This window comes from Nuphar pumila, chromosome 5 (assembly GCF_984573655.1).
Source record: "Nuphar pumila chromosome 5, dmNupPumi1.hap1.1, whole genome shotgun sequence".
In the NCBI taxonomy this organism is placed as follows: domain Eukaryota; kingdom Viridiplantae; phylum Streptophyta; class Magnoliopsida; order Nymphaeales; family Nymphaeaceae; genus Nuphar; species Nuphar pumila.
The window spans coordinates 131,749,100-131,882,556 of NC_143253.1; the positions used below are offsets into that span (position 1 = coordinate 131,749,100).

The 133,457-nt window shown below is 39.1% G+C and overlaps 7 protein-coding genes across 7 annotated transcripts; 3 read left to right on the forward strand and 4 right to left on the reverse strand.

Annotated features, from left to right (window-relative positions):
- Nucleotides 1–37,760: 37,760 nt before the first annotated feature.
- Nucleotides 37,761–39,196, reverse strand: LOC149838768 (putative UDP-glucosyl transferase 73B6). The gene is made up of 2 exons (XM_090008313.1): nucleotides 39,075–39,196; nucleotides 37,761–39,018 (listed from the first exon to the last, which is right to left on the reverse strand). The coding sequence occupies exons 1-2, from the start codon at nucleotides 39,185–39,187 to the stop codon at nucleotides 37,761–37,763; spliced, it is 1,371 nt and encodes a 456-aa protein (XP_089864439.1). The 5' UTR covers nucleotides 39,188–39,196.
- Nucleotides 39,197–59,873: 20,677 nt separating this feature from the next.
- Nucleotides 59,874–61,430, reverse strand: LOC149838769 (scopoletin glucosyltransferase-like). The gene has a single exon (XM_090008314.1). It carries the CDS (start codon nucleotides 61,428–61,430, stop codon nucleotides 59,874–59,876), a length of 1,557 nt encoding a protein of 518 aa, XP_089864440.1.
- Nucleotides 61,431–81,658: 20,228 nt separating this feature from the next.
- On the reverse strand, nucleotides 81,659–91,643 carry LOC149838770 (uncharacterized). Its single transcript, XM_090007787.1, has 2 exons — nucleotides 90,435–91,643; nucleotides 81,659–81,990 (listed from the first exon to the last, which is right to left on the reverse strand). Exon 1 carries the CDS (start codon nucleotides 91,500–91,502, stop codon nucleotides 90,465–90,467), a length of 1,038 nt encoding a protein of 345 aa, XP_089863913.1. The 5' UTR covers nucleotides 91,503–91,643; the 3' UTR covers nucleotides 81,659–81,990; nucleotides 90,435–90,464.
- Nucleotides 91,644–106,016: 14,373 nt separating this feature from the next.
- Nucleotides 106,017–106,970, forward strand: LOC149838771 (uncharacterized). The gene has a single exon (XM_090008315.1). It carries the CDS (start codon nucleotides 106,017–106,019, stop codon nucleotides 106,968–106,970), a length of 954 nt encoding a protein of 317 aa, XP_089864441.1.
- Nucleotides 106,971–109,560: 2,590 nt separating this feature from the next.
- On the forward strand, nucleotides 109,561–110,523 carry LOC149838772 (uncharacterized). The gene has a single exon (XM_090008316.1). The coding sequence runs from the start codon at nucleotides 109,561–109,563 to the stop codon at nucleotides 110,521–110,523; it is 963 nt and encodes a 320-aa protein (XP_089864442.1).
- Nucleotides 110,524–112,176: 1,653 nt separating this feature from the next.
- LOC149838773 (uncharacterized) lies at nucleotides 112,177–116,223 on the reverse strand. Its single transcript, XM_090007788.1, has 6 exons — nucleotides 116,094–116,223; nucleotides 113,724–114,869; nucleotides 113,466–113,542; nucleotides 113,237–113,378; nucleotides 113,041–113,122; nucleotides 112,177–112,501 (listed from the first exon to the last, which is right to left on the reverse strand). Exons 2-5 carry the CDS (start codon nucleotides 114,864–114,866, stop codon nucleotides 113,093–113,095), a joined length of 1,392 nt encoding a protein of 463 aa, XP_089863914.1. The 5' UTR covers nucleotides 114,867–114,869; nucleotides 116,094–116,223; the 3' UTR covers nucleotides 112,177–112,501; nucleotides 113,041–113,092.
- A 7,930-nt stretch (nucleotides 116,224–124,153) lies between these two features.
- On the forward strand, nucleotides 124,154–130,045 carry LOC149838774 (uncharacterized). The gene is made up of 5 exons (XM_090006801.1): nucleotides 124,154–124,340; nucleotides 124,762–124,846; nucleotides 125,959–126,072; nucleotides 129,478–129,579; nucleotides 129,769–130,045. The coding sequence occupies exons 1-5, from the start codon at nucleotides 124,228–124,230 to the stop codon at nucleotides 129,823–129,825; spliced, it is 471 nt and encodes a 156-aa protein (XP_089862927.1). The 5' UTR covers nucleotides 124,154–124,227; the 3' UTR covers nucleotides 129,826–130,045.
- Nucleotides 130,046–133,457: the final 3,412 nt, after the last annotated feature.

The following is a 133,457-nucleotide window of genomic DNA, read 5'->3' on the forward strand; positions in this document are numbered from 1 at the left end:
TCAGACTCAGTGTTTAACTGAGACACAATGTCTTGTTTTCAAAAGCTTCATGAAACGAGATTAGAACCAAGAAATACTGCATATCATCCAGTTGATCTGCAATCATTTAGACAACCTGTCCAATCAACATATGAGTAAGCAGATAGATTTTGATTTTAAAATGTTTAGATTTCAAACCCATAATGAAGCATTCCTTTTAAATACCAGAGCATACATTCCATTGTTGTCCAATGAGTCTTGGTGAGATCCAGCATAAACTGACAAACTCGATTTACAAGAAATGCAATGTCAAATCTAGTCATAGTGACATATTGGAGAACTCTCACAATGCTTCTATATAAAATAGGATCTTTGAACTTTGGACCAAAAAGAGTTGAAAGAGCTGGACTCAATGCCATAGGCATGGACACAAGTTTGGCTCCTTGAAGAGACTATTTTTAACAATTCAAAAATATTTTTTTTCTAAGACAAGATCATGTTGAACTTATTTCAATAAACTTCTATGTCAAGGAGGTAATGTAGTGGTTCCAAATCTTTCAAAGCAATTTTGTTGACAAGTTTTAAAATCAAATCTTCAACAAATTTGTTTTATTTCTCAATAATTATGATATCATCCACATAGATTAAAATATACACAATAAAATTTTTGTCCTTGAATATAAATAGAGATGTATGTCTTTTCTCCAGAGAAACTGAATTGCTAGAGATAAGAATTCAAGCAAAAAACATCAAGCTCTGAAAGCATGTTTCAACCCATAAAGATACCTTAAGTTTCTACACATAATTTGAAAGATTCGGATTTTGAAATCTTGGAGGTTGCTCCATATAAACCTCTTTGTCTTAATACCCACTCAAAAATGCATTCTTAACATTCAATTGTTTTATATTCCAATACAAAACTAGCCTAATAGTTGTAAGCTTGACTACAAGGCCGAAGGTTTCAAAATTGAGTGAAGGTTGTTTCTCTAACCCATGTCGAAAGTCAACATGTAGTTTCCTCCATTCGCAAAAACATTGTGTGTAGGTTCAACATCCCCAAGAACATTACAACCCACTTCAAGAACCCAAAAGTGGATAAGACTTAAAAAAGTTAAGAATAAGCCAACATTTCTTTGCTTCCTATTAACCCCAAGGTAATGGCCACGCAAAAGCAACTAATAAAACCATTATCAAGATCATAAAGAGAACTATTATTAGGGGTTGTGATTAGCATAAAAATTGCATGATGTGCTATGGGCTTATAGGACAACCATGTCATGAAGGTTCTAAAAAAACAAAAAAAGAGAGCAAAAATATTTGATAATATAGGATTAATCCAATCACCATAGAGTAGCAACTTTTCCACAAAAGGCATAAGTTCTATTGCAGCTTTGGAAGACTTGGCACACACCCTGAATTCATATTGATCTTCCCCCTTTGAAAAAAAATCAATGCATACAATGTTAGTGTCAGGACGACAAATCGAGTTTGGCATCTACATCTTTCGAGAGCCAGACTCCAAACATGTTTTCTCTCCTTTTGGGTCATGGACGACAAATGAAAATTTCCATCCCAATTGATATCCCCTCCTTTCAAGGTCATGGACAACAAACAAAGTTTGTCATCCCATCATGATTTTCCCATTTTTTTGGTTATGAGTGGCAAATAAAGTTTGTCGTCTAACCATGATTTTCCCCCTCTCAAGACATGGACAATAGACGTGGTTTTCTGTCCCAACTGAATTTCTACTTTTGGTATATGGATGACAAAAGCAGATTGCCATCCCAATGAATTTTTCCCATATTGGGGACATGGATGACAAACTGTCTTTTTCATCCCTCCATGACTCCTCCTTTTTAGGGTTCTGGATGACAAACATTGTTTGTCATTCGCCTTATTTTACCTCTTCTGTGGGTGTCATCCGACAGCTCATACAACGGACGGTGATAAAAGGGGCGAGGTAAAGCAGGAAGAGAATGATTACTTTTCTTATTAATCTTATTGTCTCACACTTCAATTGTATTTTATATAGGTTACAAGATACATCTTATGTACAGTTACACGAAAAAGAAAATCATTATTATTATCGGTAGATAATGAATAACACAATCTGTTAACCACTACCACGTATGTAGGTAGATGGTTATCAAATGACATGTGATAATGTTGAGAATTCACGATAACTCATTATCAAGTCATTTAGAATACCTAACGGATTGCGATAACTCCTTGTCGAGAATAACTAATACGCCCCCTAAAGTTGGAGCATGTGGATCGAGCATGCCCAACTTGGACTTCAAAAGAGATAATTGTGCACAGCCTAAAGATTTGGTGAAAATGCTGGTGCACTATGAGTGGGTAGGAACAAACTGAGTGTTGATTAGCCCACTTTGAATTTTCTCCCGAATAAGGTAAGAATCAACTTTGATGTGTTTGGTGCGTTCATGGTAAACAGGGTTACAAGCAATATGCAGAACAACTTGATTGTCACAAAATAGAGTCATGGGTTGAGGGTGAGAAATCCCAAAGTCGGTCAATAAAGATTTGAACCAAATAAGCTCACAAGTGGCTAATGTCGTGGAACGATACTAGGCCTCTACAGAGGAGCAAGATACAGTGGACTGTTTCTTAGATTTTTAGCAAATCAGACTCGGGTTGAGCAATTATGCAATATCCAGCCTGCGAGTGATAGGGCAAGAAGCCCAATCAGAATATGAATAGTCGAGAACACTTAACTGACTAGATGTATTCATTAAAATCCTTTGGCCTGAAGTGCCTTTAAGATAGCGCAAGATGCAGAGAGCTGCGTCCATGTGAGGAGTGTGTGGTTGGTTTGAGAATTGACTTAAAAGGTGAAAAACATATGAGATGTCGGAGCGCGTGATGGTGAGGTAAATTAATTGACCAATTAACCGCCAGAAAAGGCTCAGATCTTCCAAAAGGGAACCATCTGTAGTATTGAACTTATAGTGTTGCTTCATTGGAAAGGAACATGGCTTCGAACCTAGATATCCCATGTCTTCCAAGATATCTAATATGTACTTGCATTGAGAAAGAAAACTTCCTTGTTTGGAGCGAGCCATTTCAATGCCCAGAAAGTATTTAAGAACACCGATGAAAATTATATTTGAAGGCACAGATCTGATCAAGATTATCACCTCTTATGATGATGTCATCTACGTACACCAAGATGAACAAAAAAATAAGCAGTCCCGGTCGTACAGAATAAAGAGTAGTTAACCTTGGATTGAACGAAACCAAATTCCTTTAAATAAGAGGAAAGATTTGTAAACCAATTCTGCGAGTATTGTTTACGATCGTAAATGGACTTATGTAGACAACAAACTAGATGCACCCCATGATGAGAGAATCCAGGAAGAAGCTACATGTACACCTCCTCATCGAAATCACCATAAAGAAATGTGTTGTTGACATCAATTTGAAAAAGTTGCCGACGACGAATAGAAGCAATGACAGAAAGGCAGTGAACAATGACTATCTTGGCAACTAGAGTAAATGTCTGATTGTAATCGAGACCTTCGATTTGAGTGTATCCTTTCACTACAAGAAAAATGTTAATTAGCGACGGAAATTTGCGACGGATTTTTTCTGTCGCGAATTAGCGACGGATTAGCTAGAGAAAACTTTCTTCATGAATCCGTCGCTAAGTAGCGACGGATTAGCGATGAAAGTTTTCTCTAGCTAATCTGTCGCTAATTAGCGATGGATTAACGACAATAATTGTTTCGTCGCTAATTCTCAATACAAGAAAAACATTTTAGCGAGGGATTTAGCGAGGGAATTTTTCTGTCGCTAATTAGCGACAGATTAGCGATGGAAAAATTCCCTCGCTAATTTTCTATTTAAATCGAGCGCGAAATTTTCCCTCTCTCCCCATTCAAAATTTAAATCGATCGCACTCTATTTAAACTGACTTCTTCGGAGGACGGTGACGTCGAAGAGCGCGTTGGAGAGTGGAGGACGGCGATGCCGGAGGACGGTCGGCGCCGGTTCACGGAGGACGACGACGCCGGTTCACGGAGGACGGTAACGCTGGTTCACAGAGGATGACAGCGACGCCGGTTCACGGAAGATGACAGTGTCGGTTCATGGAGGACGACGACGCCGGAGAGCACCGGTTCACGGAGGACGACGACGCCGGAGGACGGTCGACGATCACTGGAGGACGTCGGCGCCAGTTCACGGAGGACGACGACGCCGGTTCACAGAGGACGACGACGCTGGTTTACGGAAGATGATGGTGACGCTAGTTCACGGAAGATGACGGCGCCGGTTCATGGAGGACGGCGCTAGAGAGCATCGGTTCACAGAGGACGGTTCACGGAGGACGACGACGCCGATTCATGGAAGACGACGATGTCGATTCACGGAGGACGGCGATGCCGGAGAGCATCGGTTCATGGAGGATGATACAAGTCCGGCGATGAGGCAAAACGATCATTCTGTGCAATGCCTGTCGGGTGCGGTATAAGTCCGGCTTATTGCTGCCGGAATACCGCCCAATAGGGATCATTTTTTTTATTTTTTTTAAAATTTAGCGATGGATTAGCGACTGATAATGTTCGTCACTAATCCGTCGCAAATTAGCGACGAAATTAACGATAGATAAGTTTTTCCGCTAATTAGTGAGCAAAAATTCGTGATGGCTTCTATACATCGCTAATCCGTCGCTAAACAATTTAGCGACGACTTAGCGACGGATTAACGATGGATATAAGCCGTCGCTAATCCACAATTTTCTTGTAGTGTTTAGCAACCAAGCAGGCTTTATAGCGTTCAATAGAACCATCAGACCAAAATTTGACTTTATAGACCCAATTGCAATCGATAAGATGTTTACCTTCAGGTAATGTCGTTATCATCCAAGTGTGGTTTGCCTCAAGTGCTCGGATTTCAGCAGCACCAATGCTGGTATTTCATAGCTTGAGAAAAAGTCTTTGGCTCAAAAGCTTGAGTGATGGCTGGTTGCACTTTTGGAAGTGATATTTTTAAAAATTATTTTTCAATGAAATACATGGGAAAATCGTCAACCAAAGATATAAAAACCGACTTTCCACCGAAGTGGCGAGTACGGGTCGAATCCACAGGGAACGGGATATTTCTGAATTAATTCCAAAATAAAACTTTATTAATAAAAACAAAGTTTACAACTATGTCAATGTTTACAAGTTACATTAAATAACATTCTAAACTAGGAAAATAAAATAAAATCGGAGGCTAAGTCTTCTGCAGGTCTCCAGGGGCATTTCTGTCTTTTCACATCAAGTGCAGTTGCACATTATAATTGAATTACACCTGTGAACCTGTTCTAACTCAACAACCTACACAAGAAGAACACAAAATCAGTAATTAAATCAAGAATTAATCTAAATTACATCTACAACTAATTCTATACTATTTCTAAATTAAACTACAGTTAATTTAAATATCTAAAACTAAAATTATACTAACTAAGTAAACTAATTAAACTAAATAACTCTAATTACTCTAAATACTGTTAATATACTAACTACACTGCTAGAAAACAGTAAAACTACACGAAATCAGACAAATAGTTAAAAGATTGTTTTGTCCCTAAAGAAGGCAAAAATGGATTCTGACAGCTTTTTGCAAAATGACTGTTTGAGGGGTCAAAAGAAATCCAAAATTAGTCAAATCATTTCTATTCTGTAAAAGACAAATCCAAGAAGCTGACACATTTTACAGAAGTGAAAAATACGTTCTGGATCTCCAGAACGAAGCATTTCAAAATCAGGATAATTTGGGAAATCGCTGGACCCGAAATTTCAAAATCAGAAAAAGCTGTTTTCATAATACGCTTAAAAACCAGACCAAATCAACTCGGATCGAGCTGAAATTTGGTCTGCAGACAGTTAACACACCAATATAAAGAATAGAAAAATAATTTTCAGGAAACTCTTGAAAAATCTACATGAAATAACTAGTGCACGATCAGGTAAAAATTAGGGTTTTGGTTCAGTGCACTATTCATCCCTTTGAATCCATAATTGACATTAAAACCTTAAAAGACATGGAAAAACAGTCTGAAATAAACCTATGCTGATGCTAAACTATAACAAAGACAATAATTAAGCTAATTACAATAAAAACTAAGAAATTACACAAACCACTACTATTAAGTCTAATCTACACTACTTGTTAAATCTAAGTTAACATAAACTAACTAACTCACTAATTCTAAGTATACACTATCTAACTGCATTACACATCTAGATAAATTAAGTATACTCTAACTAATGTAATTAACTAATGAACTATTTAGTCTAGTGTTAATTCTAATCTACTAAAAACACATACGATCTAATGTTAAGCTAACTAGGGTTAGATAACTACCTAAAATTAACTATGGTTAGTACTAATTAGGGTTAATAACTAATTAAAGTTAACTAAATCTAAGGTTAATTAACTATAGAGGGTTAGTATAACTAGGACTATGGTACGGTTAGGATAACTATGGGTTGGTTAATGAGGGTCGGTTAGATTAATTACCTAACTATGACTAGGGTCGGTTAGGGTAACTAACTAGGGTTGGGTAAGGGTTAACTAGGGGTAAACAATTAATTATGGTTAGATACCTAAAGTTAGTCTAACTAGGGTTAGGTTTAACTAATTAGGGTTAGTAGGGTTTAACTAAGGGTCGATTGGGTTAATTAACTAACTATGGTTAGTTAGGGTGGTGGTTATGGATATGGAATTGAAATGGGTCCACGTCACCATAATTGGGTTAGATACTATACTAATAACTAACTAGAGTTAGAATTAACTACTTAAGATAGGGTCGACTAGGGTTTGACTAAAGTTCAAATGCCTACTAGGTTTGACTACTAACTTAGGTTAGCTAAGGGCGGTTAGGCACTAACTAGAGTTATCTATAGGTCGGATGGGCTAAGGTGGTTAAGGGGTCGGTTAAGACTAACTAGGGGTTTGACTAAGGTAGGGCCGACTAGGGTTAAATAAGTTAACTAAATACCTAGGGTTAATCTAACTAACGAGGGTTAGTTGACTAAGGGTAGGCTAACTAATTTTGGTCTCCTATGGGTTGACAAAGGTCGGTTAGGGTTAGGTAGGGTTAACTAAGGTCAAATGAGGTTAACTAGGGTTTGGATAAGATAAGGTAGTTAAGGGGTAGGTTTGGGGTAAGTGACTAGGGTTACTAGGGGCGACTAGGGTTTACTAAGGGTTGATTAGGGTTAGTATACCTACCTACGGTTAGTACTCACTCAACTAGAGTTAGGAGTCTAACTATGGTTAATAGGTGGCGGTTTAGGATAGAGAACTTGAATACACGCCAACCTAGAATAGAATAATTACATTACTAACTCATTATCATTTCCTAAAACATTAGTATAAGTCTAAATTAACTCCTATATTCACTATACACTAAAATTAGCACCTACCTAAATAAATATACACGGTTTTCACAAACCTAATTTAATTCAATAAACACTACCCTAATTAGCATACACGAATTTCTAAAATCTATACTATTACTAACTTACTAAATTAATTAACATTAATCCTATGCTACGTTAAACTAGGAAAGAATAAATAGGGCTAATAAAATAGAAATCCACGAATTTGGTATGAATCCTCTCCTCTCCTTATTGCTTTAATTGCAATTATGGAAATCTTTCAATTTCAAAAACCGTCCAGCCCTTTTGAAATCCGTTTTTCCTTGGTTCACTCAAACATTAATTCCCTTTTTGAAAACCTTTCCAAAATCACATTCCACGATTTTGACTGGTCTTAAAAGAAGAGATAGCATTTAATTTTTTTGTCAAAATCGTGTAAACCATTTTGGAAACTCTTTTTAAAATCCAAGCATTAAATACTCTTTTTGAAAATCCTTCCCAAAGCATCCCACACGATTTTTGGGGTTGGCTTTAAATAAAAATCTTTAATATGGCATTACTTACCCCAAAGCTCGTGTAAATGCTTTTGGAAGAACCTTTGGAATTCCAAAGGGTTTCCAAAAATCGTGTAATCCTCTTTAAAAGGCCCTTTGGAATTCCAAAGGGTTGCCAAAAATCGTGTAATCCTCTTTAAAAGGCCCTTTGGAATTCCAAAGGGTTGCCTCATTGGAACAATAAATCATTTATAACTGGGCTAGGGAATAGAGATTTCCTTAAATGCAATTCACGATTTTAGAGGGATTGGTCTTCTACCAAAAACGGATTCCCAACTATAAATACTCAAATGCCCTTCTAGCTAACATCTCACATTAAATAAATACCTAAATTATTTTAACATAAGTCTAACTAAACTAACATATAAACAACTAACTCAAGGACAAGAAGGAAAAATGAATTATGGATATCTATCGCATTAAACACTACACTCACAATTAAATTACTAAAGTAAGGCTAAATCAACTAAACGAAAATTACAAGTTATATCTATTCTCAAGAACCTACATCTAGAAATCATATCAAACAAATCTAAAATTAACTTAACCAATGACTACCTATAGCAAATTGAAACGAAAATGAATTGAACAAAACTTAGGTGGAATCTACTCCAACATAACAACTAAAACACATAAAACCAAAAATTCTATTCACGATTGAAAATTATACTACAATGTTACACATTAAAACTAGAATTGAAAATGATAAAGCACAAGAAATAATCTGACTACCATAGCATACATTTAACCAATAACACATAAAACGAATAAACATGAATCTATTATGAACGACTACTAAAGCTAAAACAGAAAACTATAACAAAACTAAAATTGAAATACCGACTTTTAAACATCTAATTATCTACGAGACTGATCTAGATATGAACTTGATTGAACTAATACAGCAACCAAAAGAATCACAGAATTACTTAACAACTGGCTGGACGCTCTACCTAAAACCAAAAAAAAAACACAACACTCGATATTTAGTTTGATCAAAATCTAAAAACGTTAAACAACAAAAGACATATACACAGCTCCTAAAGTGCTAAACTAATTCAAAACAAGATAAAGGGAACTGGGATATACTAGAAAACATAGGCATACAGAAATATATTTTGATTACATGCACACACCCAAAACATGCCTAAAAACTCCCAACGTTGGATTGAAAAACATATAAGTAAATGACTCAAACACCTAAACATCCTACGTGCTGGCTTTTGCACGAACAAAAGCTATACTAAGGCTGACAAAAATACAGAAAAACACCCACATATTACACACGCACATGATAGGTTTTAACTAGAAGCAATGGGTGAGAAGACCTACCTTTTGGCCGATCCGAAGAATGGGGGGATGAAGAAGAGCGGACTTTGCTTGGCTTCGCACCGTTCGGGACCTCGTTGATGTTGGAAATACGTCATGGTACCATGTTCTACAGCTGCAACACGTTGGAAATCCACCGAAGATGAAGTGTGAACCGATTCTCGATCGGGGGGCGTAGAAGACCGGATGGAGGTAGAGCCGGCCCTTCTCGTTGGAGTGTTTCGCACTTCCACCCGAGAAAAGTGTTTCCCACCTCTGCTGCACCTGCAAAATACAGCAACAAAGTGATTAGCCAACAATGGAGATTAAAGAGCTGAGAAGGTTTGAAAGGGAGACAAGATAGAAGGCTTGGATTTCAAGCTTTTCTTCATGTCTTCAATGGAGATGGAAGGAGGTGGAAGATGAGAAGGGGGCTGGAGCTAGAATCGTGCCCCTAGGGCACGAAAACCAAGGCAAAGACAGGGCTGGAATGGGCGCCCCCCTCCTTTTAGGCGATTTGGCTTCTTTTGGCTCTTTTACAAAAACAGGTTAAAATAAAAATATTTACTGGGTGCCTCTTTCTGCAGGGGGTTTTTAGAAAATGTTTTTACAAAACTTAAGTGGGCTGGAGTTGGGTTAAATCCATGTAATTTGGTCCAGATCCAAAGTCCAAATGGGCTTCTGGATCCAAATCTCTCAAATTGGATATAATATTTGACCCGTTACACTGTAAATGTCATAATTCCTTCAAATTAACTCTGATTTTGATGAAATTCGAACCAAGGCTCCCTAACATCATTATGCACCTAAGTGTATGCTTTAAACCTATAGATGATGCATTTATGCAGTGAAAACATGTTAAGAAAACGTGATATTTATGCATCATCAATGGCGGCTAAGAAGGTTCGATGAGAAGAAAAAAAAATGCTAATATTCAAGATAATGGTAGAGATGATGATGAGAATTCAGAGCCACATCACATGAATCATCTGATTGGAGTACGAGGGTTGAAGAGTAAGACTTGAAATCCTTGAGGTAAGAAGGTGGTTGGCGAGGACGATCAGATCGATGAAGGAGAGGCATGTCGAGGGTGTTGTGGGTGTCGAGCGGAATGAGTGGCTCATGTGAAACAAAGGGCAATGTGGGAGCAATTGGGAGGGTGGACAAAGGCTATACGTCGTGAGGTTGTGGATATGATTCATGGGGTTCAAAAATGGGTATGGGGATGGCATTATTGGCATCTAGAGTAGGGGGCATCTTAATCTTGAAAAGAAAAAATATTTTCATAAAATTTAACATCTCTACTGACAAAAATCTTTTGAGATTCAAGATTATAAATTAACTTTATAACCAACATAACCATTTGGATATCCTACAAAGATGCATTGTTTGGCAACTTAACCATATGGATATCTTTGTTGTATACTGTTGGGACGACAATCCACTTTGTCGTCCATCTCTGAGACGATAATAACTCTTTGTTGTTCATCCTCTGGATGGCCAAAGTGCTTTATGCTGTTTGTATGCACTGACATTTGTCATGCTTATCCTTGTTCTCAATTCCAAAAATGGTTTGACCTTATTCATCGAAACCCAAATGATCTCAATAACCCAATTATTTTTCAAACTGGTCTGACCTCGTTCAGCAAGATCTAAACAGTTTCAGCAACCTAGACATTTTCAAAACTGGTCTGATCTCGTTCAATGAGACCCAAATGGTCTCAACAACCCAATTGTTTTTAAAACTGGCCCGATATCGTTTAGCGAGACTCAAACAGTCTCGGTAACCTAGCCATTTCTAAAATTAGTTTGACCTTGTTCGGTGAGACCCAAATAATCTTGACAACCTAATTATTTTTAAAGTTGGCTCAACCTTGTTTGGCAAGACCAAAACGGTCTTGGCAACCCAGATACTATTTTCAAAACCGGCCCGACCTCGTTTGGCAAGGCCCAAACGGTCTCGACAACCTAGCTACTATTTTCAAAATCGGCTCGACCTCATTCAGAGAGACCCAAAAGGTTTTGGCAACCCAATTTTCATTTTCAAAACTGGCTCGACCTCGTTCGGTAAGACCCAAACAGTATCAACAACTCAGTTATTTATAAAACTGGTTTGACCTTGACAACTCAATTACTTTTACATCGGCTCGACGTTATCAAACCCTATTCAATTTTTTGGTCAGATTCGATTAATGACAAATAAAGGCATACGTAGACACCCAATTTGTTCATGACGAACAAATGCTAACATCTTGTGAACAAGTTTTCAAGTGAAGATCTAAAAAGGCCAAATAAAAATATTCTACTGTATTTTGATGTTTTGTATTTGGTAGTCTCTTAGTCATAAATCCCGGATTTGTTACTATGTATTGACAAATGCAGTAGATTTTGACGGAATGTTATCATTCGAACTAAGCTGACAGGCATTATATCTTGCAGAATAGCTTGATACACAAGAAGAGCATTTCCCTGATGGACCATCCACCTGTGATCAGCCAGGACGTTCAGCCTCCTGGCACACAAATATGTTAATGATCTTATGTTCATCGTGCATAACTAGCAGTATGAGTAGTATAGTCATCAATATCGGTATCAATAGGTTCCTGGTAAAGCAACTTTTAAGGAGAACTAAAGTTTAACAGATTTTGTTTGGGGGAAATATAGGAAAAATCATGGTAATGAACAGTGCTTTGGTTTTTCAATAATAAAAAATGAAGCATGAAAAAAACTTGTGTAGACTAAGACTCAAAGTTATTTTTATTTATTATGGAATGTGTGTGTGCGTGCATGTGTGCACGCATCTGTGTGTATAAAAGATTTGTTCAAGAAACTTGATGAAATGCAGGTTCTTGGATCTGCATTTTTAGCAGTGATGGCTGCTGGGCCTGCCATGATGGAACAGATAACGCATCTTACTGCATTCCGCGGATTTGCTGGGACATCCATTCTCATACTTGTTGGGTGTGCAACAGATACAGCTAGGAAAGATCAAGATGAAATAATTTCACAGAAATACAAGAACATTGAGTTTATGATATCAACATGCCTATGAAGTCCCCACATCTATATTGCTGCTTGTGCCCCCAGATTGAAATGGCTATGCAGGCAAGAGGCCATCTGTTGCTGTTTATAATTCAATATCAGGAAACAGATGGATGTACAGTTAAGTGGACCATGTTAACACCAATTATCAATTCATTTATTTAGCTATTCTTTGTACCTTAATCACAAACTTGACCTCAACGAATTACCAGCCTTTACTGGAGCAATTGGTTCAACCGTAAATGTCAAAATTAAATAACATAAATGTGGAAGTTTATTATTAGAACTCCGTACTAAATCATGTTATTGGTGGTTCAGGCAAAGGCCCAATTTGCTAGTGGCCATAAGCAAGGAAATGGCCCAGGACATAGAATGAGCACTATGTGACTTCCAAGCTATGCCACATGGTTACAGCTATGGATGTGGGGTATGTTAGAAAAGTTTTAAAATATAAAATCTTAGTGATTTTGTTTTCTACCAAAAGTGCCTCGAAAAAGTTTAGTCTCGTATCTAAGAGAGAAAAGTTTTTCAAGAGGTTTAAATAGAGAGTTTGTTATATATTCTTTACTTTGATAAGCCTTGTCTTTAGGTGGTTTGCGGACGTTGCTGCACGATGGACACATTGTTCGTGCTTGAGGCGCAATGTGGTGTTTTGATGGCGCACTTTGCAACGGTGCGAGGTACATATGAGGCATAAATGTCCGTTTTGACTTTTCAGTTTTGAAATATCTAGTCGTTTGAAAGGTTTTAATAGCATTTATATTGAGTTTATGGCGCTTTGTGGCTGTTAGATGGTTTTGAAGGCCTTTAATTGACAGTCAAAGGTGGGTGACCGTTCAATGACCTTTTCATCATATTTTCAAACCGTCAGGATTATGGTCTTTAATCTCATTTATCTCAAAACATTTTGGCCTAGCTCGTCTATAAATCTTTTTTTTTTCATCTTTTGGATTATCATAATTTCCGACTCTCCAGTTTTCTCCTTTCTTTCTTCCTGGTTTGGCTTGTAGAGTACATGTGTGGGAGAGGTCATCTGTTCTTGCGAAGCATTGACTCTCTTGAGGTTTAAGCCTAGTTGTATCCTGAAAACTCAGTCGTAACAAAACCTTTTTTTGCATCTTTAAAATTCTCAGAGTAGGGCGATTGAAGTTCTAAAGATAGCGATCTTAAGAACGTGCCTCTAGGCTTGAGATCTATTTTCTGAAATCCTTTTTATCACACGGTTAGATTAACAATCCATGGCTTATTTTATGAAGTTTCCAATATTAATTAGTATATCACACCATATTCTGAAAATGGAGAATTCTTGTCCCACTTCTCACTAGCTTGAATTACCAGATTGGTCCTTTCCTAATATATTAGTGTTTATGCCTAAATTGGGAACGTCTAAATGACATGTTTTAAATTTGAAAAAATACTGGCTACCCACATAGGTTGCAAACCTTTTAGTTCAAACTCATAAGGTGAGGTGTTGACCGAACTTGACCTCATGGATGTGTTTAGCATGATTAAAATAGCAAGAATCGACTCTTTATTGTAATTTTTGGACATAAAAATACAAACTTTTGAGGGCTGAAAATTCAGTAGATCGTGTTGTTGAATTTTCATCCTTCAGAAAATCCTGCATATATGTTTAGAAGATATGATTTAAGAGCTGGTTTCTATTAAATCATACATTTTAATCACATTTGGAGGGTCAGATGTGCAAAAACCAATAAAACAGTGTTTTCACTTGTAGGTTCCAAACTTACAAGTGGCTAATATTTTCTCATGTAGAGCCTATGAGTCGAACTAATTGAATCGAAAGTTCTCTTCTCACTGGACACCAAATGGGGTTGTTAACTCCCATCCGAGGAAGCCACTTTCCCTTGAAAGGGATGCCCAAGACGGAAAATGCTTCCCCGTGGGAGAATGTGTGACCCCATTTTGATATAAGAAATACCTGTTTGCATTTATTATTTGGGCCTGACCATATATATATATATTTCCCATGAAGATGTTTGCTTCGCCCTAGTCAGAAAGAAGAGGCTCTCTTTCCTATGAAAGAGATGAACTTGAATGACCTTTGACTGGTTTGCACGACTCGTTTACCCGACCTAGTTAAACTTTAAAAAAAGCTTGGCACATCACTAGTAAATGAACTAATATGGACCTGTTTGGGAGCCGACATGACGAGAGTGGAGAAGAAAACTGGGAGATGAGACTGGAGCAGTCATTTATATCTTTAGAAAGATATAATTAAAAATAACCATGTCCCCCCCCCCCCTTGTCCACTTGCTAAAACCAATCTTTTTTTTCATAAGGCAAGCTGGGTTTAGGCAGACCCTACCAAATTCTTATTTATGTGAATAAATCAAGATACAAAGTCTTCTATACCATCTCAGGATGTTAAAACGAATCTTATCATTCAAATAAGGTTTCCAAACGCGTGGTGGTATTAATTAAGACAAAGTGTGCACGCTATCAAAGGAGCGTATTGACAGTGTCAAACAGCCATTTGTCCACAATCATGAGTTCTGTGGGATGAAGCCATGTACGGTAGAGTGACCCTTAAACACCTGTCTTCATGCAATGATCATGTTTATAGACCCCATCTATTTTTTCTTTGGTCAGCCAATACACAACATAGAGAGAGGTCATGGATGCAGTGTTGTGAAAAGGGTCGAGGCTTCACCAAAATCTGAGGTTAAGGTATAAAGCGTAAGCGTCAAAGTTTTTTTTTTAATTTAAAAAAATTATAAAAAATATTTAAAATTATAAATAAAAAAAATTTTATTAAGGAAGCAACAACCAACAAAAAATAAAAAATCTCAAATAAATACTAAAAAAACATGAGATTAACATTAATGCATGCAACAACTTGATTTATGTAAGTATCTAAAAAATAAAACATGATCATTCATTAAATAAAAAATTAACATTAACAACAAAATGCATATTAGTATTAACAATATCATGTCATAATTAGAAAATGTATTTTAGCATTAACAACCAAATATTAATATATATATATATATAGGGTTGTGATTGCATGACTTGATTTTGCCACTAAAAGGGTTTAACGTCACATTCTAGAAGAAATTATTGCTCCTACGAAATTGAATACATTAAACAAGTTGACATGGTGATATTAATTTTTTGTGAAACGAAGCAACTAATCTCAATGATTTCATTAACGTGGTTGTTTTGAGTGTCTATTAGACTGCAAATTGGTGAACCTGCTACTAAGGGTGTCAATGGATTGGGTATGACCCGATCCTAATACATATTGGATCTTATAGGGCTACGGTTTGGTTGCAAAGAAGGAATTCTGATTAATTATTCAGGTTGGACCCATGAGGTCCGATTATTATATGGGTTGGGTATGGTTTATAAAATTTTATACTAAAACCAGGTTTGACCGGAGAGTTTCGGTTAAGATTCTCAAATTTTCAATGTAAAATAATTAAAAATATTATTTTGTCAGGTATGAACTGGGTCTAGTTTATGTAATTTTTATCGGATCTGGGTATAGTTTTTCTTATAAAGATCTAGTTAAACTCAAATCTTGATCTGATACCTACATTACTTAGTCGGATTCAGGTTTGGACCCACTCATTTTAACATAGGTCCAACTGATGAGTTGTGGAACTTGATTCAGAGTTTTTGCCCTTGCAATAAGAGGGTCTGGGGGCTCCCCCGACACGGGTCTAGAAGTTTTTGCCCAAATAAAATTTTTTTGGGGGCTTATGTTTGAGACCCAGTGTCTTATGGATAAGACCCGATTTGTTTAGGTTTAGGGTTGTCACCCTTCCCTAGTATAAATTCTTTCTTTTTTTTCTCTCTTGTATCTGTCGAGAAAGAGCAATAATATTTTTCTCTCTAGGCGACCGTGCTTTTTTACTTTCTCTCAAATTTGAGGGGAGGTTTTTTCACATAAATCAGTGTGTTCTTGTTGTATTTTCTTTCCTTAGGTTGTTTTTTGCTCGCGATTTTCATAACACCAATCCATTGACACCTCTACCTGGTACACTACAACAAAGCAGTAGATTAGCGACGACCACATTCCGTCGCTAATCCGTCGCTAACATGGTTAGCGACGGATTAGCGACAACGAGGCGACAATATGCTTACGTCGCGAATATTTCGACGCTAACTGGCGACGGAATTATTTCGTCGCCAGGTCCGTCTCTAATTGCGACGGAATAACGAGCGCTATATTTCGTCACCAATCCGTCGGTACTAAACGACGATCACGGCTTGGCGACGGATTTACTTCCGCCGCTATGCCGTCGCTAGATTAATATGAATAGCGACGGATGGTTCCGTCGCTAATCCGTCGCAAACACAAAAAAAAATTTAAAAAAAAATTATTTGAAAATTAATTACCGAGAACTATACAATTTCTATTTCTTGTACAATTTATATTTCCTGTAAATAAAAAACAAACCACACAAAAAAATTCATATAACAAGAATCTACAACAATTAATCGTTCCACCTTAAAATTAAGAAGTTTAATTATTTACAATTCAACAATTACAATTAGGAAAAATAAAAAAAATAGAACTTCTTCAACACAGTCCTCTAATCATCGCCAAGATTTTGTGCGTCTTCTTGTTCATTGTCTTTATCTGTCCCTTCAGCTCCACTACCCTAATTATCGCTAGCAGCCTACACAAGAAAAGAACAGTCAGTATTGATAAACAAAATATAATGAAATAAATTACACACTATATGTGATTCTATCATGTGCTCATGTGTGATCTAAGGCAATAAAAAAACTCTATATGTGATTCTATCATGCTCATATGTGTGCTAAGGCAGTCAAAAAATTGAATATGTGATTATAGCATGTTCATATGTGTTCTAAGGCATCTAAAAAAACTGTATATGTGATTCTACCATGCTCAGTTGTGCTTTAAGGCAGGCAAAAAACTATATATGTGATTCGATCATGCTCGTATGTGTGCTAAGGCAGTAAAAAAATTGAATATGTGAATATAGCATGCTCATATGTGCTCTAAGGCAGGCAAAGCCAAAAATTTTATATGTGATTCTATCATAAATGATATATAACATGTTCATATGTGTTCTAAGGCAGTAAAAAAACTCTATATGTTATTATAGCATGCTCATATGTGTTCTTAGGCAGTCAAAAAACTGAATATGTGATTATAGCATGCTCATATGTGTTCTAATGCAGTCAAAAAAACTTTATATGTGATTCTATCATGCTCATATGTGCTCTAAGGCAGACAAAAAGTTTTATATATATATATATATATATATATATATATATATATATATATATATATATATATATATATATATATATGATTCTATCATGCTCATATGTGTGCTAAGGCAGTCAAAAAATTGAATATGTGATTATAGCATGTTCATATGTGTTCTAAGGCATCTAAAAAAACTCTATATGTGATTCTACCATGCTCAGATGTGCTTTAAGGCAGGCAAAAAACTATATATGTGATTCGATCATGCTCGTATGTGTGCTAAGGCAGTCAAAAAATTGAATATGTGAATATAGCATGCTCATATGTGCTCTAAGGCAGGCAAAGCAACTTTATATGTGATTATACCTGAGAGGGACCTGGAATCGAAGATCCCCTATCCTGAACAGCGGCCTTGATCTCATTTCGGAGAAAGGGGGCGACGGTGTATTGAAAGTAGTTATTCAGTGATTTATTAATGATCTGGCGTACATCATCACCGGAAAGAATAGTCGGCTGCTTGGAGCTTATGTCGGCGCAAGAAGTCGGTGAGCCGTAACTGGAAGAACTACTAACTGGTGAAGTGTTCATATTACTCCCAAACCCGAACACGCGACCTTTTTTGGGTTCACCTGCTGCAGTCACCCATGCTGTAGGATCAAATGATGGATGCTGAGTAGCGTCATCGCCATATCGCTCTACCATCTGTTGCTCATATGCCTCCTACAAAATAATGTTGAAAGTATTCATTAATAATTAATGATAACATTATGATAACTTGCATATATATTGCAATGATTATTAATAGAATTAATACATACCGTTGTCGTTCTCGCCTTCTCTGATACGAAGATTCTCGTGGTCTTCCGTTTATGTGTTTCTACAAACACATCCTTATATGGTACACTGCCTCATTTTTCTGCTTCCTGCGAAGTTAAATGACAAAAGATTTAGTACACAAGTTTGCAACAATACTTATAAAATTAATATTATATATTGATGAGTTACCATTTTCTTTAGGTGGCTCCCAAATGTCTTAGATCCACCTGTGTGTAGATGGGCTTCGGGCATCTTCGATCGATTTTGTGCAGCCTTCGCAGAGCGATTTCTAAATGCATCTCCCGCCCACTTATCGCACATTTCATCCCAGTAATATCTCCTGATAGTAATAGGACCATGACCCTTCCACAGTAATGGATCATCTACTACGCCAGATGCTTTTTTTGCTGCAGTCTTCATAGTGTACAGCATGTCTGCAAATCGATTGGCAGCCACCTTCTGGCACACCTTCCTTGCATCATTTTCTTCCACCGTAGTTGCGAAGCGATTCGAAGCCTACAAATATTTTCAGAAAGTTAGTAGACATTGCTTAAATAAATTAAATATGAAACACATTAACTATGAGGAACAACTGTATACCATGAATGAGGACCACAATCTATCTAACACCTCCTTTGGGTACTCTTTCCATTAAGCAACTGGTCCTGGTAGATGTTGAAGAAGTGAATTCCTAATCTCCCGTACTACTTCTTGTGGCTCAAACCTCGTGCTGCACATGAATTGTTACACAGTAAATATCAATATAAAATATTTAAAAGATATACAATAATTGAAAACAAAATACTTACGGTCGATTATCGATATACACTATTCGAATGAGTCTTCTTGTGCCAGCCTGAGAAGACCCTGTTTCCTGTGTTGGCTGTTGACTTGTGTGATCAACTGGTGTAGGTGGGTCGTGTACAGGCGCAACATCATCTGTAAAAAAATACATTAGCAATTCTCAGAATGTGCATTTGAACTAATCAAGCATCTAATTAGTTATATGATATACCTATCACAGGAGCCCGTGAAGATGAAGGCTGAGCCTGGCTACTACTGGATGAGCGACTACTATAACCTCCACGAACCATATTCTAACAAATAACATATGTCATACAATACATTCAAATAATTCACATCAAGTATTACAATGCATTCAAGTCATTCACATCAAGCATTGCAATGCATTCAAATAATTCAAATCATTCACATCAAGTATTGCACTAATTCAAATCATTCGTTAATTGCATAAATTATAATACATTCAGATAATTGAAATCATTCACATCAAGTATTACAATGCATTCGAATCATTTGTATCAAGTATTACAATACATTCAAATAAAATTTTTAATCATTCACACCAAGTATTGCAATACAACTCACATCAAGTATTGCAATGCATTTAAATAGAGGTTTGTAGTATAAGATTTTGCTCACTAGCTTGAGAATTCTTCCTCGTCACTAGTTTAACTTTCTTCTTCTTCTTCTTCTTCTTCTTCTTCTTCTTCTTCTTCTTCTTCATTGTTTGCCCATCCACTTGGTACATCATTTGGATCACATTCCTCTATGAATGTTTCATCGGCCAATGGAGATATGACATGCATATCATGCGCAACATCGTGACCATAAGCGAAGTCATAGACATCATCTGATTGATAGTAATCACTGTCTTCAGCTAACTCATCTTCCTGTAACTGATCATACTCGGGGTATAGTTTGGATTTCACCTTGCAAACTGCCCACCATTCATTTCTATCTGACTTTTTTATACTCGGATATGAAGTATAATAAACTTGTTGAGCTTGCGAGGCTAATATGAATGGTTCATATGTTCCAAACCTGAATTTATGATTCACCTCCACAATGCCTGAAGCTTTGTCGAGTCTTGTTGCAGTTGGATCAAACCAATGACACTTGAATATCGTAACCCTGTTATTCATGCCTAAGTAAGTCAACTCCATTATTTCCTCTATAACACCGTAGTAATCATGTTCATTTTCACCGTAGCTGCTACCCTTGACACACACGCCACTATTTATCGTTGATTTGTTTATACCGTAGTCTTTTGTATGGAATCGATAACCATTTACGATATACCCGTTGTAGCATTGCACAACTTTGGTCGGACCATTTTCTAAATCACATATTCCTTGATCTTTAACATCACCATTGCGAACCTACGCACAAACATAAACAATGATTGTGATCACGATCAATTAAGTAACTTAGTGTTGTTTATAAGTACAAAATTTATGTTAGCTTCTTTACCAACTGTTTCAACCACTCCACAAACTTAGTTTCACGTTCTTTTTGTACTTCTGCATCAGTGAGATGTGAAACTTCATTTTGCAACTCCAGATCAAATCGTCTGCAAACCACAAATACTTATATTACCGAGCCATGTATCCACATATAGAACATAAAAAGATTTATAATTGAGTTGCATATACATATACTTACTCGATGTATGGGTCGATCGCTGAGCAATTAAAAAGAATATAGATGTGTGCTGCATCTTGCTCTCGATCTGTCAATAGCCTTGATCGGCAACTACCAAATGCATGCCCAAGTGGTTGAAATATCGACAGCTTGTCAGCTACAGTTACTTGTTCTCCATCATCGTTACGGGGCGGGCATGTGTAACGTGTTGGAATATGTCGTATCAATAGGGTCGGCCAATACGGTAGTTCCCAAAAAATAGATTTTTTCGTCCAATTGTGATCCTTCCCAAATCCACGGAAGGGTGTAGGACTGCGGGCATCTGTTAATACATCTGAAAAGTATCGCAATCTTCTTAGGATCTCTATGTCAGACAATCTTGAGGATGGACCTTCCGTTTCAGTTGTGCCTGCTTTAAATGCATTCTTTTTACATCGGAACAGATGATCGCTGGGTAGAAATCGACGATGGCAATCAAACCAGCAAGGCTTCCTTCCATGCCTCAATCTAAAAGCTTTGGAATGCTCCATGCAGTACGGACAAGCCAACCTCCCATGTGTGCTCAAACCAGATAACATACCATATGCAGGGAAGTCACTGATTGTCCATAGAACAGCGGCCTTCATGTTGAAATTTTGTTTTTTGTGGGCATCATACGTGGTAACACCGTCATCCCACAGTACTTTTAATTCATCAATCAATGGCCTTAGATATACATCAAGATTTTGGCCAGGTGAGGTCGGACCAGGGATCAACAGAGACAAGAAAAGATTTGGACGTTTCATACACAAGCTTGGTGGAAGGTTGTATGGAGTTACAAATACTGGCCAGCATGAGTATGGAGTTGATCTACCCCCAAATGGATTAAATCCATCTGTACATAGACCGAGTCTAACATTTCGCACTTCCATTGCGAAGTTCTGATGAGTACGATCAAAGTGCTTCCAAGCTTCAGCGTCAACAGGATGCGTGATCTTGTTTTCATCGTGTCGAACTTTATTTGCATGCCATCTCATGTGTTTAGCTGTCCTTGAAGACATATACAATCGCTGCAATCTAGGAGTGATAGGAAAGTAGCGGAGCGACTTGTATGAAACTTCCTTTGATCTCGTGCTACCATTGCCTCTTGTCTTTGGCTTGAACCGAGGATGCCCACATGACGGGCATGATATGTCGTTTTCCTACTCCTTGAAATACAACATGTAGTGATTTGGACAAGCATCAATCTTTTTGTAACCCATACCTAGAGCGTTGACCATAACTTTCGCACGATAGAAATTTTGTGGCAATTTCTCATCTTTAGGCAACATACTCTTCACAATCATGCACAAACGGTCAAAACATGATTGACTCAAATTATACTCAGACTTCAAATTCATTAGTTGAAGAACTGCAGACAAGATAGTGTGACTCTCACAACCGTTCCAAAGTGGCTCATCAGCATCTCTAAGTAAATCATAAAATCTACTAGCTGCATCGTTTGGTGATTCTTCATCTACGGCAGTTCTTACATCACTAGAACTCATAGCAGAACCCAGTTCTGTTCCTGCAGCATCAAATATCAAATTCGTATATGGATTATCGTGCACCACATTCACCCGTGCATCAAAATCGTTTCTAAATTCTTCTCCATGAAACGTCCAGTTCTGATAATCACTCACAAAACCCTTCCTGTATAGGTGATGTCTAACGCCATGAGGTTCTACAAATCGATTATTCTTACAAATCTTGCAGGGACACCTAATCCGACCTGTGGGATCTACCGTACTGACACTTGCCGTTGCAAATTCAATAAAACTATCGACACCATCCATATATTCATGCGATAACTCATTGTCCACTATCCTACGGTACATTCATTCACGGTTTGCAGTCATTCTGTCGTATGATGTTACGAATAGTATCCTAACCAGTTAAAAGAGAACCATCAGAATGCTATGATGAAAAAAATATCAAATTTATCATGCAATATATGATGTCATACAATCACAAGAATTATGATGCATGCATTGATAACTTAATATTTTCATGTGCAAACTATTCATGACACGATACATTCATTTCAAGCATGCTTTCAGTATACAATTTCACATGGAAGACATAATCAAATTGAAAGTAACTACATGTAAGCATGGATACAATCACATCAAACATTGCAATACATCGAAATAATTCATATCAAACAAATGTCAAACATGTACCTGCAGCAAACACACTTCAATATCCCACTAACTACTACCATGCATAGCATGGACTCCGTACTCAAAAAATAAGAACACTTTCATATTCATACATTAAAATCATGCTCAGCATGATCTCCGAACTCCAACAAAGCAGTTCTAGATATCAACAACTGAGTGTGTGAACAATAAAGTGTTACATTCAATAAATTAAATAACATGTGATGCGCTTGCATCACTTACTCACCACGGGTATTTACCCGATTTGCATTGTTTTTGTCACTTTCTTACCACGGGTGGTGGGGCACAAGCGAGTTCCGTTGAGAAATCTGCAAAAAACACTGTGTTAAAATGAATATTGAAGCTAATTAGGGAAACACAAACACTTATGCAATGCAAAAAACAACTAAACTGTTGATGATATATCTAATGATGAAATGCGATGAAATAAAGTGAAAAAGAAGCATTGAACATCATGGAAAAAATGAATTAAGAAGAAGCAATTCACATATGGAGGGATTGTGATTTCTACCCTGACATAGCAATTGATACCTTATTGCATAGGATTGGTTAATTACATAAATAAACCCAAATATGATCTGATCCAAACCCACAATCAATTATATCTCAGTTCGATATTGATGGCTTTACTAAAACCATGATTATTCTATTTGTCATTTGCCTAAACATAGATAAATACTAGGATTAAAAGATTCTTTATAAACTAGTAATTCTAAAAAATATTCACAAAATATTCACAAAATAATCAAACAAATGTTTTGTTTTTCTAATCTAGTTTACGCATGCAACAAGAGTTTCTAAACTTGCTATTATTTTTGAAAAATAAAACTCATGCAATTCGTAGCAAAATGGCACTCCAGGGGGTAATAGGCAAATCAGAGACCCTTCTGCAATTTCTAGAAAGCAAAAAATGATTCTATGAAATAAATATCAAAATACAAGTTAGGAACTCTGTTTATACAATTTTTTAAGTTAATTAAAAAAGACTTAACCACCTTTTTTTGAAATTTCAGAAAGGTGCATAACCTGTAGGTCTCTGACAGAAAATAACAAGAATTAAGGGGACATGCTGGTATTAACAATAACTCAACCCTTCTCCCACAAACCCTAAACCCTCTTCCCTACTGCCCCTCTCTTTCCTCCTGTCAATCGCCCCACTCCGACGATCGATCTACACTGTCGGTGATCTGGCCTATGATCCTGCTATGGGGATGTTGTTCACCTGTGTTGCTTAAGGAGGACGATGGTGCCCTCTTTCTGGGTGTCCACTTTTTTTATTCAAATAGAGTCAATATGGATTGTTTAGGGGGCTCGATTCTGGTAGTACCGGGGACTGTACACACCCTCGACTCATCGACAGTCACAATGCATCTGCTGACAGTCTCTCCTCTCTCTTTTCTCTTTTGGGTTTATGGGGTTTTACTAGGTGGTTTTGGATTTTTGGTAAAGTCACAATCAAGGGGTTTGACCGCCTTTGACCGGTCGGAGGCGGCGATGGCTTGACGCCGGTCCCTCCACCTTTGATTATCCTATCTCTGATAACCCCTTTGAGACAATAGATTTGCTGCACCAAAAAACTGGTGATTTTTGCATAAATTTCACTCAAAATTCAAAGACATAAATATGAAAAAAAGAGTATATGCATAAATTTCATTTGAAACCTACATCAACCAAACCCCGAATTTCTCCCAATTTTCGTAATCATATGAACTTCAAAAATAATGACCTGGAGGCTGCAGATGAGGAATCAGAGGAAGAAGAAGAAGAAGAAGAAGAAGAAGATGCAAGTGATTACCTGCGCGTCGCCGGGCGGTGGCGGGAGGCTACCGGGGAGCGGCAGCTGGACAGCGGTGGACGGCTGGCGAGCGGCGGCTGGCGAGCGGTGGACGGGGAGCGGTGGCTGGCGAGCGGCGGCGGCCGGGCGGTGGCGAGAGCCGACGGGCGGCGGGAGGGAGAGGGCGGCGGGCGGGAGCAAGACAGCGAAACAGGAAAAAGAGAAAGAGGGATGGCATTAGGGATTTACGCGACATTTAGCGACGGAAAAATTCCGTCGCTAAGCCGTCGTAAATCAAAATACCAAAATACCAAAAAAGCGACGGAATATATTCTGTCGCTACGCCGTCGCTAATTAGCGACGGATTAGCGACGACAGAGTTCCCTCTCTAAATCCATCGCTAAAATGGTGTTCTTGTAATAAAAATTAGCGACAAAAAATTGCAGTCGCTAATCCGTCGCTAAGTAGCGACAGATTAGCGATAAAAGTTGTTTCCTCACTAATCTGTCGCGAATTAGCGACAGATTCTATCTCTAGCTAATCTGTCGCTAATTAGCGACGGAAAAAATCCGTCGCAAATTTCCTTCGCTAATTAACAATTTTCTTGTAGTGGTACTACCTATGCATTTATCATGCCCTTTTTTTATATTTACACAGAGAAACCATTCATAGGATTAGAGACCTAGCTGTGTTGGCTTTGTCGAACGTACTTACGCTCAACGGGCTTGAACAGGGTAGTAAATGTCCTTTTTTTACTAGCAGCTTAGTTAAAACTGCATAAAAAAACTTAATTTTTGGTCAAATAAGGGCTTTGACCCTCATTTAACTAAAAAATTTAAGGCATGTATGCCTCCGCTTGAGGTGCGTCTCGCCTCGAGGCGTCGCTTCAAAGCGTATGAGGTGCATGCCTCAGGGGTTGTTGCGCTTTGTATATGCGCCTCAAGGCGTAACACCATAACAAAGCAGTGGATTAGCGACGACCACATTCCGTCGTTAATCCCTTGCTAACAGGCTTAGCAACGGATTAGCGACGATGAGGCGACGGTATGCTTACGTTGCAAATTTTTCGACGCTAACTGGCGACGGAATAAATTCGTCGCTAGGTCTGTCGCTAATTGCGACAGAATAACGAGCGATGTATTCTGTCACCAATCTGCCAGTACTAAACGGCGACATCCGTCGCTAAGCCATCGCTAGATTTATATGCATAGCGACGGATGTTTTTGTCGCTAATCTGTCGCAAACACGAAAAAAAATAAAAAAATTTATTTGAAAATTAAATACCGAGAACGGTACAATTTATATTTCCTGTACAATTTATATTTTCTGTAAATAAAAAACAAACTACACTAAAAAAATCCATATAAAAGAAATCTACAATAATTAATTGTTCCACCTTAAAATTAACAAGTCTAATTATTTACAATTCAACAATTACAATTAGGAAACAAAAAAAAATAGAACTTCTTCAACACAGTTCTCTAATCATCGCCAAGATTTTGTGCGTCTTCTTGTTCATTGCCTTTATCTGTCCCTTCAGCTCCGCTACGTTGATTATTGCTAGCAGCTTACAAAAGAAAAGAACAGTCAGTATTGATAAACAAAATATAATGAAATAAATTACACACTATATGTGATTCTATCATGTGCTCATATGTGTTCTAAGGCAATAAAAAAACTTTATATGTGATTCTATCATGCTCATATGTGCTCTAAGGCAGGCAAAAAACTTTATATGTGATTATAGCATACTCATATGTGCTCTAAGACAGTCAAAAAACTCTATATGTGATTCTATCATGCTCATATGTGCTCTAAGGCAGGTAAAAAGTTATATATGTGATTCTATCATGAATTATATGTGTTTTAAGGCATTAAAAATTTTTTATATGCGATTATATCATGCTCAGATGAGTTCTAAGGCAGCTAGAAAAACTCTATATGTGATTCTATCATGCTCAGATGTACTTTAAGGCAGGCAAAAAACTATATATGTGATTCGATCATGCTCGTGAGCTAAGGCAGTCAAAAAAATGAATATGTGATTATAGCATGCTCATATGTGTTCTAAGGCAGACAAAAAAACTGTATATGGGATTCTATCATGCTCATATGTGCTCTAAGGCAGGCAAAGCAAAAAACTTTATATGTGATTCTATCATGAATGATATATGTTCTAAGGCAGTAAAAAAACTTTATATGTGATTTTGGCATGCTCATATGTGTTTTAAGGTAGTCAAAAAACTGAATATGTGATTATAACATGCTCATATGGGTTCTCAGGCAGTCAAAAAAATGAATATGTGATTATAGCATGCTCATATGTGTTCTAAAGCAGTCAAAAAAACTTTATATGTGATTCTATCATGCTCATATGTGCTCTAAGGCAAGCAAAAAACTTTATATGTGATTATAGCATGCACATATGTGCTCTAAGGCAGGCAAAAAACTCTATATGTGATTCTATCATGCTCATATGTGCTCTAAGGCAGGCAAAAAGTTATATATGTGATTCGATTATGCTCATATATACTCTAAGGCACACAAAAAACTGAATATGTGATTATACCTGAGAGGGACCTGCAATCGAAGATCCTCTGTTCAGCACAAGATTGTTGATCTCATCTCAAAGAAAGGGGGTGACAGTGTCATGGAAGTAGTCATTCATTGTGTCCTTAATGATCTGGCGTACATCATCACCAGAAAGAATAGGCTGCTGCTTGGAGCTTATGTCGGTGAAAGAAGTCTCTGAGCCGTAACTGGAAGAAGCAATAACTGGTGAAGTGTTCAGATTACTCCCAAACCCGAACACGCGACCTTTTTTGGGTTCACCTGCTGCAGTCACCCATGTTGCAGGATCAAATGATGGATGCTGAGTAGCGTCATCGCCATATCGCTCTATCATCTGTTGCTCATATGCCTCCTACAAAATAATGTTTAAAGTATGCATTAATAATTAATGATAACATTATGATAACTTGCATATTGCAATGATTATTAATAGAATAAATACATATCGTTGTCGTTCTCGCCTTCTCTGATATAAAGACTTTCATGGTCTTTCGTTTATGTGTTTCAATAAACACATCCTTATATGGTACAATGCCTCCTTTTTCTGCTTCCTGCAAAGTAAAAGGACAGAAGATTTAGTTCACAAGTTTGCAACAATACTTATAAAAATAATATTATATATTGATGGGTTACTATTTTCTTCAGGTGGCTCCCAAATGTCTTAGATCCACCTGTGTGTAGATGGGCTTTGGGCATTTTCGCTCGATTTTATGTAGCCTTCGCAGAGCGATTTCGAAATGCATCTCCCGCCCACTTATCGCACATTTTATCCCAATAATCTCTCTTGATAGTAATAGGGCCATTGTCCTTCCACTGTAGTGGATCATCTATTACGCCAGATGTTTTTTTTGCTGTAGTCTTCATATTGTGCAGCATGTCTACAAATCGATTGGCAATCACCTTCTGTCACTCCTTCCTTGCATCATTTTCTTCCACCGTAGTTGCGAAACGATTCGAAGCCTACAAATATTTTCAGAAAGTTAGTAGACATGACTTAAAAAAATTAAATATTAAACACATTAACTATGAGGAACAACTGTATACCATGAATGAGGACCACAATCTGTCTAACACCTCCTTTGGGTACTCTTTCCATTAAGCAACCGGTCCTGGTAGATGTTGAAGAAGCGAATTCCTAATCTCTCATACTACTTCTTGTTGCTTAAACCTCGTGCTGCACATGAATTGGTACACAGTAAATATTAATATAAAATATTTATAAGATTTGAAATAATTGAAAACGAAATACTTACTGTCGATTATCGATATACACTGTTCGAATGAGTCTTCTTGTGCCAGACTGAGAAGGCCTTGCTTCCTGTGTTGGATCCTGACTTGTGTGATCAACTGGTGTAGGTGGGTCGTGTACAGGCGAAACATCATCTGTAAAAAATTACGTTAGAAATTCTCAGAATGCGCATTTGAACTAATCAAGCATCCAATTAGTTAAATGATATACCTATCACAGGAGCCCGTGAAGATGAAGGCTGGGCCTGACTACTACTGGATGAACGACCACTGTAACCTACATGAACAATATTCTAACAAATAACATATGCCATACAATACATTCAAATAATTCGCATCAAGTATGGACAAAGAGAGAGATGAGAGACATAGAGAGAGACAAACGAGAGAGAGTACCTGTCGGCAAGAGATGAGAGAGAGTGAGTGATGGCAACAAAATCTATAAGACACGGAACATGAAAGCTAAATGACACAAGTGTACGTAAATAACATATATGCCCTAAAATAACGATGCCTAATTAGACAAATGTATACTAATTATACCCAGAACTAGAGATTAATACCGAAGTCAATAAAGCCCACCTGTCCTAAATCAGTAAATGTAAACAGTTTATGCTAAAACATGCAAGCAATACCTAAATTAAACTATGTAAGAATGTGACAAAGTGGGTATGTTGGCCCTATTACCGAACTCTAGTGGATTATGATATCATTAAAGAAACGATCCTATTGTGAAGACCGTACACTAAATGACCTTGTTCCCAAACAATGAATACTCACAAACGCACACTTAACAAACTACCATCCCAACAAGAAGCACTATCAATCACAAATTAACTATACGTGGGAGTTTTGGAAACAAATTAATTAAGCATATAATCGAGCACAAAATTTTATCCCTGAATGCATGCAACATATATGAATATGAATCTGCAAACACACGACAAAATTCATACCAACAAGACAAGTTTTAGTTCATTGAGTCATTTCATCAAACACGTGGTGTGTGCCTCGAAACAAAATTTTGGCATGAATTTTCTTGCAATTCTCAACACGATAAATCGTGAAAACAACAAGATATATCATATAAAACAAATACTGAACAATTAACATGCAGTTTTTTTATTTAATCCATCAATAATGAAATAAACAATCATAAGCATATCAGTCCCATATGAATAAGAAATATCAAACGTATATAAGACTCCTACAACAGGGTCTTATGAACTGAAACCCCACACACATTGTATCAAAGAGGATTCTGTCAGAAACACCACATTCACGCATTAAGCATGATTCAGTAAAGATTTCTAAGCAACGATATTTCAGTTTTAACCAACAAAATATGACATTTAATTTCAACTGTTAACATTCGAAGATCTCAAACAGATTCTCATTCCCACAGCACACGCACAAGCCTCCTTGTGGAGGCAATCTCCGCTCGTCTTCTCGTGCAACAACGCTCTCCACGGCTACTACTCATGAGGCTGAAAAAATCAGTCGGAGGAACAGTAGGGGGTCGACCCCCCTGCCGGAACAACAGTTTTAAAATTTACCTGGTGGTGGCGGCGGAAGGCTGACGGGGATCGGCAGCCGGCGACAGTGGACGGTGGGGGCCGGAGAGAGGTCGACGGATAGGGCGGCGGGAGGGAGAGGGCGGCGGGCGAGAGCGGGAGCAGCGAAAGAAGAAAAGAAAAAGAGGGCTGAGATTAGGGGTTATGCGACATTTAGCGACGGCTTAGCGACAGATTAATTCCGTTGCTAAGCCACCGTAAATCAAAACACAAACATGGCGACGGAATATATTCTGTAGCTAAATCGCGACAAAATATTACCTTGCAAAATCTGTCGCTAATTAGTGACGAATTTTGCGAGGGGATATATTTCGTTGCTATTTTCGTAAATTTCATTTATTATAGCGACGGATGTGTTTCTCTCGTTAATCCGTCGCTAACTAGTGACAGAATAATTTTGTCGCTAATAACCTATTTTCTTGTAGTGTAAAGCTCCTCGCCTTGAGGCGAGGCATACTTTTTGCTCCTTAAGGCGCATTTTTTAATAACACTCGCCACATGTTATCATCTTTCCATTCATGGCACAAACCCATTCTGCTACTTGACCACAAAAATAATATAAAGAATACTGATATAGAGAAGTTAGAGCTTACCATTGACTCTGACACATGGGTGATCTATGTACTTGATTTTAAATTTTCACGATATATATGTGACCTATATACTTGATTTTATAGATATCAACTCTTGAAGTGTTCCACTATGATACATGGATAGGTTTTTATATGGTTTAAAAAATTAATGGTCCAAAATCTTTAAATATCATTTTTTATAAAAAAAACACATGATTCAAGCATGGATTCTTCATAAATCAATCATGCTCAATATATTTATGGAGTCAAAACTGTGAAAAAGACATTGAAAGGATAGAAAAACCCATTTGTCACTTATCAATTTTGCACCTACCCATTAATTTATATATGCAAATGTCAGCGCACATTTAAGAACCTCATTGATGATCAGTAATTAAAAGTTGTTTGCATGTGCATCAATCTCAAGAGGTTCGCTAGTGTAAAAGATAAAAATATCTTTAAAAAATTAAGTATTTATGAATTTAAACATGAAGCAAATTTTTTAAATTATCAGACATTTTAAAAACATATATTTTTTCATACAATATGATCATTTTCTGTTGAATATAACCAACAATCTACTATGAACAATGACTGTAACTGCAATTTTCTTCACGGACAGTCAGATTTTTCTACACACAATGAATTTTATGGTACCCTAAGGGGGTTGTCGTAGTGGTGTGGGACCTAAGGCTAAATGTCACTCCCTTATCAAAACAGGCCTCGGGTTCAGGATTCTTAGGTATGGCAGGTTGAGTCAGCACGACCAGGTCTTAGAGTGTGGACGTGGTTTATTTGGGTGAAAAAAAAGAAAACTGTGTTGGACAATTAACTCTCAATCGATCCGTGATTCAGTCAATAAAGTTAAATGTCAGGTCAGGTCAGGTCATTTTTGGGAACCAATCAAGCTTCACTTTTGGGAAATGTGAAAGTGGGCGGTTGTGGGGGGAGGGTGGTGTATGTTCTCCCTCGATGATTAACTGAATCTCACGTATGTGTTCCGGGGTCTAAATGAGCACCACATATACAAGCACATGGGGCTCGTATTCCCGTGTATGTTGACATCACTTAGCATTGGAGTCTGGTGTGGTTGCAAAGACTTAAGTACCCTTTCTTTCTATTCACCTCATAAACGAAGGTTTGAGAAAATGATAAAAATGCCCTTTATTCAAAAAAGAAAAAACAAACGGTTCAAAAAAAGGACAAACATGTCCTCCATCCAGAAAATCGAGGATGATGTTGACTCTTCAAAGTCTACACAGCGAAACGAACCTTAATCGTTTCGCCGATGGTGATTCGACGATCCGATGGTGAGCCGACGATCCGATGGTCATCCGGCGAAACGAACCCGAGCCATCAAAAATGTTTGTTTGAACTTTTCATCGTCATCTTCTTCTTTTTCCTTCTTCGTAAAACACTGTAAAACTCTCTCTATCTCTCTAGAGAAGAAATCAAGGGAGGCAAAGAGTTCCCCCTGGAGAAGGTCATGAACATCAACCCTCTCACTCTCTCTCCCTTCTCTTTCTACTTTTGTGCACATCCAGCAGACGATCCTACATTGCTCTATCAAACACCGACTGACCTGCACACTAACTGTAGCATCGTTCAACTTGTTGAGTTGTGAAGCCTGATTTATAGTTTTTGCCCTTACAGGAGGGGGTTTGAGGGCTCCTCCCAGCGTGGGTAGCATCATTCGACTTGATGAGTTGTGGAGCCTGATTTAGAGTTTTTGCCCTTACAAGAGGCGGGTCTAGGGGCTCCCCTTGGCACGGGTCCCGCTGCGCAGTCAGCGAGCGGGGGTTAGGGGGGCGCCCCTGGCGGGGGGCTAGGGGGGCAGTGCCTCCGGGACCAAATTTTTTTTGGGCTTTGTATAATTTTTTTATTTTCTTTCCCTCTTTTAACTATCGAAAAAGAGCAATAAAGCGTTTTGTTTAATTGTGGGGCTCATGTTTCCTTCGGTTGTTTCTTGCCCGATGTTTTCGTAACACCCCTTCCCATGATTTTTTCTATTTTTCTTTTTCTGTTTCTTTCCCACGATTTTTTCAATGACTCCCCTACAATAATTTTTAGTGTTGTCGAATTTCCAACGAGCCCCACAGCGATTTATAGTGGTGTTCGGTCTTTCAACAGCGATTTGTAGTATTGTCGGGCCTTCCTACAACGATTTGTAGTATTTTCGGGTCTCCAACGACCCCAACAACGATTTATAGTATTATCCAGCCTTCCAACAACGATTTGTATTATTGTTGGGCCTTCCTACAACGATTTGTAGTATTTTCGGGTCTCCAACAAGCCCTAGAGTAATTTATAGTGTTATCTGGTCTTCTAACAGCGATTTGTAATGTCTTCCGCAAATCACTATAGTGATTTATAGTGTTTTTGGGTCTCCATCGAGCTCCACAATGATTTATAGTGTTGTTGGATCTCACTATAGCAATTTGTAGTGTCTTTCACAAATCACTATAGCAATTTGTAGTGTTTTTCAGTAAGCGAATCGCTACCCGAATTAGGATCAAATTATCAGGGTCATATCTCCCTAACCGGAAGTCATATTCCAAATTCGTAAAAAGTGGTGTCTTCGATATTGAGTCTAGTTTATTCCTGTAAATTTTCAGCGATTTCTATGGTAATTTCATTCTCCATTTTAACTAAAAACCAGATCCCTATTATTCTGTGTTGTGCAACCCAAAAACACTACAAGTCACTATAGTGATTTGCGAAAGACACTATAAATCGTTGTTAGAAGATCGAATAACACCATAAATCGCTATGGGGCTTGTTGGAGACCCGAAAACACTACAAATCGTTGTAGGAAGGCCCGTCAATACTACAAATTGTTGTTGAAAGACCGGATAACACTATAAATCATTGTTGGGTTCGTTGGAGACCCAAAAACACTATAAATCGTTGTAAGAAGGCCCGACAATACTACAAATTGTTGTTGAAAGACCGGATAACACTATAAATCGCTATGGGGCTTGTTGAAGACCCGAAAACACTACAAATAATTATAGAAAGGCCCGACAATACTACAAATCGTTGTTGGAAGGCCATATAACACTATAAATCGTTGTGGGGCTCGTTGGAGACCCGAAAGCACTACAAATTGTTGTAGGAAGGCCCGACAATTCTATAAATCGTTGTTGAAAGACCGAACAACATTATAAATCATTATGGGGCTCGTTGGAGACCCGACAACACTAACAATCGTTGTAGAGGAGTCATTAAAAAATTGTGGGAAAGAAACAGAAAAAGAAAAATAGAAAAATCGTGGGAAGGGGTGTTACGAAAACCTCGAGCAAGAAACAACTGAAGGAAACATGAGCCCCACGATTAAACAAAACGCTTTATTGCTCTTTTTCGATAGTTAAAAGAGGGAAAGAAAACAAAAAAATTATACAAGGCCCCAAAAAAATTTGGTCTGGGGGGCGTTGCCCCCTCTAGACCCACGCCCACTGACCGTGATGTGGGACTCGCACCGGGGGGAGCCCCCGGACCCCCCTCCTAAGGGCAAAAACTCTAAATCAGGCTTCACAACTCTTCCAGTTGAATTATGCTACCCACGCTGGGAGGAGCCCCCAGACCCCTCTCTTGTAAGGGCAAAAACTATGAATCAGGCTTCATAACTCATCAAGTTAAACGATGCTACCCACGCTGGGAGGAGCCCCCAAACCCCCCTTCTGTAAGGGCAAAAACTCTGAATCAGGCTCCACAACTCATCAAGTTGAATGATGTTATCCGTGCTGGGAGAAGCCCTCAAACCCTCCTCCTGTAATAGCAAAAACTCTGAATCAAGCTCCACAACTCATCAAGTTGAATGATGCTACCCACGCTGGGAGGAGCCCTCAGACCCCTCTTCTGTAAGGGTAAAAACTCTGAATCAGGCTCCACAACTCTTCAAGTTGAATGATGCTACCCACGTTGGGAAGAGCCCCCAAACCCTCCTTCTGTAAGGGTAAAAACTCTGAATCAGGCTCCACAACAGTCAATGTGAAGGTCAGTCGGTGCTTGATGGAGCAATGTAGGAGCTTCTGCTGGATGTGCACAGAAGCAGAAAAAGAAGGGAGAGAGAGTGTGAGAGGGTTGATGTTCATGGCCTCCTCCATGAGAGATTTCTTTCTCGGATAATCCTGCAGTGCAGAGACTGAGTCTTAAATAATCATCTTCGGGGCACTTAAGTCTTTACAACCACTCCTTTTCTAGAATCGTTATTTTTTTTGGCACCAATGGAGGAGAGGGTACTTAAGTCTTTGCAATTGCATCAAACTCCAGCGCTAATTAATGCTGACAAACATGGAGATACGAGACGTACATGCTTAAATACGTGGTGCTTTTTGGGACCCCCGAGCATGAGATGCCCTGTTCGGGAAGTAACATATAACCTGCTTCGGGTTGGGGAGGGTGGTGTATGTTCTCCCCCGATGATTCACTGAATCCCACGTCTGTGTTCGGGGTTCTGAATGAGCACCACGTATGCTAGCACATGGGGCTCGTATTCTCATGTACGCTAATTAATGATGACAAACATGGGGATACGAGACGTACATGCTTAAATATGTGGTGCTTTTTGGGACCCCCGAGCATGAGATGCCCTGTTCGGGGGGTAACATATAACCAGTTTCTGGTTGTGGGGATTGAATGCAATAATCAATATGACATTTAATTGCCATGTGTACATATATAGTTGGGTGATCAGGGTACCCAATTCCACCTCTTTTTTGCGCTGTGGCATATCACCTAATTCCACCTCTTCTTTTAATTGGATTCACGGAAGCTGGGGACAATCCCCAAAGTTAAATTACAAAAGGAAAAACTACATAATGTCCATAGAGGGATCCGACCTTCCTTCTTTTCATTTATCTGTTATTCCATCATAATCTTTTTTCTCACAAATTATTGCATATATGGATATCTTGATTCAGCGTTCGGCATCCTTAGTATCTGGTTTTGTTTCCAACAAAAATTTTCATGAGTTTAATGCCATGGATTCTTGTCTTTTATGGGGAAGAAGCCTCACAAGTTAAACGGTGAATGGTGAGTAGTAATGTTGTCACAATCGGTTTTTGAATTGAATTAATTGTGAAAATAAAACCCAAATCAGTCTGAATTGACTCGAATCAAATCAAATCAAATCGTTTTCAATCAGCCCATTGAAAAAGTCTTAAAAAGAATAAATAATAAAAAAAATATCAAAATGTTATATATGTGAGCCGATGCATACCTGATTCAGTTGAATCTGCCAACTTTATAAGGGGTCTGAATCATGCCTTACATCGAATCGAATGAGGGTTGATTCAATTTGAATCGATTGACTTCTATTTTATTAACATTGGTGGCAGAGGGACTTGTGAATGTCACCAAGTTGACAGGATGTCACAAGTTCTACTTTTTTTGCCTGATAAGATGGAGCTGGGGTTGAACCCCTTCCATTATTGAAAACAATGTGCAAATTAAAGCCATTAAAATTACAAATTAAATCACTTCACTTTTGATGGCATTGGTAGACAGGAGATTTAGAAGAAGAAATTAGGAAAAGAATAGAGAATTGCCTTTTTTTGCCCTGATAAGAGGGAGCTGGGGGTAGGTCCCCCTTCCATTTATTAAAAACTATGTACAAAAGCGATTAAATACCCCACTCACTACGTTTATCACCACAAGAAAATTGATACCCATCCAAGAGAGTAGTATTCGAGCTTGCTACCTCCTCCTCTACGGAAGAGTAATGGTGTCAACGGGTCAGGTTTGGTTCCAACCCAGGAGGAACCAGACTAGGACCTGATTTTCGGGACTGGTATCTGGTCCAGACCCAGGTCTAATCGAGTTCACTATCAGAAAAACCATACCCGCACCCGATAAGAACTACATGAACCAGACCCGATAAAACCATAACTTTTTATCATTTTTACATTGAAAAAATCTGGGTCTTAATCAAAATTCTGGTCGGGTATAAAATTTCACAAACTCCTACGAAATTTCACAAATTCTGGGTCCATGTATTAATCGGACCTTTGGGTCCGAACCTGGGTCTTCTTATTTATCACCATACCTGGACCCTATAGAAACCCTTACGGAAGAGGAGCGTTTTACCCATAAAGGTAAGACTTTTTTTTTTCATTTTTTTAGTTAATAAAAAAAAAAATATATATATATATATATATATATATATATATATATATATATATATATATATATATATATATATATATATATATATATATATGTGAAAGGCAGATGACTTAGAGTGAGTTAAGCTTAAATCGGCTAATTGAGCTTGACAGAGCTCAAATGCCTATGAAGCTCAGCTCGTAATGTGCATAAAGATTGAGCCCTTGATCAAACTCGGCACCTTTATTTTCTCCAACAAGTTTAAGGAGAGCTTAAATGGGCCAAACTTGAACCAGCTCGGCTCTTGTGTAGCATTTTTTTATGGGCAAGCTGGGGTTAGGCAGACCCCTACCTGTTCATTGGGTTTTGAACCTGCAACTTTCCAAAACAAGGTGACGTGCACTCGCTGCTCATCAACAAGGTTTCTTGTTAAAAAATGACAATATTATACCGTAGCTAGCTTAGGGATGCAAATGGTTCGGGTTTCAGATTACAAAATACATTAAGGAGCCATATGGGATCAGATCCAAAACAGCCAAAATTTGCAAAACTCCCATGCATCCTGAATCAAACCATTTTGCAACCCTAAGCTAGCTCACGTTTGAAATACATGATATAGGTGACAACATCCCTCTTGTGTATCTCGGAGCGATGCATCGTGAAACAGATCGTTCCATATCCAGTGTGAGCATTAGAACATTGAGAAAGATGCAACTCCGGTGTACCAGAATATCATGCGCACATGCATGATCTCGATCCAAAGCTAATTATGGGGCTACCTTCGTCTGATGTCTATATTTTACATGGTCTATCCAAGTATATAAAGCTAGCGGAAAGACATCCCTTGCTCGAGTTTTTGGATGCCAAACATCTTGAGGTAATTAAGTCGGAAACCATCTCTTATTGCAAGTCGTATTTCTCTATTATTCTTAACACAGTTGTGTATTTTTAGGTTAAGATGTCTACTTTGTTGGTACATCCATGGTTACATTGACAGAAGCAGTCAACGGGTTCGCCTGAAAGTTGCAAAGATGGTCAACCAGAGCGCCCAGGTTGGTGTAAGATGACCCAGCCTCCCCAATAGCCCTCCTTGCAATGCTGCTGATCTGGGCTGCCCTCGCTCGTGCCCGCCGCCCCTCGTCACCGGCCATGAGCTCCAGCACCCTCGCATGTACCAACTCGCATCCCATCACCACCTTAAGATGCCGCTCTGCAGGTGGCAGGATGCGGATCCCGGCACCCAGATCCTCCACCACCATCTTCTCATTCATGTGCTGTTCAGCCATCATGGCCCAGGCCAACATGGGCACCCCAGCCGCGAGGCTCTCCAAGACAGAGTTCCAGCCACAGTGGGTCAAGAACCCCCCTACCGCCTGGTGGGCTAGTAGCAGCAGCTGGGGGGCCCACTGCCTCAGCACCAGCCCCCTCCCAGCCACACGTTCCTCGAACCCATCCGGGGCCTTCCACGTGCTGGACCTCACCACAAGCACAAAGGCCAACCCGCTGGACTCCAGCCCGAACGCGATCTCCGTCATCTGCCCGTCTGTCACACATGCCTGAGTCCCGAAGGACACGTAGACCACTGACCCTGGCTGGCCCGCATGTGCATCCAGAAAACCGGTGCATCTATTCCACACGTGCGAGTCTGCAGGTCCTCTCCCCTCCTGCACCTCATTGCACAGGGCCATGGGGCCCGCGCACCACACGTGCTTGTAATAGTGGCTTTGCAGGTGCGAGACGTACAGCGGCTCGAGCTCGACGAAGGTGTTGAGTATGGTGCCGTGGCTCCTGAGCTCGGCTTCTCTCAATTTCGCGAACAACGAGATATTCTGTTTGTCCTCTTCCAGAAGCATCAGGAGCCACGAGATTTCGGATCTCGTGAGTAGGACCCTCTCAGGCAACCCGGGAACCTGGAAGGGTTCCGAGTCGGAGGCGACGTTCCGGTCTGGACGGTGCAACTCGACAGAATTGCTCAGGGAAATGGCATAGGCGCTCATCCCGTGAAAAACCAACCTGGGGATGTTGAATTTGGATCCGGAATCCAGGGTCCACGGGAAGAAGAAGTCCGAGATGATGCAGAGGGGAGGGGCCTCTCTCGAGTTGACCATCCTCTCAAGGGATCTCTCAAAAGGTTCTTGGAGTCTGTTGGTGGCGAGTAGGAAGGGGACGAAGAGGTTATGGAGGGGAGCTGGTCCGTGTTCTCGCAGGATGGTGGTAGCTCTTTTGATGCCGGGAAGTCAAGGATCTCGAGCTGAACGTTTGGTGTTTGGGAAAGCGTTTGGAGAATGGGTTTGGAGTTGGAAGGGGTAGTGAAGATGGTGATCTTGACCCCTCGGCGTGATAGCATCTTGGCCAGGTCCAGCAAAGGGAGAGTGTGGCCTTGTGCCATCCACGGAAAGATGATAATGTGTGGCATTGCCATGACTCTCTCTCTCTCTCTCTCTCTCTCTCTCTCTCTCTCTCTCTCTCTCTCTCTCTCGTTCAGGGGATGGAAGAAGGAGGTGGGTCTGAATATAAAAAGAGAGGGTGGTGTATGTTCCACCCGATGATTCACTGAATCCCACGTCTGTGTTCGGGGCTTTGAATGAGCACCACGTATATAAGCACATGGGGCTCGTATTCCCGTGTATGTTGACATAACTTTGCATCGGACTCTGGTGTTGTTGCAAAGACTTAAGTACCCTTTTTTGTTATTCTTCTCATAAAGTGATGGTTTGAAAAAATGACAAAAATACCCTTCATTCAAAAAAGAAAAAACAAACGGTTCAAAAAAAGGACAAACATGTCCTCCATCCAGAAAGTCGAGGGTGATGTTGACTCTTCAAAGTCTTCTTCTTCTTTCTCCGTTCAAAAAAAGGACAAACATGTCCTCCATCCAGAAAGTCGAGGATGATGTTGACTCTTCAAAGTCTTCTTCTTCTTTCTCCGTTCAAAAAAAGGACAAACATGTCCTCCATCCAGAAAGTCGAGGATGATGTTGACTCTTCAAAGTCTTCTTCTTCTTTCTCCGTAAAACACTATAAAACCATCTCTCTCTCTCTAGAGAAGAAATCAAGGGAGGCAAAGAGTTCTCCCTGGAGAAGGTCATGAACATCAACCTTCTCACTCTCTCTCCCTTCTCTCTCTACTTCTGTGCACATCCAATAGACGATCATACATTGCTCCATCAAACACCGACTGACCTGCACATTGACTGTAGCATCGTTCAACTTGAAGAAATGTGGGGTCTGATTCAGAGTTTTTGCCCTTACAGGAAAAGGGCTTGGGGGCTCAACCCAGCGTGGGTAGCATCGTTCAACTTGATTCGTTGTGGAGCCTGATTTAGAGTTTTTACCCTTACAGGAAGGGGGTCCAGGGGCTCCCCCCCTGCGCGGATCCCGGGCTTTTCTACAGCGATTTGTAGTATTTTCAGGTCTCCAACGAGCCCCACAACGATTTATAGTGTTATCCGAATTTTCAACAGCGATTTGTAGTGTCTTCCGCAAATCACTATAGTGATTTAAAGTGTTTTTGGATCTCTCTATAGCGATTTGTAGTGTCTTCCGCAAATCGCTATAGCGATTTATAGTATTTTTGAATCTCACTATAGCAATTTATAGTGTCTTTCGCAAATCGCTATAGCGATTTATAGTGTTTTTGAATCTCACTATAGTGATTTGTAGTGTCTTCCGCAAATTGCCATAGCGATTTATAGTGTTATTCAGTAAGCAAATCGCTGTAAATCGCTTCTCGAATTAGGACCAACTTGTCATGGTCATATCTCTCGAACCGGAGGTCATATTCCAAATCCGTAAAAAATGGTGTCTTTGTTATTGAGTTTAGTTTATTCTTGTAAATTTTAAGCAATTTCTATTGTAATTTTATTCTCCATTTTAACTAAAAAACAGACCCTTATTATTTTGTGTTATTTCAGTTGCACAACACCATTCTCGCTTGACATCCACATCTTGATTATGGCATGCTCCCTGTTGGATTTTTCATTAATTTCTTCCAACCTTGCTTGGAACAAACATATGTCATTCTCACCATGACACCCTGTGCATTTTTTGACCACGACACCCGGGACCCGTGCCGAAGGGGAGCCCCCGGACCCCCCTCTTGTAACGGCAAAAACTCTAAATCAGGCTCCACAACGAATCAAGTTGAACGATGCTATCCACGTTGGGAGGAGCCCCCAAACCCTTCTCCTGTAAGGGCAAAAACTCGGAATCAGGCTCCACAACGAATCAAGTTGAACGATGTTATCCACGTTGGGAGGAGCCCCCAAACCCTCCTTCTATAAGGGTAAAAACTCTGAATCAGACTCCACAATTCATCAAGTTGAATGATGCTACCCACGCTGAGAGGAGCCCTCAGACCCCCCTTCTGTAAGGGTAAAAACTCTGAATCAGACTCCACAACTCTTCAAGTTGAATGATGCTACCCACGCTGGGAGGAGCCCTCACACCCCCCTTTTCTGTAAGGGTAAAAACTTTGAATCAGACTCCACAACTCTTCAAGTTGAATGATGCTACTCACGTTGGGAGGAGCCCCCAGACCCCTCTCATGTAAGGGTAAAAACTCTGAATCAGGATATACAACTCATTTAGTTGAATGATGCTACCCACGCTGAGATGAGCCCACAAACCCTTCTCCTGTAAGGGTAAAAACTCTGAATCAGGCTCCACAACAGTCAATGTGCAGGTCAGTCGGTGCTTGATGGAGCAATGTAAGATCTTCTATTGGATGTGCATAGAAGCAGAAATAGAAGGGAGAAAGAGAGTGAGAGGGTTGATGTTCATGGCCTCCTCCAGGGGAGATTTCTTTCTCAGATAATCCTGTAGTGCAGAGACTGGGTCTTAAATAATCATCTTCGGGGCACTTAAGTCTTTACAACCACTCCTTTTCAAGAATTGTCATTTTTTTTTGCACCAATGGAGGAGAGGGTACTTAAGTCTTTGCAATCGCATCAAACTCCAACACTAGTTAATGCTGACAAACATGGGGATACGAGACGCACATGCTTACATACGTGGTGCTCTTTGTGACCCCCGAACATGAGATGTAGCTAACTGCCCTGTTCGGGGGGGGGGGGACATATAACCTGCTGTGATATAAAAAGGACAGATTGTTGCAAAAGCAACTCTCTCTCTCTCTCTCTCTCTCTCTCTCTCTCTCTCTCTCTCTCTCGAGAGAGAGAGAGAGAGAGAGAGAGAGAGAGAGAAAGAGAAAGAGAAAGAGAAAGAGGTTTTTTATTATTTTATTTTATTTTATTTTATTTTTATTTTTATTTTTAGTGAGGTCGCACTGAGGTGACGGTTCAGAGATAAATTATCATCTGATTAGGTTGTATACAAATATGAGCAAAAATTCATTTATTCAAGTTGATTGTAGCCCTTTACTCATCTTAGTCAGCTTGGTGTATAGGACTTTTTAACTCAAAATTCAATTGATCAATTTATTGTCTGATGATATTTAAAATCACCGCCAATGATGTTTTTTTTTCAGTATTCATCCTACGTTATCGTGATCAAAAGCATGGGAGTTTTTTTTAGCTCCCTCAACAACATTTTAGTACCACCTTTTAGGCTCCCTCAAGGGAAAGAGAGTGAGAGGGTGGTGTATGTTCACCTCTGATGATTCACTGAATCCCACGTCTGTGTTCGGGGGTCCCAAAAAGCACCACGTATATAAGCACATGGGGCTCGTATTCCTGTGTATGTTGACATCACTTAGCATTAGAGTCTGGTTCGATTGCAAAGATTTAAGTACCCTTTCTTGCTATTCTTGTCATAAAACGATGGTTTGAGAAAATAAGAAAAATGTTTTTCATTCAAAAAAGGAAAACAAATGGTTCAAAAAAGGACAAACATGTCCTTTATACAGAAAGTCGAGGATGATGTTGACTCTTCAAACTCTCCACAGTGAAACGAACCTTAGCCGACGATCCGATGGTGAGTCGGTGATCCGATGGTCATCCGGCGAAACGAACCTGAGCCATCAAAAATGTATGTTTGAACTTTTCATCGTCATCATCTTCTTATCCTTCTTCGTAAAACACTATAAAACCCTCTCTCTTTCTCTCTAGAGAAGAAATCATGGGAGGCAAAGAGTTCTCCCTAGAGAAGGCCATGAACATCAACCATCTCACACTCTCTCCCTTCTCTTTTTACTTCTGTGCACATCCAGCAGATGATCCTACATTGCTCCATCAAACACCGGCTGACCTGCACACTGACTATAGCATCGTTCAACTTGATTCGTTGTGGAGCCTGATTCAGAGTTTTTGCCCTTACAGGAGGGGGGTTAATTGTGGGCTCCTCTTAGCGTGGGTAGCATCATTCAACTTGATTCGTTGTGGAGTCTGATTTAGAGTTTTTGCCCTTACAAGAGGGGGGTCCCCCCCCCCGGTGCGGGTCCCGCTACGCGGTCAACGGGTGGGGGTCCAAGGGGGGCGGCCCCTGGCGAAGGGATCGGGGGTCAGCGCCCCTCGGACCAAATTTTGTTGGCCTGAGGCATGCATAGTGAGAGGTAAGCAATACGAGGCATGCATAGTGAGAGGTAAGGTTGTGCAACTCAAATAATACAGAATAATAGAGGTCTGATTTTTAGTTAAAATGGGGAATGAAATGACAATAGAAATCGCTGAAAATTTACAGGAATGAACTAGACTCAATAAAAAAGACACTATTTTTTATGGATTTGGAATATGACCTCCGGTTAGAAATATATGACCCTAACAGATTGGTCCTAATTCGGTTAGCGATTTACAATGATTTGCTTACTGAATAACACTACAAATCACTATAGTGATTTGCGGAAGACACTACAAATCGCTATAGTGAGATCCAACAACACTATAAATCGCTGTGGTGCTCGTTGGAGACCCAAAAACACTATAAATCGCTAAAGTGATTTGCGAAAGACACTATAAATCGTTGTTGAAAAGCTGGATAACACTATAAATCGTTGTGGGGCTCGTTGAAGACCTGAAAATACTAGAAATCGTTGTTGGAAGGCCGGATAACACTATAAATCGTTGTGGGGCTCGTTGGAGACCCGAAAACACTATATATCGTTGTAGGAAGGCCCGACAATACTATAAATTGCTGATAGAAGACCAAACAACACTATAAATCATTGTGGGGCTCGTTGAAGACCCGATAACACTAAAAATCACTGTAGGGGAGTCATTAAAAAAAATGTGAGAAAGAAAAAAAAATAGAAAAATCGTGGGAAGGGGTGTTACGAAAACCTCGAGCAAGAAACAACCGAAAGAAACATGAGCCCCACGATTAAACAAAACGCTTTATTGCGCTTTTTCGATAGTTAAAAGAGGGAAAGAAAATAAAAAAATTATACAAGGCCCCAAAAAATTTTGTTCAGCGCGAGAGGGGAGCCACCGGACCCCCTTTCTGTAAGGGAAAAAACTCTAAATGAGGCTCCACAACGAATCAAGTTGAACGATGCTACCCACGCTGGGAGGAGCCCCCAAACCCCCCTCCTGTAAGGGCAAAAACTCTGAATCAGGCTCCACAATGAATCAAGTTGAACGATGCTACACACGCTTGGAGGAGCCCTCAAACCCCCCTCCTGTAAGGGCAAAAACTCTGAATCAGGCTCCACAACAAATCAAGTTGAACAATGCTATCCACGCTGGGAGGAGCCCTCAGACCCCCCTTCTATAAGGGTAAAAACTTTGAATCAGGCTTCACAACTCTTCCAATTGAATGATGCTACCCACGTTGGGAGGAACCCCAGACCCCTATCTTGTAAGGGTAAAAACTCTGAATCAGGATCCACAACTCATTTAGTTGAATGATGCTACCCACGCTGGGAGGAGCCCCCAAACCCTCATCTTGTAAGGGTAAAAACTCTGAATCAGGCTCCACAACAGTCAATGTGCAGGTCAGTCAGTGCTTGATGGAGCAATGTAGGATCTTTTGCTGGATGTGCACAGAAGCAGAAAGAGAAGGGAGAGAGAGTGAGAGGATTGATGTTCATGGCTTCCTCATGGAGAGATTTCTTTCTCGGATAATCCTGTAGTGCAGAGACTGGGTCTTAAATAATCATCTTTGGGGTACTTAAGTCTTTACAATCACTCTTTTTCTAGAATCATTATTTTTTTTGGCACCAATGGAAGAGAGGGTACTTAAGTCTTTGCAATCGCATCAGACTCCAATGCTAATTAATGCTGACAAACATGAGGATACAACACACATGCTTAAATAAGTGATGCTTTTTGGGACCCCCGAGCATGAGATGCCCTGTTCGGGAGGGAAACATATAATATGCTTCGCTCTCACACTCTCTCGAGAGCTTTTTTATTATTTTATTTTATTTTATTTTCAGTGAGGTTACTGAGGTGACAATTTGGAGATAAATTGCCATCTGATCTGGTTGCATACAAAGAAATTAATTTATTCAAGTTAGTTGTAGCTCTTTACTCATCATAATATAGGACTTTAATTTGAACTCTAAATTCTATTGATCAATTTATTGTCAGACGTAACCAGTAGGGGTATGAGATTATGTGATATTTAAAAATCACCATCAATGATGATTTTTTCAATAATCACCCTACAGTATCGTGGTCAAAAGCATGGGAGTTCTTTTTAGCTCCCCTCAACAGCATTTTCGTACCACCTTTTGGCCTCACTCAAGGTCATTTTCGTATCATCCGAGCATTTTGATTCTGCTAGCAACAGAAACTGTGGTAGATATTGAAAAATCACCAGCGGTAGGGGTTGGGTGTTCCTCCCCTCGTACCCTAACATGGGTGGGAATCCACCAGACTCAACAGATGAGGTGTAGGGAGCCAGCTCCTTTGGGAACCGGTTCTGCCTCACACAAACTCACCCAATTCGAGTGTTATGGGCCTGATTCAAGCAGTCTGAAACCCGGTTCAGAGATGTTCTGAGATCCAAAAACACAACTCTGAGATCTTGGATCCAGTTCAGCCTCAAACTCAGTCAAATCCAACTCTTTTAGGCTCATTTTCTAACCCAAGACCAAATCCCAACCCGGTTTTTACTCCAAAACCATGTACGACCCAAAATATTGACCCGTTTTCTGCCAAAAATCCACGTGGATCCGTCTTGCCCAATCTACTTTCTCACCAAATCATGGACCCACCCTATCTTACAAACAATTCTTACCCATTTGACCCAGGACCCCCCAGCCTACTTAGATCCAATTTGGATCCTGGGGTACTTATAGTTGGATCAATCTGACATTTGGAGTTCTTCTATATCATTCACCAAAGAACAATAGGGTACTAGTGTTCTCCATATTTGGATCATCAATAAAATGAATCTTAGCACTGCCAACTTCTCTGAATCAATGCATAATAAATCCAACTCTACTGGGGGGTTCTTTATTTTCTTGTGTTACCCGTTGTTTTTCCAATGGGAAGCTCCAACTTCCCTATATTGGTATTCTTTGTACTATTTTTGTGGGCATAGTATGTAAGTTTTATTCCTTTTTTTTATTAATGTTTTCTCACAGTAGACAGAGCTTGTGGGTTAAAAATAGATGGCAGAGTTTTTTTTTAACACTTTTTTTTATGTTTTTTAGATACTTAGATGTTGTTTTTTATGATTTAATGATTCTTCTTGTTTAAATATAAAAATAAAAAATTGAGTAATCTAAGTTGACTCAACGAATCATATCGATCCACGAGTTAAACCTCAAACGGTTTTTTTTTTGAGTCACTAGTTGGGCCAATTATGACACAGCTCTCTCTCTCTCTCTCTCTCTCTCTCTCTATATATATATATATATATATATATATATATATATATATATATATCTTTGGTCTTATACTTTGCTTGGTTTGACAGCACTCTTAGCTGCCAGACCAAACGTATCGTATGTTCGTATGAGCCTTTGAAGCATCTACCTATGCCAACATCATTGCAATCATTATGATCTACCCTTGCATGTGATGGAGAAGGTTGGTTAAGGAACTACAATATGGCCACTACTAAAGGACTATAGACTCACACAAGTGAGAATGGTCCTTGGACTAGGGCTCCACAACGAGCCAAGCAAGCTCAAAAGGGTCTTACACAAGGTCAGACTCGTTAAACATAAACGAGCCAAGCATGATCAAACATCCAAACTTGATTGAGCTTTGCTAATAAAAATGACCTAATGAGGTTTTAGGTCTCTAATGGTAACATATTAGGAGGTATGGAAAGCTACAGGGTTAGAACAACTAAATCGGGTAGGTCAAAACTAAGCTCGATATATGAATCAATAGAAGATAATGGTCCAAATCTGAAAGGCCCTGGTTCAGGGCTTTTAGAAAGACCTACGATCGTGTGTTGAGCCCAACTCGTGTGCATCCCAACCTTGGATGATGATTGAACATCCCAAATGTTAATGCGTCTTTTACAGACCGAGGGATACGACGTGTTAGATGCATAAACCATGGTCACAACTCACAAGTCAATGCGTCTTTTAACTTGTCGTTTGCCACCTTTATCACATATAGCTTATATACCTATAGTAAATTTGATGCATTAAATCAATTTCATTAGTTGAAATCATCGGTTAATCTTGAGGATAAAATACAAACAAACAATCTGTATATATAAAACCATGCAACTTAGTTGAAGTCAAAAAAAATTGTAAAAACAAGCCTTTTAGAAGGCAATTTTTGCTTCAGCAAGTGTTTCAAGCAAAACTAAAATAAAAAGTAAAAACCACTGGAATTGCGAAACACAACATGGAAAACTTAGGCCTCGTTTATATATTGGTTATATATAGCTTATATATCATATTGGTTATGTATAGCTTATATATCATTTACTTAAAATATATAGTAAATTTGATGCATTAAATCAATTTCATTAGTAGCAATCATCGGTTAATCTTGTGGATAAACCTGCAAACAAACTATCTGTATTATGTATAGATAAAACCCATGCAAATTTAGTTGAAGACAAGAAATTATAAAAACAAGCCTTTTATAAGGCAATTTTTGCTTCAGCAAGTGTTCAAGCAAAACCTAAAATAAAAAAGTAAAAACCTCTGGAATAACGAAACACACCAAGGAAAACTTAGGCCACGTTTAGATGACGGGGCAAAACCTTGGTTTTTCAGTTTTGAGAAACCTAGGTTTTTCCAGCCAGCAACCAGCTATAAAATGGCCGGCATGATACCATCCTGGTCGGGTGGCACCACGCTAGCCATTTTCTGGCTAATTATCGGCCAGAAATGGCAGACACATGAGTCTCTCAAATAAGTAGAAAAAAAAAGGACGGTGGAGGGATGGGGAGAGGGAAGGACCCCTCCACCCTACGATAAACCTTGTTCTGCTGAGTGCAAAAACCACGATAAACCATATTCTGCTGAGTGCAAAAACCACGATAAACCATATTCTGCTGAGTGCAAATACCAACGGAGGCTCCTCTTTGTAAGATTTTCAATATGAATTCTTGGAGAAATGGACAGACCCGGGGGTCTTGGGCGTGCACTGTTACTCTGTAAATCTCCACAAGCTTATTCTTTAGATCACAACCTCTAAGCCTTTCTGTGAGATTTTATTCACTCTGTAATTGATCACTGTACTTTGGTGTATCACCACTGTCAGTCTATCAACTCTCTCAAGTGTATTCTTGACTTCTACTGGCCTCTAATGGTGAAGTGTCCCTACAACCACGAGGGTCACAACCCTTTAGACAGACATGAACAATGTATTTTTCTGTAACTTGCTTATACTGTATATTAAGTGAATATTAGTGTGAATATGTTATGGATCAACTGTTGTGAGGACACAACCGTTGGTGTGGCCCCTCCCAACTATTGTCTTATGGCCACTAAAATCCCTATATCTCTCACTTGGCCCCAAGGGACAACCTGTATTATCAATTTAGTTCATAACATAAACTATGTGTTGGCATACAACTTTGAGTACATTATTTATATAGTTATATGTATAATTACAAATTCAACCCTTAGATATACCCGAGTCCCATCTTAATGAAAGCTTCTTCAGAAACTGCCTTGGTTAATGGATCTGCAACCATGTAATTGCCATGTTACGGGCAATATATTTGTCTTCCTAGGTATTTTGTGCTACACACCCTGGCTTTTTGCATGACTATACAACTACTCTGTCTCCTAACATAAAAACATAATCAGAAGTGAATTTTGCTTCATCTCTGTCACTAGCAAAATATGTATCTGTATAACTCACAAGCTTTAGCCTCTTTAAGTACTTAAAGATTCTTTTTCCAGCTTCTCAATGAAAGAGCTCAATATTGCTTTGGTATCTGCTTATTAGACTCACAACAAAACTTAGATCGAGTCTAGTACATAGCATAACATATTTCAGGCTTCCAATTGCCTGAACATAGAGAACATTTAGCTTTTTTTGTCCATCTTTTAGATAATTATTTTTGCTTAGTTTTATGCTTTTAATTATAGGAGTACATTTTGCTTTGATACTTTTCATTCTAAATATTTTTAGAATATGATAAAAAAAATCTTGATTTAAACATAGCAACCTCAATTTTTTATTTCTTTGTATTTTAATTTCAAGGATATATGAGGTTTCACCCATATCCTTCATTTCAAATTGAGAACATAACCAAGACGTAGTCTCAATTATTATGTTTATATCATTCTCTGCAATTAGTATGTCATCAACATAGAGAAAAAATATAGTAAACCTACTCTCACTTTTCTTAACATATAAGCCATGGTCTATACTATTTGCCTCATAACCCAACTTGGTTATGGTTTTATGAAATGTCAAGTACTACTGTCTAAGTGATTGCTTAAGCCTATACAAGGATTTATTCAACTTATATACATGATATTTAATTTCAAAGCCTTTTGATTGTTGCATAAATATGATTTCTTTTAATTCACTATTCAAGAAGATTGTTTTAACGTTCATTTGATATAGGTCAAGATTGAAATAAGCCACCAGTGACAAAATAACACGAATAAAGGCCTATTTTGCCATAAGAGAATAAGTTTCTTCATAATCTATACCCTAACACTGAGAATAACCTTTTGCAACTAATCTTTCTTTGAACTTACAAATAGTTTCATCACCCTTGAGTTTCTTTTTTAAAATTCATTTACTATCAATTGCCTTACAATCCTCAGGCAAAGGAGTCAGTTCTAAAACTCCATTCCTTTTTATATTATCCAACTCATCTTTCATTACTTCTTTCTAATTTTCATATTCATTAGAAACAATTGCATAATTAAAACTTAGGTTATCAAGAGTTTCATCCAAATTCATGAAATAGTATGATTCTTCTCTTAAAAAAAGATAGTAATCACATATGAGGGATGGGTTCTCAACATTTTCTGCCCAGTTTTAGGTGAAGATTTTTGGTCATTCACAATTAGTTCAATATGCTCAAACTCTTAATTAGGTATACTTGTAACGCCACAAAATCCCAACTTGAAAAATTCATGGATTTTTAGAATAAATTTTTTTTTTTGAAAACATTGGGCAAGCGAAAAACTATAAAGGAAGACAGTTGAAAATTCTGAGCGGGTTACAGGAGAAAACAACCAGTAGAAACAATACATTTCAACAGTTTTACAAAATGATACAGAAAGACGTATAATTTATTTCTTTACAAATTATCTCCAAAACAAGAGACTTCCCAGAGCCAACTACGAAGATCACTAAGTTCTAGAGTATGGGTTCAATTATCCGCCGCACATCGATCGCCATCGCACTACTAATAGTCACCTGTATCCCCATAAAACAGGGTCAGACCTCTTGCGAGGTGGTGAGATAAACCACTCACAACATACCATTTTTAAGGAAAACATGAATTATAATAACAACTAATGACAGGGCTCAGAAACTATGAAAGCGTTACTATGAGTATCATGATGAGACAGTCAGAAACATGCAATCAAGGTAAGACAACTACAAGCATGTAAAACCATAATACACACCAAACATGTAGCACATGTAACTAAGTATTTCTAATATAACGAAACAAGTGCAACTAGCAAGTCAGAGTCAATATGTGATAGTTTTCTATTTATGTTCTTTTTTACTTACTCCTTCAGGTATGCGAAGAAAACTCACATAGGTAACGTATTTCAAACTACACTTTTCAAGGCGAACCGATTTGTGAAATTGGCGACTGAGCAAAAAGATTTATAGCAACATTCCCTCATCCTGAGGTACTTAGGCCCATCTGGCCTTGTGTTCCCTGTAGGGCAACATGAACAACATACAAAGATCTAGCCCGCCCATTCACGTGCTGTGATCATTGCAAAAAATTTTCCTCTCGTAATATTCTCTCTCTTCCTTCTCTTTTCCTTTCCAACCTCTTATTTTCCTCCTTTTTGAAGGGAGAAAGATAAAAGACAGAAAGAAAGAGAGAAGAGAAAAGAAAAGAAAAGAAAAGAAGAGAAGAGGAATTCTTTTGCGGGTCTCACTTGACCTTAATTTTGAAATTTTTTGAAATAACTCACCTCCGCTTTTGAAATATTTGCTGGAAAACTGGGAGACGGGATCCGCTCGTCGGTACGAGGTTCGACCGTTCCTGACGCCTTTACCAGGGGTAATCGAACCAAGGGTCGAACTTTATGCCTTTTGCTTTGCTAAGAAATTATCTAAGTATTTATCCTAAGTCTAGATGCACAAAGAATCATGCTTGTGCAAATGCAAAGATGTATGCTCTTTTTAAAAATGTTTTGAAGAATTCCCAAGTGTTTCTGAGACAAATCTGATAAAGTGAAGAAATGATTTCTAACTTAGAACTTAAGATTTAAAGTTCTAAGTTTTTAGAATAATCAAGAGCTTTGGGAAAATAAATCTGGGTTTGGAAATTAATTTTGAAGTTTTGAGATAAAAAGAGAAGGAAATTTTCAAAGTCACAAATAGACTTTTAAATTTAAGAGTTTGAACTTGGATGAATATTTGGAATGGAATTGAATTCCAATTTTGAAGTTTTTGAATTTAGAAGGAAAATGTGGGAAATCTAAAGGAATTGAGAAATGGGATTTGCAAAAGTTGGAATTTTCAAGATGAAATCCGAATTCAAGATCCGGATTCTGAACAGAGTTTGGGTTTTGAATTTAAGATGAGAACTTGATTTGAAATCTGGAATGAAATGGAATTGGTTTTGAAATTTAAAGTGGGATTTGGATTTGGAATTTTGAATGGAATTGGACTCAGGATTTGGAATCCAAGATGGGATTTGGATCTGAAATCTGAGATCCAAGATAGGGTTGGACTCTGAATCCTAAATGGAATTGGATCTGAAGCTGAGATCCAAGGAAAAAGTTTGGATCTTGGATCTTAAATGGAATTTTTGGATCTGAAGTCTGAGATCCAAAGTGAAATGAGGATCTGGATCCTAAATGGATTTTGGATCTGTAATTGAAGATCCAAAAAATGGAATTGGGTTCTGGATCCTAAAATGGAATTTTGGATCTGAATCTGAGATCCAAGGTAGAATGAGGATCTAGATCCTAAGAATTTGGAATTTTGGATCTGAATCCGAGATCCAAAGGTAGAATAAGGATCTGGATCCTAAATGGATTTTAGATCTGTAATTGGAGGTCAAAAATGGAGTGGAGTTTATACTTGGAAATCTGGATCCAAGTTTGAGACTAGGATTGGACTTTGGATTTGGGTTTTGAGAAGTCCAAATAGGACTTTTAAAGATGGATCTGGGTTTTAGAAACCCAAATTTTAAACTTGAGATTCAAATCTAAACCTTGATTGAAGATAAGGGGATAAACTTGATTTTGAAATCAAAAGATAACTTCAAAGTTAAATTGAACTTTGAATTTGGATTTTGATTTGAGTTGGAAATTTGAAGTTTTGAATATGAAATGATTTTGAAATTTCAAAGTCAAATTGGTCTTTGAATTTGAATTCTTGAATCTTGAAGTGAGATAGAATTGGATTTGAATAAGATCTGATGAAGAAGAAGAAACACTTGGAATTTTAAAAAAGAAGTTTTGAAAATATGATGCAGTTCTACCTTAAATGATGAATGAATTTAAATTTTAAAATTAGATTTTGAAAATTGTATTACATTCTTTACATGAATTGAAATAAGATTGAAGATATAATATATCCTTGACTATGGTCATTGAATGTATCATATAATAATCTATATTTAAACTCAGGTGAAGAATGAAACATATTTTATGCTTTTATAGAGTTTAAAATGGAATTAAATCTCAATATACCCTGACTATGGCCATTGGTATATATATTGAATTAATTCTAAGTTAAACTCTGATAAAAGGTGAAATATTTGAATAATATGATGATTTTTGAAAGAGGATCCAGTGTGGATCCAGTATTATTTCATAAAAGATAAAAATACTAAGTCTTGTTTACACCCCGACTATGGCCGTTGGTGTAAATCATCAACTTAGAATTAACTTACCTTTTATGAAATGGTGCACGTGCCATTCGTGTTTCACCATTGTGAGAATTTGAGAAATAAAGGAAAAAAATGTATGAACAACAAATAATTCAATGATATTTACAATGCTCATCCATTCTACCTAAAACAGGAAAGGTAAATTCTCATTTAGATCTAGCTATTACAACACATGAAATCAAATTTACAGCCCCAAATGATGAATTTATCTACGTATTTCCTGCAAGACAACTGGATTAGCATGAGAATGGAGGAAAAATGACATATACTATATGGATATCTTACAAGATGTTCATATGAATGATGAAAAGGACAGAGGGAATGATATATATGCTTATATATATATATATATATATATATATATATATATATATATATATATATATATATATATATATATATATACGTATATAGATTTGTATATATGTATGAATATATATATACATATGTATACAGGTGAAATGGTGAATGTAAAGATGTATGAAAGTTCATAGGTAGAGGATGGCTCTTTATATAGGAAGAATATCTAAACAAGAGCTCATTTAAATAGGCTTCTACCTCTTTCTTGGTTGATACTGTAACTTCAATACAAAATTAGGGGATGTTAACTAAACAGTTGCCCATGATATGATCTTTATGTCCACTTTGATGCATGGCATTTATCATTTGGCCAACTCAAGCCTGCTAAAACCGTGAGCTATTGTAATGCTGAATATTTAAGATGAATGTAATAATGAACATAGGCATAAACCTTTGGCAACTGGGGTCATTCAAGATAACCAGGACTTTCATTCCTTTCTAGCAGAATGCCATTGAGCCTACCCATTTCTAACTTTGATTCTATTGATTGTTCCCCTTTAAACTGCTAAATTGACTTGCGCATCACATTTCACCATTATCTGGCAATGAAAACCCCACAAACCAGGGCTGTAGCAGGTCGGCTCATCTGGGTTAAGCTGGAACAAGGAAACAAAATGGCACACCTTGACAGGGCATTACTTAGGCTACTATGCTGTGGGAGTGTATTTGACAGGGCGCTTGTGAAAATAGGTAATAAATTGACAGATTGGATACTTATGAAAGGTGGGCTGTTTGAAGGGAATAGTGTCTATACTATGAGCTGTTATACATACAGAGGAGGGCAAGGAAATGAATCAGATAATAAAATGGTGAATGATGGGTGCTGTTGTAAAGAGGTAGACCGGGGGTGAATATTGCCGTAGGGGCCGATACCGGAGCTTAGCAGGAGGTTATTGCCGCATAGGCAACGACACAAACTAAAAGAAAAATATGTGTATACCTCTATGATATGCCTAGGTAGATGCATACACCAAAATAAGAAAATACAACCAGTTTATTTACTAAAGAGAAATTTTGCAGAAGTAAACTTTCGGTACCTTGAACTTGGCTCGAGCCTTCTAACCATTCACAAATGATTCTCTAATGTATGTGAATTTGACAACGTACCCATGCAGAATAAATTTGTCAGCTGTGAGGGCATAGGTGGCACTTCAACATGTAAACTGGATGATCTTCTTCAAAGGATACACTTTAGAGGATATTTTGACGCTGCGGTATGGCCTGTCACAACTCAGAAATATTTGAAACACATCAGCCCCATGTCTAGAGATCTTTCTTCATAATCTTGCAAATGAATAGCTTTCAGGCTTTTAGCTTATTTTCTTGGTCCTTCTGTTGTCTCTGTTGCACGATGGATCCCTACCCAGGTAGTTGGTGTTTGTACAGTATGACTATGCAGAGGATCACAACCCAATGTTAAAACCCTTCAGCAAGCTCAGATATCGCTTAATAACCATCCATTCAGGTATATCTCTCCTCCAATGAGGGACTATTAGGAAACTGGTCCCAGACCTATTACAGTATAAAACATAACTCACGAAGTTAGTAAGCCATGACCCAAATGCATATGGAGCAGGATGGAGGCGATGAAATAAGCAATAAAAGGGGCAAACACCAAACAATGTAGAGAACTGTTGATGCCAGGTAACGCTAACTCCATCAAAATACATTCTCAACAAGCCTAAAACCTATATTATTCTACTACATTCAGGACCCAAACGATTAGAGCAGAGCAGTTTATTGTTTGCATTACAGCGATATAGGATCCAACCTGCTAAAGAAAAGCAAAGAAGAGAGGAACGTCAGTCAAGTGATAATAATGAAACGGAAGAGGTATTGAATTGAACGATGCCACTCATAGGTCTACTTGACACTTATGTATTAGGCTACCAACATTATTCATTAACAATCAGATCTGCCCATATGGCCAATGTAAGCATTTTGAATGGAAGTCATTAGTTCAGAAAGAGCATCTCAATTGCTTGCTGAAGCATTTCCTCTGATTTCAGATCTAGCGACTCCGTTGATAGAGGGTTCGTCTGTTTGATTCTCCCTCACTTGCAAAGCACCAGCCAGCGCTTCATCGTTTGTAAACTGTGATTCAGTCTTTCCTGCATTCAAATTATCTCCCTTGGATAAAATTCTTCTCTCATCATCATTCTGACCATGGTTGCTATTAGGACCAATACTTGAAGAAGAACCGAGGTGATGATTCCCGTAGCTTGATTCAAATGGCTGCTAAACAATTTCTTGATCCTGAAGGATCTATGCAAGCGCTATCTTCCCAGTTCCTCGATTGTAGGAAGGGCAAACCCGATCTTACACAGTGAACCTTTACCCCCTGGACACCCGTCGCTCAGTTTATCCCCCATGAATTTTGCTCACAATTTCACCAGCCATCTTAATTTCTTTTACCAGTCCTTTTGCAGAATAACAAGTAATCTGAGAGCCCGATTATGACTTATAGTGGCCTTATAAAAGTAAAAAAAAAAAAATTGAACTGGTAAGGGGAATGATTAAACCAGTGTCGGGTTCTTAGAAAATTTCTAAAGGATAGAGAGAGAGAGAGGTAGATAACAAAAGATACAGAGTATTTTGATCTGGACAACTAAAAGGACTTTTGGGAAGGTGAGACCATCACAATCTCAGGGAAAATATGAAATAGATTGGGGATTTCTGTAGATGAATCTGATTTGATACTAGATCAGATCAGATGTCATCGTAGAAATTATCCCTTAAACATAGAATAATAACACAAAAACGGGTTGCACGAATGACGGAGGGCAAAATAAATAGCCCGCTGGAATGTAAAGTATGAAAACTCAGGGAATGATATGTGGGATTGCAATGGAGATATTACGAATGGTAGGAGACGACGTATATAATCGAAAACAAATGCAAGGCGTATCAGCAAAATGAAAGAAAATGTAAAATCTAAAATAATGTTGGGCTAATGCCATCCCATCACTTTTGCGCAGGGATGTGTCGAGGTTGTTATAGGCAACTCGAACACTTCCCATGGCGCGTCAATAAGAAAAACCAGGAAAATCGAAAATAATTTAGAGAAAATAAAAAAAAAAAACACTTACCGTCGCTCTGATAGGATAGGCTCTTCTCAGTAGATCCTGCCGGTTGTTGCAGAGCTCCTAAGTTTGAATGGAGAGAAGAGTCCAATAGGGGTCGGATCACACCTTTATTGCTGTAACTTCAACTCAGGAAGACTGAAGCCGATTGAACTCCTTCGGTTGAGGTAGTTGGAAGAAGAGGGGTGAAGACGATCGTGAAGGAGAAGAAGGTGGAGAGGTGCTGGGGTGAAACGCGGTGAAGGAATGGAGCTTCCTGCAGGCTCCTTTTAAAGAGAAAAGAAAGGGAAGGTTCGGGAAGGGTAGGTAGTTGAGGATGAAGGGTGATGAAGAGGGGAGTCCGAGCGATCGACCATGGAGGAGAGAGAAAGAGAAGGGCGATGAAAAGGGCTTTTTAGGGTTTCGGTGGAGAGAGAGGGGAGATACCCGAGTGAGGGAGGCGGCTCTCTTTCCCCTTTTCTCATTCACGAAGGGTTTTCAAAACCCTAAAAGAGTATTTCGCATAAGACCCCCTCTAATTTTTGAGTTTTTACAAAAAGAGGCTCTCAGGGCTTTTTAGCAAAAATTTGACTTTTAAAGTTTAAACTAATTCATTTTTTTCTCAAAATTTTTTCACTTTTTTTGGTTTTTGGTTTTATCTTTCTATTTTTTTGTATTTTTAGAATAAAATCCTAAAGTTTTACGAGAAACCAAAGATTAAACTTTTTTTTTTGTGTTTTTTTGCAAAAATATTTATAAAAAGAGGAATTTCCTGAGAATTAAAAACTATTTTGAGAAAATTTCTTCAGAAAATGGGTTTGGATCCGGATTTTGAGGAAATATGGATTTAAAATATTGGATTCGGATCCGGAGTTGATTTTGAATATGTCAATATGGGTTTTTAATTCAGAAAATCTGAAGAAATGACTTGATTTTCTCATAAAACAGGGTTAGGGGCAAAAGGGGCATTTTTACAAAACTTTGAAAAATTTGGGGTGTTCACACGTGCTCTAACATAACAACGTCAAGAGGAGTACTTTGCCGGTGAGGGTAACATCACACCATTTTTTTTTGCCATAAGCCATTGGCAACCACTGGGTTGCCGGTGGTTTAGTCTGGGCAGAGATAAAGGAATATACTCTGTCTCCCGCCACCCCATTATTATTATTATTATTTTCTTTTGCGTTGGCAAACCATATGGTTTTGGTTTTTGTTTTTTTTCATCGCCATTGGTGGTGGTTGCCGGTGGCTGAGGCAAGGTCATCCCCCTTGCCTCCCTCTTTTTCATAATGAGCAAGTCGTTGTCAACCATAGTTTTTGGCGGTGGGGACAAGCTTTTCTTGTATGAGAGCGACAGGGACAGGGGGGACTCCCTATCCCCCGTCTCTCTTTCCTACTTGATGGCCCACCACTTGCATTGATAACCCTTGTGGTTGCCGGTATATATATATATATATATATATATATATATATATATATATATATATATATATATATATATATATATATATAAAGTGGAAGTGAAAAATCCAAATGGTTGTCTCCAAAAGACTCTATTTGTGGCATATTTTCACAAGCAAAGTGAAAAACCCTTGAAAGACAAAGAGAGAGGAGGAGGGTAGAGGGGCAGAGAGAGAGAGAGGTACGTACGGTTGCACTAGATCACAAGGAGAGAGAGAGAGAGCATAATAAGAGGGAGCCTTTGGGTCTGGCGCCGTGGGTCACCCTGACCCATATCCCCTTGAGGGATTTCTAGGGTTCAAGGTGGGCACGTGCCCACCCTCCCCTTAACGTGGCTCTTCAATGCACATCTACTGCCTCGCGTATGTTACAGTCTTCTTCTTGCTTATAGGGTTATTTTGTTTTATCTAATTTTTTTTAATATCATGTAAAAGTTCTATATTGAGGCTGTGTTTTATGGCATTTTGTTATTAAGATCAAAATTTTTGTGGTAAGCTTGTCTCTGTCATGGGTGTATTGCTGTTTATGATGGAGTGCATGGCTCCATTCCATAAGTTTCTTTTTTCTTTTTTATGTTCGAAGGCATAGCTCGATATTTTTTGTTTGCAAAATAAAATTTCTTTCATTTTCAGGTTTGTTTTTCATTCACCGTTTCATTTGATTACAAATAACAGACTTGCCTTATTTCCTACAAATCATGATTATTAGTTATTCCAGTTAATTAAGACATATAATGTGAAAGTTGTATCATCTGATCCCCCTTTTGTCGGTGGAAATTGGACGGTTTTAGGTGTATGACGATACACCCTACTCATATGTAATATTGTATAATTTGATGTTTATGGTTGAATTGAATGCTACACTATAAGATTGTTAACAACTTTGTGAGAATCAAAACAGGGGCATTGTGTGTGAGATAGCAAATTGAGGATGCAAATGCTACTTCCATCGTTGAAGTTGGTCTATAACAAGGAGTTGGTAAGTTCCATACTGCTGCTCTCAAACTGACGGGTAGGAAATGCTAAAATCAGAATTCCTGGATCAATTGTGGATTTCATAAATGCAATTGTGAGTTTAATGACTATAAACTCAAGGATGTTTTCGCAAAAGTGGACAAAGAAAGTGACGTTTTTGTCAAAAAAATGGATAAACAGTAAATATTTTTGCAAATCGCATGAAAGAAAGAAAAAAAAACGCGTACCGCGTAGTAGTCACACAATCATGATTTATGGTTGAATGTTGATTTTAAAAACGTCTCTCTCTCTCTCTCTCTCTCTCTCTCTCTCTCCCCGGAGGGAGACAGGATGAAAACAGGTTGAACAATAAGGTTAATTTGGAAATAGACGATCCCAACTAAATTCAAACATAAAAAATATTTCACATGGAACGGATTTGTTACCAACTTTTTTACAAAACATATAGTTTCGAGTTTAACTGGTATAACGTTAACACCTTAGGATGGCATAACTTAACATTGACGGCAAGATTCAAACTAGCAGATCTGTGTAGGACTAATGCACAGCAAGCAATGAAATGCTTTGAGGAATTGAAAACCAGCAAAGATTATAGAAACAAAATGGATCTTCACTTTTAAATCCATACCTACAAATACAGCAGATCTGTGTAGGACTAATGCACAATTTGAAATGGGCCAAACAATTTATCAAAGCCAAACACTAGGATGCACATTAGTATGATCCAATTAAGTTGATACCCTTTGCACAAAAGGCTTTTTAGGAAACATACATAAGGAGACATAGAGCCCAATCATAAGTCAAATTATTCCTAAACTCAATGGGCCGGTCTCGTTAGAATACTAGACTTTCGTTGGATTTTGAACCAAGTTGTTGGTACGCTTCAGCTGCCAACCTAACTCCTTATCTTGGGGCTCGGCTATGCTGAATGGTTGGTCTTGGGGCTCCATCTTCACCATGGGTTCTTTAGCTTGGGTTGCGTCCGGGGCTCGGTCTTCTTGACGTTGACTGCTTAGACTCTCAATGAGTGCACCCAAGCTAGTGTACGAAGACCCACCCTCTTTGACAGCGGCCCTCGCAGCTCGGCCTATCACGACTGCTTTCTCCCTTGCCAGCCGCCCCTCTTCACCGGTCATCAGCTTCAGCACCCTCTCACGCACCACGTCCCTCCCCACCAGTGCCCCTGGCAGCCGACCAGCTGCTGTCGTTGCCCTTATCCCGGCGGCCAGCTCCTCTACGACCATCTTCTCGTTGAGATGCTGATCGGCGATCATGGGCCAAGTCAACATGGGCACCCCAGCCGAGAGGCTCTCCAAGACCGAGTTCCAGCCACAGTGGGTCAAGAACCCGCCCACTGCTTGGTGGGCCAGCACCAGCAGCTGCGGGGCCCACTTCCTCAGCACCAGCCCCCTCCCGGCCACACGGCCCTCGAACCCATCGGGTGCCTGCCAGGTGTCCGATCTCACCACCAGCAGGAACCTGCACCCGCTGGATTCCAGCCCCCACGCAATCTCTGTCAGCTGCTCATCAGCCACCTGTGCGAGCGTCCCGAACGACACGTACATGACCGAGCCGGCCTCGGCCGCATGCTCATCTAGCCAATCCGAGCACGACTTCCACACGTGCGACTCAACTCCCCCTCTCCAGCCCGCCTCGTCGCACAGGACCGAGGGTCCAACGCACCACAGGTGCGACTTGAAGAAGCTTTGCATGTGGGAGACATAGTGCGGCTCGAGCTCGGAGAAGGTGTTGAGCACGATGCCATGGCTGAGCATCTCGGCCAGCACGGCTTCGGCGGTCAGCTTGATCATTGGGTCATTTTCGTTCCAGACCCTCATGTGGGGCATGAGTTCGGATCCCGTGAGTAGGACCTCGGTGGGCAGCCCGGGAACCTCAAAAAGTTCATCCTCAGATATCACCCTCTTCGTGGGCAGGCAGGCGAATACCGACTTGGCTATGGAGAGACCGTAGGCACTGAAACTGTAGAAGACCAACCTGGGGATGTTGAATTTGGATCCGGACTCCAGGGTCCACGGGAGGAAGAAGTCCGAGATGATGCACAGGGGAGGGGCCTCTCCTGAGTTGACCATGATCTCGAGGGATCTCTCAAAGGGCTTTTGGAGTCTCTTGGTAAAGTAAACGAATGAGGAGAAGTCATCAATGGAGGGGAGTTGCTCGGCGATCTCACCGGATGTGGGGAGCTCTTCTGGTGCTGGGAAGTCAAGGATCTGGACCTGAACGTTTGGTGTTTGGGAGAGCGTTTGGAGAATGGGTTTGGAGTTGGAAGGGGTGGTGAAGACGGTGAGCTTGATGCTCCGGCAGGCTAGCATCTTGGTCAAGTCAAGCAGAGGGAGGGTGTGGCCTTGTGCCATGAACGGAAAGATGATAACATGCGGCATTTCCATGACCTCTCTCTCTCTCTCTCTCTCTCTCTCTCTCTCTATATATATATATATATATATATATATATATATATATATATATATATATATATATATATGTTGCCGGCTGACGAAAGATTTGATTGGGGCTATAAATATGTTCACTGTAGGAAGACAGACTGTCTTTGGGTTTAAACAAATGGCTATTTGACACTTGTTAAGAGTCTATTAAATGCTGTCATGTGATTGCTAGTAACACGTAGCCATGGTACCTAGACGCTCCTTTGATCTTAACTAGTTTCTTATGTGCCCCGGGAAAAATTGAACGGTGAGAGAGGAGGAGGTGCATTGCGTGTCTTAATGAATACCACCAACATTCTCGGCAAAGCGAAGATGCGCTATGATTGGAGAGTCATTAGGAGCTACTAAGAAAATAACCTTCAATGTGTAACTTGATTGGGCATGTAAATAAAACCTCAAGCCTCATTTTTTTACATCTTGAATATGTCTTGAAGCTCTTGAATTCTAGATTAGTTCTGAAATAGAATTAGGATTAGTTTCTTTAGTTCTAGACTTAGGCTTAGTTAGAATTAGGCCTATTAGCTCTTTCATTCTCCACCTTCTTCAGTCCTTAATTAGAGTCGAATTTAGTCTTCCACCGTGAGAATCAATTTCAGCGAAGACTCTACGGATCGGCTACCTTGATTCTCTCTTCTGATGAATCAGATCGTGCACTCTGTCGAGTAGTTGAGCGTATTCCAGATCTGCTGAGCAAGTTGCAGACATCCGGAAATGAGAGCAAAACGTGATCTGCAGCTAAATCAAGTAGATCTCAGCCAATCAACTGTCTGAAACACATTGCTGGTGTTACAAAGTGCTTCAGCCGCATCGCATGAGTTCCTTAAGGCTCACGATCGTCTTTAAACTCAGTAAAGATAAGTGCGTTAACTAGATACACTTCCATCGAATCATTTATTGTTTCTAATATCCGAATTTGCTCAATCAAGGACAATGCCTACTCTAGAGTGGACAAACTGTTGAGCAAGCACCACGCACAGCTGCATCTAACGCCGATCATGCTGGATTAATGCTTCGAGATGTTCCTGAAATATATCCAGCATCCAATGCACTGCTGAGCTGTTGAAGCTCACGGTCGTCGAAACAATTTTTACTAAGCTAATTGCATCGGCAACATCTTGCATTTTCTTTACTCTCGAGCAACCTCAATCTTTCTTTGTATTGCTGCATGTACATGCGTGCTGGACTACTACGCACAGGTCATGTTGTGCATCAATCCAATGGTTGTACACCCTACCGTGTGCACAATACATGTTGCAGAGTGCGCTGGACGCATCTTGCAGAATTGCACATTGATGCACGGAGAATTGGTGATCCAGTCAAGCGTTTAAATGATTCTCATTAGTTAACCAAGACAGTCGCGACATAGATATTGGGAGTTGTGAGGTACAGATGCAACAAGTGGTATCAAAGCTGTTTACTCCAAGAGTGATACGAACCCTAGTGAGAATCCCGATTTGAAAGTAGGAGATTCAAGTCGAATACGTGCGAAGACCGGCGAGGTTCGGTTGAGCATAGGGACACAGCCGACAGGTTAGTCAAGGCAGTCAGACAGTCTACAAGATCAATAGGTAGACTAGGGTAGGGTCATTTCATGCACAGCTGAGTTAGTCATGTGCAGTTGGAAACACCCCAAATTTTGCAAGTTCATTCTAGACATCCTCATTTCACAGATGCCAATCCCCTGCAGGGCGATATAGATTCTCCCCTAGGTCTACCCCAGTATAGAGGTCAATTTTACCTCATTCAGCCAATAAAATTACCATTTTACCACTAGGTCACCCTTAGACCTTTCATCAGCTAGGTCCAACCAAACTCATCTCAAGTTCAAAAAAGTTAGAATGTCTATCATTTCTAGCTCTCCTAAGCTCGCGAGGAGTGAATCCTAACCATTTTTTATCATTTTCAGCTAATTTGGCTCATTTCAGGCGAAATAAACTCATTTCTAGCTCAAATCTTAACCAAATTATCCTTAAGTCAGTCAAATCCAATAGATCCCATCCCAGTGAATCTGATCTAAATTCACCAGGAGTTCGAGTAGCTCAATTTCAGTTTAAAGTCACTTTTTCACACTCGGACCTTCATTTCAGCTCATTTTTAGCTCGTTTGAGCTCGATACAGTCCAGATCGAGTTGACTCCAGCTTGTTAAGCTAGTGATTTAGCTTCAAAATTAGTTCGTTTGAGTATAACTGACTTACAATTCAGTTCATTTCGAGCCAGATCGGCTCAAATTAGTTCAGACTAGTTTAGTACCATGTTTCTGCCCCTGCAGGGCGAAGACCCAAAAAATAAAATTATCTGGGACACTGTTTTCAACAATTTTTAAACTGGGGCAAACCCCAAATTCGGACTCGAATCCATTCTTTCACCTAATATTTCATCAATATCCAAGATCTGATCCATTTTAATTCAGATATTGGATCCAATGTTGGATTTGATGTCTAATTTTTTCCCAGACCTGAATTTTTTATCTGATTCGTTAAGAAATCCATATCCAGAGTCTGATTTCATTCTTTGAACCTGAAATATCTCATCAGATATCCAGGATCTAATTAAGCAACTTTGGATCCATTTCAGTATGGATCGACCTTCTGGTCCGTTCAGAAGTTCAATTCAATCAAATTTCTGAACTCAGATTCATTTAACATCTGAGATGCAATTTCGCTTCTTGATTTCTGATCCAGATCCAAGATTCAATTCCATTCTCTGGAATTGGATCCAAGATCCAAAATCAAAATTCTAATTTTATTATGAATTTGGGGCTTTTTCTATTTTCAATTCTTCAGAAATCCATATTCAGGGTTCGATTTCCATTTTTTAAAACCGATTTCCTTCAAATCGAGATTCAGATCCAATCTTTTCAAAACTTCAGATCCAGATCCCTTTCAAAAACCCAATTTTTATCCTAGTTTCAAAATCAATCTTTGGATTTCAAATCAAAATTCATCATTTTGCAAAAATCCTTTGAAAAACATCCTAGATCCAGTTCAAATTTCAATTTGGATTTTGAAATACCAAAATAGATCTAGATCCAGTTTCAAAATCCAATTTTTATTTAAAGTCAATTGGGGATTTCATATTTAAAATCAAAATCCAATTTTTATCCCCAAATCCAAAAACAAACCTTTGAATTTCAAAATTCTTTTAAAAAATACCCTGGATCCAGTTCAAAATTCATTTTGGATTTTGAAATGTCAAAACGAATCTAAATCTAATTTCAAAATCCAATTTTTATTCAAAATCAATTTGGGGATTTCAAATTCAAATTCAAAATTCAAATTTTATCCCCAAATTCAAAATCATCTTTGAAATTTCAGAAACCAAAATTGGTATTTTTGCAAAATCTCTCAAATTCAATCTGGATCTGGTTTTTGCCCAATTTGAATTTCGTAAATCAAAATTGAATTTTTTGAAATCCAATTATTTCAAAATTCCCATTTTTTCTAATATTTTATTTCTCTTTTTACCTTAATTTCAAAAATATTATTTTCAAAGAGGGGCGCCACTTGGCATTTTCAAGATTTAAAATCAAAATTGGTTTTTAATATACCTTTAAAAAACTCCTTCACTTTTAAAAACCCACATGAACATCACCCCCCCAAGGTGATGCCACGTGTCAAAATTTCAGCCAAGTACCCATTTATAAAAGATGAAAAAGACCCACATGCGCACCCACTTGCAAAAGGGGTGCCATTGTCAAATTTTTTATAAAGTGATGTTTTTGCCCATTTGAAAAAAAGGAAAATGCCCACATGGGCTTGGCACCACTCTTGCTGAATATTTTTTAGTCCCATATCTAAAGTTTTGCAAAAGCCAACCCCATTCTTAGACTATAAATAGATCCCTTGGGGGTCTCTCTTCTCAACAAGTAGAAGTTTGAGAAATTGAGAAAATCAAAGAAATTCTCTCTCTCTCTTCTCTTTTCCCTCAAGCATCCCTCCTTCTCTTTGGCTCCTCTCTTGGTGGCTGAAGTGAAGAAGAAGAAAGAAGCTCCTCCAGCCCAAGGTATTCCATCTCTCTCCCTTTATTTTGATTTTTTTCTTTTCTTTTTCTTTCCTTTATTTTCTCAAAAATCGCCCCCATTTCTTTTCTTCTTTCTTGTATTTTCTTTAAATTTTCTGTAATAGCAATGTAGAACTAGTTTAGTTCTATGTAAATTTTTATTTTCTATGCTTTGATCAATTCAAACTGCTAATTACTTTATGCATTTTCATTTTATCCATTTAAAAATAGGATTTGATTTTCAATAGATCAAATTCTACATTCTATGGGCAAAATCAATTTCAATTTATGCCCCAATGCTTTTGATTTCAGTTTATATGCTTTTATTTATGTTTTATATCATTTTCATTATCATCAAAGATCTAGAATGATAGATTTCATGTTTTGATTATTGGATCAATTCAATTTTGAGATTCTATTTCATTCAATGGTGTTGAAATGATATTTTCAATTCTGGTCTAATTTTGCCTTCATAATTTAGCATATAATTAAGTCTTATTTTGATTTAATTTTTTTATCACATCTTTAATAGTATGCTTTCGGGGTCCACATAAAAAATCAGATCATTCTGAGTTGGTTTGATCCCTCAAAAAAATCAGGATTCGGACTTTGCTGTTTAGCCTCATCCGGATTTTCCCTGAAATTAGACCAACTTGTTTGAGTGATTTCTCCCTAACCAGAAATTATCTTTCAAATTTGTAAAACGAAAAATGTCCAACATTGAGTCTAATTTCTTCATGTAAATTTTTATCAATTTCTATGGTATTTTGATATTTGATTTTGGCCAAAAACTGTAACCCTGTTATACTGTGGCACTTTGATGGTTCTGATTTTGATCCATTTTATCATAATCATTTCTCCCTAATGAGGGATCATTTTCAAGATCTGTAAAAAAATCTTATTCATATGCATGTCCATTTCTATGAAATATTTCTATTTCTTTTGCATTTTAAGTCGAAACCTTGTCTGTTTGCAATTATATGCATTATTTTGACTTAAAACCAACTTGTTGCATTCATATCTCCTTAATGGGCGATCATTTTTTAGATCTGTAAAAAGGAGTTTTCTTCTTGTAATGTCTAGTTTATGTATTTCAAGTTTCATAAATTTTCATTAAGTTTTCATCTGTCATTTAGATCAAAAATCAAAAACCTATTGAATTGTCTTTCACAAACTTTTACAGATTTTTGATCAAATTGATCAGATGAGATCTCCCTTATGGGAGATCATTTTCTAGAGCTGTAAATTGAAGATTTCTCCTTTATATGTCTAGTTCATCTCAATAAATTTTTAGTGATTTCTAATAAGTTTTCATATCTGATTCTGATCAAAAGTCAGAACCATGTTACTTTACCTTTTAAGCATTTTTTTAAAATTTCATTTCAACTTGTTTTCATGTGTCCTCTTTAATGAAAACTCATTTTCTAAATCCGTAAAAAGGGTTTTCTTTCATTTTAGTTATAGTTTATCCATATAAAATTTTATGAATTTTTGACATGTTTATAGATTTTTCCTTTATTTTTTGAGACATAAAAAGGCTAAGTTATGGATTTTTCTTCAATTTTCCAATAATTGAAGAAAATCCGCAAATGCCTACATTTATTTCTAACATGTTTATTCATTTTTCAGGATTTTTTTTTCTTTTCAATTAATGTAATTCATTCAAGTGTTGTAATAATACATTAATGAAAAATTTTACTTTATGCTTAGTTTAGAATGAATGAGCATGTTAGTCTAATTTTCTTCATTTTAATTTTTGCATATTTTTTTATTTCTTAAAAATACTATGAAAACATGAATGACACGTGCACCATTTAATAAATGATAAATAATGTTAAGTAAAGTTTGTATTCACGGCCATAGTTGGGATGTGAATAATACTTAAAATTGTCATTCTTTGTTAAAATATAATTCATTTTAAAAGATCATCATATTTCAAATGCATTTTCTTCCTTTATTAGAATCTAAAATAAAGATTAAATCAAAGTATATTTGTGACCATAGTCATAAATATATGAAAATTTTATCTTGTTTTAATTCTATAAAGGCACAAAAATTCATTCCATTCTTTATTGGAATTTAGATAAAGATTAAAATTAGAATATGTTTATGACCATAAACATGAATATATTAAAGCTTTAATCTTGTTTTAATTCTATTAAAGAATGAAATTTGATTTTAATTCTAATTTTAAATAAATTCTTTTTAAATACATTCATTATTTAAGATAGAATTGCATCATTATTTTTCCTTTTTCAAAATTATTCAAAACATTTTCAATTTCAAGGTATTTTCCAAGTGATTTTCGAAATTTATTTTCCATTTTGTTTTCAAAAGTAAAGTTCAAAATTAAATTTTAAATTTACATTTAAAATCATTTGTGAATTTAAAGTATTTTCAAAATCATTTTCAAAATCTAAAACAATTTCAATTTCGACTTCAATTTCCAATTTCATTCAATTTTAAATTCTATTTCAATTTTCCATTTACTATTTTCACATTTCAATTTTATTTTCCTTTCCCATTTTCAAAATTCTAATTTCAACTTCATTTTCATTTCAAATATTAAATTCAAATTCCTATTCAAATTTCAAATATTGATTTTGTTTCAATTTTAAAATCAATTTCAATTCTCCATTTTCAGGTTTTAAATTCCAAATTTTGAATTTCATTTTTAATTTCAATTCCAATTTTCCATTTTCTTCCAAAATTTAATTTCAATTTTCTATTTCATTTAAATTTCAAATTTTAAAATTCGAATTCCATTTTCAAATTCAAATGTCAATTTCAAATTTTCTATTTTTCAAATTTTAATTCTTTATTTCATTTCAATTCTCGGTTTTTATTTCAAATTAAATTTCAAATTTTATTTCAAATTTCCAATTCTAAATTCCAATTTCATTTCCAAAATTTCAGTTTCAATTTCAATTTCAATTTCAATTTCTAATTCCCAACTTAGTTTTCAAATTTAATTACATTTTCAATTTCAGATTTCAAGTCTTCATCTTTAAATTCAAAGTTCAATTTTAATTTCCAAACTCAAATCTAATTCTGATTTTCAATTTCAATTTTAAAAGCAATTTCAAAATTCTAGATTTGATTCTGAATTCAATTTTAAATTCAAAATCAACTCCAAATTCAATTTTTCATCAATTCAGATTTCAAATTCCTTAACTTTGAATTCAATTTCGAGATTTCAAAGTTTCAATTCAAATTCACTTCAAATTCTAATTTCTCAAAGCAAAATCGATTTCTGAATTTCAAAGTCATTCCTTAAAGGATATTTTCAAATCTGTTTCAAAAATCACTTGGAAAAAACCAAATCTTTGAAATCTTTCCAAAAGCACACATATTTTCAAATTCAAAATCATAGCACAAGCCTGATTCTATGTGCATTTAGGACTTAGGATAATTTCTTAGATAAATTTGGGCAAAGCAAAGGCATAAATTTGATCATTGGTTCAATTACCCCTAGTAAAGGCGTCAGGAACGGTTGAATCTCGTACCGACGAGCAAATTCTGTCTCCCCATTTTTCTGCAAATTTCAAAACGGAGGCTAGTAATTTCAAAACATCTTTACAAAAGGTCAAGTGAGACCTTGCGAGATTTTTTCTCTTTATTTCCCTAAAAAGGACAAAAAAAAATCAACGATCACAGCGGTACAACGTAGATTGTAACAGTGTGGCCATGACAGTGTGGTCTCAACAACTAGATAAGGGATGACATCATTGAGATTTGAATCATGAGCCACCCAAAGGTATGGCGTCAATATGCAGGTCAACGTTATAAATAGAGGTTCTTTTGTAAATGAGAGAGCTTGTAATCTTGAATTTTAAGAAATAAAATTGAGTTTCTTTTAGCTCCAATTGGAGATGGCCTCCTTGTGAGGATTGGCCTTGCTAGTCCAGCCATAGGCTAGTTAAGGACCGTCAATTTCCTTTTCTGCCTTTCCTCTCTCATTACATCTGAATTCAACAAATGTTTAAGCAGCTGCAATGCAAATGATTTTATCAATCGTGATGGACACTCGGCTGAATACTGTAAAGATTTGAGACTGTGCAAAGCCACAGACAGATCAATGAGCATCCAGCTCATTATCACTTTTGAACAATTCGGCAAATGAGTGCATTTACATTTTATGAATGTCTTCATTCTTAGATCAGGAATTAATTGACATTCAGATGATTGTAGTAGGTGTAAGAGCTTGATCAGAGTTCAACTTGAGGTTCATCCATGAGATCGGTTATCTGGATCATACGAAGCATCCGATGACTTTAAGCGTTGAACTTAGATCATCGATTAAATCAACAATAGCTAAGTGCATTAACAATTACTCTTAAGTGATTTGCTCGATTGGATCTACAATACTTACTTGATTGCATGCGTAATTCAGTCACATCGCATTCAAACTGAGTCTGTGTATCTACTGAGCACAAGAGGAGAACTCACTCGGTGCCTCACCCCCACATACCTGCATGTGCACCACATCTTTTGTGCCTGTGTGCGTTGTATCATTCTGCGCACATGTGTGTACTACATCATGCCTATGAGTGTCTCGCACTCCTTAGCGCCTATGTGCACCATGTTAATCCTGCACCTACGTGCAGCATACATCTCGCACCCACATGCACTGCAATTAGAGGGTCAGCCGAGTGCCTGTGTGCATTGATTGTGTTAGGTAGGCGATAGCGATCCTTAATCGGACCGCATCAATTGGTATCAAAGCTATGCTGCCTAAAGCAATACCTTTCAAAGAAGATATGTTGGAACAACTCCAACAATGCATGGAAGAATAGCATGAACAGATCAAGGTTCGAACAGTTTTAGTGGAGAGCAAGCTTGATCACTTCGACATCAAATTGTCTGCTTTGCAGCAGGATCTTGCAGAGAAGATGGCAGAGATGATGTTGTAACTTCGCACGGCTCGGAAGCAACCTCAACAATATGAGGCTATTCTGGATGTGCACCCTGTCGATGCGCTACTTCCTGGAAAATTTGATCATGCAACTGGGCCTTCCTTGAGCCAAGCACGCGAAGCGCAAGGTCTGCGTCATTATATGCCTAAGATGTATGATGATCATAATGCAACCTTCGTGTGTGACGCACCTGGCCCCAATGCCTTTCGATGCTGCGCACCTATGCGTGATGCATTAGGAGGCAACGCGTTTCTGCGCCACACTTAAGCGCGCAACACTTTTGGCGCTAGCGCATGTCATGGCGGTGCGCGACGCACACAACTTTTGCTATGTGCAAGATCATATGAGTGACACACGCGGCTCTGCGTGCACGGGCAATGTGCATAACCACCTGTGTGGCGCTTATCGTGCGACAGAGGTAACGCATCATGTTCATGGAGACTGCGGCAGGGCAGGCGTATATTGTGCACGGCAGGGCACCACCCATGCGCAGTGCATGCAGGCAAACTAATTTTACACATGGGGGCATAATTGATGTCATCTCTCCGAGAGATAATCAATTTGAAGATGAGTTTACACACTTTGATGACATGCATGCATTTGAGAACACAACTGATTTAGAGCACAATGGCCGAGCACATGGACATTTCGAAAATAACTATGAGGCAAATTTTTCAAGATCGGTCAAGTTACCATTTTCAACTTTTTCCAATCATGGAGTAGAAATAAAGCAACTTTGCCAAATTGAATCAGTACAAGAGTACCAAGCCCAATTTGAGGATTTATGCTCTCTATGTGGTGAATGGAATAAAGATGCACTTTTGAGTTCTTTCATTAGTGGATTGAAAGATGACATCTGACATGAGCTAATGGCTCACAATCATGATTGTTATCTTTAAGTGTGCATCATTGAAGAAAAACACAAAAGAATGCATGAGATTCCCAAAAGCTCCATAAATGTCAATCAAAGATCAAAATTCATACTAATGCCTATACCAAACAAAGGGGTTAAGTTTTGAGATTCCAATATCCCTAAATTAGACCACATCTCTAGGGAGGAGATGGAAGACTTGCGAAAGAAAGTCTTATGTTTCAATTGCAAGAACAATTGGATGCTGGGTCATAAATACAAATCTCTCTAATACTTGAGAGTGACCAATAATGAAGATGAAAGTGCACCGGAAGAAGAGGAGATCATGGAAGAGTTGGACCATAAGGAAATTAAAAAAATTCAAGGACCGAATGCTATGCTTTGAAAAGCAAATCAGACCCTAATTCCATGAGATTCTCTGACACTTTATCCGGCAATAAAGTTGATTTTTGATATACATCTACCCACAACTTTGTAAGAAAAGACTTAGTGTCTAAGTTCAAGTTTCAGCCACATGAGCATCCAAAGTTTGATATTATGGTGGGAGATGAAAGTCATCTCAAATGTGGCCAACTTTGCATAGAGATCAACCTTCCAATGATCTCACTTCAAACTTGACTTGTTTGTATTGCCTATGCACGGCGCCGATGTTGTGTTAGGAATGTGTTGGCTATGCTCTTTAGGAAGTGTCACATGAAATTTCTTCAACATGAAAATGACATTTGTCAAAGTGGGTCAACCAGTGATCTTAAAAGCTAACCATACACAAGAAGGAGATGTGATTGATGGCTAAGAGGCTATAAAATTTTTTAGGCTACACATATGTCTTACTTATTTTTGGTACAATCAATAGCATCAAAAGAGGAGCCCAAGTTGGAAGACATATATTGTTTCACCGGACATGAGTAAATTGCTTGAGGTATATGGAAATATTTTTGGAGAACCCAAGAGGTTGCCTCCTACACGCTCTCAAGATCATCACATACCTCTTATTCTGGGACAAGGGCCGGTTAGTGTAAAACCATATCGGTATGCTTTTGCACAAAAAGGTGAAATTAAAAAGTTAGTGCAATAGATGCTTGAAAGTAACATCATTCGCCCAAGTTCAAGTGCTTATTCATCACCGGTTCTTCTTGTGTACAAGAAGAATAACACATGATGATTTTGCATTGACTATAGAGCACTTAATGAGGTAACATTCAAAGACAAATATCTCATTCCAGTTATTGATGAGTTGTTGGATGTGTTATTTGGTGTCAAATACTTTTCCAAACTCGATTTAAGAGCTGGATATCATTAAATTCAAATGACTAAAGAAGATATAGAGAAGACTGCATTTCGCACACATGATGGTCATTGTGAATTCTTGGTTATGCCATTTGGGTTGATCAATGCATTGGTCACCTTCTAAAGAATAATGAATGACATATTTAAACCAATGTTGAGAAAGATTGTGTTGGTATTCTTTGATAACATATTGGTCTATAGCTCAAATTGGAGGATCAAGCGTTCCTTCTTTCAACGGAGTTGCTTTCAACAACATGACGCTCTGATACCAATTATTGTTGATCGACCTCATTGCTCCCTAGGATCTCATGCTGCACTAAGATAACAAATTGTGCACGCAGGCACAAAGGCTTCTTCACGTACACAGGAATGGTCCAAATTTGGCGCACACAGGCGCTTGCGGTGTCAGTGCTCATAGGCACTGTCAGGCTAAGCGCGCACTGGCACTTCTAGATGCTCGCTCATGCAAGTGCTTCCTCAATGAATGCTCGCAGTGTAGAACGCACAGGCGCTTGTGGCTAAGCATGCATAGGTGCGTGAGGACGACATGGGCATAGGCGTGCAGGACAACGATGATGCGCATGTAGGATAATAACGATGCACACAAGTGTGGTACGCATGGAGTCTATGATGCAGAGCGAATGTCTGGCAGTCGGCAGAGGTATGTATGTCAGTGATGGTGTGGTAGGTTGTCTACAGTTTACGCTTAAACTTGAGCATACACTTAGAAGTCTGGCTACAAGGATCAAACACAATTGCAAGCAGTTAATGTTCAGGAATTAATCAAATAACATCAGATTGAGGATGCAGTCTTCTGATCACCAAAATAAGACGATCAAGAGTGAAAGTCACTCTTAGATGTGTTTGCGGCTATGCACAGATCATGCCCTATGTTGCGCTAGCTTGCAGGAGTTGTGGGAGGCTGAATACTGTTGAGAAGACTTCGATCATCATAAATGAAAGTCCAATTCTCATACAGACTTAATATGCATAGTCGAAATTCATGCGATGGACTGGAGCATCTAGTGAAGAAGTAAGAAATCTCTCAAGTAGATTATGGATGATCTAAATGAGAGTCGATCCTCAATTGAGGCCTATCTCCACTTGTAGTGGGCTAATGTTGTCAGCTTTCAGTGCTCCACTTGTAGTCGAATCCGCAACACAGGTTGGTGGGGTGAGGACTCAGGCAGAGGCTCGAAGCCTCTGGGATGGTGAAGAGCAAGGGCAGAAGCCACAAAATAGGCTAGGGCCTGGGTGGGGTCATTCGGTCAAGGATGGCCCGAACGGAGGGAGAACACAATGGGAACAGGGTGGGTGGCATGTCATGGGCTTAGAAGCGAAGGCCTCCGCGACGTAGCTTTGGAAAATTACAAGCATCGAAGATAGGCCTTTTAAGCGCACAAGCAACGCCCAACACACGTGCATGAGCGAAAGCAAGAGTACACATATGCACAAACACAAAGAGAGCAAAGACAGAAGGATGCAAAAAGCTTTTTTATAGATACTTGAAAGCAAAGTACATCAAGAGAGGAAGAGAGGGTATGAATACACAGGGTGCTTAAGCCGTAAGGCCTTGTGGGGCACTCAAGAGTGCCAAAGAGGTATATACATCAAAGCAAAAGGTGAAAAACATGGCGGTCCGAAACATGCTCCCCCACCTAAGTTGGCATCGTCCTCGATGCCAATTGTCCATGGTAGTCTTCTACAAGCTATCGATGTTGAAACGAGTTGCTGACCTTCTCTGAGGTGGCTTCACATTCTGGCAATCCCTTCCACTGCACTAAGTACTTTTTGACTTCCCCTAGATAGTTGTTAGAATGGTTGAGGATGTCTTCTGGTTCTCTGCCTGGTACACTGATTGTTGAGAGAGTCTGCAGCGAGATCAGAGCACATTGAGGCATTCTCCATTGAGGATCTCTTTCATCTTCATGAAACGACTTCAGATTATATATGTAGAATACCGGATGCACTTGAAATTTTGTTGACAAGTCCAGTCGGTATGTCAAGTTTTCCACGCATTTGATAATGGTGAAGGGACCATCATACTTGTGGATAAGGCCTCAGTGGTGGCCCCGAAAGATAGATGTGCGGTTGAAAAAGAGCTTGGCCAACACCTTGTCTCTAATGCAAAATTTTGTTGGATGATGCTTCTCATCTGCCCATTTCTTCATGCGCTTGGTCGCCTTGTTTAGATATTCCTTCGCCAACTCTGTCTGATCTTGCTAGTTCCTGACGAACTGGTATGCATAAGGTGCTTTGTCACATTCTCACGCAGCAAGGGCGTGAGGAGTCTGCGGTTGTTATCCGATTGCGACTTCAAATGGATTGTGGCCGGATGACTCGCTCTTTTGAATGTTGTAGCAAAATTGAGTTGCATCAAGTAAATCAACCTAATCCCTTTAGTTGGCACTGACAAAGTGTTGCAGGTATTCCTCCAGCATACCATTTATTCTCTCTATTTGTCCATCGGTTTGGGGGTGAAAACTTGTGTTGAAATACAAGTTTGTCCCTATTAAGTAAAACACTTCTTGCCAAAACTTGCCAGTGAAGCGTGCATCACGATCGCTGATGATGCTCTTTAAAATTTTCTAATACTTGATTACGTTCTGCACGAACAACTTTGCAGTATCTGTAGCTGAGCAGGTGGCAGGGGCAGGCATGAAGACAACATACTTCAAGAACCTATCCACAACCACATAAATCGAACTGCAGCCTTGTGCTTTCAGCAAACTCATAATGAAATCCATGGTTATGCACTCCCACGGATAGCTTGGTACAGGTAGGGGCTCCAGTAGTCCACCGGGTCTCTGATTCATGGGCATGTCTTGTTGGAAAATCAAGTAAGTCTGCACATAAGCATCTACATCATCGCATATCTATGACCAGTAGAATGCACGTTCTAACAATGCTAAGGTCCTCGGTTGCCCTGGGTGACCCACCCAGGTAGTATCGTGGCACTCGTGCATCAAGCGCCTCCTCAAGGTATCCTGCTGCATAATGTATAGACGGTCACCCGCAGCGTGGAGCAAATCGTCCTCTAGCCAGAATCTCTACGTCTTCCCTTCCTTCACCAATGTGATCAATTGTTGAGCCATCGAGTCACTTTTTGAATCTTCTCGCACTTGTTCAAAAAGATCACTCATCGGATGGCTCACACTGTCGACCCAAGCTAGCAAAACTGTGAGTTTTGCTTTTTGACTCAAGACATCGACCACAACATTGGTCCTGCCTGGCTTATACTCGAGGACCATATCAAATTCTGCCAAGAAATCCTGCCAATGCGCTCGCCTTGGACTCAGCTTCTTCTAAGTCTGAAAGTAGCTTGTCACAACGTTGTTAGTGCGCACAATGAATTAGTGCATGAGTCAGAAAGGTAGTGTCTCTATGTGCAGATATAGTGCATGATCGTCAACATCTTGTGCTCATGCACAGTGTATCGATGCCCAGAATCGTTCAACTTCTTGCTTTCAAATGTGATAGGATGTCCTTCTTGGAGCAACACTCCTCCAATAGCAAAGTCAGATGCGTCGGCAAGTTTTTCTACAACCACAAGCACCTCAGCTAGCGTTGCAGGGTCATGCCGAATAAGTTCTTGGTTTGCCCATCCTTGCAATGCGTTGTCAAAATAGAACAATTGATCTTGATCATCCATTCTCTCAACTTCCAGAATTATATAAGAGAAAGCCTTGACATAGTCATGCACTGACCCTGTCTGTTTCAATGCCAGCAACCTTTTGTGAGCCATTTTCTCTTGATTTTTAGGTAGAAAGTAGTCTCACGATTCCTTTTGGAGGTCCTCCCACGAGACTATAGCAACCAAACCTCATCGAACATCACCCAGGCGATGTCTCCACCAAAGAGTCGCTTTATCCGCAAAGTACATTGTTGAGGTTTACAGCCTATCTGTGTCATCCTCTATTCTCGCAACTTCTAAAAACTGGTCCATCTTGTAGATAAAATTCTTGAGATCCTTTGAGTCCCACGTGCCTTTATACTTTACGGGCTCAAGTAGCCTGTAACGTGGTCTATCCACATATGTCGCAACGCTACCAGCTGGGGCAGTCCTCAGTTGCCGCTCTAACTGTTCATTCTTTCGTCGAACAACATTTAATTTAGTAGTCATGATATTGAACCGACCCAACAAATTGTCAAATCTAGTGGCAAAGTCCTCCACCGAGTAGTTAAGTTTAGTGGCAAGACTTTTTACTCAGTCTTTCATTCCCTCTACTGTTGTTTTGATCTCAGCATTGACATCCTTAAAAGCCATACAAGTCTCATTAACCAACTTCTCCATGTTGATCATTGGCCTAGTCAGTTCCGCAACATCGCGCGAGATGGTTGACACTCGATCATCGATCATGAAATCTTCTTCAGCAGGAACCATACTACTTGAAGAAGCCATGGCATTCTTCTTTGGTGCCATTGTCACTCACAATGTCGACAAGGTTCTGGTACCAACTTGTCACAAGTTTAGAAGCGAAGCCCCCCGCGATGTAGCTTCGAAAAATTATAAGCACCAAAGACAGGCATTTTAAGCGCAGAAGCAACGTACAACACATGCGCACGAGCAGAAGCAAGAGTACATGTATGCACAAACACAAAGAGAGCAAATAAAACAAAGATGCAAAAAGCTTCTTTATAGATACTTGAAAGCAAAGTACATCAAGAGGGGAAGAGAGAGTCCGAATACACAGGGTGCTTAAGCCGTAAGGCCTTGTGAGGCACTCGAGAGTGCCAAAGAGGTATATACATCAAAGCAAAAAGGTGAAAAGCATGGTGGTCTGGAACACATATGTGGGGTCAAGGCAGAGCCCCGAAGTTGAAACAAGGTGGGTCTAGAGGCCCTAGGCTCATAGTGAGTTTCCACGGAGCCTTGTAGAGAGAGAGATTGGGGGGTCTTCACGGCACAGCTAGAGCAAAAAAGGTGGGAGAGGAACTGAGAAGGCAAATAAACAGATCTCAAATCAGACTTTTGACATATAAGCACTTAAACGCAGCCTAAGGGTTCTTTGCTGAAGCTCTCTTTTACGGCAACATCATAAAAAATAAAAGGTTGGTAAAGCACCTGAATTCATGAAGTGGCTTCCAAGTAGGACGGTTTAACGACCCAAACAAACTGAATAGATGATGTTCAAGCTCAGCTCTTTTTGTGGTAAGATGAGCCTGAGGTTGAGCTAGCTCGTTTACAAAAAAAAAAAATAGGTAGTCAATCTAGGGTTAGGCAGACCCCTACCAGTGTATTCAAAACATTAGGTTCTGTAGAATCTGTTGATAGGGTACCAATCTAGAGGATTACCCTTCCAATGGCTTTCCATTCCAGCGGGGCCAAATTGGTCAAGCAGCACTCCAGCTCATTATAGAACTTTGGCACCCTTCTAACTATACATCTTTGGAAACCCAATAACAAAAAATGTACACTGAATTCGGCAGCACCAAAGGGTGACCACCTCTCCCTCCCAACCTTTGCAAAATAATACTTGCTGGATCAAGCCCCGAGGAGTTGGGAGTAGTGGGATGAGATCTAGGGTGCTAGACAGGCGGTTTAGGTTCAAATCTCACTCGTGTCAACCCCCCTGCACAACCCAAAGCAAGGCGACTCCCTGGTTGTGAGGGGCAAGACACGGTATTACGCCACCGGAGAAGCGACTGTATGTTGTCAGGCTTAGTCCAGCACAGCCAGGTCTCCGACCATATGAAAAAAAAAAAAAATACTCACTTGATCACGGGGTGGTACTTCAATGATGAATTTCCCTGTAGGGTCCACAGAACTTACAATTTTCGACCAGACACTCCATTCTTTCTCGGCTAACTTCCAACTTCCCAACATCTACTCTGCTGCCACAGAATTAACAAGTCTAGATGAGTTGAGTGGAGCGGGACACCTATCGATCGTGTTTGACTCGACTAAGCCTATTTCACGAGTTCGAACAACCTCTTTATGAGCTGAAGGCAAGTCGAGAGGTACGAGCGGCTTGTCCTATATTTTCAAGATTTAGGATTTTAAATCGGATGCGTCAATCCTTTATGCAGCACCATTTTAGTCGGTGCTTATGCAGAACGTGCACTTGATCAATAGAAGAGGCAGCCAACCACCCAATTAAGAAACTGAACCAATATGGTAACATTGCCCGGCACCCTGCCCTTTTTTTTGCAGAATTCGAACTGGAGACCCTCGGTTATGATACTGCGATCTAACCATCCAGCTATCTCATTTTGAACAATAATGAATAAGAATTAAACACGCCACACAAGAAATAAGCAAAGTTGCATGTACTTTAACATCGCACTAACAACTTGCTGAACAAACATATTTTCCCACTTGGAACAAGTGATGATATTGTCTACACTAGTTTTGTTGCAATTACTATAATTTGTTACTTTTTTTAGATGAGATTTGAACAAACATAAAATTGAATCCTGTCAAAACCAAAGCTTGTAGAAGAACAAAATTACAGCAGGCCTCAGATATGATTTTATGGCGAACATGTTACCCACCAAAAATAAATTTTAAATAATATAAAAGAAGAAAGGGTTGTCATGAAAAAAGGCTTTTTTTAGTAAATATTTTAAATGACATAACATTTCAAATTTTTCCAATGAAATATAAAATTTGTTTTGCCCCAGCTAGGCAAGCGGCAGAACCCCAACCAGTTATTCAACGTACCATTGCGTTTTAAACCTGCAACGTCCCACCACAAGGGAACGTGCACTGACAACTCCTACCAATCAGGCGGAGACCGCTGCTACTATCGAATAGGAAGCATCGGCTGGTCCAAGCCTGTTTGGAGCTCGGCCCATCAGGCTCAGAGCATTAAAACGACCCAGCCCATTTAATAATATGGGTTCAGGTTTGAAAAGCAACCCGTGACCCAACTCATTGGCCCAATGAGCCAATCGGTTCAGCGTGACCCAAATATGTTGGTAAGTTATTTTCAAATTAAGTTGATAAATTAATTCTTAAAAGTTAAACACAATTGATTAAATAAAAATTCATATAATCTAAATCAAAAGTTCATAACACCAACTAATTGTCTTTCCAGTTTCACCCCTCAAAAAAAATATATATTCTTTCTAGTTTCAATACAGTTAATGTATCTAATTAAGTGAATAGTAACCCAATAGTTATCAAGTTACCACACAGCCAACTAATTATCTTTAGTATCCATGTTGCTAAAGCAATTAATTCAGTAGATCAGGCCAAAGGGGTTGGTGTGAAAGCCCATGGATCAACCCAACTCCACCCATTATATAATGGGTCAGGTTTTGACCCAATCTCATCCCATGGTTGAGGTTGCTTAACAAAATCAGGATCACCAATATATAGAGTTGAAAGTTCATTTAAAGGAAGACCAAAGTATATGGACGAATGAAAGGTTATGGGTCTCAATACCCTAAACTAAGAAAAAAAATAAAAAAATGCACAATAACAAATATATCATCCACCCAAAAAACACAAAAATGTTTAAAGATATACAAAGTAAATATTGGTAGAGAAGTATTAACAAAGGCATGGTTACATAAGTCTCAAAGTACTTGACCAGCCAACAAGTGAAGATAAAATATCAACGATCTGGCAGTATGAAACAACGGATCAAAATTCTACAATAGAAATGAGAAGATATTACGATGAATTTCATCGTAAGATTACGTCGATCCAAGAGAGTGATCGTGCACAGACTCACCAAATTTGCTCACTTCCTACAAATCAATACCAAGTACTCAATGAAAAAACTGACAGAGTTCTACGTTAGAGAGATAATTAGACTGCATAGAGTGTCGGTATCAATTATCTACGATCGTGACTCAAAGTTTACCCTTCACTTCTGTAAGCAGTTGCAAAGAGTTTCGAAGACGAAACTCAAGTTTAGCACGATATTTCATCTCCAAACCGATCAACAATCTAAGCTCACCGTACAAACTCCAAAAATTATTTATGTTAAAATGAAAAAAAAAATATAATTCACACTTAATTTTGGCAGAGTTCGCCTACAATAATAGTTATCACGCTACTATTACGAAGCCTTGGACGAAAAGTCTTGTCGATCACCAATCTACTGAAGTAAAGTTTGTGAGCGAACTTTGAACACAACCATCGTGCTTCAGCACCACTCCCACTAGGTTAATCATAAAAGTTGTAAGAACAACTTATCTTACTAATATTTCTTCTGTCATCGACCAGTATAAACATCAACAACTTCGAATCACATAAGTTTCTCCTTAACAAGTACAAGCATGAGCCAACAAAATCCTACCAAATGAAGAAAGAGTTGGAGGCAACAAAATATTAGGAATCTCTAAGAACAAATGAACTTATTTGAACTTAGCTGCTAAAACCCTGCTTAGATTCATTGCAATTTTAAGCTGAACTTTTTTAATTATAGGTTTAAAATTTTTAATTGCCAGCGAATAACAATCTGAAGGATAAAGTTATCTCAATCAGCTTAATATCAGAACATTTCCATTAAAAAATAAATCCATCTGAATTTGAGGATCCAAGACTATCAAATGAATTTAAAAGACCACAAAAATTTAAGAGCTTCACAGCCAATCGTTTCTCAAGCGGATAACCAAACTTGTATAATTTCAGACCCTTGGCCCTGGTTTACTGATATAACCAAACAATGACCCGTAGTAACCGAGTTACTACTAATAATCATATTATGAGCATTGGACCAAAAGGTTATCAGCTGATGGCAATTGACTTATAAAACTCAGATATAATAGACGACCAAAGATAAGAATGTTACGCAGACATGACTATCAATAAATTAACATATTGATAAAATAGCAATGAAAGCTTTTATTAATCTTATTTGACTGAGAAAAGGATTGATTATTGGTAGTTTCTAGGATTACAAAAGAAAAATTATTCAAAACTTCAAACTACAAGTCACTGGAAAAAGAAGGATTTTTCCAGGGTAAACTTAAAAGTGAAGAACGTTCAACCATGTACAAACAGAAAGATCATTTGAAATGCCCAACTATAAATGAATGGAAAAAAACAAACAAAACCACTTTCTTAGTTAAATCGAAGACAGATTTTAGCATGGAAGACTCTATTCTTATGATTTCACCATTGTTCTGCTCAAAGTTGAAATAAGCAAATTTCCCCATGTAATATAGTGTTTGTACAACCTATGGATCTTTTTCAACAAGAACGAGCTCAATTAGTGCTGGAAATAGATTTTATGTATAGAGACTAGACAAGGTAGTCTGGCATTACTTTCACCTTTCTTAGCCATCAGATGACAATAAAGGAGATTATTCTTATACATTTCATCTCTATGTGTGTTATGAGCGAGGAAGCTGAAAATCAGTGACGTCAAAGTCATAACCTATACCAAAACCACAGCAAGGAATATAGGCCAACAACAAAGTCGGAAGCTCAGTCCTTGAGAACAACATTTATCAGCAATTAATCACCTGGAAAAAGAGGCAAAAGATAGTTATTAAGATCTGTGTACAGCAGAAAACATTAACTGTTGCTATCTCTAGATTTAACCAGATCTCAGTGAGAATGGAAAGACAGTTGGTTTCTTGGTTTTATTAGACTGAGAGAAAGGGGTAGATTATTGGTAGTTTCTAGGAACAAAAGCCACACAATTTATAAGCTATTTACAAAGTTTTTTTACTCTCTCTCTCTCTCTCTCTCTCTCTCTCTCTCTCTATATATATATATATATATATATATATATATATATATATATATATATATATATATATTACCAATAAGTCACATTAACCTATAACTTTATGATTGGAAGTGCCACTAGAGAGAAGGGGATTCTACCACAAACTAAAGCAGAAAGAAAAATATCATATGATCCATTACAATTACTTTTGATGGTTTCTTTTTTTATTTGTGGATTATGACTACAAAGTTCAATATTTTCTCCATCAACCAGAATTTGAAAAATATGACTAGTTTTTGTAAAATGCTATAAGACACTATTTGGATGTTGCTTTTATTTTTAGATTATATAAATATATTTTGTATTGCTTCATGAGCCTGTCTTTTAGATGAAAGGATTTTCTACTTTAGACTGGAATTGGACATCACACCGTCACACATATGGATCTTTAAATTCTTTCTACCTTTACTAAATTTTTTTTTACTTAGAAGTATCATATAATAGCCAATTATGTTGTTAGGTTTAGTGAAAGTTTCCTAGATTTGTAATATATATTACAAAGTATCTATGAATTTCTACACAAAACTTTCTATTATTTCAACTTTTGGTATCGAAATCAGCTTATTAAGTTATTTATTTTGAATATTTTGTACTTTGGTTGAATGTATATTTGCAAGTCATTCCCTTAAATAAGTAACCTAGAGATTTTCCAATAGACCAATATAGTTATTGACTGATCTTCATTTCTCACAAGTTTTCTTCTTTCCCTCTATCAAATTCTCAATTATTGACATACATATTGTATCTTTTTAAAACTGATTCTACATATAGCTTCTTAAAAGATTTCTCATACTGCTTCCTATTTGCTTCCTAGCTCTTGAAATTTGAAATCACTGCTTTTTGGTCCCAATTAGAAATTCGAAATCACTGCTTCTTGGTCCAATTCCCATACCACTTCCTGCATTCACTTCTCACTCGCAACTATGGAAAATAAGTACCCACCTGAAAAAACATATGCTTCCAAGCACCACAATTTTCCCATATCTGTTCTACTGAGACTAATTGTCATGTTCGACAAACTCATAAATCATTGCAAGAGAAGGCTTGAGCAACCAGCTAATGCGACAAGAGTTGCTCAGGTGGCTCCACATGCATACAGACATGTGTGTGGGTACAAGCACACCCGTGTGTGTGACTCTAATTTGTCCACATTAAGGGGGTCAACTACCAATCAAAGACAAGATCTTCCAATGAGTATATATGCTTCACTGAAATGTCCCAAAATTCCTAAAGGACAATTAAAATACCCACTAAAAGTGTCCCTGACTGATATTATCTTGTCCAACCTTAGAAACAGAAAGAAAATAACAAATAAAGAAGACGACAGTGACAAGTACCTAAGAAGAAAATATAGAATAAGCATAACTACAAGAAACACTTAAGAATACTTAAGAACATGAAAAATCAAGGAGCAGTAAGATGACCACACTGTGGGCTTGCTCTCCTTGAGAAACAATCCCTTCTCTAAGAAACTTACCCAAACTAGAGAGGCCAGTTATGACATTCAAAGACAAAATCCACTACATAAATAGTATGCTCCCTCAAGCACAACTGTCTAAGCAACTTTGTTGGGATTGCATTTCCAAACACATTCCCTCAAGTCTGATGTAGGTTAAGGCTTTCAAAAGTGAAGCAAACCCATCACCAGCAGAAGAACCCTGAACCTGAAAATGCAGCACTCCAAGAGCTCCTTATCAATTTTTTCAGCAAACTCCATCTCAAACAGTCTTAAAAAAATCCATCATTAGCACCGGTTGAACAACATAACCAACTGGTGAGGAAGAAAATGCACCAGGATGATTAAGGCTAAACAAGCCTGTACTAACTCCCTTTTAGCTTTAAAACCAGTAACCTTTACCACTGATCCACTATTTGTGAAAGTATCTCCAATAAGATACTAATATCAAGACCTTAATATTCTTGATAATAAACTCGGCACGAATGCACAATAAGAACACTTGTGCACAAAAGCACAACTCACAAATAACTCACAAATGCGCAAAGGCATAAAAATAATGGAATCAATTTATTGAGCACTTGGGCTTTGACTCAAAGCCATGCGAAAATACAAAGGGGAGAACCCCTATTTATAAGAACACAAGAGGAGCCTTGGAGGGGCTCCACTCATAGACGTTGGAGCCCCTCCAACGGTCACAAATGTGACCGTTGAAGAGGGCCCAACGTCTATGTTAGTGGGGCCCCCAAGGTACCTTTTGGTACTTTACATAAAAGAAATAAAAGAAAATAAAAAAACAAAAAGAAAGAAAATAAAAACAAATTTACAATCACATCCATAAAGTGAATGTGCGTAAAACAGGGAAAAAGATTAAACTACCCCTACGGCTAAATAAATAGAAATATATATTTTATATATATAATAAGTAAATACATATACATATATATTAATATATGTATATGTATTACCATATATATATAAAATATATATATTACATTATATGATTATGTACATAATTTAACACCCCCCTCAAACTTAGGGCAGGATGATCGGGAGTTTGCTAAGAAGGAAGTTGAAACGCGGAGCACACAAGGCTTTAGTGAAGAAGTCCGCCAACTGATACTCGGACGTGACATATGGAAGGTCAATGATTCCTTGGAGGTACGCCTCCCGAACATAGTGACAATCCATCTCGATATGTTTGGTCCTCTCATGAAAGGTGTGATTTTTAGCAATATAAATCGCACTTTTGTTGTCACAGCATAGCTTGGTGGGCCCTTCAATTGTGATTCTCATGTCTTCCAGCAACTGATGAATCCAAACAATTTCCATGGTAGTAGTCGTCATGACACGATATTCAGCTTCAGTTGATGATAGAGACACCTTTTGTTGTTTCTTGCATCTCCATGAGATCAATGAGTCTCCTAAGAATACACAAAAACCAGTGGTGGAGTGACGGTTATTTGGGTCACCTCCCCAATCAGAGTCAGTATAAGCAATTAATTTTAACTCAGAAGAGGAAAACAGAAAAACTCCCTTATTAATAGTGTGCTTTAGGTATCTCACAACACGTAAGATAGCACCCATGTGAACAGAAGTTGGTGCATGCTGAAACTGACTTGCCGTATGCACCGCATGTGAGATACCTGGTCTGGTGATACTTAGGTACATCAACGAGCCTACTAGCTGCCTGTATGGAGTAGGATCGGAGAGAGAAACACCATCATCAATCTTCATTTTAGCTCCTACTATAGCAGGAGTTTCACAAATTTTATCGTCCGTAATACCTGACCTGTCAATAATCTCAGATGCCAGCTTAGTTTGAGACAAAAAATATCCTCTATGAGAGTATGCTACCTTAATACCCAAAAAATAAGTTAAGAAACCCAAGTCAGACATTTCAAACTTATTCTTTAAAATGGATTTTATGCTTTTAATCCCGTTAGAATCGCTCCCAGTTATAAGCATGTCATCCACATATAGTAGCAGAATAAAATAACAATCCCTGCATTAGATTTTCTAACAAACAAAGCAGTATCAGTAAAGCAGGATGAAAAACCATTATCTAACATTATGGAGTTAAACCTATCATACCAAGCCTTGGGAGCTTGTTTTAAACCATAAAGTGCTTTCCAAAGGCGAAGCACTTTCCCTTTAGGAGATTCCATTCCAGGAGGAGCATCCATATATACTTCTTCGTTTAGATCTCCGTTTAAAAAAGTATTTTTAACATCCATCTGATAGATGTTCCATTTATTGATTGAGGCAACAGTTATAAGACATCGGACGGTGACCATCCGAGCTACCGGGGCAAAGGTCTCCTCATAATCAATTCCATATTTTTTACCATATCCTTTAGCAACTAAGCGGGCCTTATATCTCTCAAGGGACCCATCACTTTTAGTCTTGACTTTAAACACCCATCTACACCCTATTGCTTTTTTGTCTTTAGGGAGGTCTTGAAACTCCCATGTCTTTGCTTTCTTTAGAGCTTCAAGTTCATTATTCATAGCGACTATCCATTCCGGACAATTTCGTGCTTCCTCGAAGTTCCTAGGTTCTATGTAAGAGTGAATAGCGCTTAGACAGGCTCTATATTTAAGCGAAAAAGACTCATATGAAATGAACCTAGAAGGAGGTCTTCTTAGTCTTTCGGTCCTACGAAGGTTTTCTTCACTCGAAGGTGTAGACTCGTTATCATATCTTTCGAGGGCACTTCTGAAAGTATTCCTATCTCTATGAGAGTAGGTTATGGGATCTCTATGTGGTTCTTCACTGATATGTTGATGAAGTGTTGAGGACTCAGAATGGGTTTCATTATTACTTAAGTTATTTTGATTTGATTCATAAGCACTAGTATCATCATCATCAGTCAATAAATCAAACAGAAATGAATAGTCAATATTCTCGTCATTAGTTTCAAGTTTTTCGAAACCACTAATATTTTCCAAGAAGCTTACATTTCTGGAAACATATAGTTTATCACTTTTAATATCATAACAGCGAAAGCCTTTTTGAGTTTCAGAATAACCAAGAAAGGCACACGGAATGGCCTTGGGAGAGAGTTTGTCATTTTTATCAGTAAGGACAAATCATTTGCATCCAAAAACCCTTAACCTGCTGTAATCAGGTTCTTTTTTGTATAATTTTTCAAATGGGGAAATCTTGTTCAAGTTTTTAGATGGAAGTCTATTTATGAGATAGACAGATGTAAGGGTTGCCTCAGCCCAAAGTTCTTTCGGAATATTTTGTGAAATGAGCAAAGTTCGTGTTGTTTCAATAATGTGCCCATGTTTTCGTTCCGCCAACCCATTTTGTTGGGGGTTTTAGGACAAGACTTTTGATGGAGAATTCCATAATTTTCAAGATAACTTTTGAATTCATTGGAAAGATATTCGCCACCCGAATCGGTTCTAAGAATTTTTAAATTTCCATTGAATTGATTTAAAACCATCATATGAAATGTTTTAAAAGTTGAGAAAACTTCATGTTTATGTTTAAGAAAATATATCCAACTAAACCTAGTGAAATCGTCCACAAAAATAACATAGTATGAGAAACCTCCCTTAGATATCACCGGAGTCGGACCCCATACATCGGAGTGAACAATTTCAAAAGGTCTTGTTGTAAACATGGATCTTTGGGGAAAAGGGAGACTTCTCATTTTTCCAAGAATACATTCATTACAAACAAAATTTTCATTACAAAGATGCTTAATAAAAGGCAAATAAGAGATTTTAACAATGTTGGGATGACCCAATCTCTTATGCCATACATGAATATCTTTGTTTTGAGCAACATTACAAAATTGATTCTTGAGAATTTTAAGAAAATCAACATAGTAGAGGTCTCCTCTCCTAGAGCCTTCCCCAATCAACTTCTCGGACTGGCGATCCTGTATCCAACATTTATCAGAAGAAAACTTTATATCGCAACGATGGTCCGAGAGTTGAGAAATGGAAAGTAAGTTTAAGTTTAGTTTTGGTATAAGACGAATTTTTGGGATAAAGAAGTCTTGTTTTTCAAAATTGCCCATTCCTTTAATTTCAAGAGGTGTTTCATCCGCCGTTGAGACAAAAGATGGAAGAAAGTTTTTAGAATAATCAGAAAGAAAACAAGGACTTGGAGTCATATGAAATGAAGCACCGGAATCAAGGAGCCAAGATGTCTTACCGAGAGAGGATGAGGATGACATAGCGGCTCCAGAAATGCCTCCTTTGAGAATAGGTTGAAGAGCATCCATAATTTGTTGAAGCGAAAAAGACTCATTTGATGACGAAGGTCGTTCCTCTGATTGGGATGCTAAAGCCGCGGCAAGAAATTTCTTTCATTTGGGACAAAGGGGTCTGATATGCCCCGGTTCTTTACAAAAATGGCAAGTTAATTTGCTATAGTCTCTCTTGCCATGTCGATCATTTCCTCCTTGCCCTTGATTTTTGAAATGGGGTGGTTTGTAGGTTTTCAAATTATTTACGGGTCTTGACACGACATTAACCACTTCATAATCACTTTGAGAAGGTGTAGCAAGGATACCCGGGTTATTTCTACTAATCCCCATACGTGTTTCCTCACCACTTAGCTTGGTGATGACATCTTCAATAGAGGGAGATGTGAAAGCGGATAGGAGAGAGGACCGAATTTGCTCAAATTCGGGTCTAAGACCATTTAGGAAGTTGAAGAATCGATCTTCCTCTAGTTGCTTGTGTCTTAATTCAATAGCTTCTCCGCTCCATTTTGGTTCGAGCATAGCAAGCTCATCCCAAATAGATGATAGTTCAGCAAAATATTCCCGAATAGACAAATCATTTTGTTGAAGGGTCAAAGTTTTCTTTTGGAGGTAATATTTGTGAGATAAGTCACTTGAAGTATACATTTTTTCAAGGTACAACCAAGCTTCGGAGGCCCTTTTAAACTTAATGATGTTGGCATTGATCTTGGTTTCAACGGATGAAAAAATCCAAGATAAAATTTTGAAGTTCTTCATTTCCCACTCATCATGCTTTTTTGAATATTCTTCTAGGGCCTTTTGTCTCTCTTCACCTTCAAGAATCTTAATATCCCCTTTCTCTATGATAGAAAGTTTGGGTTCGGGTTCCGATATGGAACCTTGAACGTATCCCCAAAGGCCTTTCCCTTTGATATGGGCTTCCATATTGTCGGCCCAAACATGGTAGTTCGAAACACTAAGTTTAAACCCAAGGGAGAAGTGGGAGTCTTTTTCACCCATTAGAGAGATAAGACGATAGAAAATAAAGCGTACCTTAAAAGTTTTTCAAACTTTTCTTGACAAAAGTTGCTTCTAAAATATTGCCCGAAGTAGATGATTTACTCCAAAACTTCACTTACTTGAGGGCACGATTTTCGAGGTACTTCACAAGTGGCGGGATGCACGATCCTCCTCCTTCAACGAGGCTCTGATACCATGTGAAAGTATCTCCAATAAGATACTAATATCAAGACCTTAATATTCTTGATAATAAACTCGGCACGAATGCACAATAAGAACACTTGTGCACAAAAGCACAACTCACAAATAACTCACAAATGCGCAAAGGCATAAAAATAATGGAATCAATTTATTGAGCACTTGGGCTTTGACTCAAAGCCATGCGAAAATACAAAGGGGAGAACCCCTATTTATAAGAACACAAGAGGAGCCTTGGAGGGGCTCCACTCATAGACGTTGGAGCCCCTCCAACGGTCACAAATGTGACCGTTGGAGAGGGCCCAACATCTATGTTAGTGGGCCCCCCAAGGTACCTTTTGGTACTTTACATAAAAGAAATAAAAGAAAATAAAAAAAAAACAAAAAGAAAGAAAATAAAAACAAATTTACAATCACATCCATAAAGTGAATGTGCGTAAAACAGGGAAAAAGACTAAACTACCCCTATGGCTAAATAAATAGAAATATATATTTTATATATATAATAAGTAGATACATATACATATATTAATTGATTAATATATGTATATGTATATGTATTACCATATATATATATATATAATATATATATTACATTATATGATTATGTACATAATTTAACACTATTTCCATTGTATGTGACTCAGTAGTGACCAAGTACTGTATAACTTGTTTATTGCCAAGTTGGTGGAATTACAATAGGCACCTAGACCTCCATCAAGTCAATTGGAATAACACATCTTATGTAAAAATCCTGACTTTTGAGGATATAATGATATTACCACAAACACTATAATAATGCAAGGGCCAAATGATGGTCATACTCTTTTTAGCTACCTTTAGTTTCAATATTTCCCAAGATGACAAAAAAAGGATAGAAGAACTAAGAAAACAAAAATAGAGAAAGATAAACCAGCATAGTGCTGAACATGGAGTAGCGAGCATGGCTTACAGCAATCATGGCAAGTTTCTCATTTATAATAATCTTCACATGGCAACTACATTTTATCTGTTTGTACAATTAATACAGGAAATATAATACATAAAACCAAAAGCTTTTACATATAGCATTTCATTCTCAGATTTCAATTTTCCAAGAATGATAAAAATAGAACGTGTCAAAGAGCATATATCTACTAAACCGAGTAAATTCAAATCAACACAGACTCAATGACAAGAACAGCAACTATCACGGAAATACCGTAATCAAACCAAACTAGACCACTTAACACATATCTGCATATATCAGAAATTAAATTATCAAACAACAGAATGCCATGATTAACAAGCTAACCTTTCATCTGATCACCATCCAACAGTAACCTCACTGTGTCGTAGCCGCTGCAGACTTCGAAGAACAAGAGCCTGTATTTTTATTATTCTGTCCACGCTTCCTTTTCGACAGTAGCTTCGCAATCTGTAGCTGTGTCTCTGCTACTATCTCCGTCCTCTTCAGCTCCATCTCCCCCCTCTTGATCTCTGCCTCCAGCCGCATCCGTTCAGTATCCCTGTACATCTCCATCCTCGCCTTCTCTATCTTCAACATCGAATCCGCAAGCAACCGGATACTCGCCGCAAGGTCGTCACTCGACCCCCTTCTCCGCTTAAATGGGACACCCTCCCCAGACCCACAGCCATCATTCGCCACCTTGCTCTTCGGCGTGCTCGTATCGCTATCGCCCTCCTTCTGATGGTTCGGTACCAAAGTGTTCGACCCGTCGTCCCGATCGCTCCCCTGCAACCCAACTTCGCCTTCTTCGGTGCCGGCAACGCCGGGGCGATCCAGAATCTTCATCGGTACCATCTGCTTCAGAAGGTGCTCGGACTCGTCCAATTCGACCTTGGGCAGTTCCTGCAACCCCAGATCCGTCAACGCAGGCTCGACCACGCCGTCGAAGCAATTCGCGGCGGCAGCGAACCTGGATTGAGGAGGGCAATAGGTTCCCCGGAGAAGATTATCCATCGAGGCGTAAAATTGCCACGAGGAGGCGGCGAGGCCGCCGGCCTGGAGGCCAGAGGTCTCGGCGCGGTAGCGCTTCTTCATGGACTCGATCTTGTTCTTGCATTGGTTGGGGGTCTTGGAGGGCTTGGTGCCGAAGATCCGGGAGGAGACCTGCCTGGCTATGTCCTCCCAATCGCTCCCCTTGAGCTTCGCCCGATTACGCAGAATCCATTTCGATTCGTAGACGTCCAGGAGGCTCAGCACTCCGCCCTCACTCCACTCATCCCGCTTCGATGACTTGTCGGGGTTCTTCAACGACGACGCCCCGGCGATCTCGCCGCTGCCCAATTCTATCTGGGCCGATTGGAGGAAACCGGAAGGGGGGAACCCACCATGGTTGATGTCCTCCTCTTCTTCCATTGCCTTCCCAAAACCCTAAAGGAGATTCTTCACCCACAAACCACCCCAGATGACCATCTGGGGATCAAACCCTAACCCTAATCCTAACTAACCATAGGCATGTATAACAGATGTGGGGGTTTATGGGGTTTATGGAGATGGGATTGCATGAAGAAGATGATGAGCAAACACCCAACAACCATTAACATCAAGAAAGAAGTCTCTCTCTCTCTCTTTCTCTCTCTAGGAAGACATTGTGAGGGGGAAGACAGAAAGTTGAAGGGTGAACAGAAAGAAACAGAGAATGTGAGATGAGAATGAAGGATGGAAGAGTGGGGCAGGGGTGACTCTCTTTTCCTTGTTAATCCACACCCATTCTTTTCTGGTTTCTGCTTTGCTTATGTGCTTCTGGGCTTTCGTAGGTAAAACACGTTTCACAGAGGTATTGTAAAAACTACAATACCAAAGTGGACTCGTTTTGTATTACATAATAGGAGAATGCTCTGAAGCATGGTTAGGTGCCTTCTTACCTTTTTGATCTTCTGTTGGAGGCGGATCAAGTAACACCTACTGGAACATGACACTTGTCACAAAGCAGCTCTGAACCCCACTGCATGAGCTAGGGTGCAACTTCTTTGTTGATTGTTTTACACGTAAAGAACGGTTTTACAAAGCTTCCGTAAAGCATCTATGCAAACACGGCACTTGTCCATACTGTATATCTACTAAATTGTGGCTCCTGTACAAATGGCTTCACCCTACAAAGAGGAAGAACTCATTACTCTTGCAATTTTTGAGGAAATCTTAGATTTCTCATTGTTTGTTTAATTTATGACATACTTTGAACCAGTAAAAAAGAAAAAATATTTGGTACCAATGAAGGTAAGGAACTAGCTAGAAATCATATGAGCAAATTGTATCAACTCAATCTAACCACAGAGATCTGTTTTAGCAAGGATTGTTTGCTATGGATCAATTCTTGGATCTTGCATTTTTTTTTATGTAAAAACATGATCTTTTGAGTTATAAAAGTTTGGTACATTGTGGGCCTTTCATTTTTGAACCCTTTAAAAATGTAATTATGTGTTATAATCACATGATTCAAAACAAATTTCCTACTAAACAAATCATGTAGATCACATATGTAACATTAGAACTAGAAAATTTTGAAATTTTTTGAAGAAAGCAGTAATTTCTGCTCATTAGTTCCTTACCTTAGTTAGTAGCCAATATTTTTCCAATAAAAAATGTTGAGACATTTTAAAGACTAACAAAAATGAATGGCTCAGAATGTACCAAAGTATATCATATTTCTAAAAATTGATGGAGAGCATGATTTTTGTACTAAACGAACTGTCAGAACCCTCTCATATGGTCCGATTCAATTGAAAAAGTTGAATAAGTAAAATCTCACTTATCGCTACTATAGATTTACCCTCAAAATGAGGCGGGCCGGACCTGGCCATCTCCAGTCTGGGCCGCACTTAAAGCCCCGTGAGCCGAGCTCTAAACAGGCACGGGCTAGGCCGTGCTGGCCCGATGTCCAGACTTAGTTCTAAGCATGAGTAGGGCTGGAAGAAACATCCCTTGCTCTGATGACAAGGGGCAAAACCTAGTTACGAGAAAACTAGGTTTTGATCCAAAACATGGTTTTTTGTCTCTCTTTCAAAAAAAAAAAAGAGTTTTCGCCTCTCTTTCAAAAAAAAAAAAGAGTTTTCGCCTCTCTTTCAAAAAAAAAATAAAGAGTTTTCGTCTCTTTCCAGCCAGAAAATGGTAGTCTCCTATCAGGCGGTACCAATCCATTCATTTTTCAGCAGGTGCTTGACCGAAAATGGCTAAAATAATGTTGGTGGGAGAGAGAAGTCCCAGATAACACGGTATGAGGGGGATGTTGGGGGTTGGGAGAGCCCCTCCCCGGATAAACTAGGTTTTCATCCCAGGGAGACCCGTTTTTTCAGATAACCAGGTTTTGTAATAAACAGTTATGAAACTAGTGTTTTGGCATCACCCAAACTATGCCAAAACCTGATTTATGACCAAAACACAGTTTTAAACGGGGTTTGGGGCATCATCCAAACAGTACCTCAAGAAGTTCCAGGTTTTTGGTTGAATCCAAACACAACTTAGTTAGCTTAGTTGGAGCAGGCCTTGGGTGGCACACTACCAGTTAGAGTTCGATTCCCAGAGGCAGCGCCCCCGCACAATCCGATGCCCAGCATAGGCTCCACCAGTGAGTGAGTGTCCTAGCCATGATGTCCCGAAGATGGCAACTAAGCTCTGTCCGAAAAAAGAAGATGGCAACTGTCTCCTTACCCCGTGTTACGGTTTCCCATTGTAAAACATGAAAAAAAAAAAAAACTTAGTCTTATATACTGGTATTGCAAAAATTATAAGTTTAAGTGTCATGAGTGAGTTAGGAACACACAATTAAGTTCTAGGTTTTCAGTGGAATCCTACCACAACTTAGTACGAGTACAAGAATGTGATCACACTTGTGGTTCCGATGATGTCCAAGAATCTACTGACCATCTGATTATCTGTTCCACCTGCGGCTGCGTGCCCTTTGTCAACACCAACCGCAGGAGCGGAAGTCTGAAAGTCTTCAGGTGCAATAAAAAACTTACCCAGCGATCTTGTTAAGCTAAAAAAAAAAAAAAGGAAAAATCCAATTTTCTATGAATTGGGAGCCATGCAAGGGTGGCATGGTGCAGTCTCCAGGTAAAGCTTAGTCAAAGTAGTGAAGTTTTTTTCTCGATAGGCTAGTTGGGTTTAGGCAGACCCCATCATTTATACAACTGCACCGTTAGGTTTTGAACTTGCAACGTCCCAATACAAGGTGACATGATGCAGTCAAAGCGGTAAAGTTAACCGTTCAAGTCTTGGGCCAAGGCCCTCGCCTCTAGCTTTGTGAGGCCTGATAAAGTGTCATCCCATTGCACAAAATGCATGTTCTGCCGCTTCTTAGTGCCACTCATTTTTTTTTATCCAAGGGTGGATTAGGTGCAATCATATTGTATACTTTGAGTGTGTCGCTGCATCTGACCGCCCTTCATCTCTAGGGTACAGCCAGCCAGCTGTGGGGCACAACAAAAGATGGAGGGTGGATCAAATGTTCGTCGTCTTTCCTTAAAGCCTATGAGCCTTGGGATGGGGTGTCAATGGGTCGAGTTTGACCGAGACCCGTACCAAACTTTATAGGGTCAGATTTTTGGTGATACAAAAGAAGGCCCGATTAGAATTCAGGCCAGATCCTTTGGGTCTGAAACCTGACCAGCTGACACCCCTACATAGGACCCAACAGCTGATGCTGATGGGTGGCAATTAGATGCAGTGGCACATGCATTTTATGCAATGTAGATTGCTCATGATCCAGCTTCTTGTTTGATAGTTGACACCAACACCTAACTAGAGTTATCTGAGTTGATATATCAAACCATGGAAGATGGAATTGCGAGTAATCTTTAAGATGTGATCGAGATTAATGCTCCAAGTTCTCGCTATTAAACCATAAAGTCACTAGTGTCACAGGCTTATTTTTTTCAATAAGCTAGTGTGGCGCAATGGTTCTTCCTTACCGACGCAAGTCTTTCTATCGCTCTGTCACTGGCATAGAATGCATTGCAAATCCGTGATGCGTCAAGCTGCCCAAACTGGCCAGCCTAACAGCTAAAGGTCACGTACCAACACGTTTTCATGTGTTGGATCATTTTGATTGGCCCTGCGTATCACCCCGTGCACAGCTGATCAAGCGCATTTCCAAATGCACATTCCATGTAGTCTATGCCGCTTAGTGTATAGTCATCTCATACCAGTTATCACTTCTGAAAGAGGCACAAACTTTGTCTTAGCCATGCGTGCCATGAAGCGTATTGCAGCTTCATGCGCACAACATAGCAAAACCTCATCACTAAAGGAACAAAGAGACCTTGCGGCACCCAGTTGATGATTGAACACCATAGCAAAGAGCACCATTCAGGCTCATTTGTCGGCGCCTAGGCATTCACTCGCTTAGCCCCGAGTCACCATACTCGATTAGAATCACCTAATGTGATCCCTGAGAGAATTAGCCCTAACCCACACGCACTCCCGTTTATTCAACCACTATGTATGAGAACAATCTTGCAAGCCGAGAGGTCCTTAACCAAATATTCAAAGGCAACATCCTTTGATCTGTTGGCACTGCTTAACTGAACAATGCTCTACGTCTGTACCGCCACACAGCGATGCACTAACGATGACATTGATGCCTATTGCATGTCATACTACCATCGTACGTCACTGATCAAGCAAACGCATACCGCGTGTTCCTACACTCGATGCATTTTTCACTCAGTAGAGCTTCACACTGCACATGCCTCATTCTAAAAGATCAGCCCAGAACATTCTCCCCCACCCAAAACCATTGCCGTCCTCTATAATGCTGGTGCAAGTAAGAACACAGTCTTCACTGATATGTCAGTTTTCCTTTGTACTTATCTTTGGTTTATTTATTTTTTTCTTAAGCCTACTCAACTTATTCTGGTTTACATCCACCATCGTCGTAACCTTTAAGACGTCAAGTCTCATACCTTTAACGCATCTTCGATCACTTAGACAATGGTCTTTTGCTTTATCAACATCAAGCATTCTCTGCTCGTAAAACCCCAATGTAGTCTCAGACACAAACAAGTCATCCTCGTCCGCACGACAAACTTGTCATGTTCATGCTCATGGTTGGGGTGTCTTCCAACCTCATCCAGGGCAATTCTAAGACCTTCGTGGTCCTCACAAAGAAAGACGACCAGCAATGAGTGTCGTAGGGATATCAACTCCCTTAAGCATCAACTTGCGATTTTCCAATGGTCCAAACTAGTTCTCAAGTGGGGGACGCCTTCTTGCATATCACCTCAAAGCATTCCTTCAAAGTTTCTTCCTAGGCACTCGTCCTCATATGGGCACCTTTGGCACAACACTGAACTCTCTTCCCGAAGCCAACACATTGTACTCTCTCTTAGAGTCAGCAAAACATTTCCAAAGAAACCAACGAGCCACGAACAATAACTTTTTTTACACACACAATTCATTGAAGATCTACCAACTCAAGGGACCAAAACAATGAGCATTCTGCTCAACGTGGGCACTCCGCTAACCCATAATCTTGGGAGAGTATCTAGATGTTTAATTGAATCTCTTATACCCAAATGTGCAAATTCATTCAGCTAAATCCAACGTGCATTTTTTGCATGCACAAGGCAAACGTCACTCTCTATATATGAGCCTAATGCACAACTTGTAGAAATCTTTGGCTTATCTACGTTCTCTTAGACAACTGAACAATAACCTTATACTTTTGCTTATCATTGACAAGATATCTCATATTATCCTTTCAACATCTTGCTTCTGTACTCGATCAACCACACTTCAACTGCGAAAATTTGTGTAACCAAGATAAACCATCATTGTCCTCTACAGTGTCGCACATAATGAAGAACAAGGTCTTCGTGAATCTTTTTGCTCTGATATCAATTTGTCATGAGCTTACTTTTTTCAATAAGCCAGTGTGGAACGATGATCCTTCCTATACTGCCACAAGCCTTTCTATCGCTTTGTCATTGGCATAGAATGCATTGCAAACCCGCGATGCGCCAAGCCACCCAAGTTGGCCAACCTAACAGCCAAATGTCGCTTACTAACATGTTTCAATGTGATGGATCATTTCATTGGCCATGCGCACCACCCCATGCACAACTGCCTAGCGGAAGTTGATCAAGCGTATTTCCAAATGCACATTCCATGTAGTCCATATTGTTTAGTGCATAACCGTCTCATACCAGTTATCACTTTTGAAAGAGGCACAAACTTTACCTTAGCCTTGTGTGCTATGAAGCATATTGCAACTTCATGCGCATAACATAGCAAAACCTCGTCACTGAAAGAACAAGACCTTGCGGCTCCCAGTCTGAAGACCAGTTGATGATTGAACACCATAGCGAAGAGCACCACCCAGACTCATTCACCGGTGCCTAGGCATTCACTCGCCTAGCCCTGAGTCACCATACTCAGTTGAAATCACCTAATGTGATCCTTGGAGGAATTAGCCCTAACTCACATGCACTCCTGTGCGTTCAACCACTACCCATGGAAACAATCGTGCAAGCTGAGAGGTCCTTAATCAAATCTCCAAAAAGCAACATCCTTTGATCCGTTGGCACTGCTTAACCGAACAGTGATTCACGTCTGTGCCGCCACACAGTGATGCACTAACGATGATACTGATGTCTATCGCATGTTGTGCTACCATCACACATCACCGATCAAGTGAACACATACCGCATGTTCTTACACTCGATGCATTTTCCACTCAGTAGAGCTTCACACTGCACATGCCTCATTCCGAAAGATCCGCCTGAGACAACTAGGGGGCTAGCTATTATTGAAAATAAAATTAGTATATTAGTATGTGTAGGATGAAAGAGGAAATGCAAGAGGAAATCACACAAAATCACAGGCGTGCAACATAAAAGCTGCATGAGACCAACACTACAAATAGCAAATGGAATGAGGATAATTGATCTTTGAAACCCTTCGGCAGACCACTTTTGTTGCTTCCTTTCATTCATGTCTCCAGCATGTCTGAAAAATGAGGCCACTTACAATTGAGCGTTTTTAACATTCAGTTATGCAGTGACATGTAGGGCACTAGAATTAAATCTAGAAATCACCCAAAAGGCACAGAAACAAGAGGGCAAATCACCTGGCCATGTATGGCTGAAAGCCTGAAACAAACAAAATGATATACATATAAAAGCCCTAGCTCATCCCATCTCCAACCATAATACTCCTCTAAATAAAAAAAAAGCATTGACAGAGAATACCACAATTGAAACTTATAGTAAAGACATTGTTGGTTGCCCACAGGGGTTCTGCACACCTGCTTAGGTGGTTCAGCTTAAAGCATTCAAGTTGAAAGATGTCACTAGTTCAGGACTCCAAGTGCATGTCGCTTGCCTTAAGGCTGAAACACCCGATCTCAAGAGAGCGGCATAGAGGTTTTAACAACTTGGGGTCCAGTGTCAAGCTGAAGGCTCAAGTTCGAATCCCTCTGCCACATGGGGCTTAAGAGATATCTGGTAGGGGTCTGCCTAACCTCAGCTTGCTTTTAAAAAAAAAAAAAAACTTGGGGTTGGGCCATATAGTAGATTGTGAACAAAGGCGTAGTTGGGGGGGGGGGGGGGGGGGGGGGGGGGGGGCAGGACTGGGTTGTAGCCCAGTCCTGCTTCCCAAAACAGTTAAAAAAATTAATTTAAAAGCCCAGTCCTAGCCCAGCGCTGACTGCATAAAATAGTTTGATTCATATGAAATAGATTTTTATTAATGATTGTAGCCATTTTTTATTTTATCTCAAAAAAAAAATTCGGAGGCGCTGCCCCCAAACCCCCGACTGTCACACAATTTTTTTTTTTTTGCTACACCCCTGTTTGCCCCCCCCCCTCACATGAGTCCTAGCTACGCCACTGATTGTAAATCTTTCCATAGCCCCACCACGAGCCTGTTTGGAATCTCGTGTTGGATGGGCGTTTATGAATTTGGTGTTCCCGAATCAAAATCTTGGTCAAACGCCCATGGTGGTCCTGTTTGGAATCTCGACACTAGGATGGGCATTTATGCATTTGGGATGAAAAGTGAGGCCCTTTCTCTTTTGTATTTACTCTAAAGGATGGATTTGGCAGCTTGGCAAAGCAGCTGCCACTTCCTCAAATGCATAAACTCCATAAACTCCCATCCCAACTACCGATCCCAAACACGCCCTTAAATAAATAAATTACTTCTTTGTTTGTTTAATATTCCAAAATAATAGTGACAGATGTAATAGCTAGTTCGTTTGGTCAAAGCAGGTTATATGTTCACCCCCCCGAACAGGGCCGATACTCCATCTCATATTCGGGTGTTCCCAAAGAGCGCCACGTATAAGATGCAGACCGGCATGTATCCCTATGTGTGTCCGCATCATATTGCATCGTAATTTGGTGCCATCGCAAAGACTCAAGTACCCTTTACCGCCATTCTCTTCCTCTTCCTCGAACGGACATAAATGCCCTCCATCTAGAAAACTGAATCGGCGGTTCGTGAAAAGGACAAAACTTCCCTCCATCGTTATCGCACCAAAATGTTCCGCAAAGTTTGCGTATGTAGCAAGTTGTATGTTGTAGGATTTAAATAGTTCAAAACAATCCATTCTCGCCCTAAGCAGAAAACTCTATCGGAGCATACTTTGCTTTCATCTGTGTACAACAGAGCATCCTTTTCTTTGTTCCAGAGCATTCATTTTCGTCTTACGCGCAGTCACAGCATCGTTGTCACCTTCTGTTACGTATTAGTTGTTACTGTTGCTTACTCTACAGTTGGAATATCCAAAATCCTATTGTTTCGGTGAGTTTCGTGTAAGGTTTCGTTATTCAATCTGAAGGTTGCTTCTTATACAACGATTTGTAAGTTTGATAAATCTTACAAAGATGTGTACTTATGAACCCAAATTTTGCGACGATTTGTAATCATGATGATCGTTTAATGTGTTGTGCAAGTTAGCAATGTCTGCGGCTCATCAGAGAAGAGATGCCCCGTCGTTCTATGGTTTGTGTATTAGAGAAGTGATTTGTCAGTCTCATCTATGTAAGGTTCTTGAGAGGTACCAAAATATACTTAAGATTGAGAACGATGAAGACAGGGAGAAAGCCTTGGAATTGTATTATGCAGAGGATTATCCCTCAGATATCGAGGCTTCGGACCAAAGGAAGAATGATGAAGAACTAAAGATGCAGAAGAAGGATGACCAAGAGAAGGCAAAGCAAAGAAATAAGGAGGAGAATGAAAAGAAAAGGAGAAGGAAGAAGGCAGAGCAGATGAAAAGGCAAAAAAAGAATGAGGAGGAGAGGGAAAGGTATTTTAACAATGTAGTAGAGGAGACTAAGGCGAAATTGGAGATGATGTACTTGGATCATAAAGCAAGGCGAAACAAGGCAAAGCTACTGAAGGAGGTGGAGGAGAGGCGAAGGCAAATGAATAAGGAGGACGAAGAGAAGGAACAGAATAAGCCTCAAGATGAGGAAGAAAAGGAAAGGCGAAGGAGGGAGAAGGAGTTTGAGGAAGGTAAGGAAATGCAAAGGCAGGAGAAGGAGGATGAGGAAAAGAAGGAAAGACAATGGAAGGAGAAGGAGGAGGAGGAACAAAAGGAAAGATAAAAGAAGAAACAGGAGGAGGAAGTGCAGGAAAGAAGGAAACAAGACTTGGAAGAGAAAAAAAGGCGGCGGAAGGAGAAGAAGGAGGAGGAAAAAAATGAAAGAGAAAGGAAGAAGCAGGAGAATGAAGTGCAGGAAAGAAGGAAACAAGACTTGGAAGAGAAAGAAAGGCAGCGGAAGGAGAAGGAGGAGAAGGAAGAAAAGGAAAGAGAAAGGAAGAAGCAGGAGGAGGAAGTGCAGGAAAAAATAAACAATATTTGAAAGAGAAAGAAAGGCGGTGGAAGGAGGAGGACGAGAAAAATGAGAGAGAAGGCGAAAAAGGAGAGAGAAAGGAAGAAGAAAGAGGAGGAGAAAAATGAGAGAGAAAGGAAGGAGAAAGAGAACGAGAAAAGGAAGGAGAGAGAAAGGAAGGAGAAGGAGCATGAGAAAAGGAAGAAGAGAGAAATGAAGGAGAAGGAGGGCGAGAAAAAGAAGGAGAGAGAAAGGAAGGCGATGGTGGAGCCGATAGAGAAAGAAAGGGAAAGGCAGTTGGAGGCAGTGGAGCCACCAGAAAGGCCTAGGTTGGAGGGAGAACATGAGAAAAGAGCGACCAAGGTAAATAAATTCGTCCTGTCTGTGAAGATTTAATAATATGTTTAGCAATTTTGGTATAGTGATTACTGTGTTAGGTATTAATATATATAGCGATTATTGTGATACTTTGTGTGCAACCAATATTATTTATAGCGATTAGTAGAATATTATTTATAAGTACAAATAAAACTAATTTACAATTGGTAGGAATAATATGTTATTTTGTGTTACAGGGAGGTCACAGGAGAAGTAGAGCACCAGGTGAAAAGCTCGGAGGTCGGTGTCAATGGCCTATAGTTTTGTCATGGTATGGTCAGCTGAGTGCATATCAGAAGGACCGATCACGAAATATGCACTTCGGTGGCCTTTTGGACCAACAATATTTTAAAACTTGTTGGAATACCATGACCCACCTGGTAAATAAGTGGAATGATAAGACAAATACATTCCAGTTTGATTCTTTTGAGATCACCATGACTCTAGAAGATGTGTCGAGGATCACTGGCCTTAAGTGCGATGACAGTGTTGTCCTATTACGGCATTCAAACTATAACGCAAAAAAAAAATGCACGGCCCTTTTAGGAATGTCGATGAACGAATGGAGTCAATGTATTTCTGGTGGAATCAAGTCCACATCAATGAAAGTCTCATTTTTTTGTAATAAATGGGAAGGATGCTCCGCTACTTGTGCATCTGAAACAACTTACCAAGAGTTGCGCAGCTTCCTTCTTTATTTTTTTAGTCTTACACTATTTTCTGATTGTTCTGGTTCGAGAATAAGTTTCATGTGGCTGCAGTACCTTGCAGACTTAGACGAAGTCGACAACTATGCCTAGAGTGCCGCTATGCTCGCACACTTGTATAGTCAACTCTATCGTGCGAGTAATGGTACGAAAACAGTTGGGAGATTTTGGCCATTTATTCAGGTATTTGTTGATTACATACTTAGTAATTATAGACTAATCTCATTGAATGTTGTAGTGTTAATAATAATATTGTTTTTGTTAGGCTTGGGCGTGGGAACATATTATCTCATTGCATCTATATTGTGGCCCTGCGATTTGTGATTTTCCAAAGATCGGTCGTTGGGCTAGAATAAATGTCACAGTTCATAATGCTAAGTCTATTTTAGATGGGCTGCAACTAAATGAGGTAAACGTTCTAAAATTGTTTACAATCGTGTCAGGATTTATCATTGAGTATTATAAATCGTTGTAATGTTTAACATTCTTAAGTAATCATCGCTGCAAGATTGTCTTCCGTAGTACATATCATTGTCGTCATATCATGCTTAAGTAAATTGTAATATATTTGTCACTCGTTATTAAAAAGAATTACCAATGTACAGGTTTTGTGGAGACCTTATGAAGATAGGGAGGACGATGACCAAGACGTTCTTGCAAAGGCTACTAGATTGTCTGACCGTGATTTGTGGCTGTTTTGCAATTATGAAGCCGAGTTGTAACATGGTAGTCGAGTTCTCTTACAATCGAACTTGGGGCAGTCTATCCCAAATAAGTCTTTGGAAGTGAGAAGGAAGATGAATAGTGGTGGGGCAGGAACGTGAATTGGCGCGATCGCTACAAGGACGAATTATTAATTTGGAACTTAGATGGTGTCTGTGCCGTATCGTATGATTATAAAGGAGGACAATTTGATCTCTCCTATTTCAAAAGGTATTGAGAACCAATACGGCGAAATCGAAAGATTGAGAAAATTGTGAACCCATGTCTCCTACAAAAATTATGAACTCATCTCTCTCTTTCTCTCTCTATATCTCTCTCTCTATATATATATACCAATTTGAGAAAGTCTCGATTCTCGTTTCCATTTTTGTTATTTCACAATCTTGCGATTTCCCTAATTTTGCAGCAGCAGCAGTAGTCAGCATCATTCTCAGTTGGGGCTGTTTAACCCCTAATTTCAAGGTTGCCGGGTCAAGAATGTGACATTGCATTGCATTAAATATATATGGGTCCAACCTCAAATGACGACAAACTTTGCGTAAACCATAGGTTACAAAGTCCTTTGGAAAAACTATTCTGCAGATATGTTTGATACAATTCTTTAAAGTTTAAATTGAACCCAATGGTTTGAGGTCTGTTTAACCTCAGCTTCCTGGAAAAAATTTAGATAGTATTCAACATGTTTGTCAAGTCCACCGTGTTATAATGACACTTGTACAAAGTTGATTAAAAGAAAAGATCAAACAGTGGAAAAGGCACTATTTTTTAAAAAATTGGCAAAGCATATTCAATAAAAAATTCATGCATATCAAAATAAAATAAAAATGACCCGGAAGTTCGCGGTCCACAGGGAACATGCATATGAAAATAAATTAATGAGACGTTTGCTTGTCACAGAAAACTCTTTTTTTCCGTGTGAACGTATAAACGGGTGTGCATTTATGCAGAGCCTAAAATGCCGAAACAAATATGGGATGGTGGATTTGCATCGATGAGCATGCCAAAATGCACATTGAACCCCCGTTTTTTGCGAAAAGTGTTTCCGTGAGGGGTCCGATTTTGTTTCCACGTAAGAGGAAACCGTGACATGCAAACACCCCCTTGGACTTGTGGAATGATACAGTTATTGGCTTAATTTTCATTTGTTATTTAGGGCATGTTTATGTGTCACGGAAAGTCGTGGCTTTCTGCAGCAACTCACGGGACCCATGCGTTTGTGTGGGCCCCCACTGTGCCACACAAACACAGGAACCTCTTTTCTCAAAGGAAAGAGGTCTTGTTCCAACGCAAGGACCCCCTTTCCACCGAAAGGTTTCCCAGACCAAGGTTGTTAAATGCGATGAGGCTAAGCGAGGCGTTGAGCCTGCGCTTCGCCTCTCACAACTGGTATGCAAGTGAAGCGGTGGGAGGGGAGGCAGTAGGAGAAGGACCACGCGCCCAGCTGGTACGGAAGCGAGGGATATGCCGGTCGTCCGGTGGTCGGAGAAGACTGAGCAGCACAGCAACTCCGGTGGTCACAACTGGTCGGAGGTTGATGAGGGGCAATTTGCGCATCACAGCAACGCCTCAGTACCTTGAGCGTGCGCCTCGCCTCTGAGGCCTACGCTTCAGGTACTGAGGCGTACGCCTCTCACAACACTGTCCCAGACTTCGAAGCCTCATCTGTTGCAGAGAAATGCCCCGTTAGGGTGTGTTTGGTGCCGAGATAAACTCTCTAAGGAGAGATTTATCTTGGTGAATTTTCAGTCCGATCGGCATGGAAAGTATCAAGAACTCAAAGTCCCAAAAATCCGATCCTTATGTATGGATCAAACAGGCCTTTCCGTGTGCAGCTATAACCTTGAGATGGGTGTTAGAGGACCGATTGCTCACACACGGCCGACTCCATAGAATAGGCTATCGTTTCCTAAGCCGCTGTGAGCTATGCGATGCTGTGTATGAGGATTCCAGTCACTTATTTTTACTGTGCCCAACAGCCTTAGGCCTCTGGAAGCTGGTCACCACTCTGTTCGGCGTTAACTGAAATCCAACAGGGATCATTCATAATTATCTCCAATCATGGTTTGCCAAACAATTCAAGGACAAGGCGATAATAAGAAGCTGGGAGAAGACGTTCCAGGTGATCATTTGGGTCCTATGGAAACAGCGGAATCAGCTAGTATTTGGTCATGATCAGAGGCGAAGTTCGAGTCAGCTGTTAACAGAAGGGGCACTCATGGTGCGCGAACAAGTCCTTAATGTGCTCAACAACTCGGAAGAAGAAGTGGCAGTACGGTGGCGACGTCTGAACAGCTGGGTTCCTCCCAAACGGGGCTGGATTCAGACAAGTATTAGAGGGATTTATCAGATCATATGGCGAATTGGGTTCACTGTGCGTACTGGCGACAAGGGGTGGTGCAGCTGGCCTGATATTCTCAAGTTAGTGGACCCCGGTTCCAAAGTCATAATAGGAACGGGTGGACTAGACCTCAAGGCCAAAATATCCCAGTTCTTGCAAGGTAGGAATCAGGGTCATGACATTCCTCCAAATACGAGGAATTTTTTGTATAGTTTTGATAGAATATTATTGTAAAAAAAACGCAGCACAATTCCATTCATACAGTTTCTTACTTGGCCAAGTTGCCAAGGGGGGAATCCAGAAAGCATGAAGGATCCCTCCCCCCCCCGGACCGGTCCCCTATTAAAGGGGGATTGTAGAAATTTGTAAGATCGATTATTGAATTAATGATACCTGGTAAGGGTCTGTCTAACCCCAGCTTGCCTTAAAAAAAAACATAGGCTTAAATTACTCGCACAAAATAGCACCAGCCTCAAAATTTTCCACTCCATGTGATGCTGGTCTGACCAAGACCAACGATATTGGCCAGACACTGAACAAGACCCACATACCTATTAATGACAATATTTGCCATTGAATATGAAAGAAAGATTGAAAAGGAAATACAAAAAAATTGTCTTGAAGATAGATATCTGATGTTGACTCAGTAAAGCCTTGTTTGCGTGTTATACTAAACTGATGGAGAATATCTCGACTTTTGTTGGGACACCCACGAAATCGAATAGACCCAAAGACTTTTCTAATTATATTAATCAACATTACTGTTCTACGCAAATCCTTCTCTCACCAATTAGGTTATGAGTAATATGCAAGGACTCTGTCATTAAAAGAGGACTATATATCTCGAGGGAACACAGCATTCACAAACAAGCCTTTTCTTCCCTCTACATATTGTCTACAAGGTGCTTGTAAGGTAACCCTTTGAAGCAAAAGAAGGTGCCCCATGGAGGTTGAGTCCTTGAAACTGTTGAGCACTATTGGGATTCTGAGGGAGTCCCTCAAAATTCCTACAAGAAATATTAATGGCAGGATCATGTTCTTGATCACAGTCCTTACCCTCTTTCCCCTTTCACTTTTGCTTCTCTACCACAACCTTGTCATGCTACCCTCTGAACTCCTGTTGATATCTCAAAATTCAAACAAGCACCCCAACGGTGCTGCAGCTGCCTCAGATACAGCGGAGTTGTATCGTGCCATGCGTGCTTTCCTCGGTGCTGAAATTCTGTATGCCTTAGCCATCGGCATCCAGTCGCTGATTGCACTGATTGCCACAGTATACGCAGCGGCAGCGACGCATGCCCAGAAGCGCTTGACGCTTAGAGCTCTATCTTGGAGAGTCATTACTACTTTGAAGAGGACCTTGATCACATGGTTTTATATCATGCTGATTGCTATGGCACTAGGGGGTCTCCTTGGGCTTTCAGTTGGTATAGTAACGACCATGGTGGTTGTGGATCCTACTGCACGGGCTACCACCTTGTTTGTCATGTTGTCTATATTGGGTTTGGGTCTCTTTATATACTTTACGGCCCCTTGGATGCTGGCTTTGGTTATTTCCATAGTAGAAGAGAATTGCTATGGTATGGAAGCACTAGGGAAGGCTCAGGTGCTCATCGAAGGGAAGAAGGTTCAAGGGTTCATTCTTGTGCTGGTCACATCACTTTGTGGTGTTATCATCTCTAGCCTTTGGATGTTGGATGTGAGCACACAATTCCCTTTAGTAATTGGGATTGACACAGTATCTGTTTGTTTATTTTGCTTTGTCAAACTGTGGACTCTTACCGTCTTTACTGTTTTCTACTGGGAGTGCAAGAGAAGCCATGGAGAAAAAGTAGAGCTGGAAGGCCTGTTTGAAGGGGAATCTGGGTATAGTTTTCTTCTACCCACTGATCCTTAACTTTGAGCCGGCTATTTTCCCTTTGTTATTAGGTTTGAGAAGGTTGAACTCCTCGTGTACTCTAATAAATAAATAAATAAATAAATAGGTTTATATATAATATATAGTCTCCTAGAATTTGACTTAGGCATGTGGAGGTACAATAAACATTTTATGTAAAATTAATTACTGTGATAAATGTTGGCTTCGGCATGTTTGATTGAAACTTGTTGCATAAGAAAGTAAGGGTACTTTTATTTTCATTTTGTTGAGACCAAAATTATTTTTACAAGAACAGTATTGCTTGTCCTAGTGGTATGGTATTATTGCTATAGGTGGCTAGGGATGCAAATGGGTCGGATCCAGGATAGACCTTTTGCAATTAGCTGTTCCGGATCCGATCTGTTTGCATCCCTATAGTGGCGGCCCTCCTCACTGTATCACAGAAAGTGTGAGATGTTTGGATAGGATGTTGGGGCAATACTGCCGCTGCCGATAGCAGCACACTAAAAGTGTTCAATGTAATTTTGCACTTGATCTACCCTCATCTTTCATATAGGCACAAGCACATGCATGCTTGAGACTTGAGCTCCAAACTCAAAAGCTGGGTTAGGGAATCATTCTCCATAACATGAGCATGTCAGCTCATTTGCCCAAAGGCCGGTGGAATAGGAACATGCATCCTAATAGGCCCATGGAGAAGTAACCAAATCCTTCACATCTTTTTTTTAGAGGAAAAATCATTCACATCTTAAGCCTAGTAAATGGCATTAAATAGCGTGGTTATCCTTGAGTGGAAAATTTATAAGCTACTAGCACATTTAAATTTATCATCCTCACAAAGGAAATTTTTAACATTACACATAGTCACATACTATCGTTTGCACTTTCCAGCACCAACAAACGGTAATGATGAACATTCATCGAAAAAAAAGTATTGATTATCATATTTACCATTTTATCTTTTTTTTTTTTTTGTATAACGGGAAGGAACCGCGATTATGATTCGGATGTCCCATTACAGGCCAAGAGGTGCCACGCTGACCATGTCCATAGTTAAAGATGGAACTTTGCTATGTTGATATGTGAGTGCCACACATTGAAAATGACAGAAGGTTTGTGGTTTAGTTGGGACCTCAGTGAATTGAATTAGGAATGCAAGCTATTTGGATTCGAAACAGCTAAATACATAAGGATTCAGATCAGAATCTGATCCAGAACAGCCAAAATTTGCAAAACCTCCATCCTGGATCCTACCCATTTGCATCCTTAAATTGAATCGACACTGACTGCAAACATTTTGACAATCCTTGCTATATCAAACAATACCTGGTTGAACAATTTTTGTGATTCTTTTCAATGTATTCACATATTTTACAAAAGAAATAAATTTAATATTTCTTACTAATTATTTTAAATGTATCATTTTTTCATACCCATCATATATATATATATATATAGAGAGAGAGAGAGAGAGAGAAAATGTCTCATTTCCAAATTCTCTTTTTTTTTTTGCTGACATTTGTAATTTTCGTAATTTTGTAGAACAAACTAGGCAGCCATCATCATCATTCTGGGCAGGTGGGCTCACCCCTTATCTTGATAGTTCAAACTTGCCATGTCAAGGTTGATACAGCATTAAACTCTAACCTCAAATGACGATAGACTTTGAGTAAACCATACGTTATAATGTCATTTGGAAAAACTAATCTGGTTCCCTAAAATAACTGATGCACTTCTATGAATTGAACCAATGAATGGGGAATGGGGGCTAACCTCAGGTTTCTTTATCGGGAAAAAAAAATAATAATAATAAGTAGCATTCAACATGTTTGTCAAGCCCAACGTGTCATGCTACCACTTGGAGAAGGCACTTTTATTCAAAATTAGGAACCTTGTGTGGGTATTCAATAAAATTTTATGCATAAGAAGATAAAAAACGAGCCAGAAGTTCATTCATTTGATCAAAACACAAATCCAGAGGGATACTTAACAAAGGAAAACCCTAGTTCAGGTGGTAGAACTTAGGAGAGATTGACGCGCTGCTGTATGACCCATCCCCAAGTTCTTCATTCGCCCCCCTCTTGTCCACCGGGGAACCTACTGCTTTGACTTTAAGGCAAGTGGACCTACCTAGCCATTTGTTACTAGCACAAAATAGCACCAACCTCGAGAGTAAACTCCATGATTATATAGGTCAGGCCAAGACCAATATGCCTATTAATAACAATACTTGCTACCACTGAAGATAAAAGGACAAAAATTACTTGGAAGAAGGATATCAGAAGTTGACTCAGTAAAGCCTTGTTTGCGTTTTATAGTGAACTGATGGTGATTTTTTCTCTTGACTTGGGCTTTTGCTGGGACCCTAAGAAATTGAATAGAGCCAAAGACTTTAAAGATATTGACCGTCATTATCATTCGATGCATCGTTCTGCCTTACCAATTAGGTTATGACTAGGCAAGGACTTTGTCATTAAAAGGGGACTATGTTGAGGAATCACAGTATTCAACAACAAGCCCTCTCTCTCTCTCTCTATACAAGGTAGGGTAACTCATTGAAGGAGAAGCCTTCCCTACAACAATAACTCTTTGAAGGAGAAGGTGCTCCATGGAGGTTGAGTCCTTGAAACTGTTGGGTACTATTGGGATTCTGAGTGAGGCCCTCAAAATCCCTACAAGAAATGGAAGAATGGTGCTCTTGGTCATAGTCATTACCCTCCTTCCCCTCTCAGTTTTGCTTCTTTACCACAACCTTGCCATGTTGCCCCTGGCTGAAAAAGTACTGTTTAAAGAGTCTCAAAGCTCAAACAAGCACACCAGCCATGCCGCAGCTGCCTCAGAGGATGCAGAGTTGCATAGTGCCATGCTCGATTTCCTTGGTGCTGAAATTCTATATGCCATAGCCATCATCATCGCCTCACTGATTGTGCTGATTGCAGCAGTATACTCGGCTGCTGCAGTGCATGCCGAGAAGCACTTGACGCTTACAGATCTATATTGGAGAGTCATTACTACTTGGAAGAGGCCCTTGATCACATCGTTTTATATCATGTTGATTGTTATGGCACTAGTGCTTCTCTTTGGGCTTTCAATTGGTGTAGTGACCATGGTGTTTGTGGAAGGCATTACATGGGCAATCTTGTGCATCGTGCTGTCTATATTGGCCCTGGGTTTTTTCACATACTTCATGGCCCTTTGGATGCTGGCTTTGATTATTTCTATTGTAAAAGAGAATTGCTATGGCATGGAGGCACTAGGGAAGGCTGAGGTGCTCATCAAAGGGAGAAAGGTTCAAGGTTTCATTCTTGTGCTGGTCACATCCCTTTGTGGTGTTATCATCTCTAGTCTTTGGATGTTGGACATGAGCACACAGTTCGCGACGGCACAGTTTGCCTCGCAGATTTGGATTGGCACGGTACTTGTTTGTTTATTTTGCTTTGTAAAACTGTGGACTCTTACTGCCTTCACTGTTTTCTATTGGGAGTGCGAGAGGAGACATGGAGAAAAAGTAGAGATAGAAGGACTGGCTGAAGGGGGATCTGGGTATACTTTCTTACCCACTGCTGTTTAACTTGAGCCATTGCCCCTTGGTTATCAGGTTTGAGAAGGTTCAAGTCCGCATATACTTGAATAAATAAATAATATACACACATAACAAGAATTAGACTCCGTATGTGGAGGCTCAATATCTAACACTGCAAAATTTCTGAGCCAATTCTAGGTTGAATGGTACTTTCAATTTCATTTTATTGAGACCAAAATTATGGCAATAAAAAGAAAATCGCTTGTGATAGTATTAGTACAATAGATGTCGATCCTCCTTCATTGCCAAGAATTTCCCATGTAAGGTATAGATAAGATGTCCAAGCCAGCTGAATCAACTCAACTAGATTTCAAACCCTGATAGGAGCCGATGAGCGCTGCTAACCCGCATCATGAGTTCAATCCAGAGGGCTGTCCCTGTTGTGCAAGCCAAAGCAGCAGGCCCCGTGGGAGAAGGGGCTTCAGGGTTTTATGCCAACGGAGGACCCACAATAGCCCAGCAGGAATTTCACACACAGCAGGTCTCTAACTCCAGTTGCAGTTTCCCCATGTAACAAAGAGAATGGATTTAATGCGTGCTCCTTCCATATCTGATGGTGAGACAAAGTAAATGTTCTGGTAACCACTTGTTGAGTTTCGAAAAGGAAAAACAGTATAATGGCTGTGTGCCTTAACCCAACCATCGTTCAGGAGGCAGCACAAGCATGCAGGCTTGATTTACAAGCCAATGAATTGAATAGACACAATGAGTGCAAACCTTTGACAACCTTTGTCATATCACACAATACATGGATAGCCTCAATACAATCTTTGGATGGCACACAAGACCCTTATCATTTAGGGTGTGTTTGAATGGACGTGCATGGACAGGACATGCTGGGACATCAATGCACATCCGTGAACAAGACAGGAAGAACTGTCCAGACCTGTCCACGTGCCCCAGAAAAACAGTTTTTTCTGTTCGTAGTGTACATCCGCTAGTGGTCCGTGGTGGGCACATAGCAGTGACGGATGCCATATAAGCATCCGCAGAACTCACCAATAATGTGTCTGCATGTCCTGCATTTGCGTGGGTGTGCGGACGTGCATGGGGCCCACACTTGGTGAGTCCCATGGACAGGCGCAGATGGCGATTCAAACTTAATAACATTTTTTAAGGCTAATAAATTTTAGAAACACTGAAATCAGTTGAAAGTTTTACTGAAAGGTACCTGCAGCTGCTTGGATGTCAAGTAAAGACTGCTCAGGTTAAGGCTTTCTTTAGCCATACCACAGGTTAAAAGTTAAAAGGAGCACTACATGAATAAGAAAAAGAACACAGAACACCAGAAAACAGATTTTTAGACCTGCCCAACATAAGACATACAGCAAGATGGATGCCCCCAGCTATGCTCGCACAGAGGTTGTCATCTGATGCAATAAATTATAATATATCTGGTACAGATATGGACACGCTACACATTGCACACTAAAAGGCAAATCAAGATAGAGGGGCGGAGGTTCCTCATCTCATGTCTTATCAAGACGCCCATGTGTATTGGGATACTGCGCAATATAGAACGATTGTGACGTTGCAATGTAGAGAACTTAAGAATTACAGTCTCTGACAACAATTTTGGCAAGGTAATACTCATCAATCTATCGCAATTAAAAGCCAGAGCAAATAATCTGAAAGAACATATTCGCTGGTTAAAATTATAGCAGCAATTAGTGGTCAAGGAAAGTTACAGAATTAGGACAAAACAGATCAGAGAAGTACAAGACTTGTATGACTCACTTCAATGTAAGTTACATCAACAGCATACCAACAATCAAGCTAATATCTCTGCACTTGAAGATCGAATTAATATTCTTGCACCATCTCCAACTTCAAGCTCTCTAAAGCATTTTCTAGCCCTCGGCTTGCCAAAACCAAATCTTAAGAGGGTCATTCTCTGGCTAAATATCATCTGAATTACTCTGTTTAGGCAATCATGACAGAAGGGCATGATTTCGACCGCCCATGCCTGTTGCATCCAGGAAATATATCCCATTAACTCTTCATTTTGTATAAGCGAGAAATTCCTACCCAATGTACTAATGGTGCGCCTGAAATATATACAAGCCTGAATCCAATCCATCCTACTCTTATACCAGATGGTAGGTATGCATCCCTATTGAGACTAGCAGAGCAATGTAATGCAGAAAATTCAACAGAATCAGGCAATATCAAATAGCTTAGTTGATCTATTATTCATCATTCACCTATAAAAATTACAAGAATCTTCCTTCGTGAATAGTGAACAGGGATCTAATGAACCAAGCATTGGCCAAGAATCTTAAAAAGTAAAAAAGACGAGCCATATAAATACCAACAAGTTTTCCCTGTGAAGATAAAGATTTCTGGTCAAATTGGTTTTAGGATAGGATGAGTTCATTTCCAAGATAAGACAACTTTTATCAATTATAATGGACCAAAGCAGAAAGCTATACCATATTTTATTTCTTAAATTTTATCAGACTGAGTTCTAATTCTACACAACTATCAAAAAGTATGGAAACTTACCAAGTTGAATAAACATAGTGCACAAGAAAACATAATTGTATGTGACATTGAATCAATTGCTTGCTTGTTGATGAACTTGCTCCTGTATACAATTTAAAAACTCAAATTACCACATAAATTAACTATTGAGAATGAATTAATTAAAAACTAGGTCATAGCATCAAATGTTAAACAACTTAACTCAAAAGCAAGATACCATTAATTTTGTGAAAGTAGGTGCCTCTTGGGATGATTGAGGAAACACATATGGAACTATTACAGGAACATAAACACCATAAACATGTTTGCCTAAAATTCTTCTATTTGATTCAATTTCAACAACGTTTGCTTCAGATCTCCTGCAACAAAAAAATTAACACATCAAAAGAATTCAAGTTTCAATTAACGTAAGTTCCAACTGAATTCGCAGTGTATTTTATGCATACCTTGAATTTCCTGAAGGAGAAGCACTTGTTTGCTGTGTATATTGAACACCCCACGGCACCAACTGCACTGCCCTTCCCTAAGTATCAGAAAAAAACAAAAACTTTTGAGATTAGCTGGCACAAATTTCATGATACAGTAGCATGAATAGATAATTTTAAACAATATTCATCAGTGTGCATACACACACACTGACACACACACACACACACACACACACACACACACACACACACACACACACACACACACACACACACCTGAGAAGTACTTGATGTGGGCCCTTGCATACTAACAGGTGCCACATTCACCTCTAACCTTCTTTTCTTCCTTTTCTCCTCGAGCATGCGTTTGGCCCTCGATCGTCTTTGATCACGAGAATCCTTCTTTTTTGTGTTATTCATATTCTTTGCGGTTGCTCCTTCATTTTCATTTACTTGCACGCTGGAGTTGCTAGCATCTTTCATATTAGGTGGTTGTGCAGTAGAGAGGAAGATGGTAGACTCAACATCTATAGCTGGAGTTGGATGTTGAGGATGGATAATTGCACGCATGGCACTTGTGTTCTTTTTCAGCATGCACTCCATTACATCCTTAATTATTGTGGATTGACTTTCAAGATACTTATACGTCTCTTCACTTTCTGAAGCCATTATTGCAATCTTAATCAAAGTATTGCTTATAAGGCTAAACCGTGTTGCTATAATCGACTTTTCACTATCACTTTTCCCTCCAAAGTGTTTCTCTATGAATGCGTAAATAGGTTTGGGTGTTAGGCCCAAACTATCTGCCAAATCCACAATTGCCGCATGAGCTTTAGTTACATTTCTATGCGACCTTAACATATGAACTTCATGTGGACTAGCAAGTTGATGGTTGTGTTTAGGCTCAAATTCAGCCACATGTAGTTTGTTATTTGAGCCTCTCTTCAGAATCAATCGGGCAGGACAACCGCATCTAGCATTAGGCCTTATCTTTATTACACCACCATTCGGACGTGGCCGAGGATAGCCTTCCTTATAACATGTAAATGTCTTGCGTGTCAACACACCTTTAGTGTTCATATTCCAACTGTTAACCCGGACACTAAACCCTAGTTTTTGTGCATAAAAGTTATAAAATTGGAATGCACTATGCTCATCATCAAACTCCATACCCAGCTTCGGCACATAACTTTCATCCTCAGACTTGATAGAGTTGTCCTTGGGGCAATGACGTTCACCGCTTCCATGAGTATCACATTCTCTACAGACACTATCGTCAAGCTTTGGCACAGAACTGTCATTCCCAAAGTTGGTAGCGTCGTCCTTGGGGCGATTGTTATTGGAGCAATCACGCTCACTGCTTTCATCAGTATCATCTTCTCTAGCAACACTGCCAGCTTCTACAGGAGGGTTAGCCATCTCCTAAGACAAAGTATTAGACAAAAAAATCATGTACTTGTGGGTAACATAACTACCACATCAATTTCCACACTTGACAAACCATTAGATAAAGAAAACACACGCACACAGACACCATCTTTTCTTGTAAGAAGATACATATGCAAGCAACGCACCAAGAAGTTGAGATATGTTGCAAAAGGTTTTGAAATAACAGTGATCATGAAATCAAAGAGAAACATATAACGACATTACCAACAGCATTTTGAACAAGCATTCCACTAACGAATTATATATACATTCTAAACACAAACTTGTTGGGATCCCTCCCTCATTTTCTGAATGGCTAGTGAAATTTCTTCAACTCCTATAGTACAAGATAAAAGAATTTGTACCCCGTCGGAACCCCAGTAAGAAAATGCCCTTCCGTGCACCGGAGCCAAAGAAGCCGCCAAGTAGTACTCTGCCGGGAAAAAGACAGTTCATTTCATGAAAATCTTGAAAACGAGAGGGGGCGGGGGGAACAGCTCTAAACCCTAGTTATAGAACCTTCATCACCGAGACTGTAGGAGGAAAAATGCCCTTCCAACAACAGAAGCTACCAAAAAGGTCACACATAAAGAAAAATCAGACACAAACCATCAACATAATATTTAAAAAGAACAATGGTGGCCTAAACCCCCGCTTGCAGAATCACGTTCAGAGAGAGAAAGAGTAGGGTAGAATCAAACAGAGACCGCCACTACCCATTTTTCTATAGCATCAACCCCCACATAAATGGCTAAAACTCTAGAATAACACATACCCATCGCCATCACCCATTTTTCTACAGTACCAACCACCACCATAATACCTAAAACCCTGGAATCATGCATACCCATCAACCCATATCATGTTTCAGTGCAATATGAAACCTCATACCACAGAAAATTGTATTTCTAGAGAGGCAAACAAAAGAAACTCCAACCTCAAACACATGGGGAAAGAGACCATCACCATCTCGCAGAAACAAAAATGGTTATCACACCAAAATCCAAATCCACTCGAAATCCATGCTAAAAACACAAAACATGCCCAAATCTTGCGATTTTCTTCCCCTTTTTGTTCTTATCAGGACAATTGTGCCAAAGAATCAAAACCCATCGATTAAATTCCAACAACCAAAAAAGTAGCAGCAGAACCAAACACCAAGGAAGCAGAAGGGGGAAAACCGATGACAGAGAGAGAGATGCACAGAAATCCACTAACCGTGTTTGTGTAACAATGGGGGAGGGGTCTTGATGAATCCCTCTTGCTGCCAATTGTTAGCTTGAGCTTGTTTGGTGGAACCCGGTTGCACGGAAGCAAAAGGGGTGGCCTCCCTCTGCTTTTCGAGGACAAAACAGTGTTCGCAAGGGAAGCAGATCAGGTCATGCAGAACATGAGCGTTTTTGCTCATGCTGACATCGTGGCCATCCGATCTGCATTTTAAAAAGAAGCAGATCAGGTCATGCTGAAAATGAGCGTTTTTGCTCATGCTGATATCGTGGCCATCCGATTTGCATTTTAAAAAGCTCAAAAGTCAACAAAACCACGTGACATTCATCCAAAATGCAAACAGACGGCCAAGATGCCCGCATGAGCAAAAACGCTCATTTTCAGCATGACCTCATCTGCTTCCATTTTAAAAAACTCAAAAGTCAACAAAACCACGTGGCATTCATCCAAAATGTAAACAGACGGCTACGATGTCGGCATGAGCAAAAACGCTCATTTTCAGCATGACCTGATCTGCTTCCGTTCGCAAGAGCAGAATATTATAAAACAAAGGTGAAATGGAGGACGCGTTTTAAATAAAATAACATCCCGTATCTCATGGATATCCAATGTCTCGGTATCCAAACACTCGAAAACCGTATTTTAAAGTGGGGCCCACGCGCACCTCCCCCCCCCACACACACAAATACAATCAAAAGTGAGATTGCATTGTGGTGGTCACACAGAATAACACGTCGTACAGTCTCATGCCGGCGGATCGGATCTTATCTGTCGTTTAGATCCGAATCTTAATTGGATTCAGTAGCCAAAGTCAGATCCTGTCTGGCTGAGGGGGCGGGTTTTGATTTTAACCTTTCATGTCCTCTATCCTCAGTTTAAACATGGCAAGTCGGGGTAGAGCTCTGATTTTTCTGTCTCATGCAGCACGTTAGATGAAGGAGAGAGAAGGAATAGAGTGTTTTATGTTAGGTTATATATATAGTAGTAACTTGGGATGAGGTGAGGCGGGGGCAAGTAGGGGTGGCAAAACCTGCCATGACCCGCCAACCTGCCTCTTAGGCGGGTTCCGGGTTGAGCAAAAACGAACTCGTTTAATAAATCGGTTGACCCGCCTAACCCGTTTATTAAACGGGTCGGGTTCGTGTTAGGGGTATGCCAACCTGGCTGACCCGTTTAATAAACGGGTTAGGCGGGCGGGTCAACCCACCAACCTGACCCGCTAACCTGTCAACCCGTTTACCCGACCCAACCAGTTTATTAAGCGGGTTGGCAGGTCGTGTCAGGTTACCCGTTTAATAAACGGGTCAGGTTCGGGTTGAGGTATGCTGACCCGCCAACCCGATCCGATTGCCACCCGTAGGGGCAAGAGTAAGTTAATCCTCATTTTCATCTCCACAAGGGTTTTGATTTTAACCTTCATCCATCCATGTAATATTTCTCGTTTTATGCCCTCCATCCCCGGTCCAAAAAGGCGAGGGGGGGAGAGAAGCCCTGTTTCCCCAAATCCACTGCCATCTCTATCGAATTTTGCATCTGAATTTGATCGTGTTTGCAATGCTTTGTGATTTTTGGATTTTAATAGTAAATTGCTATCACTACACTTTTTCAAGGTTAGTAAAACATTAGAAAAGTACAAGTTGGTCACAGGATCATCCTCACTCATGACCGAAGCAAACATTAATTTGAAGATGAGTAATGTAAAATGTCAGATTTTAAACTAGATGGATTTGGATTCGGTTTTAACTAATTTCATTTGAATCTGAATCTGATTAGGTCAGACCTATGTCTCACGGACACACCATTTTCAGTGCTTCTACATGACAACATGGGCGGGCAAAATGCTATTATTTTATTAATTCTATGAATTATTTCAACTTCAATGCATTTTTTACTATTAAATATAAAAAAAAAAATTATTACAAATAAAAAATCAGTGCCCTCATTTCTTATTTTTCAAAAAAAAATCTGAACTTGAGGTCAAACCTGTGTCACGTGTCCTTATGTCCACGTATCTTAGAGTCAAACTTAGTAATACCAATGTTTTGGATTTGGGACGGATATCCTACCAAATTCAAATCCATTTAGTTGGATTCTGTAGGTACCGAGCATCCAATTAACAAAGGGATTCAGATTCAGTAGGGAGTCTTGCATCAGATTTTGAATCTGGATCCATTAATCTGATTATATTTATATATTCAATTAGCTTAAAATGGGTATATATCCTGAAAAAAAATATAAATGTGTAGCTGGATTTGGATTTGGATTTGGATTTAGATTTGGTAGTATTTTATACATATAAATTTGAGTCCGACTCCAGGTCGGATTTAGCAAGGTCCGAGTAGGTCAGATTCAGTAAAACATAATCCGACCCATTACTACTTCCTCTTGAATAGGAATTGAGAAAGGGAACGGATCGATTCCAAAGTGATGGACCACTCTTCTGATTGGTCAGTCTAGGTGTAAGCCAATTCAGGTTTGATTGATGATGACAAACGTTTAAAATAGCAAAATAATGAAAGCCAATTTCTCGTGAAATTGAAAACCTTCAATTTTCACCATTTTTATCAGCAAAATGCATAAACTAAAATTACATTTTTTTTGTATTTGTTAAGATGAAGTAAAAAAACTAAAAGAAGTACTATTTTTTTTCATTAAATAGTCCCTATATTGCTACATATCGTGATAAACTTGTATTTTTTGTAAATGATAATATCACGGTGTTTTGAAAATACCGTGATATTTTAGCTGTTTAAAACACCGGCCAAAACATCTTTTTTGTCATTGTTTCAAAAAATGTCACCGACATTGTCACGGGGGTTGATGGGTTTCATCAAACCGGACTTTAATGGGGTTCAAATTTTGAACCAAGTCATGAACCAATATGAATAGGGTTTCCTTGGACATCAATCCCCATGCGGATTTACCAGTTGGGTCCTCACAATTTTTGCCCTCCCCGTTTCTCTAGATCCAACCTGTTTGCATCTCTACTCATCGAAATGGGTCTGATCCAAACCCAGGCTCACCTATAACGACCCGAGCGTCTAATTTACCTGACCAATTAGTCCTACATTAACCAATTGAAAGAGATCCATGTTATGGACTTGCATCTTGGAGAACCTTTTCACTAGAGGTTAATCTACATTTATATTTGATCTATGTAAGTCAGGTGTGTAATTATGTGTTTTAAAAATTATTGTAATCAAATGAGATAGTTGCATCGTTAAGTCGCCACAACCAAAGGGATCTTAGATTCGGATCCGAGAGTGATTGTCCTCTAACCTGACTATTTTTTTTATATTTACATGGAGAAACCACCAACAAGATCAAAGACCTAGCCATGCTGGATCTGCCTTTCGTACTTGCGATCACTGACCTGGCAGCGTAAAACTGTAGTCATCTGACGCCAAAAAATCTTTTGACAATTCCAATTGTAAAAGTAGAACTGATGGAGCAGTTACACAATTGTCCATCATCGTTGATCCCACGCGAGGTGGCCTGGCCCAAGTAGCTCCAGAAAAGGCGGATCCAACTAAGTCAACAAATATAACGACCCAAACTGGGGCCTCTCGAGCCCTGATTCGTGGACGTTAGTTCTTGGAGGAAAACAACTTCAAAATTATGCTAAACTTTTTTTCATAATAACTGAAAGTCTATACATCTATTAATAATAACAATTTCCATCCAAACAAAATTGCCCAATTACATAAGCGAAATAAACAAAAACATAAAAATGAATCATACTTAAAATGCGGAGAAGTCTGGTGGTAGTTGAGTCAAAGTTTTAGATTAATTCCTCTTGTTTGTAGGAGTTCATGAACCTACAGTTGCAACCAAGAGAGGGATTGAGTCTACAACTCAGTCAGTTTTCATTTACAAATAGACATGATCGTTACAACTGTAATGGGCTCTAAGCTTCTAGTCTTAGTTTAATTTGTTGATTAAGTACACATGTTTATAGATTTTACCCAATTTACCATTCTCTATATTATCATTCTTAAAGTAGACATTCTCATTTTACTTTAATTAGTTATTTCAAAAATAACCCCGTTAGGCGTAACAACCTGTATAGACAACTTCAAGTCTATGGCGTTGGCTAGACATATGAACCACTCACAACAATATAGTCAAAATCGATTCAGACTATAGATATAAGTGTTGCAGCTGCTCGCCGGTTGAAAGCCGAAAACCCAAAAGTATTCATCAGTAGTTAGTCAAAAAACTTGGGCAATTATACATGCTTCCAAGGTATCAAGAAGTTATACTTGCTCCCAAGGTTTTGTGGTTCATGTTATATTTTACATGTATCTAGTGAGCAATGTTTTAACTCTTAAGGGTCACCAAAGAATTTTTAAGCAAATCTCAAGGTACACACATCAAAAATGCCTTAGACTATGTCTAAACTAATAGAGTTTCTTATCATATTCTGTGTGGTTATCCTATGCACATTATTCTTTTAACTTTCATTTCTTAAAGTTAGTGTCTTATACAATCATCAATGTATGTTTACTAACTACTTTTAACACGTATTCACATGTCATATATTTAAGGATAATGATCCACCACAGACTTATTAAATCACAACACTTTCAATGCCCGTTACAAGGCATAGGCGCGATATTCTCATGACAGACCCTATCCCGCAACTCTGAAACTCTACACTCAAATTTTTACATGCATTAATATTATAATTTTATCCATACATGATACATTCATAATTTAAATCATGTTATAAAGCAAAAAACATATAGCATTTATCATCTCATTTAAGCATCATACAAAATATCAAGACTATAGATTCTTAAGCATGCTAAACAATTGTCTATTTACAATAAAATAAAATTGGCATACTTAAAGCACATGGAATCATATCGCAGGATGCCTAAACTAATCAACATGCATTTTATTTAATTAAAGAGGAATTTACAAATGTTTACTTACATGTAATGCTTAAATTCTGACTTTAAGGAATAACCTTAGCTTTCTTGCAAGTTTTGATCTGAAATAAATGAATTATTTTGTATCATCATTTAAAGTTTCATCTTTATAAAAAATTATGAAAATACCTCTAAGCTTTAATGCCAAACTCTGACTTTGTTCTTTAAGGGTTTATCGTTACATCCTCTGCTAATGAATCTTACTCGAAGAGGAGAGTCCAAGAATCCAAAAATCATTTGAATCTGATATCGGGATATCAAGTTATGCCTTGTTTACTAATCTGGCATATTGAGGATAAAATGATCTTTTTACCTTTTGACCACCACTAGTTTAATGTACTTTCTTTGATTTATTTTTGTCTTTACACCACATCTTTACACTATACCTAACTCATAATCTTTCAATTAAATTTTGGATCCAAATCCACTCTTATTCCAAAGCTGATCATATAAGTTTTTCAACTGCAACTCTGACTAGATCTTGGATCCAATACGCCTGATATAAACCTTTTCATGATAGTTTGGTACAAGTTCGACGTCAACAATGGAGAAGACTTGAATTTGGATTAAACTCAAATAGATCCAATTAGTTCTGGATTCACTTTAGGTACACATGATCTGATTTAAGTTTGGATCCAAACTTGGATTCAGTTCATATTAAAAAATCGAAGTCTTTGTCATCTCAATTTTCACTCCGCTCCATGTACCCGTCCCATTTCACTTATATATATACATCTGACTGACTTAGTAGTCTAGATTGAGTCGCTCTAACTCAATCGTGAAGCCGACTCGATCTAGACCAAGTCGGTCTACCAAGGCCCATATCGAGTCAGTTTGCTCTGAATATGAATCAGGCTTGGTCTATTCAGACTGAGCCGATCTGCCAAGAAAATAGACCTGACTCGATCTGTCCAAACCAAGTTGGTCTATCAAAATCAAGTCAGACCCGACTCAGTCTGTTTCAGTCAGCCAAATGTAAATTAGACCCAACTCAATTTGTTCAGATTGAGTCGGTCTATCGAAATAAAATAGATATTACTCGATTTATTCAGACCGAGTTGATCTGCTGATAATACATAGACCCGACTCAGTCTGTCCAGACCGAGTCAATCTATTGCAATTGTGATTTTTTTTTGCTGCTTGGCTCGGTCTGGGCATGACCAACTCGGTCTGGGCATGACCAACTCGGTCTGTCTGCCACACGAGTCGAGACATTGTCTTCCCCTCTTCTCTGTTGTGCTTTTGGCAACCCTACCATTGTTGGGGCTGCCAGAGTTCACTGTGATCGGGGCGACACCATCTGTAATCACCGATGGCCGATGGCTGCCTACCCTTTTTCTCTTTTTTTTTTGTCACTGATAGCCAGCTTGTGATTGTTGGCGTCCTTTATTTTTTAAAGAGAATGGAAGAAAGATGATTAAAGCTTACCTGTAGCCGACGGTGGCATCTGTCGCTGCCACTATGCCTCCTCTTCTTCTTCTCTTTTTCTTTCAAAGTTTTTCTCTTTTAATCTATTTGCCAAAAGCTATTGAAAAAAAAGGAGTAGAGTACTCATGGCTTTTACAGCCATGGGTGAGAAGCACCCGTTAACCCCCCCTCCCCCAAGAGTCGGACCTGTCAAGAGGCCAATGAGACTTGGGCCTCAGGGCCCTGGGCCCAAAAAAAAATTAGGGGCCCATTTTTAATAGGGATTCCGTTTTCAATAGGGGCCACAAAAAAAATGGAGGCGCTGCTAGGGATGGCAGCGGGGCGGGGGACAAGGTCTCCACCCCCGTCCCGCCTCAAGATTTTATCCTCCACCCTCGCCCCGCCTCCTTGACGGGGATGAATTTTATCCTCCACCCCCGCGTTCATCCCCGTTTCATGTCCTCCATCCCCGATTCAAACGGGGATGAGGCAGGGCGGGGCGGGGATATTGCGGGGAAAAGTGGTTGGGGCGGGGATCGTGGCGGGGTGGGGCGGGGAAAAGTGCACGTCCATCCCCGCCTCCACCCCCGGACAGGGATGAATTTTAACCTTTGTCCCCGCCTCCATCCATGTTTCATACCCTTCATCCCCGGTCCAAACGGGGCGAGGCGGGGTGGGGCCACGCTTTCTCCCGGTCCACTGTCATCCTTAGGCGCGGTCCTCGAACTCCTACTATTAATATGGGGCTCAAAAAATTCCGAAGGGTTGCCCCAAAAGTCCTACTATTAATAGGGGGCCTATTTCTAGGAAACCCATTTTTAATAGGGGCTCAAAAAATTTGCCCTGCCCCTGAACTCCTACTTATTAATAGGGGACCCATTTTTTCCCTCAGCCTCAGGCCCATAGAGCCTACGCCGGCCCCCAACCTGACTCTCTCCTTCTCAGCCGGCCACAAGAAACGACGTCGTCATGTTCTCCTGGTGCGGCGATCAAGGTATGCTCGGGTGGGCCTGTGAAACGTCAGCGCCGGCACAAACTAGGTGCCTTCGATTTCCCTCATATCGACGTCAACAGGGACCTCTGTTCTTTCAGTCCAACTCCAACGCCGTCGAACTTCGAACCAGGACCAGTAGGGTGTTTCTGCATACCTTGAACCAACCGACCTCAAATACTCCCACCACTGAGATGGAAAAGGTCTCTCCTTTGTAATTTGTTTATTTCTTTCCCATTTAATAAACAGGCCTAGCTCAAGCTTTAAAAAAAAACAAAAAAACCAAGAATATGTTTATATATATATATATATATATATATATATATATATATATATATATATATATATATATATATAAACAACGGTTCATATTGCATTCGAAGTTTACCGTAGAATATTATTTTAAGGCAATCCATTGGATTCTGGGTTGCCTGGTTTTTACATGTAATCCCGCACCTAATGGAGATGTGACAGATCTACGTGGTCCACGCGTAACCACATTACTGTATGTGTGGTACTAACATGAGGTTCTCCGCGCCCATGAAAAACGGATATGGATGGATACGTGGATTGCATCCCTCATTCAACTGCAAGTAGACGCTCTTTCATCGTCCATCTGAGAGATGGACAACCCTCGCTCTATGCTCCGTACGATCAGGAACATCTGAAAATACGTGTGAGGGCACAAGTGACACGCCGAAGCCTAACTCCAAACTGCCGTATCTTTTTTTTTTTTTTGAGAGATACAAATTGCCGTATCTCGTACACTCGATCTCTGTGTGGAGGAGAGGAGATGGGCAGTTTCGTCTGCTACAATGGCGTCCCACGTCTTCCTTCAACGGCCAAGATCCCACCATATCTATCTCCCTCCGGGAAGACTCTCCCCACATCATCATCATCCTCCAGGTAATGAAAAACTCTGTTTTGGGGGGCTGTTAGCTCTGTATCTGTGGTACCAACTGACGTTTTATATGTCTTCGAGGTGTTATATGTGATTATTTGAAGTATTACTTGGGAATCACTTCAACCCACCTAAAGCCACAGATGTTCACCAACATGTGCTTATTGCAGTTACATGGGTGCCCACCAACTGTTTGGTGGATAGTAATGTTGTTGGTGGAGCTATCTCCTCAGTAGAATGAATTTGTGGGGTTATTAACTTTTTTTTTTATGTTGTGGTTGTTGGTTCTTTTTTCACGTTGATTTCAGAGTTGTTGAGTATAATTAGATTCAATTTTTAGCGGGGAAGTAGCCATTTTCTTTCCTGTCAGTTCCTTTTGAAGTGGGCCGTTCTGTATATGAATTCCTCTTTTCTGTCTCATGCTAGTTGTCAATGGAAAAGGAAGAATTCTGCCAGCATGGTTGCTTATAGAGCCAGTTCCCGGAACATCCGAGTCTTCGCTATTTCTACTGTACGTACTTTTTCACCTTCATCATGGCTATTAAAGTTAATAGCAGGAAGGGAGAAATATACATGATTATCTTGATGTTAATAATTACTTACAAGGCATCGTTGAAATTAATTAGATTTCTATTCTTGTAAAGAAGAGTAGCATCTTACAGTTGTATTAAATATAGTGTTTTCCCATAAAATGCAGAGGCATATAATGCCAATGATCATGTGAGCTTGATGCTAAGTGGTCATATTTTTCTCATGCCTGCAATCATGTAACATGCTTAATTATGTCTGCTCATGTATAGTGCGCACTCTGTGTTATTTTAGAACAGCAAACAACTTGGTCTTCAAAATAATTTCACAGCTTATGAAGGCCCTGTATTGAGATAAATGGAACCCGTAATAAGATACCAAGCAATTGATGCCCGTTACCTATAAAACTTACCCCAGTTTTCCAACAACAACCACAACGCCTTCATCCCAAACAATTGGGGTCGGCGATATGTACCAAAAAGAAAATCATTTTGGGTCCTCCACATGAATTCTTCTCCTCCAATCATTTCTATCCAATCATTACCCCAGTTTTCCGATCAATTTTATTACTGAGTGTTAATCTGTTGCAGCTTGTTTACTTTTACCATTTTGAACTGGATTCACAAAGACAGAGGCAACAGTATGACTGTAGAAATAAAAAGGGATCATGCCGTGTTCTTTTCTTCTTAAAAGGTGTTGAGATCCAAATTTTAACCACCACTGTTTCCATATTCCACACTCGTGCTGTATCTAGTAATGGCACATTTTTGTAATTCCACCAATAGAATAAGTGATCCTCACAAATGTGCATCTGTGCCTCAATCAGCATCTAAGAATCCAGGGAAAGACTCCCTTCTGGAAAAAAACATGAAGAAGATATGGAAGAAGTCAATAATCATTGATCTATAAGTTTAATATGTGCTTTTCCAAATTTATATGCAAATACATGAATAGACGGCAGTTTAAGGTACTGTAATTTCCACCTTGTGGATATAATTTTTCAGCAAGCCATGTTTTGAGACCAAATATAAGGAGAAACAAATATCATGTATACCTCCTTCAATTGTTAAAGTTGCTAATTGTTGTACAATTCAGGTGTCATCAAGAAAAGGAACTGCAGATGACAAGGTGATTATGGTAGATCCTTTGGAGGCGAAGCGCCTTGCTGCAAAGCAAATGGAAAAGTTGCGAGCCCAAGAGAAGTTTAAAGTAATTTCTTCCCCAAGGCTTTAATTTCAATATCAGTTCTTGCTTCATGGTACTCATTTTTTTACAGAACTGAATTACATGCTAGAATTTTGTGGAATCTAATGGTCTTGCAAGAAATAGCAGTCATAGCTATTATGTGTTTTACTCCATGTCATGAAGTTATTGTATTTTTGCAAGTATAGCTGACAACAAAATCTAGTCTGAATAATTAAACATTTGTGAAGAATGGTTGTGTGTCGTTTCATCAAAATAACTTTTTGTTTTCCGTTCTTACTTTTTGGAATAGCCAAGGGACTTGTATAAAGTCCTTTTCTTGATAGCCAAGCTGGGAGATAGCACCCTGTGGGATTCGTTCCTATAACCCCCTCAGTTGAAAATGCAACTCTACCAGTTTGGCTATCACATTCATGGCTATTAGCCATGTAATGTGTAATGTGTAATGTGTAGCATGGAAAGTACCTTGGAAAATCCTTGCTGCATGGCCCTGTCAGGGTTGGTTTGGTGCTGATATTGTTATTTGTGCTTCTGCTGTTGCTGATGCTGAGAAACTTTATCATGAATTTTCCTGTGATTAGAGACAATCTGGGTATCTGGGTAGTATGGCTCTTTTGGTTTTTTATGTTGGCCCCCATTCGTCCTTCAAACCATGCCTAGGTTTGGTTATCATTGGGATGCCTGATCTTTTCTACATTTCTTTTAAGCATAAAGTAGTAATCAAGGGGCATCAAATGGAAGACAATTGTTTATGAGACGGGTTTTTTTAAATTTACTGGAATGGAAGACTCCAGACTAGGTTTTACAGAAAGCAATCTTTATTTTTTATTTTCTCAATTGTATGGTATCCAACATCTCTTGCATCACTTTTGACTCTCAATACTTGATATAGCACCTATCAATTCAGCTCTTATCAGTAAGTTTTACGTAAAAGATAACCCTGTTATATACCAGAATCTTTCTTGAATAAAGTGTTTTCCTATTTGTTTCTTCTAAGAGGAATACCAACATCTTTAAGCTGACACCAGCATATCCAAATTAGGGATTGATGGTGTTATGGTTTGACTTGTAGTTCGGAAACCCCTTGTGGTGCAATACAATGATTCAAGGATCACTAGGAAACATCAATTGTCTGGATTTAGACTGTCTAATGAGAACTTCTATAGGACTTGATGGGTGCAGTTTTTCAATGGAAGTTAACCAATGGGATCCTCCATTTTCAGTGTGGAATTTGAAAATGATGAAGCCATGAACATGAATGAATTCCAACCAACTGTAAAGATTCCTGCTTTCTGTTTGGTTGTAAAATATAACTATTTCTTAGTTGACCATCTTCAAGCACAATGTTTCTCAATTATCAAGTTCTGGAGCTATCCATCATACATTGATGTGCATTGTTCCAAGAGAAAATTGCCTCAAGGAATTTCCATTAGCCTATTAGGGGCTTGTACACTCCATCAATGATAAGAGATTGGAAAAGGAAATTGTGGACATTTCAACAAGTTATCTGTATTAAAGTATCAGATGCAACAATAGAAGTGGGCATTTGAATGCCGAGCCACTCATGTACTTAATTAGATATCTAAAGGAGATTGACCACCCCTATAAGTATTCCTATTGCTTCTATTCTAATGAAAGTGTTCCCAACCATATTTGGCAACTGAAAGTTTCATCCATTTTGGTGATCCTCGTCAGTTTGGATTCTTGACATCTACAGAGAGGACGACACATTCGATCACTTCCTTCTTAGGTTCCTTAATTTTAGCTGCCTTATCTGGTTTAATCATGATGTTTTGTCTGGTCTAGTTATGGTCTGCTCATTCTGAGAGTTGCTGATAACTTTTGGATACTTGGTACAATACTACACCCATTTTCTCAAATTACAAAAATGAAAACAAAAACGGAAATAGCAATTTCAGATGCATATGTCAGTACTTAATTTGGTGTTGGATACTTCAATAATCTGAAATTTGGGGACTGGGTTTCTCTACTTGAACTTGCTCTCATATAGAGCTTAAATGATGAATTTTCAGTGTCTCATTTTGTTTCAGAATCTCCAATTTACTTAACAGCAAGCTGCTTCTACCTATAAGCTCACATTCTGGTGATGGCAGTCTAGGAACCTATAAGGCTAAACTTGTAGAATTTAGGCTTTTCTCAGGAGCTGGCTGTTAAATTATGTATATATAAATATATATATATACATATACTTATATATATACATTTGTATATATATATAAGTATATATACGTATATATATATACATAATATAGCTTTTTCTGTTTTGTATAAACCAAAAACCTGATAAGGGTGTTTTGGTAATTTCATCTGTACTTTTTCTTTTTTACCTTTTTCCTTTTTTTCTTTCTTTTTCCCCTTTTTCTTTTTACTTTTTCCTTTTTCAGTTTTTGACTTTTAGGACCATAAGGGGCCCCACCTATCTAGTCGTTGGGGCCCCAACAGTCATATTTATGACCGTTGGGGCTCCCAACGACTAGAAGGGAGCCCCCTTTATGGTCCTCCTTTATGCTCTCCTCCTCTATATAAAGAGGAGGCTCCCCCTTGTAAATGTATGGGTTTTTCACCCTTCTCTTTCCTTCAATAATATCCAACTTATGACTTTAAGTCATTTTCACTTTTGAGAGTTTTGTGTGTGCACTTTTAGTGCTTGTGTTCTTGACTCTTGTGGTCACTCTTTAAGAGTGCCTTTTGCTTTATTTGTGCTTCCGCCTCTTTTCATTACACTGGCAACCTTTGCAAGATGGGGAGTGGGTGTCTTCTTGGTCCACATGCAGAGGAAAGTGCTCAATGCCCCCGTGTTCTTGAAATCCTTATGGATGCTGGCCTTGAGTGCTATCTTCACTAGATGCAATTTGAATTCCAATCTCAAGTATCTAGAAATGTTGCAGAATTTAGGCTTTTGTCAGAAGCTGGCAACCTTTGCAAGATAGGGGAGTGGGTGTCTTATTGGTCCACATGCAGAGGAAAGTGATCAATGCCTCAGTGTTCTTGAAATGCTTATGGATGCTGGCGTTAAATGTTATCTTCACTAGATGCAATTTGAATTCCAATCTCAAGTATCTAGAAATGTTGCAGAATTTAGGCTTTTCTCAGAAGCTGGCAACCTTTGCAAGATGGGGGAGTGGGTGTCTTATTGGTCCACATGCAGAGGAAAGTGATCAATGCCTCAGTGTTCTTGAAATGCTTATGGATGCTGGAGTTAAATGCTATCTTCATTAGATGCAATTCGAATTCCAATCTCAAGTATCTAGAAATGTTGTAACTTTTACTGATGTTAATTTTTCATGGTTATGTTGCTCCATGGTTGTCATGAGTGCCAGAACTGGTTGCAGTAAAACATAAAATAACTCTGATTTAATCTTTTACTTGTACAAAATAACCTTGATGAAGAGACAACGTCAAATTGAAGCAATCAATGGAGCATGGGCAATTATTGGTCTTACTGCTGGCTTGATTGTTGAAGACCAAACTGGAAACGGTATTCTAGCTCAGGTGAGTTTAACATTCTCTATGTGTGTGTATGGCTGTGTGCTCGCACAAGTGTGTGTGTGTGTGTGTGTGCGCGCGCGTGAGAGAGAGAGAGAGAGAGAGAGAGAGAGAGAGAGAGAGAGAGAGAGAGAGAGAGAGAGAGAGAGAGAGAGGTGTTTTCATCAGTTGACATAGTTCTTTTTCTGTAAGCAGTTGGCTGGATATTGGAGCGCGGTTTCTGCTTTCCTACAGAAATTTAGCCCACTATGACAAATGCTACCATCTCCTCATACCATCATTTTGCATAAGGCCAAGTTTTTTCTTCCTTTTTTCTTGTGGCTACAGAGATTCAAGATGTATCATGGGAGAGCCTTCTAACTGTGAGGCTGATAACTTTTACTTTGTAACACATTCGATTGTTTGTTCTCCCTTCACAACAGAAGATGCAAAGATCTCTTCATCTAAAATGAGTACTTCAGGCAATTAAAAACCATTATACATGCATGATAGTTTACACATACAAACTTTGGCATAATTCTAAACTTTCTGAGATTTATGTTCATACAAGGCATTTTCAGTGCCATTCCTTCAAGACTATCAAACAACCTTCTTTCAAGGAGAAAAACGAAAACATAATAAAATTCCCGTATCAACGGTTTGTATATTTGGTGTACAAGTCTGTGTTTGGTAAAATCTATGTAAGTGCTTTCTCCAAGGGGTGTTATCGTACTGGGGTGGGGCCTTGGCTACTAGACAGGTGATCAAGGTTTGATTCCCATGAGTGTTTCCTCTCTGTGCAAGCCGATGCCCAGCATAAGCCCCGGGGGTGGGAGATCTAGCCTTGGAGTTTTATGCTGGTGGCACGATGACGACCATAGGTATGGCAGGTTGAGCCAGTGCGATTAGGTCTTCATGCTGGGTGTAAATCGAAAAAAAAGTATGTTCTGCTACTTGAATACTGGTTTGTTGCTGTTAGTCTCATGTTGCCATACCCTTACTGCTCTCGGGTGTATAGACTTGTTCAAATGGAGAATTTTTTTCTTATCCAAAAGATAAACATCTTGACATTGAAGTTTTCTAGTTTCTCCGGCTAGTTGGAGGAATGAACTACGATACCTGAAAAATATATCGTGAAAGAGAAAAAAATAAAATAAAATAAAATAAACTGAGTTACAATTGCTAACACTTTAGCTGAAACAGTCAGACTGAAATACCCCAACAAAATGCAGGAGCCTGTTTCGTCTCCTTTTTCATTTCCTTCCATAAGGCAGGGAGAAGCCTAACATATTAACAATGGCATTACGCTCATAGTCCAAAAAAAGAACGTGTCATTTGGCCTATAAATCAGAAGGCTTCTGATTTTAGTTGATGGGGATGTGAACTTCTAACCATTTTCAGAGGTCATGCCTATATAATATACAACGATTCCCCGCTTGTCAAATTAAACTTGCCTTCTTCAACTTGGGTGTTGAATATATCCTTTGGTTTTGTTGAGAGAAATCCAGCATTGTACCACTTAAGAACAGTGTTGTATATTTATCAACAAAGAGAATTAAGTCTGCTACTTGTATCCATTTGGGTTCTGTAAGACCTCATTTTACCTTTCGTCAATATGATATCAATTAGCTGTTCCATCTGCATATTTACTTCATGAAAGAATTGACTTTTTTCCTTTTTGGATAACGATTCAATAACAATGGTTTGAAGGTGATATTCCCTCTACCTCTACACCCACACCCACATCTAATTAACAAATAACAGGCTCTGTTTCATATTTGCACAAAAAAACAAAAATAAGAAAGAGGCTTTAGAACAAGAGAAGATACAGTAAGAAGTCCTTAACAATTGAATGGATGTGAACAAAGAAAAAGGAAGGAACAGATCACTCAAGATCTACAATTCCAAAGTTGGAGAGAAGAATCTTCAGTTGATCCACAAAATCTGAACCTGTTGCATACTCGGTCAGCAACCCAAACATTGCCCATCTGCAGCCATAGAAAACCAACACCAACACCAACTATTCAAATTCCACTAAATTTCATCTGTATAGAAAGCAATAAATCAATAAAAAATGTTTGATGGGTGAACCCAAAAATCACAGAAATTGCAGAAAAAAATTTGTTGGCTGCATCCAAACTTCACAGATCAGTTTCTTCCTTGACTCGGAAGGCTAGATTTGTTGGGCTGCATCCCAAACTCACAAATTTGCAGAAAAAAAATGTGGATGTAGATCCTCACGGATAGAACCACGTTAAAATCGTGTCTCTTGATCTGTGTTTTGCATTTTCGCAATTTCAAGATACCAAACGAAAAATGAGATGCCATGCCCATATAACGTCTTTCCGTGACGAAGAGCCTCTGTGAACCTGCACAAATGACCAAAGACTGAATTTAGCCCAAAGAGAAGATATCTCTTAAATTATAAAAAAGAAGAGAAGGATGCGATATAATTGTATACAACTATAATTTATTTAGGTAGAATGAGATAACTTGATGGTTAGGTCATATTATCATAACTTGGAGGTTTTAGGTTTGAATCCCATGGGGGTTATCCTCTAACTTGCATAACAAAATAAAAATAAAAAACTCCAAATTATTCATCTTTGTGTGAATTTTTCCATATCTAAGCCCTGCTAATGACATTCAACGCCTGTAATCCTATTGACTAAAGTCTTGAATGTGTCTTCATGTTCAATTTTGAGAAATATGTCACCATCGAAAATGGCACCAACATAAACTCACAATCACAACATGAAGGTGAAAAGAACATGCATACTATTCGGGTTAAGGTTTGGTTCTTGGATCCAAATCAGAACTTGTGAAGATCAATTCAAAGACCAGCTTTCCAGAGGAAGAGAAGGCTAGCTTAGAGGTCAAAGATAATATTTCTAACAAGGTGAAACATGTTACCTTGGTGACTAAGATTCCTAGAGAAGAAAGAAGACCTACTGTTTGAGGAAAGAGATTGTTATGATATGCATGAAGATTAGATGTATTGGCTGGTTCAGGAAAAAAGATATTGGTTATCCTTGTAATTCACGCATTACAAGAATTTTTAACGATGGACGCTATCCGATGTTAATTCGTCGCAAATCCGTCGCTGAATTGTTTAGCGACGGATTAGCGATGGATAGCGTTCGTCGCAATTCCTTGGTCACTAATTAGCGATAGAACTGATATGTCGTTACTTTGCGACGAGTTAGTGAATATCATGATCTGTCACGAGTCCGTCGCTAAATAAGCACTGATTTGGTTTTATGACAGATACATATCCGTCACGGAAATTTAACGATGAATATGTATCTGTCTCTGAATTTCGTCGCCAATTTAGCGATGGATTACATTCTGTCGCAAAACATCGACTGATTTAATTTTTGAGACAGATAAATATTTGTCCCTAATCTGTCGTTAAATTTGCGACGGATATTATTTATCGCCATTTTGCAACTGAATTTCTTCGAAAAATTCATCGCTGAATATTAGCGACGGATAATATCCGTCGTTAATCCGTTGCAAAATTTTAAAAAAATAAAACAATTTTGTTTGAAATATAAATATCGAGAAAAAAATTTCTTGTTATACAATTTATATAAGTTGTGTATAAAAGACAAAGTACACATAAAAAATACATATGCAAAGTAGGTGAAACAAAATTAACACAAGTTATAAGTGAAACAAATTTAACAACCCAGTATAATCCTCGCCAAGTTCTAATTAGTTATAAGTGAACATATACAAAGAGTTTCATTTGAAACAAGTACGTAAAACAAATTCAACACATGAAGCTACTTCTTGTCAAGATTCAGAGCATCATCCTCTTCATTGTCTCGATCTGCCCCTCCATCCATGCCTCCATCAGCTCATCTACGCTGATCATCTCCAGCATCCTACAATAGAACCAA

Coding starts and splice junctions, on each gene's coding strand:
- LOC149838768 (XM_090008313.1), bottom strand. CDS start 39,187: ATGGCACAAGGCCACACTCTCCCTTTGCTGGACCTGGCCAAGATGCTA. Junction 39,019..39,074: donor TCCAAACCCATTCTCCAAAC/GCTTTCCCAAAC, acceptor CGGCATCAAAAG/AGCTACCACCATCCTGCGAG.
- LOC149838769 (XM_090008314.1), bottom strand. CDS start 61,430: ATGCCGCATGTTATCATCTTTCCGTTCATGGCACAAGGCCACACCCTC.
- LOC149838770 (XM_090007787.1), bottom strand. CDS start 91,502: ATGGAAGAAGAGGAGGACATCAACCATGGTGGGTTCCCCCCTTCCGGT.
- LOC149838771 (XM_090008315.1), top strand. CDS start 106,017: ATGGAGGTTGAGTCCTTGAAACTGTTGAGCACTATTGGGATTCTGAGG.
- LOC149838772 (XM_090008316.1), top strand. CDS start 109,561: ATGGAGGTTGAGTCCTTGAAACTGTTGGGTACTATTGGGATTCTGAGT.
- LOC149838773 (XM_090007788.1), bottom strand. CDS start 114,866: ATGGCTAACCCTCCTGTAGAAGCTGGCAGTGTTGCTAGAGAAGATGAT. Junction 113,543..113,723: donor CCACATCAAGTACTTCTCAG/GTGTGTGTGTGT, acceptor TCTGATACTTAG/GGAAGGGCAGTGCAGTTGGT. Junction 113,123..113,236: donor CTACTTTCACAAAATTAATG/GTATCTTGCTTT, acceptor AATTGTATACAG/GAGCAAGTTCATCAACAAGC.
- LOC149838774 (XM_090006801.1), top strand. CDS start 124,228: ATGGGCAGTTTCGTCTGCTACAATGGCGTCCCACGTCTTCCTTCAACG. Junction 124,847..125,958: donor GAGTCTTCGCTATTTCTACT/GTACGTACTTTT, acceptor TGTACAATTCAG/GTGTCATCAAGAAAAGGAAC. Junction 129,580..129,768: donor GAAACGGTATTCTAGCTCAG/GTGAGTTTAACA, acceptor TTCTGTAAGCAG/TTGGCTGGATATTGGAGCGC.